This window comes from Thamnophis sirtalis, unplaced genomic scaffold (assembly GCF_051295495.1).
Source record: "Thamnophis sirtalis isolate CommonGarterSnake01/CBP01778 unplaced genomic scaffold, rThaSir2_p1.2 scaffold_5, whole genome shotgun sequence".
In the NCBI taxonomy this organism is placed as follows: Eukaryota; Metazoa; Chordata; class Lepidosauria; order Squamata; family Natricidae; genus Thamnophis; species Thamnophis sirtalis.
This window is the reverse complement of record NW_028261385.1, coordinates 124,254,023-124,380,867: the sequence shown is the minus strand read 5'-3', so window position 1 is coordinate 124,380,867 and position 126,845 is coordinate 124,254,023. Positions and strand designations below refer to the sequence as shown.

The 126,845-nt window shown below is 37.4% G+C and overlaps 3 protein-coding genes across 6 annotated transcripts; 2 read left to right on the top strand and 1 right to left on the bottom strand.

Annotated features, from left to right (window-relative positions):
• Positions 1-57,507: 57,507 nt before the first annotated feature.
• On the top strand, positions 57,508-63,199 carry PROKR1 (prokineticin receptor 1). Its single transcript, XM_014070675.2, has 2 exons — positions 57,508-58,001; positions 61,894-63,199. Exons 1-2 carry the CDS (start codon positions 57,508-57,510, stop codon positions 62,588-62,590), a joined length of 1,191 nt encoding a protein of 396 aa, XP_013926150.1. The 3' UTR covers positions 62,591-63,199.
• Positions 63,200-86,731: 23,532 nt separating this feature from the next.
• Positions 86,732-113,013, bottom strand: APLF (aprataxin and PNKP like factor). Its single transcript, XM_014070673.2, has 9 exons — positions 112,857-113,013; positions 105,560-105,731; positions 103,446-103,563; positions 101,313-101,392; positions 98,499-98,887; positions 94,981-95,103; positions 92,788-92,834; positions 90,731-90,769; positions 86,732-87,342 (listed from the first exon to the last, which is right to left on the bottom strand). Exons 2-9 carry the CDS (start codon positions 105,665-105,667, stop codon positions 87,134-87,136), a joined length of 1,113 nt encoding a protein of 370 aa, XP_013926148.2. The 5' UTR covers positions 105,668-105,731; positions 112,857-113,013; the 3' UTR covers positions 86,732-87,133.
• A 15-nt stretch (positions 113,014-113,028) lies between these two features.
• Positions 113,029-118,024, top strand: FBXO48 (F-box protein 48). 4 transcript variants are annotated; one of them, XM_014070674.2, is made up of 3 exons: positions 113,029-113,153; positions 115,987-116,345; positions 117,397-118,024. In XM_014070674.2, the coding sequence occupies exons 2-3, from the start codon at positions 116,019-116,021 to the stop codon at positions 117,574-117,576; spliced, it is 507 nt and encodes a 168-aa protein (XP_013926149.2). In that variant the 5' UTR covers positions 113,029-113,153; positions 115,987-116,018; the 3' UTR covers positions 117,577-118,024. The 4 variants fall into 4 exon arrangements, with proteins under 4 accessions (XP_013926149.2, XP_087572961.1, XP_087572960.1 ...); XM_087716835.1 differs by having other exon boundaries at positions 113,076-113,153; positions 115,991-116,345; XM_087716834.1 differs by lacking the exon at positions 113,029-113,153 and adding an exon at positions 113,887-115,365 and having other exon boundaries at positions 115,991-116,345.
• Positions 118,025-126,845: the final 8,821 nt, after the last annotated feature.

The following is a 126,845-nucleotide window of genomic DNA, read 5'->3' as shown; positions in this document are numbered from 1 at the left end:
AAAAGCAGTTCTTCCTTCTTGGAAGAATGCCTTTGTATATGATTCAAAAAGTTGAGTCAACAAAATTGTCAGTTGTCGGCTTCCGAATTGGCTTTACATCAACTCAGAGACTTCTATGAAGGAGGACAGGATGCTTTGCACCAATAAATGTTTCATCATCTTTTATACTGTATATTGACCAGGACTGACATGGAGGTAGGATTGAGACTGATTCATGCTGCCACTCCACTATGCCATACCTCCTTGCTAAGACAATTTGAATTGCTTGTTATTAATATCCAAAATATAAACTGGCTAGCAATAGAAACTTACATAATATGTCTTGCTTTAAGATATACTCATATTATCATCACATCTTGGGTTTTTTCCCCCTTACAGAATTACAGGATTTTAGATGGCTTAAACAAATAAACAAAATCTGTCCCCACTGAGCAAGAATTTGGCTGCTGTGATGATATGCTTTGCTGGTCCTGCTAGCCTGGGAATGCTTTGATCCTAAAGAAAAATATCCTGTATTGCATCTCTTTTGATGAGAGATTCAAAGTATAACATTTCCACCCAGAGTAGCTTCGTAGTGAGATCGGCAGCAAATAATTATAGAAATAATAATAATAATAAATTTAAAATATTTAATTAAACACCACATACTGTTTTTTCAAAAATAATATATTATTTTGGTAGCAAACGCCACAGGTGATATGGGACACCCCGCTACGTATATGCTGGATAAGCTAGGAGTACATTTTCACATGTTGGTCTGGGGTTATTTTAAAAGTGTCTTTTCTAAATGTTGATTTTGTGAATTTTACACAGATATCGCTGACATTCAAGGAATACTGTGGGGAAGTGCACTTGGCACAATGATGTTTCAGGTGAACATTTGACAGCTGATTCTTTGTAACATTTGGCAGCCAATAATGTGATGCGATAAAAGTTAATAACAGAAAGCAATAACATTAAAAGGGAAAACTTGGAAACAAGGCTAAAAAATAAATGCTTTCCTATTTTCTTTTGTTTTTCCATTTTCCTTTTTTTCCCATTCCAGTCATACTTCAAAATAAAAGCACTGAGCTTCAGCAACCAGACATTTTCATTGTATTATAAGGCACCTGTGCTATAAATATACCCCAAGTGATGGTTTTTCACTGGTAACATAAAACCTTATAGCAAATGCACAATAACTGCTTATTTGTAACTTCAGCGGAAATTATTTGTCTTATCTGTGCAGTTTAGGACCTTATCGTCTGTGATCTATTGAACTATTAATAAACGGATAACCTCTATCTACAGTAGGGAGGTAGAAGTCAGAAGTAAAATATGTTTATGCTCTGCTTCTGAACTAATAGAGATACATCTTAACAATTGCTTAGTTTCAGGGCCGTTCAATGGGTCGTGTGAAAAATTATTTTGAGAATGCACTTTTGCACTCCCATCAAGCAGCCACAGCCTCAGGGGAGGCATTTAGAAATAGTCATAAAAGTCTAACAAAGTATAAAATTTCCACTGTCTGGTTAACTTAAACTCGGTCACCTCTGAGTTTGGATCTTATGCAACTGAATTCATGCTGATTATATATCATATAAATACTATTTTATATTATACAAAGATCTCTGAATGTGGAGTTAAACATATTGGATGTTGCAATATTGATTTTTCATCTCTTAGTTTTGTTCTGTTTTTTAAAAAAACTGTGATGACATAGAGATGTTTGCAATCAAATGTACAAGGAAGCATTCTAGAAGTCCCACAGACAGTGATGTTGCCATAATGTAACTTTTATACTTTTTAAAACTATCAATTATTATAGTATAAGTTCAGATCCAGAATGCAGAAAAATTGCCAAATGACCTCCAAGTATCCTCAGTACTTTCCCATCTTAAGATAAAGTTGCCAATTTCATGTGAGACCAACTAGAGTAGTTGAGGAAACCACACAAACTTACTGACATATGATTCTTGCTTTGCTATTTGCTTTGTCTCCATATGTCAAACTTTTAAACATATTTTTTACAGATCACCTGAAATAAACCTCAATTGCAGGGAGAACAATATTGCAATTAGCATTTTAGGTAATGTTCCCTTTTTTTTCCAAAGTGGATTAAACTTTACCGCTTGTTGGTTCCTAATGTATGCTAATGATGTTGTGACATCAATCATTATTTTCCCATCTGCTTTTCCTTCGTTTTTGTTCATCTGTTTTCCTTTTGTTTGTTCTTTCTCAGTAAGCAGGACATGTTTATTGTTCCCATTCTAGCAGTTATAACTTGGCATTTGAAGGGAACAACCATAGTGAGGGGTTTATTTTTTTATTTTTTGGGGTCTAAATTCCTTTTTGTATCAGCCATCCAGGTTTTTTCTTGACCCTGAGAGGAAGAAACGTATCTGACATAATTTATCACATAGAATTGTTGTTCTTCCACTTCCACTTAGGCCAGATAACAATTTGATAATTAACTCAGAGGTACCTTTATAGATTATATATGTTTTTGTTTTCCTCTATTCAGCTTTGCATAACTAAGAAATTTGATCACCGGGTATAACTTGCAAATGTTCCCACATGAATCTGATGGCTTTTTTGCCAATGAACTTATTTAAAACTAAATAAATGAAGGTATATGCAATTCCATTTGACTTTCTAAGCACTTATTTCAGCACACAGTATCTAAATGCAGTTTAAGAATGGATAATACAAAACTGAAGTCTACTGACTGAAATGCAATTAGCCCACATTCAGTGGCATTCCAATGGGTATAATTCTGTTTCTTCTTCTGAAAATATGGGAAGAATGAAAATATAAGAATATCCCTTATACTGAACCTGATTATTAGGGATCTAACTATGGACTACTTGGAATGGATAAGTGCCTGGCCTATGTCTGACCCATTGTTCCACTGCTTGGTTGTCACTGGAAAACGGTATCTTGCATGGGATGAAACAAGCAGCAATAAAGCAGCTGCTACCAGGGTTCTCTTCACTGGTTCAATCATTTCAAGAGAATATGCTTCTAAGAAGCACTAAAAGACAATCTCAAAAAAAATGATTCAATGCAATGCAATGAAATGAAATCTATCTAGGATTTAGAATGTTCAGTATCTCTTATAGGTAAAATAATGTAGGCAAAACAGGTAAGAATTTAAACTATACTAGTGGCAAATCCTTATCCCAAGTATAGGTCTAATATGCTGCATGCACCTCCCAGCTGGTTTGATGTGGACAATAGTATGTTGTTTGGCACAACAATGTATAGATTAGAGTAGGGGGGCACAACCCCCAGACTGTGGACTGGCACTGGTCTGCGGCATGCCAGCAACCGAGCTGTGCAAATAAGCAAAGCTCCATCTGCGGGATGCATGCAGCATATGAAGCAAGCTACTGGATTAGCTTGCACAGAAGAGGGATGAAATGGGTTTTGACTGCATTTGTGGCATATTAACCAACATGTCTCAGAACATACCCACATTGTCCTTATCATTAGCAAGGATTGCTACATGTGACATGGGTAAATTAGGGCCTGTAATCTACCTGAATTCTCTGTCTTTCTAAAAAGTGTTGTGCAATACTTTCATTAAAAAAAGATTTGATGGGTAACAAAATGTTAATACTTGTGGTTCAGTCTGGCAATCATCATGCAATATGAAGGAGGTGAATTGTGATGAAAGAAAATTCTTTGCTCAAAATGCAAACAATGTGTTTATGGATACAGAATTTGTATACTTCCTTTTCTAATCACTTTTGGAATTTGTGGACTTTGGACTGTAGAGTTGGTAAGAGAATCTGGCTTCCCCATTGACTTTGCTTGTCAGAGGTTTGCAAAAGGTGATCACATGACCCTGGGACGTATCATAAATAAGCCTGAATTTTGATCACATGACCATGGGGATGCTGCAATGGACATAAGTGTGAAAAACAGTAATAAATCACTTTTTACAGTACTACTGTACCTTCAAACAGAAGGCTAAGACTATCTCTACATGCTTAAACATTTAAAAAATGACATTTTTGGTGGAAATTAACAGCAAAAGGTGACCAGAAATAGTTTTAGAAAAATAGACATGGACTAGATGGACTTAATAAAATTTGTAAAGTAAATATAAGGATCGTTTCAATGGGAAAGAATATTTGCAGTTGGAAATAAAATAACATAAGTTGAGAAGAATCTGGAACACTAGAGAACCTCAGACAGAAATAAAATAATGGACATATCAAAAGATATTTTGGAACAATGGGCTCAGAAGCTTGTTTTAAAGATTTCTACCATTATTGGCAGACTGAATGATACTATGTTTTACTGGGCAAGATTGAAATATATTCAAGTATCAAATTGAAAATCATCAGCTATACCCATGATGGTGAAGCTATGGCATGCAGGCCACAGGTGGCACGCAGAGCCCTCTCTGCAGGCATGCAAGCTGTCACCCCAGCTCGGTTGCACCGTGCATGCGCACATGCCTCCTGCCGGCCAGCTGATTTTGGGGTCTCTGCTGCAACATGTGCAGGTGATGTGGGGCATGTGGGAGATGTGCATGTGTGTGTGGAATATGCGAATCTGTGTTTGTGGGGGTGGCTATACACCCCCATGGGCCATTTTTGCTCCCAGGAAGCTACAGGGAGACCTATTAGGCCCAAAACAGGGCGCAGAGGTTTGTGCGCACATGCACAGGGGCGTGGGAGCAAAAGGGGTCACGTGCACATGTGCAGGGGGTCACAAGTGCATGAACAGGGAGGTCCCATGTGTGGGGGCACACACACATTGCAATATGGGTGCAGGGGGCGCACACTATGACACGTGCACACACATACGTTTTGGCACACGTCAACAAAAAGGTTAGCCATCACTGGGCTATACAAAGGATATAGAAAAAATGAAATACTGAATATAGAAATTAAACTGGCTGATGTTTTAGTAATTAAAAAGAGTGTACAAATAAAAGACCAGGAAAATAATTTGAATAACCTATATTGAATTTACAAAAGGGATTTGTTAATGATGTCAGCAATTTTGTGCAGAAAGATGGAGAGAAAATGAGTTGCTAGGGCAATAATCTTTTAAACAAATAACCATTTTTCTTTTTCTCTTTAGTTTTCTCTACAGATTTTCCACCCTTGTAATAAGGTAATGGGAAAGCTATGAACTAATAAATCTCTTCAGAGCTCTCATTTCTCACCTTAATGATGCCTTAAGCAACTCAGCCTTTCACTCATATAGGCATCAAAATATTGTCTCACCTTGTTAAGATGGTGGATATGGAATACTTCGAATACACAAAATTGCTAAATATTATCTTTAGCCTCTCCTTGTTGCTGCATATTTGTCAGAGATTTTACAGCTGTAGCTTTTTTTTGTAAATACATAGCTTCCTGAACTACCACTGAGAAACGGACAGTTCAACTAAAAACACTCCTTTTATAGACTAAGGTGTTTTTCTTGAAAGTATATCATACTAATCTCACTATTCAGTATATTATTCTGTACCAGCAAATCAATCAATCTTTATTACATAGATCAGCATAAGAACGTAGGAGGCAATCATAACCAAAGAAAACTGTAAACAATAAAGATAGCTAAAAATAATAATCTAATGATAATCTAAAAAAGATTTATAAGAAATAAAAATTATACGTGTGTGTAGTGTTTGTGTGTGTATAAACCAAAAAACTAACATACATGAAAGTATGCATGCATACATATATACATACATATGTGCATGCATACATATTTCTGTGTGTAGCCGTACATACAGATTATTAAAAAGGAGGAATTAGATAGGAGCGGGGTGTCATAAAGCATATGTACCACTGTGTTTACTAGGTTAAGAACACTAGCACTGACAATGTTACCTAGTTTGGTAATAAAATGTCTACAAGCAAGCAACCCAGCTCAGAGATCACCAAGGACCCCCCATAGATTAAGAACACTTTATACAGCTGACTAGATGCACATTGAACCTATGTCATTTCCAAGCATAAACCAGTAGTCATCATCCACTGGTATACAGATGTGGCAATGTATGTTGTGGCAGGATTAGCTTCTGAAAGTAACACAGGGGTCTAAAATTGTTCCAATTCCTCAGAATATATTTATTTATGTAGCAATGGTAAGACCAGGCTTGGGCAGAGTATCTGATGTATTCACTAACAAGAAAGTTGGGATCTGGCGCTGGATTGGAGCGCTGGATATTTTTTACACACTTGCTTTGGCCAGATTGTTCCATATTGAGCAGAAGACTAGAGAGAAGCTGAGGTACAGTACACTATTCCATGTTCAATGCAATGAGAATTAATCATTTCCTATAATATGAAACAGTAATGTCTTAGACCTGCACATTTACGTCTTTCTCTTCCTCCTTCAGACCAAGAGAAGAAACCACAACATTCACTTGTTTCTCAATAATCCATGTGTTTTAGAAAATCCAAACACACAAGTGATTCGTTTAAATTCTTTTTAGAAAGATGAAGGGATCATTTCAACAGCCCACACCTATCATTTTAATATCATGGTTTCAATAGCCCGCACTTTTTCAAGATTAAACTGCTATGGAGAAAAGTTATGAGTTAATTTTGCAGCACCTCCTCTGGCTGAAAGGATAGATGTCAGATGAACTCACAAATCAAAGACTCTTCACAGTTTATTAATATAGTAGAAAAGTAACCAACTCTCATCATTAATCAGACTAACAAGAAAGCAGTGTTTCTGAATCAAAAGGGGATTCCTTCATCAAAATAGAAAGCTCTCCTACAGATTCCTTCCTTATTCAGGATTGGATCAGAGTGCAGGACAATTCTAGACATAATAGTTAACCAAATGGAATCCCAGAAGACAAATGATATTTGGTTCACAAGTTGCTTAGAATAGAAAATAGGCAAAAAAAATATTAATAAAAACAAAATCTGCAACAGTTGTACAAATATAAATCAAAGGCATGGATAAGATGAAAGCAATACTTTGGGCCAAACATATTGACTATTTCAGAAGTATGCACCCAAAATGAATATCAAATAAGAAAAATGTGATCAATGCAAAAATACCTCATCAAAATTACCCTCGGAAAAACATATTGTAATCCTTTTTCCCCCTCTGCTGACTTTTAGAATAAAGTGAGAGCTGAAATGTGGAGTGTATGGATTTTTCTATCTTGCTAGTTCTCAGCTACAAGTGACCCAGTGGTGGGTTGCAGGTGGTACGCCACGGTACGGGCGTACCGGAGCCTGCCTGGAGCACCAGATACCGTTCCGGTACAGTGCTCCAGAGGGCCCACCCACTCGCCTTTACCATGTTTTTGGCGCTTCTGAGCAGCTGGAGCATCACGGAGGCTTGCAGAAGCATCATTTGCAGCTACAATGCATGTGCACACCATGTGCGTGTGTACTGTGCGTGTCCATGTTGACGACACTGGGCCCATTCCAACCATACCATTTGGAACGGATCCAGAAACCACCACTGAAGTGACCTGAAGCAGTGTTGTGCTCGCATGGATGAAAAAAGAGTGAAATTGCATTTTCTGTCACTTTAAAGTAACAAAGCACGGTATAATTTGTTAAATGCAATTCTTCACTGCTTCACAGTCTTATTTTCTAATAGAAGCCTGTTAGTTTGCACTTGAGCGCTTATCTGTCATGGCATGAAATTGGAGAACAGTTTATATATTTTCCCTCCCCTGCTGGATTAAACAGCATTGACTTTTTTTTCTCTCTCTCTCTCTCAGTGGCTCATAATTACAATCAATTAGGCTGTTTAGACAGATTGCAGCAAGTTGGGGATTCATGGCAGCAATCAACGAATGATCAAGAAGCTTCACAAGTAGTCAATTGGTTTAGCAATGGAGGAGAATCATAACGATACATTTTAGTGGTAAACCATATGGCTGGCCAATTCAGGATTTGATGAGAAAGTTCAGTACGCATTGTGAAAGGGGGAGGGGGATTTCATAGCTCTTTCCTTCTTTCTCATATTTGCTTTTTCATAGCTCTTTATTGGTTTTGCCTTCTTTTATTTACTACAAATCAGGATGCGTCTGTCATGCTTGTAATAGAACCATATGTGATTCCTTTTCCATCAGGAAACCATCACTGCTCACTCTAAGAATGTAATGTTGTCATTCTTAATGTAGCTGCATCCTTTACTGAATCAGGAAATCAATATATGTTTTACAGAGATAAATGCAAATCATATTCTTCAATAAAGCACTGGTACAGGATTAAGGCCAAAGGAGCCCCTTGAGGCAATGAATTGGGCCATAGTGAAGAAAAGTGTCCTTTCATTAACCATATCATGTTGCTTTGTTATATTCAGTGGTGGGCTCCTACTGGTTTGGACTGGTTCAGCCAAACTGGTAGTGATTTAGCAGCCTGGGTCGCTGGAACAGCAGCGACCCAGGCCTCCTATGCCCCAGAAGGAGAGCAGGACCTGGGACAAGGAATCAGAGCTCCCCCCATTGCATGGCACTTCGGTCTCCAAACCAGGCTGTCAGCTTTCAGCTGACAAATTCAGTATCTTTAACTTCCGAGCCATCACACCTACTCTTATTTTATAGACTTATGATTATTTATTCATTTAATGTGTTGCCCCACATAGAAATTCTACATTTTATTTTATATCAACATATTTGTGATTAATATTTAGTACAAAAGTTGTCTTCACTGAACCTAACAATTCTGTGAAAACTTCTGAACTGTTAATTTTGTTATGTTTGTCCTTGTGTCAGTCAAAAACAAAACAAAGTGGAAGAATGAATATATAATAAAAATACACGTCTCAATTGTATTACTTCCCGTTCCCCAATCTTGTCTCAGATGGATAAGCTACTCAACTCAGCTCAGCCACAGTAGATGGAGAATAAAATGAGGTTGACCTCAGCCATATGAACTGGTCAGCCTTTAAAATCATGATTATATAATTAAATGTTCCCATTTTTTGTGCATAAACATTTGCTAAGTCAGAAGTATAATTAACTCTAAAACACAAGGGTGACTAGGATCTTCTACAATTAACCTCTTGGTGATCACTGCTTTCCATATCTAGATGCAAGATACAAATATTTAGAGTCTTGTATAACTCTTACATTCCTGAAATAATTTTTCATCAGACCATTGTTGTTGTTCAGTAAAATTGTTAGGGAGACTGGTCTTTTTAACAGAGTTTACACTATATATAGCCATCTGCAGACATTATTTGGGCAGAGGGGTTTATACATTTACTACCCTCCCATGATTTATCAAAAAAAACACCTTCATGTTTTGTAAAAAGACTATGGGGAGTTGCCTTTTAATGACTTTGTGTACTGTAGACAGAACTTTTGGTTGTCAAAGCAAAACTTCTTCTCTTCATCCTGAGAACAAGGATTGTTTTTCTATAAAGAGAAGGAGTAGAGATTGGACTACTGCATTTTGCAGTGATGATGACAAGATACGGATATACTTGGTCTTAGTCGAAAGGTTGGTTTGATTAGTCAACATTTTTTCCTTCTGCAAATTTATCTTTTCATTATTTGAATTTTATGCATCATGTAAGACTCTTGGAACTGTATGTTTGTTCCTAAAATAATGGAGTTTCTATCTGGATGCAAATTTAATAAGAATGCCCTGATAATATTAGATAAGGATTTTGCCTTATCTCATGTTTTTCATGATTGAATAAGCTAAGCTTCAATTCCTTTCCTTTCCAGTATATGCTATTTCAAAGTCTTATTATATATGTTTAATTTTTTTTTTTACAAAAACACATTCAGAAGTTAAGGCAAAGGGGAAAATTATAAAGTTCAGGTGCTTCTGAAACCACTTTTGTCATTTAATCAATAAAACCTTTACAAAAAGATAACAATAGCTACAGCAATAGCACTTAGACTCAAATGCCACTTCACAGTGCTTTACAGATCTCTTTAAACAGTTCACAGTCAGCATATTGCTCCCAACATTCTGAGTCCTCATTTTACCTACCTTAGAAGGATGGAAGTCAATCAATCTTGAGCCAGTTAGGATCGAACTCTTGGCATTGGACAGTCAGCTTGCAATACTGCATTCTAACAACTGTGCCACCATGGCTCTATATACAAAATGAATTTTCAATTATTTATACATCCAATTATTCTGACATTAATAGTATCATGACATTTAGTAAATTCTAAATCAATAAAATTAAAAAAAATAAAAATCACTTAATCAACTAAGAACTAAGGATGAGACAAATAGCATCATAAAACAAAAAGGATAAAGTTTCAGGTATGGATGGTTTGAAATCCAAATATAATGAAGTTTTCAATAATTAATTTTAACCCTGCCAATCAAATATAAAATGATATATTCACAAAGATTTTACATCCATTGAAGGAAATATAACTTCCTGTTATCCTAAAACAAAGGAATAATCTCAATACATAACTTTATACAGGATTCTTGCACTAAATTAAGCTCATTTCTAATTAATTACCTCTTTTCAATCAATCTTTTCCAAGAAGAAATAGATTCCATCATGATATTAATATACTTCACTAGAGACCTCATAACTCTATTAATTTTGCTGTCTTTAGATAATTTTAAAGATGCTTTCAAAGGGTTTGATAGAATGGAAGGTAACATTCTTGATACTGATGAAACAAGATTTAGATATAAGGTCTATGTAAGTAAGATGTAAGATATATCAGAGTTTTGGCAGCGTGACTAGTATTATGAGCTAAACCCAGGAGCAGAAACACAGCACACAGAGCCTTAATACAAAATACAAAATAATATACAAGTTAATATAATATACAAAAGTTTATATACAAAATATATACAGACATATACATGTAGGAGATAAATTCCCTTACCCTTACACAAGGAGAGAACTGAATACATGATGAAAGAGAGAAATGTCCTCTAATAGCCACCTATATATATAGACGTGTGTGGACCTCCCATCAGAGTCTTTAAAGGGTTATACCATAGCTGCAATGACTCAGCCTTATTTCATCAGCCTTGCCTTACATTGCATTAGATTACAAATTACAGCTTACAACCTTTCATCAGCTGGCAGCTGTTAAATCCTCAGTAACTTGACATGTTGTTCCAGGAAAACTCCAAGAACTTTAGAATGTTTTGCTTCTTCTCTGGACCATAATTCAGTCATACTCTAGTGATTCCCCCCCACAAAGTGAATCTGCCAAACTGCATGCAGTGTTTTAGACATGATGTTCCAGATGAAACAGGCTTGTTAGGGGAGGAATCCATGTCCAGAACTCTTGAACCACTTCAAGTTCAGGAGAAAAAAAACACTGGGTCTGGAGTAGACAAATCAATATTGTTAAGAGAAGAAACAGAATGTTCTCTTCCTATCCTTAGTCAGATGTGTGGAAAACCTATTACAGAAGATATACAGTAGGACAGACTATATATAATTTGGTGTACTGGTTAAGGCACCAAACTAGAAACTGGGAGATTGTGAGGCATGAAGCCAGCTGGGCCAGGTATATTGTTTTAGTCCTAGGAAGAAGAAGACAAAGGGAAACCATTTTCAAAAAGCCTTATCAAACATATTGCAGGTACAGGCGGTTGCCATGAGTCAAGACTAATCTGGAAGACACCAAAAACAAAACAAAATATCTGCATAACAAAAAGCATGGTGTTGGGTTGGGACTACTAAATTTGAAACATTATTTTGAAGCTTTTCAGCTAGGGATTTCCTGCACAATCCTAACAAGGGACTTTCTTCCTGTCCTCAATTGGAATATTAATCTCTTGACAGCAATCCTTTTGCCACATCTCAAAAGCATGGTTCACAAACCTGTTGCCTGAAGACAAAAGCGCTCCCTCAAGTTTTTTTGAAATCTTTCCTCTAGATGTCACTTGGGTGAGAGATGTGAAATCTTCCCCTTCTCTGCTGCCTCCCTCCCTCTTTCTCTTTCCTCTCATCCTCAAAACAATAGTTCTCTTACTGACTCCCTCCATGACAATTCCTGCCTTTATCTTTGTGTTTGTGGGAATACATCATGCTTCATCAAATGAGAGTGGGACCAGTGCAGATGCTGGGATTAGCACCAGAGCTCTCCAACAAATGCAGAAACAAGTGCAGAAACAAGCGCAGAATATTCGGGGGGGGGGAGGTGGAGGCAGTGGAGATTACTTCTAGGACTTTGTAGGATATATTGAGATTGGCATCCTTACCAGAGCCAAGAGAAAACTTGCCAAGCCATGCTCTGTTTTTCTCAGTGGCTCAGGGAGGAATGCTCTACAGGAGTAGAGGGGAAGGAGTAGTCCTCCAGCAGACCAATTGGAGTCCTGCATGTCACTGATCTCTTTCAGGATCCTTTTCCATGACAGTAGGCATTATCACATTGGGGAAAGGTGATGGAAAATACTAACTTCTTGCAGAATCATCACGATCCAAAGATCCATGATCCAACTTCAGCCTACCTCCACAGACAAATTGTCCCAAGAGGGAGGCTGCAATGTGTGGTCATATCTTAAAGGATTGGTAAGGCAGTCATTTCAGACACAGATCAAAGGGAGATGTCTTATAAGTTGCATCATTAGGAAATGAAATAATGTTCAACAGATATAAGTTTGGATTTTATATTAATTAGAGCTGCACATCATCTTCTTTCTTATTAAGTGAAAATTTGGTTATCGTCTACCTGTCAGGTTTCAAGTAATGCATCCATCACAAATTGAACTCTAAGGCGTTCCTTTACTCAAAGTACAAATTTATTTACATACACCATATTGGCACTAACTAATGAAAAGCCAGTACTAAAATTCCTGGGCTTTTCACCCCAATATAAATTTCAGTTTTCTCAAGTTTCCAAAACAACTGTCACATTGTCCAATAAAGATGGGAGCTGGTTGATCAACAACATCTATCCTCCTCTTCCTCCTCTGGTCAGTCAAACATTGGAATATGGCTGACTCATCAGTTAGGAATGATGCTGTGACTGGAAGCTCCATCACCCTTCAGCCCTTACCTGTGTCAAACTGAATTTATGTCAGAATGCCCAAGGATACAAATAATTCCACACCCCAATCAAATTAAGGCTTGACACTACCTCAAATTCAAACTTAAAACTTTAGAATGGAAAAAGTGGGGAGAATATTTGATTCTTGTTCTTACTTTTCTTTTCCCATCCCTTAATCATTGCCATTTTAAGCACAAGGGAAAATTTGTTTCAATAGGATGGAATGTTTTAACAAATTATTTAATTCTAGTTAGAAACATCTAATTACAATTTGTTCTGACATGATTGTCAAGAATGGAAGTATCCTGTCAGAGCTGAAGAAACTTCTTGGATGAGAAGCAAAACATCTTCAAAAGGAAAAAACAAGCCCACTGGTGTGGGCAGGTATTGTTCAAGATTATTACTTTTATTAATATTTCTAAATAATAATTACAGTTAAATGAAAATGGATATCTAATAATGCTTGAGTTAATATGAGTTACGTTGGTTGACTGTGGAGGAGATGTACCAAAACTTATCTGTAATTGATTGATACATTTTCTACAGATGTAAAGAAAGATGCTGTACCTGTTTTAAATTAAAATTAAAAAACATTTATTATTTAAAAAAAAAGGAAAAAACAAGAAAGAACAGTTGCCTCCTGAAAAAGCACCTTTGGGATAACCATGACCTGGATAACTGAGAATCTCTACAGACATCTGATGGTAATGCTCAATTAATTCATTCTTTCAGTTAAAGGTGCTTGAAATTGGGAAATGTTTCATAATTAGTCCTACCTTTGGCTTATTGATAGATTTTCCTAATGAAAGTAAATGGCCACAATATAAAGGATGACAAATGTTCTAATTCTATTATTGTAAAACTTCAGGCAGTAAAATCCATTGTACAAATGATATTTTAAAATATGAGCAATTGATTTGTCTGACAAAGTGACACAACAAAAGAGGTGTGAAAAACCACAGTGAAGGATAAATTTACTCTCAACTGATTACTATTTATTTATTAACTGAGCTACGAGACAGTTCACATTTGTGCTGAGCCTGAAAGTTTGTTCCAATTATTCAGGAAACAATTCAAGCTGGAAGTAGCTCTGAGTTCCAAATGCTTCTTTTTAAACCAAAATAGGGTAGTTGTAGGTACACAAGTCTTCCAGAATGACTTGTACAACCTGCTTCAGAGCAAATTTGCAGGAACAATGGAGAGAAAAATTCATTCTCACTTGCCCTGAATAGAGGAAAATTTGTACTTGTATTTATTAGTTTTGTATGCCGCCCACTCTCGGAAGACTCCGGGCGGCTTACAATAAAAAAGAGGAAAATCCTTCCTCTGAAACTGCCAATTGCATTAGAATGAATTTGCATTATGCCATTGAGACATTTCTTTGCAAAACAGATTTACAGTGACCCGCCTCAAAATTAGCCTCAGTTGGCAATGTCCGTCATTTAGATGAAGGGGCAGCAGAAAAGGGAAAGTTAAGGAAAGAACAGGGGTGTCAAACTGTCAAACCCGCGACCCACAGCCCAGATGCATGAAGTGCTGGCCATGCCCATCCCCAGTTTAACAAAGGGGGGAAAGTCACAATGCATCACGTGACGACATGACACCACAAGTTTGACACCTGTGCTAGAACCTGCCATGTAGTTATTGGATTTGAGCTGCAAAAAACATACATGACCACTAGATACCAGCAAAGTGCTACTTTTTATCACCCAGATTTGCAGTGCCAATATGGTAGCCCCATCATCACTGCTTCTCATCACTTCATTCTCTGACACAGGTGATTGATAGTGGGGCATTGCAGCACTGTGTACCAAATGAATTCTGCTGTCTTATCAAAAAAAGGCTACATCTTACTAAAACCCATGGTATTGATTATGCCAATGTTTTGCTTAAGTGAAGTTGATTGAATATTGTAAATCATAATTGTCTGGGTTCATGCAATGTTGTTAAGTAACAAATAGGTAGACCACATTATAGCTTAGCATGTCATGTGAAGTCAATTGATAAACTTAAGTAACTCCTGTACACTAACTTAAAAAGCTAAGTGGAACAAATAAGTAATGCTCCAAGATCCTTATGATGCAGGGAGATGTGCATAAGTTAGATTATAAAAACCGAGAAGTGGCATGTTTCTCACTCACTGGAAAATACAGGCTTTATATGGTATTGAACCATGGAAAAAGAATTGGAGAATGTTAAACCGCAAGAAAGCACTTAATGCTAACTCTTGTAATTACATCATTCTCTGTGATGCATCAAGCACATTTTGTCCCCCTACATTGCTTAGAAAACCAGAGATGACTTCCTGTATATTAAGTAGTCTCATTACAAGAACCCAAAATTTTGGACACACAAGCATTTGTAAGGCTCACTGGACCCAGGTATAAGTCTAATAAGCATTGGTGTATTTTCACAGAACATTCTGTCTCACTTGTACTTTTTTTCACTGTAGTGAGGTCACTGGGTGAAGTCTGCACATAAGAAATGGGAAGAAGAAAAAGCAGGGCTAACATCCAGAAGCATTTGAGCGAAGGCTCTTTCTGAACAGATTATTAGCGGCTAAAGATTAGATAGCTTTTTTTCCAGCACACACATGAATTTACCAAAGAAATTATAGCAAACACAGCTGCACTTTCCCCCTTGCCATTCACTTTAAGAGGAAGCAAATAAGGGTTATTTCCATGCCAGTATTATAATACATATTATGGAAATACATGCTGCTGTTGGACAGTGATTGCACAACTATAAGGACAAGTCTATATAACAAATTCAGACAGACTGCACTGTTACTATTTGTTCTCCAGTCTCTTATTTCCTGCATCATAGCTCCCTGAGCAAAAGCATATGAGTAGATACAGTTTGTGGATTTTCTAAATAAGAAATTCAGGGCACCATTTGGTTTGGAAGAACTATGGTGTGCATGCACCATTTCATTTATTTTGACCATTGGACAAAGCAGTCTTATCCTATATCAGAAATAAGAGGCCTTGTGTTAAGTAGGATTTATTTCCAAGTAGGTGTGCAATTGTAGCCCAGAGCTTTCAGATACCTCTTTAAAAATGATTTTGAGGGTACTTGTCTATGAAATAAAAAGTGAGAATTGTGTTAAGTCTGCAAAAAGAAAAACCAAACATCTGTTGTTAGGACAAAAGCTTTGTTCACAGCAAAAAAAGTGTCACATAAATTGTGTAAATTGTGTAAGTTCTTTTTTCAATACATTTTATTTATTTCATTTTCATTTTCATTTTATACAATCACTTATATACTGTGCGTAACAAAAAAAAAAACAAAGAGAAAAAAAAACGAAAAAAAAAAAACCCCCAACATAACACTTCAATCCCCCATACACCCTCTCTTCTCCCCCTCCAACTTTCATTTCACCCCTCCAGCATTCCCCTCTTCTACTTCCCTTCCCCCTCAGGCATCTCCCCCTCCCTCCATCTCACCCTCCTTACATTCCCTCTCACTCCCTCTTTACTTCTCCCTCCTCTTTCCCTCTTCTCCTCGCTTTGGTGTATCCATCAGTTTTTTTTTTTTTAAAAAGAATAAAAGAGAAAAAGAAAAAAAAAGGAAAACGAGCCGCAGTATACAAGTGAATTCTTATTGTTCTAAGAATTGAAACTGTAATTCCACCCTCCCCCCTCCCCCCTATAATCCCCCCTCCCTAACCCCCTTACGGCTTCGCAGGTCCCATACCCGGCATAATTCTTTAACAAGCATTTGAGTATAATAAGGCCAGCTAACTTTAAAATTAAAAAAGATAAAAGAAAAGAAAAGCCAAAAAAAAAAGGAATAATAAAAAATAAAAAAGAAAAAAAAAAGCACACACACACCCAAAAAGAAAGGAGAAACAGAGAAGGGTCAATAAACCCACTACGTTAACACAGCTTCCCATTATCTGTAAATCTTAAACAATGTAGCTCATTCCAAATTTCGATTATTTTACTACTTGCAGGGTTTCAAACTGTATTAGAGCCAGGTAAGTTGATCAATTAGGATTCCCCAACTAAAAGTCTCATTGCTTTGTCTATCTATTCAAACCTTTAATTTATCTCTTTTTTATCCAAATATCCAAACCTTTCTATAAAACCATTAAACTCAAGTACTTCTTTCATTTTTCATTTCCAACACCTCCCTTTCTATCCTTACCCACCTCCACATATAAATTTTTACCTTCCACCCTGCCTTTATCCATGTCCATATATATATTTTATCCGCGTCCATTGCTCCTCCCATATTTACTCCACTTTCCTGAAGACTCTCCGACCAATCTTTCTTGAGCTTATATTGAAATAGCAACTCAAACAAACATCAGCTTGCATTCTAGCCCCAAGTAGTCTAATTAAGCTTTCGCTACCCTTCCCTCTCCCACGCGCCTCCCAACTCCGTTCGTCCCAGACCACAACTCAAAAAGATCGCAATCTCCGCTCTCCTCGCCTAGGAAAATAATTCATGCGCAATTTGAGTTAGAATTCAGACAAATCTTATATACAATATATGTCCACAATCAGCAACGCTTCTTTCAGTCTCCATGTCTCATCATCAATATACCACTTTTCCATTTTGTCCCAGACGGAAATCATAAAGCTTTAAGAACATCGCTTAGTCTTTATTCTTTAGTCTTCTGCTCTTCCGGAAGAGGAAAGCAACACCCTCCGCCTTGTAGCCACGTGTCTCGCTGTTTGTCTCCTCCTTCTCCTTGTCTCTCTCCAGGTCCGGATGGATCAGGAAGTCCCGCCTTCAGGGTCTCGTAGTAAAATTCTCGGGCTTCACAGACAGAATTAATGCGGTGTTTTTGGTTGCCAAATGTAACTGTAATACCAGCTGGGACTTCCCATTTGTATGGAATCTGAGAATTTCTGAGTTCTTCGGTTAAGAAAGCGTACTCTTTCCTTGTTCTTAATATTTGAGATGGTACCTCTTTAAAAACAATCAAGTCCTGTCCATCAATTCTCAACCTCTTTCCGTAAAGCCTCTGTATTATCTCATTTCTGGATTCCCTTGTGGTAAAGTATATTATTATGTCCCTCGGAAGCTGTCGCTGTTTTGCTACCCACGAATTCTGGCGGTAAATTCTTTGAATCTGCCAATCAAAGTTAAATCCCGGACTTCCCACCAAGCGGCTGAAAGCCTCAAAGAAGATCTGTTTCAAATTCTCCTGTTGGTTTTCACGCAGTCCTCTAACTCTTATAGCAAAGGCAGTCTTATTATAATTTATCATGACAAGTTGTTTTTGAGCAATTTCAATTTCCTGTTGTAATGTTTGAATTTTGGATATCAAATTAAGGTTAGTTTCTTCCAAAAGTTCCAATTTGTCCTCCGTTTCAGCAATATAATCTGTCATGACTGTCATTACTCCGATCATATCCTCCTTTGCCTGAGCAATTTTAGCATCAAATTGATCATATAATTCCGATATCAATTGATTAATTTCCTGTCTGAAATCATTAAGCGTTTTGAGAAGAAATTCTTGTGTTAGCAAATCTCCCGTGGAGGGTGTAGGAGACAGGGGTAGCGGCTTCATAGCAGTTTTTGGAGATATGTTATTAAGGAAGCGCTTCTGTTTAGATTTGGGAGCCATTCCAGAGTAAAAATAAAAGACAAGCAATCAAGCGAGCCAAAAATCAAAGTCTCTGCTCCCCTCAGTTAATCTTTTAGCAATTAGTACGGAGAAGCCTTCAGGAGGGTAGGGCTGAGTAAGTACGTCACATCAAACACAAAAGCTGCGAGATCGCCATCTTGTGACGCAGCTAAAAAAGAAAGGGAGCCTTTTGCGAAGTTGAAGCTGGTATTTTAAATAGTAATGGAAGAAATTCCTCAGGAATGGTCCCCGCCCGGATTAACATTTAAATAGCTTAGCTTTGTCCTGGGGGGGGGGGGCAATCTACCTAGGGCTGCAAAAAAGGCAGCGCGGAAAACTGGCCGGAGTAAAGGCTCAGCTAATGTTGAACCTCTTCTCCATTCACAGCAAAAAAAAAAGCTATGAATTACAAAGAGATCCTAACGACTGACCTTCTCCCTGCCCCTTTCTGCCAGAAAGGGGAGATATCTATAGATCTTATAAGATATACGAACCAGGGTCCTGGCAGGAGCTTCGTTGAGCTCCCGACGGCGGCAGGCTCCACCCCCCGAAGCCAATTGTGTAAGTTCTTGACAACTGGTCATTAGACAAGGTGTGGACAAGAAAGAAGTAATCTAAACATCAAGTTACATGTTTCAGATTTGTAACTCAAGGTCATTAGTAGTGGTTATTGCCAATAAGAGGTTACACATTCAGGAAGAAAAACAAATTATTTATTTAATTTGTATCCTGCCTTTATTACTTTCACAAATAACTCAAAGTGGCAAACATACTTAATATTCCTTCCTCCTTCTCTTTTCCCCACAACAACATCCCTGAGAGGTAGGTTGAGTTAAGAGAGAGAGTGGCTGGCCTAAGGTCATCCAGCCAACTTTCATGGCTAAGGTGGGACTTGAACTCACATTCTCCTGCTTTCTAGCCTGGTCCTTAAACACACTAGTTCTTCAAATCATTGTGCAATGTAGCACATAATGTAGATGTCTAGAAGATTAAAAAAAATATACACAAAGCTCTGCAAAGCCTTTCAAAACAGAGGTGGGGTGATGGGTTTGCCAAAGAGTTTTTGGCATGAGCATTAAAGCAGCTTCGGTTGTCCGAGTGGAAAAATCTGGGTTCATACACACCCCTTCAAGGCAATTGTGTGAGCCTTCCAAATAATGCAGCCATTTAATGTCCTCATGGAGGGATGCTTTGCTTTCATTGATACACTTTGTGCAGCACTTTGAGTGGAGTATTTTTAAGAATCTGAAGGATTTGGTTGAAAAAGTGCAGAACTACATTGCAAAGGTGTGTGTGGGGAGGTGTTACTTGTTTGTTCAAACTAGTGATAAAACAACTGAAGTGGTCATGTTTCCAGCCAAGCTTTTCAAGTACAATTTACAGCTTTTAATTGCTCTCTGCACGAAGAAGAAAAATTCTGTCCCACCTGCTGATAAGACAATATTTCAAATGAACAAGTGAAAATGTATTTTTCTGAACTCCAACTTTCAATTCTAGCCAATTCTAGCCATGTATACCAGGGATGGATTGCTGCTGGTTTTACTACCTGCTCACATGCACCCCAGACATGCTCTGCGCACACATGCACTGTTTAATGTTAATTGTTCTGCACACATGGACTGTGAATGCACAGTAACTCAAATCCAAAATGGCGGCAGCCCAGCAGCAACCAATGCTGCCGGTTCTGCAACTCAGGCCTGTCTTCCACTACTGGCACAACCGAACCTGGCCAAACCAGCAGCAACCCACCTCTGATGTATCTACTAATCTACTAATTATTATATAAATACAACATATCTCAGCATCATATTAATTTGGAATCCTAGTGGGCATCTAATATTATTAGATATTAATAATATTATTGCATTGTGTGGTGTTCAGTGTGTACCAGCAGCCAAGGCAATCCTCGGTTGCATTAACAGAGGGATAGAATCAAGATCACATGAAGTATTAGTAGTGTTTATAAAACCTTAGTAAGACCACATTTAGAATAATGCATCCAGTTTGGGTCCCCATATTGTAAAAATGATGTTGAGATTGGAAAGAGTGTAGAGAAGAACAACAAAGTTTATTAATGAGCCACAGACCTAAACATATGAAGAACAGTTACAGGTATTAGAGATGTCTAATCTAGTGAAAAGAAGGAGAATGATATGATAACAGTGTTGTAATATTTGGGGGGCTGCCACAAAGAAGAGGGTGTCAACCTGTTCTCCAAAGCATCTGAAGGCAGGAGGAGAAGCAATGGGTGGAAATTAATCAAGAAGAGAACCACCCTAGAACTAAGAAGCAATTTCCTGACAATTAGAATAATTAACCAGTGGAACAACTTGCTTCCAGAACTTGTGAATGCTCCAACACTGGAAGTTTTAAAGACGAGATTGGACAACCATTTGTCTGAAATGATATAGGGCTTCCTGCCTGAGTAGGAGGTTGGACTAGAAGACTCCCAAGGTTGCTTCCAACTCTGTTATTCTGACTTCTAACTTATATTAATTCAAAATGATAGATATTTATGTTTTAAAGCAGAGTTCCCAACCTTTCTAGCTTTCTGGAGTGGCCGGGGTGGGTGGATGGCTACCGCACAAGTGGTGGGTAAGCACGTTTGCACAGTTTCATTTGCACAAGTGGCAGGCAAGCACACACACAACTCCATTTGCATGAGCGGCGGCACACTTGTCCACCCTTCATGCAAAGGGCACACATACTTGTGTTTGCCTACCACTTGTGCAAGTGGGGATGGATGAATGCACATACAACCCTAACTTCCGCCACCTGGTTCCAAAGGGTTCAAGGCCCAGTAGTGGACTGTATCCCAGGTAAGTTAGGGACCCCTGTTTTAAAGCAACCCTCACTAGAATCCATGACAAGAGTTTTTAGTGTTTTTTTTAATATCTTATAAAATCTGATTACAATACAAATATAACCTTGATAGGAGTTTATTCCAAAGAACTAGAGCCGGGGTGGGTGGGGGAACTTTTAACAACAACATAAATATCCAGGTAGATAGTCAATAAACTGATGTCTGCCTCCTTAGAATAAAAATGGTTTTCTTTTGCAGAGTCACTCTTGACCTCTCAATATAATGTCAGGAACTGAGTTCCAAAATCAGAGGTCATGAGAAAAAATTGGTATCACAATTTCCAATATTTTATATTAGCTCCTCATTCCCACAGTTAGTCATCTTTAAAATAATTTGCTTTTCTTTCAGCCACAGACTTTTAATTAGAATGAATTTAACGAAGTATAAAGTACACAATTACCCCAATTAATTAAATCCAAAGTGTGCACATAGATTATAAGAGGGTATGAATGGATTCTTGCTAATTAAACCCAGCTAAGTAAGTTTTTAATATGTTTTTCATGTTTCACACGCTTAAAACTGAACTGAGTCACAATATAACTGTTCAGTCTCTGCTAGGATTCCTGGAATTGCCATTCTGATAAATCCAGAGAGCTTCAGGCTGGGAAAGGCTATTTCAAATGATCTCATCTTAGGAGAGACACGATGTGTTACAAATAGTAACGGGGTCCAATGAAAAAAAGATGTAGGTTTGTTTGTTCTTTCATAAAAGAGGATGAACCTGAGAACAAAAACATGCTTCTCCTGTGACTGGTTTATTACACCATCAAAGAACACACAACTTCCTTTGGAAGGAATATTATAGCATTCTATCTTTCTAGTCCAACAACAAATACAAGTAGGAAGCAGGAAGATGGAATATTATAATAAACGCTTCCTTGAAGTAAATTCAAACGTCAGCAAAGTCTAGGGGGTGGGTGGGAAGAGTGAAATTAACAACTTCCACATTTTCAAATGTGTTCCACTAGTACAATAATTATTCATTCTCTCAGATTTAACATTATTTCAAAAAGGTGAGACTTTGTCCAGAGGGGGGGCTGCTACCTGTTCACACAGATTTGGGAGAACCAGTAGTGGATTTTGCGACTGGATTGGCGAACTGGTAGGGATGGCCAGCCGAACCGGTTCCCTGATCACCCATGCTGTTGCCAGGCTGGTTTTTACTCTTTTTTTAATGTTCTGCGCATGCGCAGAGCAATTTTTTGGCAACTGCGCATGCACAGGTAGCACACGTCCAGCACACACAAAAAACAGCATGCACAGCAAACTGGCATCCCTGGCCTTGTCCTTCCAGATAAAAGTTGTACATTTCCTTTTGGAGTGTACCTCCATCCATTGTAGCATGTGGGACAGATTTAGAATAAATAGTGAATATAATTAGTTATTTTGAAAGGACCAATATGAAAGCTTTCTACTTTTATTAAAATTGATTATGATTATGAAGACGCTTAATTATAATGAAAAATGATGAAAGGGTTTTTCCCCTTTAATAAAAGTACTCTCCCATTCATCTTTAATTTCCGAACATGAAACATCCATATAATTAACACCTATCATTTACTAAATGTTGGTTTCTTTTCAAAATTCTGAAAGTAAACACTCTCACGACGGTAAAAATCAAACATTGTTCCCTGTTTCCACCCATTTCCTTGACTGATTTCATTAATATAGCCCAAAGGGAACAAACTAAACAGAATCTTTACTTCAGATTCTGTTCAATGTCCTATTACTTTAAAGCCCAAATATCTTAGAAACAAGGAATATTTATAGCTATGGTTATTTATGCATTAGGTCTGTAACCCACCTTTCTTTCACAAGTTCAAAGTCTTCCATACAGCACTAATGGGGTTTTGCTTGCAATTCCATCAGGTAAGTCAATCTGAGCGTGTGTGTGTGAGAGAGACTGGCTCAAAGTCACCTGGAAAGCTTCTAGGGCTGAGACCTGGTCTCAGACTTGTTGAGAGTTAGGTAGCATTCAGATTTTTTGTATTAATAATGATAATAATGGAATGAAACCGTGCATGTGAATATTGAATTCATATGATGGGAAATCTTCTCTGGTCAGGGGTATTTCAAATTCTTCCTAGAGAAGCTGACTGAACAGCATCAGATGAAGACCATTTCTCTCCCTTCAATATTTCACTTGTTTTCACCTGATTTCTTTTCCCACTTCATAGTTTTGGTATTATTTCGTATATATTTATGGATTTGGAGTCATGGAAACTGGTTTTCAGAGAGACTCATTTATAAGATACATTGAAATAACAAGCAATTACAATAATATATTAATTAATTATAAAAAACCAACAGTTCTCAAATTACAGATTCCTATAGGCTTTAAAAACCAGAATGATCACTAGATGATAACAAAGATATACAAAAAAAAAAAACTGCTGGCGTCCATCTAGTTGCAATTTGTATGTTTGCAGACTCATTTTTATAGTCACAACTGTTCACTCCCTTTCTATTCATTGTAGATATACAGCAGTGGTGGGTTTCAAAAAATTTTGGAACCTACTCTGTGGGTGTGGCCTCCTTTGTGGGAGTGGCTTGCCAGCCATGTGACCTGGTAAGAGTGGCTTGCAGGCCATGTGTTTTCTTTCTCTCTCTCTCTCTTTCTTTCTCTTTCTCTCTCTCTCTCTCCTCTTCTTCCTTTTGTCTCTCTGTCCCTTTTTTCTTTTTTTCTTTCATCTCTCTCTCTCTTTTTCTTTCTTTTTTCTTTCTTTCTTTCTTTCTTTCTTCCTTTCTTTCTCTTTCTCTCTCTCTCTGTGTCAGTCTGTGTGTGTGTGAGAGAGAGTGTGAGTGTGTGTGTGTGTGTGTGTGTGAATGGGGGTTTCAAAAAAAATTTGGAACCTCTTCTGTAGGTGTGGCCTGCTTTCCGGGTCCACTGGTGGAACCTCTTCTAACCGGTTTGGTAGATTTGACAAACCGGTTCTACCGAATAGGTGCGAACTGGTAGGAACCCACCTCTGATATACAAGTGTTTCTACTGTATATTTGAAGACTGAACAAGGAGACAATCTCAATCGGAAGAAAGAACATAACAGAGTTTACCATATTCTACCTTAAATTTCTACCTTGAGACCAACAAGAAAGACCCAGACGAAAAACAGACTGTGAAATTCTGTGTATCATTATTCTAAACCTAATTATCAGCAAATGCAAGCTGCACATCAGAGTGTAGATTAAAGTGCCAGGGAGCTCATTATTACCACATCCATCAGTGATTGCAGAAAACAAACAATGAGGCTTAATTTTTTTTTTTAAAGAAAACTCCACAATATTCAATCCAAGTTCCAAGGAACAAAAGCAATACCGCTGGAGCTAACTACATTGAATTCAAAAGGATTGACTTGAACTAGGACTGTGCTTTAAAAAAGAGAGATTTTAGCAGTTTGGGGATGGATTCAGTGCTTTGACAGAAAGTTTTCCAGACTAGAATCCCGTCCATTCAATGCAGAAGTATTTTCTTAAGTTGGTAACTATATACAAGCATGGCCATGGTGATGGATGATGGATTGGAAGCAATACAGTCAGAAGGAAACTAAATGCTTCACTTAGCAACAGAATTTTTGGGCTCAGGTGTGGTCATGTCAAGGATTGTATTTGCCTTCAAGATACTCAATTCATCTACCTGTCCTACCTAGGTAGGGAAGAGCCTTGGGACAAACTAATAAACTCTTGGCATTGGTATGGCTGACTGTGGATGCTGTAGTATTAGTAAATGAGTCAAAATCCTATTTCAAGATGTTCAGGCCCAAAAGAGTAAAACAAAAATTTTAAACTTGAACTGTCAATCAAAGCTAACCTGTCATCCTCAGATAGCGGTTGGAGGCCATCAAAGCCTGAAAAAAATCCATCTCTGAGAAGTTACTCCAGAGCAAGGTGCTCCTTGAGCTTTTAAACAAGAGGAAGGGGCATTTCAATTTTGTACTTGTTGCCCCTTCTCTCCCACGGATGGATCAGAGCACCTGTTTTGAAACTGGTTCCTAGCCAGCAGTGCATTACTCTCCAGGGAATCAATTATCCAGGAAATATATTGCACTTTAGAATCTAGCAGAAGCCAATTAAGAAATACAACATTGATTTTATTTTATGGAAACTTATCTGATTTTCTCTTTATTATCTTTGCTCTCCTTTTTGTCTTTCTTCCTGCCGATGTGTTTTTGGTTGAAGGAGCAAACAACTGGGAATCTTTTGAATCATTGTGACTTGTTTTCTTCCTTCCTTCTGTATTTAAACTCCAGAAGGAGTTTAAACTTTTAATTCCTTAACCTTGCTACAGGTAGTCCTCAGCTTACAACTATTTTTTTAAGGAACGTTCGAAGTGACAACAGTTCCAAACAAGGTAATTTACAACCCATTCATGTACTTACAGTCATTGTAGTATGCTCACAATCACATGATCAAAATTCAAGCACTTGGCTACCAGCATATATTTATTTATTATTATTTTATGCCTCCCATCTCCCCTACAAGATGACTATGGGTGGCTTACAGGTTTTATTTACAATGGTTGTAGTGTTCCAAGGCCATGTGATGACCACTTGCAACTTTCCTTGTTGGCTTCCAACAAGCAAAGCCAATGCCAGAATCCGGATTCACTACAAGATCACATGATTCACTTAACTGCAGTGATTTATTTAACAATGATTGCCAAAAAAAGGTCATAAAATTGGATGCAATTCACTTAATAACTGCTTTGCTTAGCATCTAATTCAAGCTGTGGTTCTAAGTTGAAGACTGTCTGTAGACAGGGACTTGCATTTCTTTCTGAATAAGTATTTTTGTTCTGAAAAAGAAATTGATTTGAGCATATACATGTCACTAATTCCCAATTAATTGACAGAAAAAAGGAGGAAATCAACAGAAGAGTACTTGTCACATCTTTCTTCTTGCGTACATCAGAGAGGGACGTTTTCTGGAATATAGTATGTGGTGGTGGCATTTACCCATTAGATGTTCTCCCAGGAGTTGTGAGAGAGTCCTGGAAGTGTAGAATAGAGAGACTCTCTCCTGCCTCCCCTCCCCCATCCCATCCTTTGTATGTAGAAGGCTGGTCCACCATCTTTCCAATTGTGCTTATGCAAGTGCAAGTGTACACTATAAAGGTAATTTACAGTTGCAAGAAAAAGTATGTGAACCCCTTGGGATTATGTGGAGTTTTGCATGAATTGGTCATAAAATGTGCTCTGAACTTCATCTAAGTCATAACAATAGAAAAACACAGTCTGCTGAAAATAATACTACACAAACATTAGATGTTGCCATGATTTAATTGCACATAACATGTAAACATTCACAGTGCAGGAAGGAAAAAGTATGTGAACCCTTGGACTTAATAACTGGTTGACCCTCCTTTGGCAGCAATAACCTCAACCAAACGTTTCTTGTAGTTGCAGATCAGACCTGCACAACGATCTGGAGTAATTGTGGACCACTCCTCTTCACAAAACTGTTTCAGTGTAGCAATATTCTTGGGATGTCTGCTGTGAATCGCTCTCTTAAGGTCATGCCACAGCATTTCAATCGGGTTGAGGTCAGGACTCTGACTGGGCCACTCCAGAGGGCGTATTCTGTGCCGTTGAAGCCATTTTTGTGTTGACTTACTTGTATGCTTTGGGTCATTGTCCTGTTGCATCACCCATACCCTGTGGAGCTTCAGTTGGCAGACAGATGGCCGTACATTTTCCTGCAAAATGTCTTGATAAACTCTGGAATTCATTTTCCCATCAATGACAACAATCCGTCCAGGCCCTGAGGCAGCAAAGCAGCCTCAAACCATGATGCTCCTTCCGCCATGTTTTACAGTGGGGATGAGGTTTTGATGTTGGTGTGCTGTGCCTTTTTTTCTCCACACACAGTATTGTGTGTTTTTCCCAAACAACTCAATTTTGGTTTCATCTGTCCACAGTATATTTTGCCAGTAGTGCTGTGGAACATCCAGGTGCTCTTTTGCAAACTTCAAACGTGCTGCAATATTTTTTTTTTGACAGCAATGGCGTCCTCCGTGGTGTCCTCCCATGTACTCCATTCTTGTTTAATGTTTTCCTTATTGCAGATGTGTCAACAAAAATGTTAGCGTGTGCCAGAGATTTCTATAGGTCTTTCGCTGACACTCTAGGATTCTTCTTTACCTCATGAAGCATTCTGCACTGTGCTCTTGCAGTCATTTTTACAGGACGACCACACCTAGGGAGAGTAGCAAGAGTGCTAAACTTTCTCCATTTGTAGACAGTCTGTCTTACCGTGGACACATGAACATCAAGGCTTTTGGAGATACTTTTGTAACCCTTTCCAGCTTCATACCAGTCAACAATTCTTGATCGTAGGTCTTCTGAGAGCTCTTTTCTGCGAGGCATGGTTCACATCAGACAGTGCTTCTTGAAACCAGTAAACTCACAACAGGTGTGTGTTTTTAAAGGGCAGAACAGCTGTCAGCAACACATCCAATATCATCACACTGATTGGAGTCAAGGTTGGCTCACTCCTGGCTCCAATTAGCTCTTGGAGACGTCATTAGGCTAGGGGCTCACATACTTTTTCCTCCCTGCACTGTGAATGTTTACATGTTATGTGCAATTAAACCATGGCAACATCTAATGTTTGTGTAGTATTATTTTCAGCAGACTGTGTTTGTCTATTGTTGTGACTTAGATGAAGTTCAGAGCACATTTTATGACCATGCAAAACTCCATGTAATCCCAAGGGGTTCACATACTTTTTCTTGCAACTGTAGGTTGCTGCAAGGCAATTATTAATCATGCCAAACAAGCTTCTCTGAAAAACAAACGGTTATTATTTTAGCCTCCTCCATAGAAATAAAGGTGAATATGCCTGAGATGCAATTAATGCAAATGATAAAGGTCAAGGGGCTTGCAATAAATAAATTGTGATTATGTCTCATCAAAAGAGTCACCTGCAACATCCAGCTCTGTCAAACCTCCTTGATAGCCTATGACAGAGGAAAAGACCTCTTGAAGCTAGAAGGTTCAGAAACCACTTAGAAAAATGCAGCTGGTATTCCCAGTGATGAACAAGGGGAAATGCATCATATGAAAAAGGTAACAGAGTACAAAATGCACAAAGTGATTTTTACATAGTGTTATCTATGTAAATTAAAAGAAAAATCCCTTCAAAAGTAATTGATCTCATGATCACAGGAAGCCCTGTGGCCAGGAAATTTCATAAATTTATGAAATTTCATTTCATAAAATTCAAATAAACATGCATCTTCATGCTTCATGACTAGACTATTGCTAAAACTCAAAAAAATTTATTTATTTATTTTTAAATTAAATCCATTTGGACATATATGAGGACAGGTCTGCATGGGGTTTCAATTACTTTCTGAACTTGACATTTGATTTATTTAAGATCCAACTTGGAGTAGAAGCTAAGGTTGGAAACTAGAAAAGGGCTATGTGAGGTTGAGTCCTCTGCTAGGCATGGGAGCTGGCTACGTGGTTTGGGGGCAGCCACCCTCTCTTAGACCAACCCATCTTAGCAATAGCAATAGCAGTAGACTTATATACCGCTTCATAGGGCTTTCAGCCCTCTCTAAGCGGTTTACAGAGAGTCAGCATATTGCCCCCAACAATCTGGGTCCTCATTTTACCCACCTCGGAAGGATGGAAGGCTGAGTCAACCCTGAGCCGGTGAGATTTGAACCGCTGAACTGCTGATCTAGCAGTAGCCTGCAGTGCTGCATTTAACCACTGCGCCACCTCGGCTCTCACAGTGTTGTTATTGTGATGGGCAATAGGAGGAGCAATAGCAGACTTATATACTGCTTTACAGCCCTCTCTAAGTGGTTTGCAGAGTCAGCATGTTGCCCCCAACAATTTGGGTCCAGATTTTACCCACCTCAGAAGGATGGAAAGCTGAGTCAACCTTGAGCTTAGTGAGATTCGAACTGCCAAATTGCAGGCAGCCAGCAAACCTAGCCTGCAGAACTGCACTCTAACCACTGCGCCACCATGTAGGAAGCATTATGTTTGCCATCTTGGACTGTACAAGTTAAAGATATATAAATCTAATAAATTGCATGCCATTCCCATGTGGCTTTTATGCTATTACACCCAAATGGTTATAACATGTTTGTTAGTGTCCTACTAATTTAAGTCCAATGTACTTTCTCCAGCTCCTTTGATTCTTCTTCTCAAGTGCTTCCTAGCAAGGATTGCTTGTTCCAGCAAGGATTCACTGCAGCAGATTCCGAATTAATTCACAGTAATATGCATGGCACAGTTCTTTTAAGTCCTTCTCTCTTCAGCTATTTTATTATCCAAAGTAGCTCCATTTGAAGTTGGATTCTTTAAACAAATGAAAGAGATACATCAAAGGCAAAAAAAAGAGGGGATGTACGTTTTGCTTTTACTCTCAGAAGGGAAAAGAATATGTTTACTGCCCAGAATAAAAATAGCATTTTGCATCAACTCTTCTTCAACTTTCAGTATTTCTTTTGATCTTTGAAAAATATTTTTGTAAAGGTGCCAGAAGATGTTAGATTTTTTAATGTATAGTGTATTCATTTGTTCTCTCCTTTTTCTTGCCTTTGTTTTCTCCCTTAAGCGTAGTAATAAGAAGCTTGCAGTTCAACAGATGGAAATAATGTCACCATCTTTGTATGAAATCTTACATATACAGACACATTCTCTCTCTCTCTCTCTCTCTCTCTCTCTCTCTCTCTCTCTCTCACACACACACACACACACACACACACACACACACACGTTTCCCAAAAGTGGTGCTCTTCAATTGTGTTGGTATGAACTCTGTCTTGGCATGGGTCTCAAATTTTAGAATCAACTATTGGAATCAACTATTAAAATCAAATTTGGAAAGATTTAAACTGTGCAAAATACCTTATTTAGAACCATGGATATGCAAAGTAATAGGACCAGATTTATAAACCTAATTTAAGAAAAATAACACACACACTGCATTACACGCTACTCTTTTAAACAAAAAGAACTATATATCAGAACTACTTCCTTACAAACCTTCTGGATGGCCAGCTCAAGCGTTTTTCTGTATAAATCAGCCATTTTCTCCATGACAACTGTAGCTGCAAGCAACAAAACCATTGAGCAGTTGCTAAATAGAGTAACATATGCCACCAATCCATAATGTGGTTTGTTAGATTGCTTGATTTCAAGTTAATGTATTATATCAACCTGGCACTGAGGCTTGTAAACTGTTACTTCCACAAGAAACCATAATTAAGTAAACTACAGGTTTGTGCAACATGTCAACCCAACCATAAAGTGTAATTTAAATGGAAATGGGAAAGTAATTCTGAAGAACAATATGCACATAACAAATTTCAAAATAAAACTCGATTTTCTTACAAGATAGTAAGAATATCCCAATAACTAATTCAATAGCCTTACAGAAAGTTATTAATTAATAAATAATAAAGATTATTGATAAATAACTATAAAACAATAATTCCTCAGTTCTGAAGGAATTAATTTTCCAGCAGAATTAACAGATTCTTTCTTTCCAAACTTTCCCATGAATGCAGAGTCTCTCCTTGCAAGGATAAATCTTCTAAATCTAGAAGGCTAAAGCAAGCAGTTAATTACTTACGTTCAAAATAAAAGTAATGAACGGAATGATCTGAATTCCTCAGATGATGATTGGTTATGTGGAATAGATTTTTTGAGAATTGTAGCCCATATGAATCTGGGGAAGGCAACTTAAGGAAGTTAGAGTAGAAAGCAAATTTGTGTCATTTGTCACAAGCATCTACTTCAATATTAAAAGCACAGGAATTTTAAAACATTACAAAGCATTGGCTGGCAAGATTTGAATACCATGGCTGTTGATAATGATCACAGTCAGCAGGCTATACTAGTAATATTAGCAGCAATTACATCTGTAATACATTTTTAAATGGTCATGGATGTCTTATGAGCAGCACTGAGTATAATCTTTTGGAAAAGCAATAAACAATGGAGCTTACGATGATCATCTCCTTTGTGAACACTTGCCCAGTTTCATCATGATCTTAAAATGCACACATAAAACACTTCTGGGTTATCATTTTTTAATACTAGCCCTTTTCATTCTGTACTTAGTATCTCTGGAGGGGAGACGGCACATGGCAGAATGAATTAGCAGAATAAATTAGGCACCAGATAGTGAAGTGCAATCAATGACTTGAGTGGTGGTTGGTAATACAGGAGTGCAATTAATGCCTTTAAAAAAAACAAAAAAAAACCTCATAATTGTTTCAGTGCTGAGCCTTTTTGATACAAATATGTTTCCTTCTTGTTCCACCAAATCCAGAGAGAAATTTAATCAAAATTAAATGCAACATCCTCTAACTCCTCATATTTTATGCACATCTGGATATTCATAATACCACCCAGAAAGGATAAGGCCTTTTGTGCTTGTATTGTCATACCAGTGTGCTAATCTTGAAGCAAGAATCTGCAATTGACAACATCAATCAGATCCTCATGGAAGATAGTGCCCGGATGTGCTTCTTTCCTTTTACTAATTTGTTGTTCTGGCACATCCATTTATTGAGGATTTGACCAAACAAAATGTGTTGTGGAGACAGTGAAGGGGGGAACATAAATGAGGAACTGCAAAACCATGTTGCAAACTGAACATACCTCTATTCATTTGATCCCAATTATACTGACATAATGGTCATGCTGAGCTCAAAAGAGTTCTTTTCAAGAAACTTCAAAAGGATGCATGCAACAATGAAGACAAATAAATGGAATGGTTTTATTATGCCTTCTATTGTATTTAGCCCATTCATTCTATTAGGCATGGTAGTCTACACATTTGGCTGTATTCCATTAAGTTTTATGTGCATGGAACTGAAAGGTGACAGTGTGATTTATTGGGGCAAGTATTGGATACTAGATGCTATGAAATTGTGCACACAATTCAATTTTGATTGGTTTCTCTGATCGAAGAGGTTAGTTCTAACCAATCTTAACAAAATCCTTTATGTCTCTTCCCATATGATTTGGAATCACTCCATCTACATAGACACTCACTCTCAACATAAAAAGGTAGGGCAAATATGGAAAGAAATAGACAATGAAATTGCCAGGAGGTTTCTTGATTTCTGTGCTGATTAAAAAGCTCATTGTGGTAAACACTTTGGCCAATTTGGATTTGCATTGGATCCAGAAAGCAATTACTTTTTTTCAGATAGCTTAATCCCAAAAGATGTTGTCTTGTTTAATTCTTTTAAAGTTGATTTGGACAGAAGCAAGATTAGGTATATTAGATCTAGGCTGGAAAAATCCATATGATTATTATATGACAAATAAGAAACTTTGCTGATATGCCTAATTATGGTACTATAGTTAGATGTATATTTACATGCCTAGCTGACAAAGTTGTGGTACATCAAGGAAATATTTATAATTTTAGGCAGCACCTTCCTAGTTCACAGCAAATACATGTGCACATACGCAACTAGATGTAACTGCTAACATAACAAATGAAATTCTCCAACAAAATCACCAAAGCTGGATTCTACCACAAGAAACATGAGTTAAAAAGCTTATGTGAATAATTCTTGTATGATTTTCAGCTTCTTTAAGAAGACAGAGTCCCCCCACCAACCTGTTAGCCCTCAATGAACTCCCAGAATTGCCAATCCACTTGGCTAGGAATTTGGAAAAAATTCCATCTCAACACTTTTTTTTCCAGACTGAGAAATGCTACTTTAAGAGTTTCCGGTGGCAGGAACTATACAAATTTGGTACATGATTATCAACTTTCTGAATCTGGAAATGTAGCTGAACTCTTTAGAAATAAATTCTAAAGATACACTTCCCATTCATCATGTCATTGGAATCACTAGCTAAGTAGTCACATACATATATGCAACCCACAATTAACAAAAAAACTGGCATAACCTACAGTTCTATCATCTATAAGGGATGTGGAACAAAACAAATGAAAGGGTATAATTAATTTGCCGGTTGATTGCTTCAAGTCAACTATAATTTGCTCAGCACTTCCCTAACATTCTTCATTCACTAAGATTTTAAATGTTGTAGAGTTTGGGGCTTGGGGGGTGGGTTTCACCTGTGATATGGAGAACCATTTCGAAGATTTGATTTGGAAATGGAAGGTTGTCTAATTTCACTGTATATGGAGCTGTTTAAGGAAATGTAGTATGCTATCTCAGGAGAGAAGAAAATTACTAGGAAGCAATACTGTGTAAAAAGCTGAGGAGAAGGTATGATATGCCACATTTGTCATTCATCTGTAAGTAGAAATTCCACAAAGCTCTTTAAGAAAACAGCGAGGCTTCCCAGAGTATAATATAAATGAATGTATCTTTCAAACAGCCTTGGGAAAATATGACTTACCTGGGAGGCAGAGATCTAAAATGAAGGAAGATAGTTAAAAAGAGCAGACACCCAGAGCAATTCAATATTGCAGAAAGAAGTTGATGAGAGAAAGGGAATGATTAAAATCTATTGGGATTTCTTTAAAGTTTGTTTGGGAAATGGGGAAGTTGAAATTAAGGAACTAGAGAAAAAGGGATTATACGTCTGGCCTCAGGAGCCAAGAAAGACACATAGAATTACTTCTGAGCAGTTTTCTTTATAAACTTATAAACAGAAACTAAAGCAACTACTTGCCTCATTAAATATATACTCTACTAGGAATAAACCATCTTAATTCTTCTTTTCCTCCTTCTTTTTCTTCTCCTCTTTCTCCTTCCCCTCCTCTTCCTTCTCCTCCTCTTCCTCCTCCTCCTCTTCCTCCTCCTCCTCTTCCTTTTCCTTCTTCTCCTTCATAGCATATTTCTCCAAGTGCAGGGTCCGCTATCTTAACTCTCTTTCTCCTGGACAAATTGCCTGAACTTTGCTATATCTTGGCACACTAGAATGCAGCCCCTCCCTTCTGGGAATCCAGACTAGATTCCACCACACAATGTTCCTTCTTAGATCAGAAAGACAAAGACTAGCTTTGGCTTTTGAGTGACACGCTAAGGGATGCACTCCAAAAATGAGTTGGGACAGAATAAAAACTCAGTTTGATGGTATTTCATGTATATTCATGTTATAATATGAAGGCTAATAGATGTGCATAAATGCACTAGATGGTAACTAATAATCAGAGTTTTTGCTGAGCTCCAGTGGTTGTGTGAAGTTCTGCAGTTCAGACATAAGATTGATCTATTCAGCATAATTACTATTTCCTATATTTTAAGCCCCCCCCCCTCTTTAACAGACACAAAAAGTCACAATTCGAATGCAACTTTAGCTGAGGGACACATTCAGACTTTTTAGACCTTGAAGATTCAGTTGTGAATCTCATGCCATTTGAGTGAAAATCATCCTAGGATTTAGCAGACATCCCCTGACCAGTTGTGATAAAATCACAAAAGACAACTTAATGAAAAGAACTTGGATCATATATTCTATTGTTCCCATTGCACAGCATCGCATAGCATAACTGAGTAATGCCTTAGATTTCTGAAAGAAGAATTTGGTTCCCCTCCATTTTCAGAATCAGAATCAGCTACCTTCCTATAAAGTTTAGCTGTATCATTCTCTCAAAGCAGGGGGCTTCAACCTTGGCAACTTTAAGACTTGTGGACTTCAACTCCCAGAATTCCTCAGCCAGCTTTGCCGGGAGTTGAAGTCTTTATTGGGAGTTGAAGTCCACAAGTCTTAAAGTTCCCAAGGTTGGAGACCCCTGTCTCATTGGCCAAATACTGGTATGGTTTTACCAGAGGTGGGTTTCTGCTGGTTCACCCCAGATCGGGCAAACTGGTAGTGGCAGCGGCAGGCGCCTGTGCCCACCTGCCCAGATGCTTCTGTGCATATGCAGAAGCTTTTGTGCATGTACAGAAGCATCGTGTGGGTGCATGAGCACACATGAGCGCACAAGCGAACCGGTAGTAAAATAAATTGAAACCCACCACTGGGTCTCACAAAAGCTTTTTATAACTACAACAACCTAAAATAGTTCTTTATGATTGCACTTTTGAAACACATGAATGGAGGCTCTAATTTCTGATGATGGATACATGAAGAACAAGAAGCCGTGGTAATAGTAAATGCCACTGCAGCACAACAATGTAAATGTGAAAAGGGCAAGATCTGCTTGCCTTTCTTTCATTTATTTTTATTGGCAGTAGAACCATCGGCAATGAAAATATGTCAGGAGGATAAAATGCCAGGAGTTAAATTAGCAACCCAATGACATAAATTAGAATTATATCTTGATGAAGTTGTGCCCACAGTTAGCCAGTTGGAGACCCTTTAGCATTGTTAATGGATATATGCAACAATAAAACAGAGCTCTGTGTTGGGTTTTCAAATTAATAAAGATAAAACTCAGGAAACATATCAGAGGAAGAAAAACAACATCTGCATCAAGGTTTTGCAAGGGGAAAAAATCAAACATGTAGGAATTTATTTGACAAAAAATAATAAGGATCTGTTTAGAAATAATTTACAGATTTGACTAATACACCTGTAGACATTTGAAGATGGAGAAGACTAAAAGTGTAATGGCTAATTTCAGCCATTAAAATGAATATTGTACCAAGCCTTACTGTTCCAAATAATTCCAATGCATATTGAAGGCAAATAATTAAGTGACTTGGCATAAACAAGTAATAAATTACATACAGTATAGCTTTTTTTTAAAAAAAAAAACAATCTGAGGTGCATTCAGTCATGTGAAACACCCCACTCATATCTTGCATGTAGTTGTAGACCAATCTAGATCCATATTTATGTCATGCCTCTACAAGCAGGAGATCGCATACTAATTACTGTTCATGTAGAAATCAAGAAACAAATATTTCATAAGCCTAACCTTGGAACAGGCACCTTTATTACTCTGAAAATTGCATCTGAAACACAATGAACTCTAATAGGCTGTGTCTGATTGAGCTTTCAGCAAGAACACTCTGTAAATCCCTTTAAGCCCATTGAAGCCCAAAGTTTCCCTTGATTTACACCACCAGGGAGCTCTGTTTTAAGTTATTCACCCATAAAGGAACACAGAGCTTTGTGTATTATACCAATCACTGTAAGTCTGTAGTGTCTATAGACTCTAAGACAGAAATACTGCAAGTGCATTATAAATAATGACAAAATAAGGGCTGCTTGCTCAACAATTAACCAGAAATTAGTTTGAGGCAAATTTATCCAAGCTGAGACATCTGAGTGATTCTTGAGTCTCTCTCAGTCTTAGAGTTCCAAATATTCACAAACAAAAACTAATCATTTTCTCTGATTAACCATTCAGTATAAAAGAGGATATTGACATTAAAAGTTTCTCATTAAAAGCGTAAGTATGCTTACATGTGAAGCCTATAGATAGATGTAAGACATGCCATCCACTTTGATAGAAAATTGTCATGTAATTATTTTTAGTTGCAAAGTAATCACTGTTTGCACTGTTGTTGCACTAAATATATGTGCTTAAAGATAATTGAGAGCCAGTTTGGTGTAGTGGTTAAGGCATCAGGCTAAAAACAGGGAAATTGAATTCTAGTCCTACTTTAGACACAAAGCCAGTGGAAGATTTGGGCTAGTCACTTTCTGTCAGCCCTAGGAAAGTGGCAAGGGTGAATCATTTCTGAAAAGCCTTGCCAAGAAAACTGCAAGAGCTTGTCCAGGCAGTCTCCAAGAATTGGATGAGTTTTGGAAGGTTTTTTAAAAAAGATTCTTACACCTTGTGGGTATATTATCTTATCTATCCATCCATCCATCCATCTTGGGTCAAAGTCTGAGTGCACCAAGATAGCCAGCAAGGAAGGAAGACATGGCAATAGTTAGGTGCTCTCCACAGTGATTGCAGGGAAAGGAAAGGTTAAAGATTAAACTGCCTAATTCAACTGCAGAAAATAGGATCTACTAAAATGGACATAAAGATGAACAGAGATAAAGATTTTGGGTAGAAGGAGTAAAAACATGACGATGCCAAGTGATAGTTAAGTAGCCCCAGCCCAAAAGGTTAGGTAATAGAAGGGGAATAGAATGAGGAAAAGAAGGTATTTGGAAAAGTGGAGAGAAAAAGAATGAGATAGAGGAAACTAGTTCAAGAACATATTTAAGACTCCCAGAATTTCCCAGCCAGTTGCTCAGATTGAAGTACCCTGACTTAATATAAAATTCCTATAGTACAGGTATATAATATCCAGCTGCATGTAGATCAGAGGTGGTATTCAGCAGATTCTGACCAGTTCTGGAGAATCGGTAATAGAAATTTTGAGTAGTTTGGAGAACCGGTAAATACCACCTCTATCTGGCCATGTCCCCATATATTCTCTGCCCCCCTCCATCCCAGCTGATCAGAAGGAATTGGCAATTTTGCAGTAACCTTCCCCTGGAGTGGGGAGGGAATGGAGATTTTACAGTATCCTTCCCCTGCCATGCCCACCAAACCATGCCACACCCACCAAGCCACACCCACAGAACCAGTAGTAAAAAAAAATTTTAATCCCACCACTTATGTAGATTGTTTCCTAATGATACTACAAACACTATAAAAGTTCACAATTAGACAGCTGCAGGGTGTTCTTTCTTACTGGATGATCAGGAAGGAAGAGAAGGTACTCCCTAAAACTCCCCTATTGGTGGAAGGATTGGCAGCAAACTTGATGAGAATAAATGTTGAAAGAGATTGGAAAATATTCACCTTGGGAAATTTCTGGAGAATTCAACTATTGTACTCAGGACTGGCTTCAATGTTATATATGAAACTCCTGAATCCAGGACACTAGCTGAAGTTAAATCCAAAATATCAAATTTAATATGTCTCTTTTCCCCCCTTAGTCTTCAACTAGAATCGATTTGGATAACATCTAGTCAATTTGTATTATGGGCACAACTCAGTCAAGGCATATTTTGATTAATTTCTACTAAAATGAACTGGCTTAAGTTAGTTGTGTCTATGACTTATTCTACTGCTTTTCAACAGCATTTAAGTGAAAACTAACTTTTCTCAAATGGTTCCATGTTTCTGTATATAACAAATTTGTAACTGAAGACCAATGTTTAGCAACACAGCATCTTGATATTTTTAAAGTTTGTAAAAGGAACAAGGCTTTTAAATAATTAAGTTTAGAAGTAATGGAACTAAAATGTTTATTCCCCTCTCTTTTGAAATCTGTTTGCACTGTTTTGTTCTAGTTCCTCCCTTGTTTTGGATTCAGTCTTTGGCATGTCACTTAACTGCCAAAGGCAATTCTTCCCAGAAAGAAAGGTTGCCCATCCCCATTTTACATGAAAAGAATAAAAAAGAAATGTTCAACAAAAACAGCATCATAAAAAAATACACATGATAAAAAGCCTCTTGTGATTTCTTTTCCTTTTCCTTTTTTTCCTTTCTTTTTTTAGAATAAAGTGTATTTGATCTCTTCAAAAGAATGCCGGAGAAAACAAGATGAAATTTTCATTTAGAAACGTCTAACATAGTTTAGGGAAAAATGGGAGGTTATAAGATGGGGCCATAAAAATCTGTTAACGCCCCCCCCCCCCCCCGCCGCCATTCAAAAAGAAAAGAAACAGGCAGCTGATTTAACAAAAGTCCAGTCACACACATCTGGTGAATTGGAAAAAGATTTAGAATGAATTATCTGTGGTTTATCTGTGTCCTCGGGGTCACCTGAGTAGTGCAAATGGGTTTGGAGTCTTCTTGGAATCCAGTTGCCTGAACTCTTTAGAAGTCCAGTTGTCTCCTGAAAAAGCACCTTTGGGACAACAATGACCTGGATGACTGAGAATCTCCATAGAAGCTTAGCAATCCACTTTGGGATGAACACCTTTGGAATGGTTTAGTATGAACAAATTTCCTGAACAATTGCAGACTACAGGAACCATTTGCACTTCAGTTTGAGGTGCAGACGACACAGACTCATCCCCAACAGCCTGCACCTGTCTTCAACAGTGAAGGGACACAGGAGAAAAAAACATCCTGCAGCCAAGAAGGCTCCACACCCATTTACACTACTCAGGTTTAGCAATAGCAATAGCACTTAGCCCAGTGGTTCTCAACCTTCCTAATGCTGCAACCCTTTAATACAGTTCCTCATGTTGTGGTGACCCTCAACCATAAAATTATTTTCGTTGCTACTTCATAACTGTAATTTTGCTACTGTTATGAATCGTAATGTAAATATCTGATATGCAGGATGTATTTTTATTGTTATAAATTGAACATAATTAAATCATAGTGATTAATCACAAAAACAATATGTAATTATATATTGTGAAATATTTATTTCTAATTACAAATAAATGTCTGGGAAGTTTAAGAGCAAGCTCCCAGCTCTAAGTGGAAAGAGAAAAAGAAAGAAAGAAAAAACAAAACAGCCACCAATTCTTCATTTCTTTCTCCTTCTCTCTCTTTCTGTCTCCCTGTCTCTCTGTTTGTGTGTCTGTCTCTCTCTCTCTCTCTCTGTGTGTGTGTGTGTGTGTGTGGCTCTTTGTCTCTCTCCTCCCTCCCTCCTTCTCTGTAATTCTCTCTCTGTATCTGTCTCTCCTCCCTCCCCTATCTCTGTCTCTCTCTGTGTCTCTGTCTCACCCCTCCTTTCCTCTCTGTCTCTCTCTCTGTAATTCTTTCTGTGTATCTCTGTCTCTCTCTCCTCCCTCCCCATCTCTGTCTCTCTGTGTGTCTCTGTCTCTCCCCTCCCTTCCTCTCTCTGTCTCTCTCTGTAATTCTCTCTCTGTATCCCTCTCTGTGTCTCTGTCTCTCCCTTCCCTTCCTCTCTCTCTGTCTCTCTCTGTAATTCTCTCTCTGTATCTCTGTCTCTCTCTCTCCTCCCTCCCCCATCTCTGTCTCCCTGTGTGTCTCTGTCTCTCCCCTCCCTTCCTCCCTCTCTGTACCTCTCTCTGTCTTTCTGTCTCTCTCTCACACTCACACACACACACACACACACACCAGAGATGGGTTCCTACCAGTTTGCACCTATTCGGTAGAACTGGTTCATCAAATCTACCGAACCGGTTAGAAGAGGTTCCACCAGTGGACCCGGAAAGCAGGCCACACCTACAGAAGAGGTTCCAAAATTTTTTGAAGCCCACCACTGGTCCTTGGATATGATTATTCTACACTATCATGCTCATATTTATAAAACTCAGTGCCTCTGTGAAAGGTAAGGATGACTACTGCGTTTGTGGTGCAATCAGAACATTGCGTGTGTTGAAGTTGTTTTAACGCAAACTAAAGATGCCTTTTAAAAAACAAGTTTACATCCTATTCTTATGGATGCCAGTGCTGTGTGTGAGGTAATTTAAGGTGGTTCTGACAAGTGTCGTCGGCATCTTCATATCCGGTCACATGGGCGGCAAGCCACTCCCATCCGGTCACATGGGTGGCAAGCCACTCCCACAAAGTATGCCACACCCACAGAGTAGGTTCGAACAATTTTTGAAACCCACCACTGACACACACACACACACACATACAGTGGTCACCTCGCCTCCTGTTCTTCGGCTGCTGCACAAGCCCACGTGGCGTGCGCTGCCCTCTTCTCTCTTTACAGTTGCCTCGTTTCCAATGGAGGGGGTGGGGAATGCATGCATTTTCCTCCCTCTGCATGGATTTCCCATCCCCTATTGGTCCTGTTGTTGCTGGAGCCACTTTTGCTGAATCCGGTGAGGTGGTGGGACTCTTGTCATGAGAGCTTCTCTGGCAGCCGCTTCTTGTCATCGCCGCCATGCTTGATTCAGCAAAAGCAGCTCTAGCAGCAACAGGACATGCTTGGGGAAGGGAGAGCCAGAACTGACTGCCCGGAATTGTGTTTCTGCCGCCACTGTGAAAATGTATGTTTTCCAACCGCAGGAGGGAAGGAAAGAAGCCAGTCTTTGGAAAGAACCTCCCTCCCCCTCCAGAGAGCCCATGCCGAAAGACAGGAGTGGGCGGGCTGGTTTGAATGCGGGCAAGTGGGTGGTTTGGGGCCAGCATCTCCTTCGCTCATTCAGGCAGGCAGAGAAAGAAAGGAGGCTTGTGAAAAGGAAGCCCTGCTACCAAGGGCGAAAGGGAGCATCTTCGCCCTCGACTATTGCATGCCTCCTTTCTCCACCCGCCCGAACTAGCAAAGAAGGTGGGCCACTAAACGGCCCGCTCTCCCACTCACATTCAAACCAGAGAAGAGGGAGCAACCCACCGCTGGTCTGTCCATCTCACTCACTCATTTAATCACTCACTCTTAAAAGTACCTGGCAGTACCCTCGAAGGGCTTCGGAGAACTTTGTAGAGCTTCCGAGGGCAGCTTCTGCAGAAGCCCGGGTGAGTTGAGTGAGAACAAGTTCCCGCCATTACAAAGTCTCTGAGGCTGTATGGGGTGTGCGCATGCACCTATGTTTTTTCATGGCGTGGAGCTGTGGCAACTCTCTGTGCGGCCGGTGATGACTCTGGAGCCTATCTGCGGGGGATTTCGAGGAACACAAGGGGGAGTCTAAAGTTTAGAGTTCCAATGGTCTTAGCGACCTCTGTGAAAAAGTCATTCGACTCCCAAAGGGGTCGCAATCCACAGGTTGAGAACCGCTGACTTAGACTTATATACCACTTTACAGTGCTTTACACCCCTATCTAAGCAGTTTACAGAATCAGCATATTTTCCCCAACAATCTGGGTGGTTCCCCATTTTACCCACCTCAGAAGGATGGAAGGCTGAGTCAACCTTGAGCTTGGTGAGATTTGAATTATCAAATTGCAGTCAGCCAGCAGTCAGCCGAAGTAGCCTGCAATACTGCACTCTAACCACTCCGCCACCGTGGCTCATGGTAGTGGTTTAGACTGTTCATTGATCACACTTTTCAAACAGTCTGTTGCAGTTAAATCAGCAAAGAGGCACTTTCAAAAACAATATATTGAGACTAAGCTTTTGAAAACTACATTCTATAAAACACCATTCTTGGAGTATTATATTGTGCAGGATACATTGGATTTGGATTGGATTGGATTTATTTATTTATAGGCCGCCCTTTTCCCTGAGGGGACTCAGGGCGGCTTACAATCAAAAAAGGAAGGGGAGTGTAGGATAATACAAAAAAGAAAAGAAATGTGCACAAAGTAAATTAACAATAAAAACTCAACATTCACTCAACATTCGGGCGGGGCGAAATAAGATTATCCCCAGGCCTGACGGGTTAGCCAGTTCTTGAGGGCTGTGCGGAAGGCCTGGACGGTACATGAGAGAGAGGTGGGGAGAGGGAGAGAGAGGTGAAGAGGAATTAATAAAATGATAGAAGAAAATGAACAATAGAAGCTACACTCTAGGTAAGAGATATGTAAAAAGCAGATATTTGCAAAATATCTACTGTATTTAACACTGACATTTCAAGCTGCTTAAATGCATAGTGTGTAGTAGGAAATTCTAAATTTTAGGGCATGCCTACACTTACTATTTAAGCTGCTTATCATGGTGCTCATGATAGCTTGACTCCTTTAGGAAAGGTGAACTGAAACACATTAGCTTGCAACACATTCAGTCTGCTAATTGCTTTCCTTCCTGGATATATTTGCATACATTTATTTCAATTTGTATAGTGACTTATCTTATCATCATCACTCTAGGTGAATAACAATAGTTAAAAACACAACATCATAACAATAAATACATAATTGGCAGGTGAAATAAAACCACAAATAACTATAGCATCACCATCCCATGGGCTCTGCCACATGTTCTGATTCCTATGGAGGGTGACATAGTCAAGACTTCAAAGCTTTGTGAAGCGCCAATCTAATCAAATCTTTGGGCAGGTAAGATAATGTTCCAAAGAACAAGCACCATGACTGAAAAAACTTTCTTCCAGGGTCACACCGGATAACACTTTTTAATAGGTGAGACCCACAGCATTCATCTTGTTGCCAGAACTGATGGGACAGGTAGACACAGTTGGAGAAAAAAATGTCCTTTGAATAATTCAGCTGCATGCCAGGGCTTTATATAAGCCAGGGCTTCAATTGAAGCTGGAACACACTGACGATCCATGCATCTTGCAGAGTGGAGGTCTAACCTAACATAGCCACAACATTGCATTTTGAGGCTGCTCTTCAAGGACAACCTCATGTAAAGTTTATTGCAGTAGTTCATTTACTGTACTGGGGATGATAAAGGAATGGGCACAATTGGTGCACAAGCTTGAAGTTGTGCAAAAGCTCTCTTGGCCATAGCTGTCACCTATTTCTTGGTGGGAGTCTAAGAAGAGCTCCAAATTCTGCACTGGTTTCATTTGAAGGACTGTAATCTTCCAGAACTAAAGATGGAAAATCTGAGATTTTCCTAAGCCCTAAAATCCAAATTCATTTATCTCACTAGGGTTGAATCGAAGGCTGTTCTTCCCCATCCACAATCACTTAGCCTCCAGAAACTGAGACAAAATCTCCACAGCATACTTACAGCCAAAGTGTAAAGATATAAAAGTGTGGATCATCAGCATTCTCATATTTCATATCAGATATCTCTGATCATCTCCAATACTGTAAATATCCTTTTCAGTTCTTTTGTGAGCTACTTGTTCAATTACCTTGGCTTTTTTAAATGCTTCCAGATTTTGTTTTCTACATTGGAGTCTCTACTGTCCTTAATTCCCTTTTCAAACAACTGGCTACAAGATCTTTTCATTTGAGGTTATCTTTCCATGGTATCTTCCTTTGACTGCTATTTTGATTCTTCTGTATTTACTGTCAACCACACTAAACCTTCTTTCTGAAGGATGCCAATACTAACTATAAGGAAACAATTTTAACACTAATTAGAAGTAGGAAAATATTCCAATTATGGATACTAATAATAAATGAACTGAAAGAAGAAAAATGAAAGGGTGTACCTTGCAACTTCAGGAAAATTTCTTGGCTGAATGATGGCCCAGGTCATATGCTAGAATGGGACTTGGTGTAGATGTAGTCTTCTGGAATAGAACCACTGTGAATAATGAGATCTGGATTTATTTATTAAAAGGAAATATCTAGAGTTCATACAAAATACTATGGCCCTTGTTAACTATTGCCATATGTGCTTTTGACTGGGTCTCTTTAGATAAAGTGATGATGCTTCCAAAGCATTTATTCTGAATTCAGAATGATAGCAAAAATCAGTGTCATTTGTGCCTGAATAAACAATTGTTACCATTCCTAAAACTAGGAGAAGCTGAAGAACCAGTTATGAAATACAATACCAGGACTTTTATTTTATTTCAATACTTCAATCAGAATAATTCTTTAAAGATATAAAAGATGGCATTACCATGTGAAGTGTTAACTTATTGCAAGGGAGGGGTGCAAATAAAATGGAAGGAGTTCACATGCATAAAGAGAAGCATTTCTATTTCACGGAGTTATCAAATGCTTTTATAGAGATAGATCTAAAATCTGGTTTCCCTGGACAGAAGGATCCTGATCTACAAGAGGAATTGTCTTGATAGCAATAGCCACTTCACAGTGCTTACAGCCCTCAAAGCAGTTTACAGAGTCAGCATATTGCCCCAACAACCTGGGTCCTCATTTTATTTAGATGGATGAAAGGCTGAGTCAACCATGAGCCAGTGAGGATCAAACCACTGGCAGTGGGCAGAATTAGCATGCAACCTCCTGCATTCTAAACACTGCACCACCACAGCTTTCCCCCTTATGAAAAGGGAAAGAATGTCCATTCTGATTTCCATCTTTCTCTACTGCTTCCTATGCTCTTTGAAGGACAAAGGACTCTGCAGAACAGCAGAGGAGATGACAGTGGGGAAAATGAGGAAGAGATGTTGAACAGACATATGGTACTAAACATAAAACGAAGATATAGAATGCAGTTTAAACCATTTGCAAGTAAAAACAAGAACAAAGAAGAAAACAATTGGGGAAGACAACTATAATGGGAAGAAAGACAACTGGACATTTATGGTTGATGCATTAAACAAAGTACAAATATATGTGTATATCCCTTTGCCATTTGCTGAATCAACAATCTCCTCTTGGCAGACTTAAAATTAAAACAGTGGTTTACATTCCCTTGAGATTGTTATCAAAAAAGTTCTGAGGCATTTCTTGGCAGTAATAAAAATAAAAATAATTATATAGCCATTTCCAATTATGAAAGCAATTTAAAGGATTGGCAGTTTTTCTAGTTTCCCTCATACAAATTCAGCTCTCCCTGGGACATATTTTTGCTATTCCTAAACACAGAGCTACTTAAAGAGCAACCAGTAAACTGAACTCATTATGATATCTAAAAACAGAAAGAAAATTGTAGTTGGCTTATAAATAGAATTCTCTCTTCTTCTTTTTTTTACCCACAAGAACAATTTTATGGATTTATAGTTTCTGTACTGATTGCTGGGATTCACTGATGTATATTGCATTTTCTTTTACTAAAATTCAAGTTGATTACCCCAGCTTTTTCAAACCTCATGCCCTCCATAAAGGATTACAACTCATAATTTCCATAAGACAATTATGGGAATTATGGGTAATACATCTGGAGGATATCAAGTTTGAAGAGACTCATTCACTGCATTTATTGTTGCTATTCCTGTTGTTGCTATCCTTCTGCTCTTTTTTCTTTGCAATATCATTTTGATTGCTATAACTGATTTGTTTAGTTACTCTGTTATTGTGGTATATGTTTGTATCTTTTTTTCTTTTTTTTAGTTTTGTTCTTGTCTGTATTTTTCAGGCTTATTTACCTCTCCCTCCAAATCTACTCTGACTGGTGTTTTCAATTATAAATTAATAATCAAACAAAAAACCTGGGAGTAATGATCGTAGGCAAATCAGAAGTCTGAGGCCACCTGTTTTCTCAAAGAATTTCTTTATTGGGTACATCCTATCGGCACGCTTAGTGGAAAACCAATTCTGAATCTTTCCCGCAGATTTAGCATAATTAAAGCCAGCAATAACCCCTTCCCCAAGTGTCACTGGTCACATTGACAAATTAGGTTAATTGGCGGGCTCCTCAGGAACACTCCTCCTCCTTCCATCACCTGGGAGATGACCTTGATTCCCAAGAGAAAGATCTAAGTTGTGTCCAGTAAGGCATTCCAACCTCCTCTCCCCTCCCATAGTGTGTGGCAACAATGAACTAGGAAAATGACTTCTGCCAGGTTTAGTTTGGAACAGACATTAGGTAGCAGAAGCAAGTTAAACCCAAAACCCTCTAGACTGCATACAAAGCAAAAAGTTCACTTTGAGCCTACAGTGGTGGTCATAATGAGAATTGTATTATTCTGCTAACTACTCTTGTTCCTTAGTAAAGATCTTCTGCTAAGCATTCAGAAACAGAGCTACAGTATCTAATCTCACTAGTCTGAAAGAATTATTTAACCTAATATTCCTAATGGAATATTGTCCAGATTCCTAAGCAAAGGAAGGAGTACATTACAGAGAAGGAAGAGATAATGCAGTTTACATAATGTGTGTGAGAAAAAGAGGGTAAGGCAGCTCCTCCCTAATATTTCCTAGAGTATAAGTTTTGTGGTGCAAAACTGCTGTAGTTTTGGAAGATGTTGGATGTTTGGATGTTTATTATACTTGTATGCCGCCCGATTCCCGAGGGACCCAGGGCGGCTAATAAACAAGTGGGGAAGGGGGAAATACAAAAAACAAACAAGACAGGAACAAAATACACAAAACAGATTAAAACAACACAACAGTCACAGCAATTCAAGTGGGCTGGGAACTCATCAGCCCCAGGCCTGCCGGAATAGCCAGGTCTTGCGGAAAGCCAGAAGGGTGGTGAGGGTCTGAATCTCCACGGGGAGATCGTTCCAGAGGGCCGGAGCAGCCACAGAGAAGGTCCTCCCCTGAGGGGTCGACAGTCGACATTGGCTAGCTGATGGAATTCGGAGGAGGCCTAATCTGTGGGATCTAATTGGTCGTAGGGAGGTAATTGGCATTCCAAGAGTTTTGTCTATAGGTGAGGAACAAAAAAGAAAACTGCTTAGAAGAATCTCAATGTGTCTTTTTTGATATTTGGAGTCTGACACGTACACTGAACTAGCCAGAAAGCCAGAAAGAAAACAAGGGGAAATTGAGTTTTTATCACTGATGCTGATGTGCTAAGAACTTATAATAAAGTGTATGTGGGTAACATATGAGAATTCTCATCAATGAAAAAAAAACTGAATTCATAATAAAATCTGACAGATCTTCAATTCTGCTACCATTGACCTTTTCTTGTGTATTTAAATGTTGTCAAGATATTTCCAGCACTATAATACTCAAGAAGTAAAATAATTTTTGACCTTTCTTGTAACTCCACAGATATCAGTCCTGTATTCCTTATTTCAAAGTGACATCCCAGTCTAACGTATTGAATTTTCTATTTATAAATGCCCTGTCTGTTTCAAGAATTTTTTTTTTATGAAGAGTTTCTAAATTGAAGAAGGCTTGTACTTTTACATTTGGGAAAACAACAGCCATCTACTTAAGAAAAAATATGGTAGGCTTGGTCTTAAAGAAATCAACATCTTTTTTATATCTAAAACATAACATTATGGAGATTAGAATTCCAAACTGGATTTCTAAAATTAGAATTCCTTCTTTAAGCATAATGAATCCATGTATTGGCCTAATATGAAGCCTTTGTGCATTATTTTCCCATCTCACATTTGAAGAAAACACTTTTCAGTATCCACATATTGTGTGCTTTAAAAATTAATTGTTAAGGAAGAGAGATGTTTCATCATATTTGAGTGGTTGGCAGTATTCACACAAGTAGCCTAAAACTAACATGTGTTCTCCATTTTTCTCCATTCCAGTAAATAAGCACCACACACCAGAAATAGTATCAACAAGAAATATCAGGACATTGCAAAGAGAAGCGCCTGAACTCAGTTCAAAGACAGATCTTAGGACTTCTTCAGTACACCCTGCCATGATTCCCACCCACCCTGCTTCACTCCTTCCTCAGATTGCTTTGCAACATCAGCTTGATGATGATTACATTACCAGTTAAGATATTAAGCTAATCAGCTGGAAAGCTGACAGTCCGGGTTTGAGCCCAAACAGTGTGCCACGGGGTGAGCTCCCATTACTCTCCTCAGCTCCTGCCAACCTAGCAATTCAAAAGAATGCAGTGCAACCAGATAAACAGGTACCACTTCAGCCAGAAGGTTATGCATTCCATATTTTCATGCTGGCCACATGATGACAGAAGCATCTCTCAGACAACCAGGTTCCTTTGACTGAGAATTGGAGATGAACGCTAATTAGCACTCCTAGATGACCATCCCTAGAGTCAGTCACAACTGGACAGGGGAAACCTTTAACTTTTTCATCCATATGTGTGAATGAACTATATATGTGACATATGTCTATATGAATATCTATCCATACATCCTATTTTTAATAGCAAAATTCATGTTACAAAACCTATATGTTCTACATGCACAAATTTGTAACTTCCACATAGCAGCCTTCCCCCACAACAAATATGAATTCATATATATGTACTAAAATAAGCCCTCCCCTGAAAATAAGCCCTCCCCAAAAATATTGCAACACAGCAGCAGCTATGAGGTGACCACAGTCACCTCCTCCTGCATCTCAAAAATAATAACACCTCCCTGAAAATAAGGCCAAGTGCTTATTTTGGGAGGGGGGGTCAAAAGAAAATAAGGCCCTGTCTTATTTTTAGAGAAACACGGTGTGTGTGTGTGTGTGTGTGTGTCTGTCTGGATGGCTTACAATAAAATAGATAAAAACAAATATAATATTGAATATTGAATAAAAACATATAGCAGCCAACATCATAACAACCCTCAGCAAATTTTATATAAATATAAACATAAATATAATGTTTATAGAAGTCCAATATGATTTGGTCAGTTTATAAATATTAGCTGAATGCAATGGGAATGAGTGAGTTAAGTAAGTATGATAAGACAAAAAGAATTACAGTCAGGGATGAGTGAGCACTAGATGAGTGTGAAATGAATACCAAAGTGATCTAGTAGTACAATGTATGATTTGATCCTACAGAGAGAATGAATGAGTGTAGAATTGTGTCTAAGTGTTTGTGTGTGTAAGTAGAGTGAATAATAGATTGAAAGAAAGCAAACTGAGAAAACCAGAATTGCATGAAATTGATGAGATCCTCAAAATGAGAGAGATTCAAATTTAAAGATCTAAAAGCAATGTATGACTCTCTATATGAATGTATTAGAAGAAGAGGTGGTATTCAGCAGGTTTTGACCAGTTCTGGAGAACCGGTTGCAGAAAATTTGAGTAGTTCGGAGAACCGGTAAATACCACCTCTGACTGGCCCTGCCCCATCTATTCTCTGCCTCCCGAGTCACATCTGATCAGAAGGAAATGGGAATTTTGCAATAACCTTCCCCTGGAGTGGGGAGGGAATGGACATTTTATAGTAATCTTTTGCTTGCCGACATTTCAGACTATGAGTTCAAGTCCTGCTGAAACTAAACATTCTACAAATCTACTACTTGACTGGTCTAACAGTGGGAAAAAGGTCTGAAGAGACTCTCAGCCATCCAGGTCATGGTTGTCCCAAAGATGCTTTTTTCAGGAGGCAACTGGACTTTCTTGTTTTTTCTTTGAAGACGTTTCGCTTCTCATCTAAGAAGCTTCTTCAACTCTGATAGGATCATGGGGAATGGAAGGATTTATATTCATTGCAGACAGTTGATCATTTGTATCCTTCTAGAGGGTTGTTGAAGCACTAGGTGGTTTATCTGTGTCCTCAGGGTCACCTGAGTAGTGCTCCTGCTTCCTGTAGTTTGCAATTTTTCCTCTGGAAATCCACCCCCCCCCATTCAAAGCCAATCATTCATGTCATCTTACAAATATATTTTGGGGAGTAACCCACTAGCATAACCCTAGCTCATTTGTACTCTAGGAAAGTTCAAGCTATTCTACGCAAGCCAGCATTTCTAATCTTGAGACAACTTGCAATCCATTGACCATATCTTACCAAGTAAGTGTTACATGCTATGTTATATTATATTCGCTATACTGTATCTGCTATACTTAATATATTTTGCAAAACATCACACTGCCTGACTGAAGGAACAATTCTCTTAACTCAGAAAAAAAAGGGGGATTTCCTCCCTTCTCTTCCAAATTTAATCACTCCTTGATTGTCTTCATCATTTCCTGCTAAAAACTCAGTTACATTGGAAAAATGTGTAGCCCTTGAAACAATAAAGGCTGCACAATTCTATTTTAAAGGTCATTTCTCTTATTCTGTTGCCCAGAAAAAGGTAGGTTATATTATTGGCTCTGAGCCAGTGTATTCAGCATATCACTTTCTCTACTCATCCGTTTTTTTAATCTCTTACTTAAAATAAACTCCAGTATTATTTTCTGCAGCCCCCTTTAAGCTAGCCACAGAGGATGCTAACAGAATGATTACCAATCATGTCATTTAAAAATAAATGAATAAATAGCCAAACACAAGAGTGGAAGTATCATTCACATTACATCTCAAGGTTTCTTTCCTTCAGGATGCAATCTAAATAAATGTCACATACCCACTCATGAACCAATTACCATTAGGAGAAGAATTTCTATTGGTGCTAATCAGATTTTTTTTTGTGTTAATTCATAGTGCAGCTACCCTATATACATGAATAGAGAACCGCTCTGAATTTAATATAACCCTTCCCCAGCAAAAGGGGAAAAATAAACTAACCTCAAATGCCTACATAACTGTCATACCTGTCACAGCTACATAACTGTCAAAACCACATACCGGCCATTTTGTTTATGGTTGCTAATGACAACTGAAACCCATCTTGTAAATTCACCTAATAAATGTGAATGTGTATTACTTGCATATGTTTGCACATATAGATGTGTGTTCTGACCACCACCACCCCTGACCTGCAAATCACCCAGACACAGGCTTGGCTGTTTGCCGCTCTTTAATCATGGATTTATCGACTCCTTTGGCTGAAGGCCCAGACAAGACTCACATGCAAGAATAGTTGGCAGCAACCCAAAATCCAACAGGCACAGATACAAGACAGACAGAGTATTCCAATACTGTTTCAAACGGTTGTGTCCTCAAATGACCCCTCTCAACTTCTTCACTTATATACTCTCTTGGGAGGGGCCAAGCCACAACCACCTGGGTTTAATTATCATCTCTGAGTCTGCCTCCTCAGCTGCTGCTTCCGTTTCTCCGCCCTTCTTTGTCTTGCGTCAGGAACAAACTGCCTTGAATCCTCCGCACTGCTCCATGCCTCAGGCACCTCCTGGTGGCCAACCAGCCTCTCTGGGTTGAGTCTGAACCCTGCCCAGGATCCTCCACATCTTCCCTGGCAGACTCATATGGTTTCTCGCTATCCGAGTCCATCAGCAGCTCAACCAGATCCTGCTGGGCCACAACAGATGTGTGTGTGTGTGTTACACACTTAAGTATTCTGATTGGTCAGAATTTTTCTGATACAAAAAAACAGAGCCAGAAAAACAACAGCAAAAGAATAAAAGATTACAATGATTTTTCTATAACCATGATGGTGAATCTATGTGGGCATGCGTGCCATCACCAACTGCTCTTCCAGGTTCCGTTATGCGCATGTATGCCGGCCATCTGATCTTCGCACAAAGACCAGCTGTCTGGCACACATGTGCATGATGGAACCCAGAAGAGCAGCTGGCTGCCATGCACTTGCGCACCAGCCAGCTGCTCTCTTTCAGCTTCCAGCGCTCCGGCAAACACGCTCAGATTAGCCATTACTGGTCTATAATGTCCCCCATTTGTAGGATTAATGGACCACCTACCTACATATATGCATATCAAAATTCTTTTTCATATAAACAAAACACTCAGGATAAAGGGAAAGAAAAAGAAATATGGAGGGAAAACCTGGATGGAAATCAGAGACATGAAAGAAGTAAATTGACAAGAGAGGAGACCTTGAGGTCTGAACTCAAAAGGATTCAAAGTCATGAGGATGAGCATCTCCTTCTCCATTTCTGCTGCTGGGGTCTTATCTTCAATGAATCCATGCTTTCTGAAATGAGGAAAGCTTCATCGGAAGGATTTTCATTCTTTCCACATTGCCTAGAGGGGGCTAGGCCATTCTGTACTTGAGAAAGAGAATTTCCTGCAGTAAACTGGAGAGGCAAAAACCACCACTATTCTTTTGGCCCCTCCTTCATGTTTTGCTTTCCATGATACAGAAGGGTTCTCTTTCATTCAGCAGCATCAGTTCCTCTTTAATAAAAGCTGTGTCTAGTCAATTTTAAGGACCCTTGTGGATCATTTGGCTTCCCCACACAACTGGCAACAGCAGGAAGGATGACCTTAAAAAGGAAAGGGACTGCTCGATTCAGCAAAAAGTATTGCAGGGCTAATGACCACCTACATAGGTAAGATTTCCCACATAAGTGGGTAAAGTAGGCCCAAATGAAGGGTGTTTTTTAATATTGGCCCCCACATGTGGAATAGCTCCCATGGGATATTATTCAGTGAGCACTCCTACTCTGTGGCAAAGCAAATCCCATCAGAGAGCATCTGTAACTGTTATTATTGAATTTAAGGTTGGTATCAATTGTGAGTCACTGCTTTCTTGATATTTTAATATTACTATTCTGTGCTTTAAGAGTACCTCTCTCATTGATGAATTAATGTGATTTTTAGTAATAGCAATAACATTTATATTTATATACTGCCCAATAACACTTTACAGCACTCTCTGAGAAGTTTACAATGTCCACATTATTTGCATATTGCCCCCCAACAATCTGGGTTCTCATTTTACTGACCTCAAATAGATGGAAGGCTGAGTCAACTCTGAGCCCCATCAGGATCAAACTCCAGACTGTGGGGGGGCAGAGTTGGCCTGTAATACTGCACTTAACCACTGCGCCACAAGGGGTTCTGCATTTTTAAGGTGAAAAGATTTCATCTTTCAAGTAAGAACCTGAATTTACAATAGGTACTAGAAATTTCTCCTAATAATTGCCACTCGAGAAGATCTAGTGTGGTATAGGGGGTAATCTGTTGGACTAAAATAAAGAATTCATCATCAAACATAGTAAGTCACTATGTGACGTTGGGACAGCAGTGGGATTCATTTGTTTTTTACTACCGGTTCTGTGGGTGTGGCTTGGTGGGCGTGGCAGGGGAAGGTTGCTGCAAAATCCCCATTCCCTCTGGATCAGCTGGGACTCAGGAAGCAGAGAATAGATGGGGGCGGGGCCAGTCAGTGGTATTTACCGGTTCTCTGAACTACTCAAAATGTCTGATACTGGTTCTCCAGAATTGGTCAGAACCTGCTGAATACCACCTCTGCTTTGGAACTATCATTGACTCTCAACCTAATTTCCTCATAGGATAAGGATAATGCAATTATGGTAAAAGGTACCACATATAAGCCACCTTGAGTTCCTGAAGAAAAGACTGAATCTAAATATGATAATAACAACGAAAGCAACTCAAACATGCATAGAAGCAGCTTAGGTAATTCAGTCAGTTTGGGCAATGAAACTTTCATTTGATCTATGATGTGGTAAGATGACCAACAGGGCTCCAAATAGTCCATTGCTTACAGTAAAATTTAGTAGTCATGTATTATTGTAGCAGAGAACCCCCAAGTGTTCCTATTAAAGGCCAATGGACTAACTATTTATAAGGTTTTCCCTGCCTCACTTCTGTTGAATGCTACAAAGGATGTAACAAAAATCTTAAGGCAAGGTGATAAAATTAGGAAGGTTGAGAAATTAGAGAGGGAACGGTGAAACTGATCATCTGTTTCTGTCTCAGATTTTAATTTAAAGAGGAAAAAGATTTCAGGGCTTTACATTTTTTACAAATGGTCTTAATGGTGACTTTGAGGCACCATGAATTCCACAAAGAGCCCTAAATGCTTTTTCATTCAATGCATAGTCATGCTGATTTAAAATCAACCATGTCATAGGTTGTGTGACTTAGATTTAATGAACTGATGGATATAATTATCAGTGCCAGGATGTCTGAGTACATTAATTAAATATTTCACCTACATATGGGGGACAAAATACTGTAAAATGATGGGCATAAAAAGCAAAATTTGGGGAAATGGCACCATGATTTGCAATCACTTAATGGCATTTTAAAAGGCTTTGGATTGGATGGACTATTTCTATGTGCACTTATCTCTTATCCCAGTATTTATTTATTCAGTTAGAAGTTGAGAAGATAGCTTTCATACAGAAAATTCAATCACAGCAGGTCCAGGGCACGACCAACTTCCAGAAACCTTTGAAATGGCACTAGCTGCCTAAAACAATTTCAATAATTAAAATTTCTGTCCAGAAATCTGAGCATAGTATGTTTGGAAAAATCATACTATGCTCAGATTTTCAGCAAAAAAAGCACAATTCCTTTTGGAGAGGAGAAGGAAAAAAGAGAGGATTTCTCTGTTTGTTAAGTGATCTAAATAAGATCACGAGGACAAGATAATCCCCCTTGACAAACTCAAAGGTTAAAGAAAATCAATTTTCTTGAAAGCTGGGCAAAGCACACACATGGATTCTTAACATACATCACATGTGTATCAAAACATGACATACTGAGTACTGCCTCTTTAAAATTACATATGCATAAAGATGCCACCTACTGAGGATAGACTTTAGATGCAGACACACAGAGAGCCAGACTTCTGTTCTTGCTCAGCTCTAAAGAAGACCTGCATACTGCAATTCCACTTCTAGAACCAGACAGCATTCTTCAATTTCACTAACTCTGTAGTGATTTTCATGACTCTCCAATTATTCTTGGGATTACAGCATATGAAGAAGTCACAATTTGTCCTAAGTACATGCTCCAGAACAGGTACAGTCTGATATTTTTTTAAGTGGCTCTGTTTTTATCAGCAGTTGTGATAACAGTATGTACAATTTACTAGTTTGTTTTGATTGTATCTTTGTTTACAGTCAAGGCATGCACTGATTTTGAGTTGGGATTTCTCTGCCCTTTTTTTTCTGCGACAGAGAGAGAATAGTTCAATATTACACTCTTCAGAGATATTATAGCGATGAATCTCTAGAAATTTGTGCTTTATTCCTTAGGCTGTTTCTTTGGGATGGAATTGTAGGAAACACTGACATAGTTGGTGAAACTTAGTTCTGAATAAGTCTTTTACACATGGTTCTGTTAAGACTTTTTTCTCTTAAATTTCACACAAAAAAACTGTGAATGCCAACAGAACAGTAACAAATATTTGACCAGGCAATCAGCTAATGCCTCAGGAAGCCTCTAACACATCTGCAATTTTTTCTTTTTTTTCTTTAGACAGATTTAGATGAAAGGTTTTCCTTCTTCATTTGCTTCATACATTCCTACTGCACATGAAACATGATAAGCAACTGAACTTTCCCACAGATGTTTCTTATGGCAAAATCTAGCTGCTCTTTGCCCTGAGAATTCCAATAGTTAGGAAATAATGCTTAATTGTTTATCTGGTTGTGTGATTGTTTATGATGGAATAGATAGGTTGCTCCAATTTTTGATGACTGATGTTTGATCAGCATAAGTAGAATCGTCTTTATTATCCAGACAAAATATATGATGCTGCTTGACATCTCCACAATGCAAAAATAAGTCTAACTATTCTGCAACATTTGGAATCCAATTGCTCCACTGGGTTTGGGAGAATAGAATAGAATAGAATTCTTTATTGGCCAAGCGTGATGGGACACACAAGGAATTTTCTTTGGTGCATATGCTCTCAATGTACATAAGGAGAATAAAATACATTCATCAAGAATAAAAATATACAACTCTTAATGATAGTCAAGGTGACTAATAAGCTATCAAATCGTACTAGTAAACAAATAAAATAATATAAATTGAAAGATACAAGCAACAAGGTTATAGTCATAAGTTACATAATTATAAGTAAAATATACAGCCTGATCTTGCAAATGTACATATTAGTCTTCCTTTCAGTAATGGAAACACAAGCACGAGACTACGTAAGATAATGTCACTTATGAAAGGTTATATAAAATTCCTCTTGTTTTCAACCCCTCTTTCTTTTTCCTGGAGAAGTTTGCACCATTTCTAACCAGAACAGACAGATTGGATTAACCACATCCTTTCCCCTGGAATCCAGAGGCTATTTAAACAGCCATTGCACTGCTGATTTTGTTATAATGAACCAACCAAGTGATATTTCTGCAAAGCATTTTTCATTATATAAAAGAGGAAAGTGGTCCAGGTAAATGAGCAAACTACAGATCCAAAACAGTGGTGAAGTTTGAAATTCATTTAGCTCTATGAGTCCAGTTTATAGATTCACTCGAATAGTCCAATATAGATGGCACAATATATATTTGAGGGACCCAGTGTTAAAAATCTTCCGTACTCATGAAAATGGAAATCCCTTCATGGCCAGAACTCAGATCAGGGCATTAGAGAACCTTACCTAAAACTTTGGATAGCCATTCTTGATTTATAAAAGCATAGTATCATCAAGCAGCTGAAAAATTTGGTTCCCTTGCCCCTACAGGATGGAGTCATTGATTCCATTTCACAGTAAGACTTTCCAACTTCCTTTTACATTTGTGTGTTTGGAGTGATTTGTTGAGCCTTTGAGGTTGAGGTAGTTTATTCATGTCAGGAATCAATCAATCAATCTATTTTGTTGACTTCAACAAAAGGGTGAGAAATTTAAACTGGTAGTGGAATTATCTACTTGCAAAATAAAACCTTGCTGGCATGAAGCTCATCACACTCAATTTAATTACTTGGGTTGCTAAAATGCAAGAGTGGCAGTTTTGTTTCACTAGGAACCTTTCACAGATTGCAAAAGGCTGAAGGAAATTTAACTTTATTTCTTCCCTTTCCTCACTGTCAATCAGTGAGCTCCATCTTTGCGCAGAAAATATTGTGACGAATTGCAACTACCTGAAAAAGCCCCTCATGGTGGATTTGACAAAATTTGTCCTTGTTTTGTCCAAGCATAAAGAAGTGGGAAAGGATCTTAGAAAAAGATTTGTCCTTCCCAATCTTTGGCATGGCTCAAGATAAGCTTTGGGGGGAGAGAATTGTATGTTATCCTTTCTCTAAGTGGGTTTACTTTTCCTGTTTTGAAAGGTAAGAAATGATTCTGCTGCCATTGAAGATGTTGAGAACATGACTTACAGAACAGTGAGATTTCTCCCATGGATGGTGGTGAATAGATAAAGTTCAATAAAGCATCACTAAGGAAAAGAGACAAGAACACCATCATGAAGCAGGAAGCACATCATCCCAATAACACACACCCACATACCAGCTTTGCTGCTATCTATGGCAACCATATTGGAGACTTCCCTGCTTATCAAAACTTCACCTTCCCTTTCAACTTCAGCTACAGTGACTATGATCAACTCTTGGATGATGATGATGATGTGACCAAGACTCGCACTTTCTTTGCTGCCAAAATTGTCATTGGTGTGGCACTGGCTGGCATCATGTTGGTCTGCGGTATTGGCAACTTCATTTTCATTGCTGCTCTCATCCGTTATAAGAAGCTGCGGAACCTCACCAATCTTCTCATTGCAAATCTGGCTATCTCGGACTTCATTGTGGCCATTGTTTGCTGTCCATTTGAGATGGACTATTATGTGGTACGCCAGCTATCCTGGGAACATGGCCACATCCTCTGTGCATCTATCAATTACTTGCGCACTGTTTCCCTCTATGTTTCAACTAATGCCCTCTTGGCCATTGCTATAGACAGGTAAGGGGACTGGTGGGAAACTAGGGTTGACTGGAGCCAGGAATTGCTGTATCTATTGTTTTTGCAATTAATTTTCCTATTTCTCTTTTCTTTTTTTTTAAAAAAGCATATGATTTATTGGAAGCCTTCTTCCATTTCAGAGCCCTTCACCATCATTGCACTCAAAGATAAATCACAGTTATCATTTGACGTCAAAAACAGAGAGTCATAATAAAAGGCTGCTAGGGGGAACATCTGACAAAGGTTGCTAAGTCTTGGCAGAGCTGTGTGAAGACTGAAAGTGGGGCCATAGACCTGCAATTTAACTATCAACTGCCTTTACCACCCCAGGTTTGGGCAGAAATCTTCTAATATACCTCTGCCTGGGATAGTGTCTTCTGGATTTCTGACAGTGACATTGATGGCTTTTCTAAGGTTACTTGTCTCTGGAATTCCAGTGATCCTGCATTACTACATTAATGATAGGTGATATATTTCTGCTCTTTTAGAAATGGTTATGAAGAAGGGAGGAATACTGTGGTTGCTGGAAATGGTTCCAAAGTAATCAGCATTTTATTTTCAAAACCCCAGCTCTTTGCTTGTTTCACATGCTGATAATTATTGTCATTTGCAGAAGGCGGCAATCTGCAGAATTAAAGAAAAACATTTTTGATAATTGGGTTTTCCCAATGGACCACTAGCCAGTAGAAATCACATCTGATTTTGCAGTTTTAGAATGCTTAGACTGAAGCAGCATGTTGTACACATCTCAGATATAAATCAAAATGCTGTTGCTTTGTTTGTCCTATGGGATTTGATCCCCAAACCATTCATTGCATTTCAAACATCAGGTTTTGAAATATCTCGAAGAATTTGAACAGTGTTCAGGTATGGAACACAGGCAAGGCTGAAAGGAATATCTTTCCAGTGTAATTATTAAGGAGGCTGCAATGAAACATTAATCATGAACAAAGATTGCCCAATTTCCCCTCCACAAGAGAATCTATTGTTTCAGGTAACAATCTTACATTAAAGCAATTATGTAAATCTGCAGGCTTTTAAAAAAGATTTTTAAAGAACCCCAAAGTAATTATTGGGATTTTTTTGCGTTTGAAAATGACAAAGTTTGGATAAAATAGGTATACATGCTCTATTAGCAGCAACTCTTAGTGTCAGTTAGATACTTTATGAAAAATGTTCTTGGTATCAGCTTCCCTTCAGATTGCAAAACTACAATTCTCATCTCCTTAACCAGGACAGGTAGTCCTCAACGTCCGATCACAACTGAGCCCAAAATGTACGTTGTTAAGTGAGAAATTTTATAAATGAGTTTTCCTCCTATTTTCTTGCGCATTTGTTAAGTGAATCACTGTTAAGTTAATAACACGGTTGTTAAGTGAATCTGGCTTCCTCACTGACTTTGCTTGTCAGAAAAGGGATCATGTGACCTTGGGACACAGCAATGGTCATAAATATGAACCAGTTGTCAAGCATCCAAATGTAAATTCACATGATCATTGGTATGCTGCAACAGTCATAAATGTGAAAAATGGTCATAAGTCATTTTTTTCAGCACTGATTAAAATCTGGTCACTAAACGAACTGTTGTAAGTCAAGGACTACCTGTACTGCTTTCTGACATGCAATCTGTAGCTGGGGATAATGGGGTTATAATCCAACTCATTTGGAGAGAATGCCAAATTGTGGAAGGCTTACCCAGAGGATATCTTATAAAGATAGCAATCCTTTCTGTTGAAACATTATTTCTATTTTGTACCATAGCTTAATCTTGGAATGTGCTAAGGATGTTTATGATATCAATTTTTAGTGGCCTTTGACATATTCAACATCTGATGGCATATTTGGAATATACATTGATACATTCATCAGCATATCTGTTTTTATAGACATAGTGATGTAATATCTTTGCAGAATAGGCTAAAAATGTGGAAGAATTGGAATTTGTCATTCTTTTTTAAAATATGGATCCGCCCTAGAGATATCAATCTTATATTTGGAATTATATGATGCACCATGGGATTCTCTAAATATTTACATTTTTAAATGTGCCAGATTAATAGCAACGTGTAGGAAAACCAAATATACAGTTATTTGATACTACCTGTATCACCATTTGAGATGTTGGATCGGATGTATAAATAATGGGAACCACTTGCTCAGCAAAGGTCAAATAGAAAATATTAGAGAGCAGTGAAATGGAAAATATTACATTACAGCAGAAAAGATTTGGTGACAAAGGAAAGACAAGATTTGATTTTTTTTTTCATGTACAGCCTGACTTTGGAGAATGTCACTGTAATGTAGAGAGAAAAGAAAGGATATAAACTTAGTTTTGATCATTTTCTTTTAAACTTCTGTGAATAGAAACTCATCTCAGTGTACAAAATGAGTTTTTAAAAAAGAGGTTAGTACATTCTGATATTTCTTGAAGAGCTAATAGTATGGTGTTCTAAACATTAACCTGTAATTTCCTAGGGCTAGGCAAAGCTCAGTCCAATCACCTAACTGAAGAAAAACTTCCACCATCCTCCTACATGTACAAACCCCACATATTACAAGTGAAGCAATTGCATTATTTCTTATGCCTTCCCTAACTATTCCAAATGGTAGCAGAAGTTTTACATTGTTGGAAGAGTCTTCCTGCTCAGGCTCAGAAGCCTCTTCATACTATTAGAACTGAGAGGTCCTTGGTACTCTCTGAACTTGGTTGTTTTCTTTCAGATGTTTTATTACCCAAATTAGGTAATATCATCAATCTAGTTCAGAGCGGGCCAACGCCCCTCATGTCAACTCTGAGCTACAAATATTCTCCTTTATTGGTACTATCAGAACTGCTGTCCAAGTCTTCAAGATGACACAAAGTGGATCATGGAGGGAAACCACATTGCCTCTGAAACTCGATGAAGCAAATTGAATAGTCTCCCCAATGCAAATCCAGACCTCTTCAGACAGGGCCATAATTCCCACTCTGTCAATTACCCTAAGTGTACAGATTCAGGGTTTGCACATCACACTAAGCTATGGCACTATAAATAACCCATAGTGGCTTAATCCACACATACATAAAATGGTAAATCATGTACTACAAAATCAACATATGGATTTTTATGTTGTACACAACTGTAAAGTGTAAAGAGCTGTAGGAATAATCTTAGGAGTCAGGAGAAAGTCCACAGCCTACAATCCAAAGGACAAATGGGGTAGAGAAAGCATCTCAGAATTAACCCTCCCTAATTCTCTGAAATTAAAGGCAGGGGAGAGCAGGCAATGAGTATGATTGTGACCAGTGTCTGCAGGTTTATCTGAAATCTTAAGAAATTATAGAAGAATGGTCCCAGATTCCTTTGAACAAGTGGTATCTTGCTGTTTTTTTCTGGAGTTATCATGTCACTTCCTATGAATTTCTAGGAGTGCTTTATTATTGGATGCTATATTTCAATATTAGTGGAAGAGGTCTTTTGATAAAATATTAGAACAATGTCTCCTTCCTTGGTAGCCTGCAGATGTGGATAAACTGTAGTTAACCACATACTATTTTGTCAAGGAATGGTGGGTGTAGTAGCTGAACAGACTGGGGTATGCGAAGTAAGGAAAGCTATATTTGGAGTCTACAGAGCAATGATGATGGGAGTTGTATTCCCCAGTTTTTAAAAATATACACTAGCGCTTGAAATACAGAATAATGCTGTTTTCCTAATTTCTCCATTAGAATTCGTAGCATTGTATCAATGATACAGTGTCTACAATTGCATTTCTTAAACATTGGAATAAGAGCAGCTTGGTGCTCAATAAAACAAATTGCCATTTCTGTTAATTACCTTAAGCTACTTTGAAGCAATAAAAACAAGTGGATCTTTTCTAATACAAATGTGGAAACTTCTGTATTTTGCAGGTACCTTGCCATTGTTCACCCATTGAAACCTCGGATGAATTACCAAACAGCAACCTGTCTAATTGCTTTGGTGTGGATCGTCTCCCTGATCATTGCAATACCATCAGCCTATTTTGCAACCGAGACTGAAGTATTTATGATACAAAATCAAAAGAAGTTTTTCTGTGGACAGATTTGGCCAGTCGATCAGCAGATGTATTACAAATCCTATTTTCTTTTCATCTTTGGTGTTGAATTTGTTGGACCAGTCTTCACCATGACCCTCTGCTATGCCAGGATTTCACAGGAGCTTTGGTTTAAAACTGTGCCAGGCTTCCAGACAGATCAGATCAGAAAAAGGCTTCGTTGCAGAAGGAAAACTGTATTGGTGCTCATGTGCATCCTAACTGCCTATGTTCTCTGCTGGGCACCCTTCTATGGCTTCACAATTGTCCGTGACTTCTTCCCCACTATCTTTGTGAAGGAAAAGCATTACTTGACAGCCTTCTACATTGTGGAATGCATTGCCATGAGCAATAGCATGATAAACACCATGTGCTTTGTGACAGTCAAGAACACCACCATGAAATACTTCAAGAAGATTATGCTGCTTAGGTGGAGGTCCACCTACTATGGATCCAAAGCTAGTGTTGATATGGACATCAGAACCAGCGCAATGCCCATCACTGAGGAGGTGGACTGCATTAGACTAAAATGAAATATTGACACACATTGTCTCACAGCCAAGGTTCCATAGCCTCATTCACTCCCTGCTTTGCTTTCTTTTCTTCTGTTTTAATGTGTCAACATTTACCAGGGAAGTTGCTGTCCAGCAGAGCACAGACTGAACAAGATCCTGAAATGCTCCAGAAAGCAGAACACTGGGGCATAACCAGCTTTATCACTGTTATTCCACTTTGTTGTGACTCAATTTCTCTGGTTCGAAATTATATCGACTGTATATCTAGGCTAGAAATCAGAAAATGATTTGGAAAAAATGGGATTATTCCAAAATCTAAGTGTTTTTTTCTTGACTCTCATCAAAATCCCCATTAGTTTGTATCAGGACCGAGGAAACAACATGCTTGTTCACTCCATGTGTAAGACAAAGAAACTTTTTATTATCAGCCCATTGTTATGGATCAATGGGCTTCAAAATGTTCCTTATATTATCAGACCCTGCCCAAGCAATTCCGATGCTGTGATAAGTTCCTTTAAAATAGACACTGGAATGGCTGAAATTAGTTGAATTTTCTGTAAAACGTCTGCTCTTTTCTTTGTAATAGTATCCTTTTATAGTATCAGTATGATGTCTTTCTTGCGGAAATCTTGTAGCCTTTGATGTTTATAGATGTATGAATGAGATGTTTTTATTCCTACTGCAGGCTTGACAGAGTTGCTATGCTTTCTCTCGGTCAGCTTCTTCCTGTTTCTCAAATCCATTTAACTTGTATTTACGTTAGGGAAAAAGAAAGCAGAACTCCTATATTTGGAAAACACAGGGTTTTTATCATTATTATGGTCATCTTTTTTATTTTTATATATCTATTTATTTATTTATTTAAATGTATAGTCTGCCTAACACTGTTCTACCATAACTTTGATGTGATTGTTGCTTAAAGCAGTGGTCACCAACTGGTGATCCTTGGACCACTGGTGGTCTGCGTGAAAATTTTGGTGGTCCACAGAAAAAGTATTTGCATTTTTATATTGCACTAAATCAGGGGTCCTCCAACTAAGCCCCCTGGGATGGATACGTGCAATGAACACTTGTGTTGCTGCAGAGAGTCTCCCCCTTTGGGGACTTTTTGTATGGGTCAGAGAGGGGCAGAAATTCTGATTTAGGGTCTGCTTCGGACTCCTGGTGCAGGGCTTTGGGTGAAGGCTGGAGGGAAGTGCTGCTGGTGGTGAAGAGCCAGAGAGCCTTACTCCAGTGGGAGTTCATCATGGCCTGGAACTGGCAGACCCATCTCAGCCCTCTGAGCCTCCAGATGCTAGTACCTGGCCTTGCACTCCCACAGGTCTTCCCTCTGCTTGGAAAACCTATGCTCGTAATCCTGTGAGGTGCTTCTGCTGAGCCTCCTTCTTGGTCAGATCCAATTTGAACTTAGCTGTTTTACCAACTCTTTCTTGTGGTGGCTGCTTAGTTCCAACAACTGCTTCCTGTTGGGGCCCTAAGAAGCCTGGGTGGGGTGGTGAGGAGTGGCTGGGAAGGGAGAGGTGAGTAGAGGCTGGCGAGGCCACTCTTGATGTGAGTGATGAGTTGCTCACACCCACCCAGTCACATGACCACCTAGCCACGCCCACCCAGCTGGTCATTAGTCAGATCATATCAGTGGTTGGCAGAATTTAAAATTATGAATTTAATGGTCCCTGAGGTCCAAAAGGTTGGTGACCCCTGATTTAAAGTGATCTAACAAGCAGCTACATAACTATATAAGAATCACTTTGTTCTTAAAGTACTTTAGAATATAATGAACTTCATATTGCCTTGTGAACCATAGTTTTTTGAGATGCCGTATCTTTTTCCAGAGCTTTCTAAAACCTGATTTTATGTAAGGTGCAGATACAGTACTCGTCTGGTCTTTCTTACTAATATTTACGACTTGAAAAATGCAGAGTACACATTGCAAATCTGAAACACAGAACAAATGTTGTCTGACCCCTACTATTCTCCTGAAACCAAAATGCCCTTCCCCTCTCCCAAAATAATGAAGTGAAGAAAATCAGGAAACTTACAGACTATTGTGAACCGGCCTTGCTGAATATGACCAGCCTCCTGATGAGTAGACTTCAATTCCCAGAATTCCTTAGCTAGCCTGTATCGATGACAAGGTAATAAGTGGCAAATACATCCTGCCCACTAAGCATGATGTTATAATGCATGTATGATGAGGCACTGCTTGTATCATAATTTCACAATGCTTGAAGTGATACTTATGCCTTTAGCATAGCCATGGCTAAGCAATTGGGGAGCTGAAATCTCACCCATTTGGAGGGAGCCCCAGATTGGGCAAAAGAGTTTGTGCTTCATGCAGTGGGGGTTGCTGTGTGGCCGCGAAGATTCGGATGAACCCTTAGCTTTGATCCCTGGCTGGCCCCGCCCACCCGCGCACCCTTGTGCTAAGCTATCCATTTATAATTAACTAACTCTGGCTCGTTCTCTCCTCCCTCGCTGCCCAGCTGAGTTTCGCGCTGCCTCTGCTTTACTCATTGGAGCTGCCTGAGCTGATTACCTGTTTCTTGGAAGCTCCATTTCACTCCCAAAGGGGCGCGTTTGTGCTCACAACCAGCGAACCACTTGTGAATGTAAGTGCAGCCCACCTCTGGCTTTCTCCCCATTATCTGCAGGGTTACCACTTAGTAAGAGGAATCCTCACAAACTATCTACTCTGAGATTTCTTCAGGACAATTTATAAGGCATTAACATCATCTTCAGCTTAGAAGTTTACTTGAAAGAGTCAGTAATTTTGGATGAAAAGAAACAGGTTTGTAATTGAATAGTTGGGAAGCTCTAATTATTGTAACATTCCTACTCTTCCCTCCAAATAACATCATCCCAGATTAACACTTGGAGTGTAAGAAGAGATGGTCAGTTCTAGAGTATGATCTTTGTTAGTGTGATACTCTCTTTCCATATAGCCAAATATATGGAGGTTTACTCAAAATTATCCCATAAAACGTACTGGAATTTGCTCCAAAATTAAGTTGTAGTAAACTACTAGGAGCTAATTATAGGCTCAATCGGCTCTAATTATTAAATGCTTTGACCACACTGTTGTGCAACCCACACTGACAAACTCTGCATAACTCTGTCCACAAAAACAGTGTCATTAGGTTCATCATACTCCTTTGTGAGGAATCCACATTTTGGAAACAGACAATAGCAATCAATGAGGCCTGAATGCAATTGGTTTCATTTGTTAGGATTTGATAATTTCATATTGTAATGGTACAAACATTGGTCATTTTGTAAAACTAGTTTTGATGTCAAGTGGAGCTTTTGTACCTTGGTCTTGTGTATTTATGAATCAATGTGGGAAAGGAGGTTCACAATAAAATGTTTAAGATCTGACAACCTGCAAGAGATTTATCAATAGATTTTAAGGGCTCATTTGAAAGGGATTTATCTCAAATACATGCATTTTCTACATTTTCTTCATTCTTGCACCCTGAGCTAGTGGTAATAGCAATTTCTGGATGAAATTGGTCTCCCCTCAAATCTAATTTTATCTTACATAGGGAAAGTGGAACAAGTCACCTCTATTTGACTCTATGAATACACCAACAGATATGTACAACTCATCTTCATGCTATATTCTCTTCATCTAGTAATATGCAAACAGCTGATCATCTCACCCATGCTGCAAAAGGAATAATTCAATATCTTTCTGATCTCTCCCTCAACCCCACCCTGAAAAGAAAAGAAAAAATTATCTTATCGGTTCTATTTCAGCTTTCTTCTTCAAATCTCACTGCAGTCCTAATTTGAAGAAGGGTAGCTACGCTATTTGTCAATAGAAAAGGCACAAGGCACAAGAAAAGAAAGGAGTTTTGTGCTAGGTTTCAGATTTATTGCAGCTTTATTATGAGAATTATTCAAGGCACAAAGTACTTGCCTCAAGTGTGTGTGTGTGTGTTTGTGTGTGTTTGTGTGTGTAAAGAAAGAAATAAGATTCAAAAATAATATAGGTAAACATTCTATGACAATAAATATATGGAAGTAAAAACACAATAATTATAGAGGTCTACAAGAGACACCACAAAACTTGCACCACAGCATCATAACACGAATACTATAGTTTATATATTTACATTAGACATCAGGATTCAAGGAGAAGATACATGTCATCCTTTTTCTATCATCAGGACAAAGGCATATAGCAGTGGCTATCCTTAAAAATACTTAAGCTAACGGTAACACTAACTTTCTAGCTTTACTGGATTCATTTAGCAGTGGGAGAGATCATAGGAACAATGGTTCAATTAAAATCTGTTTAATTAATGGTTCAACCATGGAACTAATTACACAGAGAAACGGGAGTTTAGATGTGTTCAAGTAGAAACTGCATAGCATCCATCATGGTGTAGGGGCTAATTTAAACACTTATTCTTCCTTATTACCCATCTGTAGTCTTGCCCCAAATCCCCAACTTAGGAATTAACTGTGAACGCTGTATGTGTATTTGGAATTTTGATATATCAAACCTAACATACACAAACACAGCTAAGCAATACAAATTATGAAAACTATACTGTACTGATAAACTATATAATAAAACCTATGCTTAAGCCAAGGTCTTATGCTTCATGCATGATGATAGTTTCTTGTCAGAAACAAACGTACGTACGTACGTATTGAAATGTTTTTTTTCCCCAGTCACATCCTTAGACCAGAGTGATACACCCTGGAGTTCTATTAATACTTCACCCAAAATCCATCTCCCAACAGAGATCTCTGAAATGCAGCCTTCTCTCTTCAGTCATGCATAGCAAACACAGGTAGCATAGCATGTTATATCCATAACTACCTATACCACTGCATTCTGGATTAATTGAAGCATCTGGATGGTCCAAGGGCAGTCCCATGTAGTATTACAGTACTCAAAACAGGAGGTTACCAAGCATGAGTAACCATAGGCAAGACCTCCTGATTTTGAACTGGTGCAATGAGAGCAGAATTTCTTTCCCATCCTAACCTTCTCAGCCTCCATACACAGGGAAAGTATTTTGATGGCATCAATTGCCTCACCGTGGGGGGGGGGAGGGAGTATAAAAGCAAATCATTCATAAATTGATGATGTCTGATTTCATACTAATCATACTAGTGATTTATCTATTTATTAATCATATTTATAAACCACCTATCTCACCTCTACATGATAGCGGGCAGTTTACAGGTTTAAAAAAACTCCATTAAATCTTTATAAAAAACAAACATTAAACATTAGAGAGAATGATGGAGGTTTCCCATAGAAGTTAAATAGGAATTGAGGGAGGAACCCACAGAAATCAGCCATGCTAACATCAGCTGCAATCAGCCGCAACCTCCACAGCATTATGCTTCCTAATCACCAAAGCCAGGACATAAAGATATATAGTATTACTACAAAGACATGTTGCCACTGATACCTTAAAAGGACAACATACAAATACCATTGTGCATTGACCAGATCTTTAGAAAAAAAGAAATGTATTCCCTTTGAATATTAGACCTGCACCATCTTCCAGTTTCCTTGACAAACACCATCTGGGATGATTCATTAAAAAAAAAACTCTTCAAAGACAATATTCATTTCCTCATAATTAACCAACCTATCCCCAGCAGGTTATTCACCGTAAGCAAAAATGTTGACTGCTGTTATAGCACTATACTCCAACATCAGCCCAAAGGAGCATTTAGTAGCTTTTACGAGGAAGTAGTGCTTATTAATAAAAGATTGCTGAATGAATATGTACGAGAAAAAGAGTGAGAACATGAATATTCATTTGGGTTTGTGTTGCATAATTGCCACCAGTTGCTTGTAAGCGGCCTTGAAAAACATTTGATTGCAAGAGCAAAATACTTGAACACGTCAATATTTTGACATTCAAAGCACTCCTTCTAGACATTACCAGGCTTATCGTCAGATGTAAGAATATGCACTCCAACGCGTATACAGATATAGAGAAACTGTTTTGATATAAGATGCTTTAGAAATGTTTTTTCCTGAGAAATGGCAATAAATCCTCCAAAAGAAAGACAGGTTGCCATTTTTCTTGATTATTTTCACTGCAGAAATTCAGAACTCAACACTGGGCATGTTGACATTATTGTATTGTGTACCTGATCGCCCACGCTGGTTTTGGTAGGTTTTTGTTTTCTTTTTGTTTTGCAAGAAATGCAGAAACAAGAGCAAATTCTAGGAAAGGGTACAAAAACATTTGCCGAGGTGGCGCAGTGGTTAGGGTGCAGTACTGCAGGCCACTTCAGCTGACTATTACCTGCAGTTCAGCGGTTCTAATCTCACCGGCTCAAGGTTGACTCAGCCTTCCATCCTTCCAAGGTGGGTCCGAGGACCCAGACTGTGAGGGCAATATGCTGACTCTGTAAACCGCTTAGAGAGGGCTGAAAGCCCTATGAAGTGGTATATAAGTCTAACTGCTATTGCTATTGCTATTTTAATTATCTTTCCCTTCGCCTACTGGTTATTTTTTTTAAAGAAAAGTTACTTTCATATTATGCTCAATTCCTGGTGACCTCATAGACATACCCATGTGTTTCTTTCTCTCCACCCCACGCCACCCCAGCTGCATCAAAATGTTTTTATTGCTTTTTTCCATGGTCATTTTTCAACGTCCCAGCCTACCTGGGACCTTTAGGTGGCCTCCCATCTGAGTAATATCATTCGTGATCCTGCTTAGTTTTTCAAGATCAGCCAAGGTCAACGAGATGCTGCTGTTTCCTGAATATAAAAGGTTGCTTGTCAAATCAACTCTTTTGATTCCCATTTTGTTGAAAGGAGAATCTATAAAGGGCAGCGTGGTGATTTTTTTGCTTGCAGCTAACATCACAAAGAAATAGTAATCAAATTTAAGTTTATTGTAGTTTGAAGGACAAAAAGAAAGTTAAGACATTTGTTTCTCCCCCACCCCCAATCTAAATAATCGTTGCTTTCCATGATCTCTCGGCAATCTCCCTTTCAGGCATACAAGAATGAGACACATTCTAAAGGAGCATATTGTATATTTAGGCACAACTTTGAGCCTTCAGTATTTAAAACGATACACTGCTTTCCATTTACAATGTATTTGAGTTAAATATACTCACTGATGCAATATACACTGCTCCCAAAATAAGCTTCTAATATTTTTAAAGCTGTGCCCTAAGAAATTAAAATATGTTTAGGATTTTTGCCATAGTCCTGAGCTCTGCAACATTGCCCTTCTACAGCCCAGCTGTATACAGTGGCAAAAACCAAGAGGGAATATCATATACCTGCTGGAGATAAATAATGCAATTATGGTGTAAAATAATAATATGGCCAAAATAAACATGACAGCAAAATCATTATGTTTAGGCCAGTGGTTCCCAATCTTTTTTTGACTATGCACTACCTAAGAATCTCTAAAAATCCTGATGCCTCCCCCGCTGTGACATATAATTCAATTGCCCCCCTGTGGGCATGGGCCTCACATTGGGAACCAGTGGTTTAGGCTCATGATCATTTATTAATGGTGTCAAGAAAAAGACATGTCATTCTGAAATATATTGCTGCAGATTATCATAAATTATGGTGGTATGTATCGTTTGGTAAACCTGATCATCTTTTGTGCCAGGGTGATGTTTATTATATCTACCATTCTTTATTTATATATTTTATTTAAAATATTTTAAATAGCCCTCCATTTTTAAACAAACTCTGGGTGTCTGCCAATCCATAATGAAAACAATATTAAGATGAAACAAAATAATACATGTATCTATTCAAATCATAGATATTAAAACCTTGGCACCACAGCTAAGCTTCCACATGCCGTCCATTGTTAAATCCTATTCCCCAGCTCATCTATTCGTTTTCACAGGACCTGGCTGGGCAAGATACCAATTGGTTAACATTTTTGTATATTGACAATGTCAGGTCTTCAGAACAAAAACAGTCTTTTATACTATTTGATTATACAGGGATGTGTAAGGAAATGTTACGGTGTATGAATATCATTTTAAGCCAGCATATATATTTTTTTAAAAAGTTCTCCTGGTTTGGAAGTTAAATCACAGAGCTGGAAAAAAAATTGAAAATTGTCAAACAGATTATCTGCTCAGTGCAAATCCCCTGGGCAAGATGCATCTACAAAATTCTGGAAACACCTCAGCTTTTCTTTCCTTCCATTAAAGAGTTTTATCGCACAATAAGGAAAGAATATTGTTTCCTAGACTTTATATATTAAATATAGCTTATATATTTATATTAATTTTATTTTCAGCCTCTTGCCGGCACTTTGTCATTTTGCCCTATCACTACATCACTTGAATGCTCATAAATGACACTTTTATTGCAGCAAGATTATTACGTGCACAAAGATGGAAAAATAGTGAAATATCCAGAATGGAGGAATGGATCGTGGAAATGACTGAATTAGCAGAAATGGCAAAACATATTTGGTCAGGGATAAAAGAGTACGATAGCCAGCCTGGTGTATTCATTGAGGTACTAGGCTAGAAACTTAGGAGTGTGTGAGTTCTAGTCCCACCCCATATAGAATTGCTTAGTGGGGTCTAGAATTTTCATTTATCCATCATTTATACATCAAAAAATAGGTTTCCACAAACAGAAGGCATCTCTTTTGTCCCTTACAATTCTAAATACATGAGGAAAAAGAAAAACAACTGGCTGAAAATGTTAGCTGTGTCTGTTAAGGGTGGTTGGAGAAGACATTCAGATGGTCTATGACAGTGTTTCTCAACCTTGGCAACTTGAAGATGTCTGGACTTCAAGTCCCAGAATTCCCCAGCCAGCAAATGGAAGTTGAAAGTCCAGACATCTTCAAGTTGCCAAGGTTGAGAAACACTGGTCTATGATATCTTGTAGTTTGTATGTAACCCAGGTTGCCCAACCCTGCCCTAAGACATTTCTTCCCATGTTGAATGTCTCCTACCACTGAAAAGCTTGTTTTAAAATCTAGTCCATTTCCCTAAAATCTAGTCTTATTTCCATTTTCCATTCTAAAATCTAGTCTATTTCCATTTTCCATTCTAAAATCTAGTCTATTTCCATTGATTTATTCTTGCCCCCCAAACCAACCCACTTCATCTTCTACACAACACCAGTACAGCTCTATTAAAAACACTACGGGAATCCACTTCTCTTTTCCAGCCTACTGTTGACAAACAACTAAGCCAGCATGTAAATGTGTAGGCAGCATATCTACCTCCTGAACAGCAGAATCAACAAACAGAGAGAAGCAAAAGAACACAGTGCCCTGATTTCTGTTTATAGCCTGAAACAAATTGTATGCTAAGTCCCATCCTAGGCAGAAGTGAGTTCAGTCATTTACATAAGCATCCATGCTTCCTGTAAAGCATCATACAACTGATAACTGAGGGCATTTATCACCTGAATAAATTCCCATTCAATATTCAGTAGATACTATAAAATAAACAACAAGTACTTGTTTTTCAGATATCTGTCCTTTTGCAGACGTTTGGCAATATTCTTTCTCCTGCAAATATCATTATATATTGGAAAAAAGCTTAGTTATGCCTACTCTCTGTATATAGGGAGTGTCTTCCATGGAACAATGAATAGAAACAAGTGCCTACAGGACTCACCCTCCTTTACATTACTGTAATCAGATGAAAGCTTGGAAAGGAAAGCAAGTCAGTTTATGGAGAGTTAACATTCAGAGACAAGCAAGTAACAGCTATGGATTTCTTAGGCTATACCCCCACCCCTCTTGCTTTAAGAATTTTTTGAGATAGGTCAGTGAAAATTTTATAATACATTTTCTTCTCATTTTCTCCTGTATCTTTTGGCACCAAGTTGTGGTCCATGGAGAATCATCAAATGGTCCATCATAGCTTTCCCAAATTCATAATGAGTTGGCTGTTCACAAAGAATTATCAGTGGCTGAAGAGAGATTCATTGAAACATACAAGTGATAATCCCAGTAGCACTATAAGTAATGCGGTGTTGTATGCTTCATTAAATTTCTTTTAAGGGACTGATGAATTTACTAAAAAAAAAACTCTCCGTATAAGGGAAGGGGAAGTTAGGGGCTACAATACCACCACATTGACTATTACATGGCACAAAAGAGATACAGACAACTCTCTTTGTAGCCATTTCATGACTGCTTGGGATTTTGCAGCTCAGAACTACTAGTCCTAGTTAGCAGTGATGTTTAGAAAGTTCAACTTCGTCTGAAGCTAATATTTGCCTAGTTCTCAATATGTCACATGTCAGTCAGTGTTGCTGTAGAATGCACAATACTGGGCTGACTCTTTAGTTTAGTTTAGTTTATTGTCATTGCACCTTGTACAATGAAATTAAATACCATCTTCAGTGTACATTATAAAAATAAAGCACAAACACACATTCTTCACATTCTATGCATGTGTAGGTAGGATCAAAATCTAAGCACTGGAACTTGATCTATCATGTGAGTTGACAACTTGTGATATTGTAGAACTATGTTCATCTGTGATCTTAGTTGAGCCATTTTCAAGTTTCACAGAACACAATAAAGTTGCATTCAGGAAGCCTCACAGCATAGAGATAAGTCTTCTTTCTCTAATCTCTTAAGAGTTGTGTCATCACCGCTGCAGTTGGGAAATGCACCATCCCCATAGAAATACAACTATCTCTAGTGGTTAAAAAGTCCTGACCAGTGACATGCGGTGAGCTTTATGGCTGGTGAGGCACTGACACAGGGGTTTCAATTTTTTTTAGACTTGTGGACTTCAACTCCCAGAATTCCACAGCCAGGCATGCTCAGTTCCGATTTAAAGTGACAGCATTTGTTTTTCTCCTTTGCAAAAAAGTTTTCCATCATTCTTTTTCTTCTCCCTCCCCCTCCTTCCTTCCTCCCTCCCCCCTCTCTCAAACAGACACACGCACACAGAGGAGTTGGATCCCTCTCTCACTCACTCACTCTCAAACAAACACAAACACAGAAGTTGGATTGGATATATTTTCCAATCGTTTGAAAGCAGCTCCTCTGCCATATCCCCCACATTCCCCTGCTGCCTTCCGATCCGAGCCTTTGAATGCAGGTGGAGTCACGTTGCCTTTTCAAACTTGTAATCAGTGAAGCTGGGCTTATATACTTTTATCCAGGTCTGTGTGTGTGTGTGTGTGTGTGTGTGTGTGTGTGTGTGTGAGAGAGAGAGAGAGAGAGAGAGAGAGAGAGAGAGAGAGAGAGAGAGAGAGGGAGAGGGAGAGGGAGAGGGAGAGGGAGAGGGAGAGGGAGAGGGAGAGAGAGAGAGAGAGAGAAGGCAACGTAGCTCTGCATGCAATCACATACCCTTTCCAGCGGTTTCAGAGAGGATTTCAACTCTGCTCTTGCCTGCTATCATGAAAAGAAAAAAAATGTAAAAGGAAAAAGACAAGAGCTGAAGGCTGAGCTAGTTGCTGACAGTCACCGTGTGGATGACTCTGCTTAACTGTTTAAAAAAGCCTCTAAAAACGCCCTCTACAGGAGACAGGAGAACGACATGCCTCATTAGGTCAGGAATTTTTCAGCTTTTAACCCTTGCTTAGCTCTGCTCAAGTGATCATAGAGTCAGACTAAATGAGGCACCTCGTTCTCCCGCCTCCTCCTGTAGTTTTTTAGAGGCTTTTTAAAACAGTTAAGCACTAAGCAGAGTCATCCACTGTGACTCTGGCAGCAACTAGCTCAGCCTTTTTCCTTTTACATTTTTTTTCTTTTCATGATGACAGTGGTGAGGCTCTGCCTCCCCTGACTGCACGTCCCTGGTCCTGACTATGTATACTTATCTAATTCTGTCATCCCCATTTTTCTGCCTGTTGGTGAGATCTTGATGCTTTGAATGTAATGATTTTGAATGTAAGATGCAGCCAGACTCAGTGCCCACAATCTTCTATTATCTTTGGGCATGCTAAATCTGGAAATTCAGCAAAAAAAAAATCTTTTCTAAACCCTTTCTGCCATGTTTACAAATATGTTCAGCACTAAGTATTCCAGAAGGGTAGCAGAAGGCCTCAAAAGCCAGAGCTGCTCATATTGATGGCAGTATTACCATGGACTATGTTGGCACAAACATTTTCTTTCCAACATATGCATAATCCTTTTCACAAATATCAGGATACACTACATAAACACATTACCTTGGTAAATTAATACAATAATCCTTTGCAACCCATGCTCACTTTTATCAGATATATCTCATACATATGCATAAAGGCACAGTTGTGTTTCTGTAAATCTGTTTAATCATTTAGAATTATAGGAAGAATGACAAGGATCAGGGTTTGGTATCTATTTAACTATCCCATTTTAATATGTTTAAGTTGGTATTCCAGTCTTTGTCTTTTCACTTAAGTTACACCTATTCACACAAAGTCACATACTGACACAGCTTTACAAGGTTACACTGTAATCACATATTTTCCCTGCCTAATCCTTTCTATTACCCTCCAAGTAACCAATAGGTACTCAAAACAATGTTGTATCTGAAGACAATTTTATACCTTTGTGGGCATCTGTACAGTGTATTTCAGGCTTAGGGTGTGTAATAATTTAATTAGACTAAGTAAATATGGTGAAATACTCTGGATGTTCATCAGATGGCAGCAAATAATTCACACTAACACACACACACAACACTGTGTACTGTATATATGCATATATGTATATTTTACACACACACACACACACACCATATCTTTGCTGCCATATAGTAGTCTTTAGTTAGAAGTCAGTCTTAATTGCAGAAGCGTAGAAAGAAAATAAAGAGTAGGAAATAAATCCTGTTTTTAAAAAGGTTTTTGCTGAGAATGATTTTAAGAGGCTCCCTAGTTAAGCAGATGCATCTTACTATATAGCTGGAAAAACTGAGAAAAATATTGGGACAAGCAAGAATTTTGCTTCCAAAGTTTTTTCCATATATATTAAAAGAAAAACAGTGTATTACAAACATAACTCCACTGATATAGAGTAGAATCCATAAAATGTACTTGCATAGAATATAAGTGGAATTCAAATGACAATGAACTGAAATTTCTACTAGTGTTGACATCAAAGTGTGAAAGGAATTATACAAAAGTTAAGATTGCAACCTAGTAAATTAATTGCATTCTCAGCCATTGAGGATTCTTTTTTCTTTTTGTCTTTTATTACTAAGACTATCAATTAATGTTTAATAATGATTGAGAAAGAACTTACAAAGGAACAAAAGGGATGGTCACAAAACAAGATTAAGCATGGGGTTCCTTCACACAGCCCATACCACCTGACGGTGCTTCAACCCAACAAAACTTTCCCTGTACTTATTAGAAGCAATCAAATGTGATGTTATCTGGAGGATTGTCCCCAGAACTACATTCAGATAGAGCAGTGATGGCTAACCTTTTAGTTGTTGCCTGCCGAAAGACTGCGCGCATGCGACAACACACGTGCCCACACCCATAAGGCAATGTGCATGTGCCAGTCCCCACATGCTCTGCCCTGCTGTGCATGTGTGCGTGACACCCCCCGCACATTCGTGTATGACACCCCGTGCATGCGCACGCACCTCCACATGCACCCCGCCCCCATGCATGCACGGCAGAGACCCCCAAATCAGCTGGCAGGTGAGAAGCACATGCACATGCCTATTGAAGCTGAGCTAGGGCAACGGCTCGTGTGTCCACAGACAGAGCTCTGTGTGCCACCTGTGGTACACATGCCATTGGTTCGCCATCACAGAGATAGAGAATACTTTTACTAAGACTCAATCAAATATGCACAAAATTATGCAATACTTTCAAGATCATCACGTTGTTTAAGTGGACAGTAAGCTAAAAAAAAGCTGAGTGGGAGAATCAAGAGACAGGAAAAATAGCATGAATTAAAGAGACTTTATTCACAAATTGCACTAAATTATTGCTTTAACCATTAGTACTGGAAGATCAATGTGTACAAAGCAAAGCTGGATTTATAAATGATCACCAGAACTGGCTGTGGTCTAATTTACATAACACCCTTGCCTTGACGTATCATCCCAGAGTGTAAGAAACTGTTCTTAAATGATAGGGAAGGCATACTCCAAATTACCACTAGGAGAAAAATGTATCTAATTCTAAGAGTTTGACAGTGAAAACAACCATCAAGGGAGATAAGACCTCCCTTTTCTCAGAGCTTAAGCTCAGCTGGGTAGCTTTAAAGGAGGCTTTATTGGGTTTAATCCCACATTAAAGTTTATTAACTATCTCCTTCCATCTCTATGGTTTTCTCTCTGCTTGGTATCTTTCAGATTTGTATAATAATTTACCCACCGGTTCCCTTGAGTCAAACAAATATCCAATGCACGCCTTTAAGCTTGGAGGCAATAAATGCATTTATAAAGATTCTGGAAGACCAAAGCAAACAAGATTTGCTACCACTGGTAATGGCAGTTGCCATATGTTTTTGTGTGTGTGTGTGTGTGTGTGTGTGTGTGTGTGTGTGTGTGTGTGTGTGTGTATTTTTCTGGCTATAGCAATCTTTACAGGTTCATCAAATTATAAAAAGCAGCCTTCTCCAATTGCTCCCAATTGAACCATTAAGGAGAAAGAGCTAACTAAATCCTATTAATAGATGTAAACTCTATTGGTGGGAACTTCATTAGCAACAGTCCAACTGTTTCTCATACTGTAAAATTATACAACTACTGGAGCTAGAAATAGAAAACCCCTGCTAGGATTTGTGAAATGATGCCCTTTCTATCTCTAGCCTTTCAGATATGTGTTACTATAACTCTCATATTCCCCAGTTGGATGCATAATCTATGCTTTCTGGAATGTACCACATTAAGGAAGGTTATTGAGCATGCCAAATTTAAGCTGGGTTTTGAAACATTTGCACCCAGAGAATCATTTGAAGCACAACGCAGCAGTGAAAATGAGTAGTCCACTAAATAGTGCCTTAACAGACCACAGGTGAAATAGTTTCTTTCTTGGGAACTAGGATAAAGACATTAAGCTGCAATTGTATCCTAGAGCTTCATGCTTTTCTGAGGCACTTTTTTTTTTCCAATCTTGATCATCCAACACCTCTACCCTGCCCCATGACTGGGTCACCTATCATCTTTTCTACTCAATCCCTGTATTTCTTCCTCTTTCCTACCATTAGTGGAGTAACCTGCCTTTCAATCACCAACCAGTTTGACTTCCAAAGAATCCTTCTGAGCCTTTATAGCCTCCAAAATGAACTATGGCAAGTGGCTGGAGGTGAACAACAGGCAAGTATGCAAAACCCAAATCACCACCACCACCCCAAGTCCATGGAGAAAAATTGTATTCCACGAAACCAGTCCTTGGTGCCAAAAAGGTTGGGGACTGCTGCTGTAGAAGTTGATTCAAGCATCGGGAGGAAGTTGGACTAGTCCCTTCCAATATCTACCCTGTTTGATCCTTTGACTCCGTATGCCAAATAGGTCTTTGTGCTTAACTCTGTCTATAAAGGGCTTTCTTTTTAATGTTTTTACAATTCACTATCTAATCTCCCCATCCCCACAACACAACACAATTATGATATATAGAGTATTATAAGAATAGGTTCAAAATTTGGGTGAGCTGGAACTGGAACACATTCGTATCTGATTAATATTATATTAATAGAAATCTTCAGTGACTTTGTTAATGGGAGTGTTTATCTACAGATGCTTTCTAAGTGAGTTTTCATTTTAAACAATTTTCCCCATGGAGTTTGTATAATTTCTGAATAGACTCGTGTCAAAAATCGCTATAGATGAAATTAAGAGTAATGACTAATGCAAAACAAAGGTTGCTTGACTCAAACAAACCTCTTTCATGATTTTATTGAAAGTCAAATAACCTGTTTACTAGCCAGTCCTAAAATGCGATTACAGCAGTAATGAACAGAAGATTTTGTAATAGTTGGAGAGCTAAGATGAAAAAAGATGGCTGATGGTTTTCTATCCTATCTTCCATTTGGCATTTTTAAAACGTTCCCACTGATATTGAAAGAATACTGCTGGCATACATTTGCCATGTTTGATCCAAAATTCAAAACTAATTGCCTGTCTTTTGTGCAAATTGCAACAAACAGCTCCTTTCTCTCCTTCATCCTTGAGATCAATAATCTATTTGTTATAGCCTATTCCTGCTTTAAAACTGATATTTATATCCATAGATATATGGTTACATAATTGGATCTTATTTTCACATTTGTCTTTTGTAATTTAAAAAAAGTACTGTAAGTTTTATTATATGTTCCACGAAGTGGAGCCAGAAACAAACTTGAGGCAGATTCAAGTTCCACTAATTTAAGTGTGAATAAGTGTCATTGTTTAATTTACAAATGTACAGCTTATGCAAATGGACATAGCATGTATAGCACCAATAGCTTTATATAGCAGTACAAAATCACTAAAAAAATCTGAAAAGCCCAGGTAGGGAGATGAGTTTGAGTCAGCCCTAAATTATGACAGATATATCTAGCTATATAATAAAGTTAATATATTACAGTATATTCTGCTAAAGTACTGGTCATGTTTTGACATATTTAGTAATATCATTTTAGTAAAGTCTCACAATGAGTTCCTTATTTTAGATTTCTTCAGATGATTAATGCTGGCACTTAAAATGATGAATTATCAAGGCGTGGAGGTGGAATTGAAAGAATTCTCTCTCAATGACAGATATTTTTAAAAAGAAAACTCTTTAACTCCGTTGTTCTATGACTGCCACTGAACCAACTACAACCCATCTATTGATACATTTTTGTTATTAGCACATTGAAAAGTAATCCTGCATTTATCAACACATCTCATTTGAAGCAGAGGAGGGGGGGGTAGAAAAGCTTATACAGCTGAATAACTCAAAAATTAGCTTTCTAGAACCTGCAGTTCTAATCATCAGAAGATATCTGAAAACATTCACTTTATTATTATTAAAATGAGACAAGATGCTATTGGTTTACATATTTCCATAATTTTGTAACTGTGTGAGGTACAGCATAACAACATTGAATTCATCATATGGCAAGAGTTCATTTTTTTAAAGTATTCAATCCGTTGAAATAATCCTCAGGATTGTTGACTATTACACTTTCTCTACTGCTTCTGAAAATGTGTTCTACTTCAGTGGACTGCTGAAGGTCATTGCTCTGTAGTTATAATTCTGCTGACCTCACCCCAAAGTTAACTGCAGTTCTAATCTTGTTTTGTCTGGTCAACAATTTATTTTACACAATGTAATTTGTGCACTCGGTAAGGTGAATGCAAGTGGACCAGCTGTTGCTGGAAAAGTAATAGTGCATGTAATTCTTTTAAAATATTTTGCTTCCCAGAACCTCAAATGAAATACTTCCTGAAGCAATGTATAAATATTTAAAATGGATGCATCTTCATCCCTCTAAAATATGACAATTAATACCCCTGAAGGTTACAATCTGCACAATGATGAACTGGAGGTTGCTTATTTCATAAATAGAAAATCCACTGCATTCAACAAAAGCATATGGGGTCAATGGCAATGTCTTAATGGAAGGAGGAAGTATGAAGAAGTCATAATGTTGGTTTATGCTACATGGCTTCACATGCTGTATGTTTTTCAAAGGCACAAAGAATTGCTGATGGAAGGAGACTTCATAACCTTTACCTCTCTCCTCCATCCTTTGGGGAAAGCAGCATTCCACATATTTTACCAACCATTTCATGGAGATCAGGTTTTGTCACACAACCCCTACCATTATCCTTTATCATTGGCCTTATTAAATAGGGAGGGATGATGGGGGTTGTAAACCACTAACATCCAAAGAGTCACTTACTGGCTATCACTGACATTAGTCAGAAAATTCTTCCATTTTGCTCAGGTCAAGCATTTTTCATCCCATTCATTTCTTTTTCTTTACATATCCATATTTCTATTCTTTAATTTATAAATTTACAGAGTAGACATTATTTGGATTTCCTGTGGTCTCAGAAACTTTTGTTTGTTTATATCCTGTCTTTATTATTTTTACAAATAACTCAAGGACATGAACATATTCAACAGACCTTCCTCCTCCTATTTTCCCCACAACCGCCACCCTGTGAGGTGGATTGGGCTGAGTGTGTGACTGGCCTAGTCACCCAACTGACTTTCATGGCTAAGTTGGGACTTGAACTGAGTCTCTTACTCTCTAGCCTGGTGCCTTAACTGCTAGACCAAACTGGCTCTCTTTTTCTTAAAAGGTAAGACAGAATCACCAACAAATAAAAAAAATATCACCAGTAAGTATCACTGTCATCTAAGTTGAATATTGATTTACTATATTGATATGCTTTCTGAAACATTCTCACAGTGCTACTAGGGAACAATAGCGTGGCTTTCAAGATATTATCAAAAATTCCATTGGTATTTTTTCATGGAAAAATTCCCTGCATATAACTCTTTACAATATGGGATGGGACAACATATATTTGGCTAAACAAACAGCTGAGAAAAAGCACTTTCTCAATAGTCAGGACCTCAGAGCATCTACAGATAATCCATGGCTAACAACTTTAATGGGGACTGCCCATCATGGTTGTAAGTCATGATAGTTGTAAATAAGATCACACCCGATTCACTAACTGCAAACAATTGCCAGCTTTTGGCAAAACTGTTGTAAAAAGTGGTAATGCAACTTCAAGCAGCTATAAATATGGTCTGGTTGCTGAACACCCGACATGCAGTTATGTGATCTGGGGGAGGTCATCAGAACTTTGGAACTAAATTGTTAAGTATCATTACAAAAGTCCATAGTAATGAGGGGTTGCTAAGCGACCAGCCATAAATCAAAGACTACCTGTAGTTAAGATGCAATGAAAAAGTCAAAGCCAATGTATTTTCAACAGTCAAGTTCTTGTTATGTATTGCTTGATGCATTGATGTTTGAGAGAAAACATCAGAAGCTCAAAACAAGCAGCATGATAAACCTGATTTCATTCAGATCCCAATATCTGATATGTATATAAAGGAAGAAAGGATTCTAATTTTAAATAAAATCTTGAAAGCAGAGAAAAACTTTTATCTTTGACAACAGCATCAAATAAACTATCGCAAGTCTTAAGAGCTCAATAGCATTGCACTCTCTCTGATTCTGGTTATTCTGTTGAACAAAGACTGGCCAAGCCAAGGAGAGGAGTCAAATAGGGAAATAATTTGGAATCCCTACGTGGGCACAAGTGTGTGAAGTTCAACCTTCAATGCCTTTGAACCTTATCTAGTCTTATCCAGGTGCAAATTATCAATCCGAGAAGATTCCTGTGTATAGGTTTGTGCAATAAAACAGGTAACTGAACTCTTCATATATGGATCTGATTGATCACACCTGACACATACATATCCTTTAAAAATAGCCATTTCCGTTCCCTTTCCTGTCAAGAATATTTTTTAATATTTGTAAGCCACTTGAAAGGAAGGAATAAACATTTTCCTCTTTATTTTGTATTTGGAAAAGAAAGTGGAGAACTGCAGCTCTAAAAGTTTACTTCTTGTGACTGTGCCTTTCAATTTCGCCTGTCTTTTATAGAGGCCTCAATTTACTTCTTTGTCTAATGGCTATGTTCCTCAATTGTTGCAAAAGTATGTCATAAAATTTACAAGGGTTGACTGAAAAGTAATGCTTCCAGCATTATATGCTACCAACAGATAGTGGGTGGGACATTGTAAGAAAAGGCTGTGCTGCTATTATAATATAATAAAATGGAAACTGGGAATGAACCCTTTAACCAATATACTATGACTGAGTGCTGAATAAATCACTACAATTGAAACTCATTGGTAAATACAGCTTGTTTATAGTGATGATGTGTTGACTTATGTTCTGTGTGTTGCTGAACCACAAAATGCCAAGATATTAAATTGGAAAGAGATGATAAGTGATTAAAAGCCAAGCAGATGATCTCTGACAGCAATCAATGAGTTTCATATGAGAAATATTAACTGATTAAGGACAGTCAGTGCATCACTCAGAGAAACTGTCAAGCTTGGAAGTTCACAGAAATGTGTGGGTCACATTATTGATGTCTCAATATCAGAAACTTTGTGCAAGATGGGTTCTTTGTATGTTGACAGTAGAGATAAAATCTTTAAAAGCCGATGATTTGCCACCAATTGTTGTCATGCTACAAGAATGAAGATGGTGAATCATGACAGTAGGGAAACTTCAGTTCATCACTAGGAACCAGAAAGAAAATGTCAGTTTATAGAATGCAAGTCCACCCAAGAGGTAATCGTAAAGTTGAAACTCAGTGTCCTACCCCGTTCCTATACAGTTCTTACTTGGCACCATGCTATTTCCACTTTTCCCCCAAACTGAAGAAATATTTTCATGAAGCATCTATTTCACACAAATGAAGTGGTGAAAAATATTGTCAAGATCGGGTTGAAGAGAAAAAATGTGGGGTTCTTTGTGACAGCTTTAAGAAGTCCATCATCATCAGAAGGTTGGAGAATTGTGATGAGATGGAGAAATGAATACATGTTATCAGAAAAGTTAATTTCAAAGATTATTCCTGTTAAAATCTCTCTCACTCACTCACTCACACACACACATTCAAGACAGCAAATGTAAACCTACATTTTTCTGCTATTTTCTGTACAACATGGGCAAATGCAAGAAATCCCACTCAAAAGTAGAAAAAGTAAAAGTAAAAGAGCAAAGGACATGTAGTTTGAGAACACTGTGCACATACTATGGTTGCTTCAGCTCCATTATCACCCAAATTCTGCAAATCTAGCAATGAGCAGATTTCTTTTTTTAAAAAAGTATACTAGTTAGCTGAAAGCATCTTGACAGATCACCCTATCCAATAACAAATTGGTAGTTGTGATTTGCTTCAGCAGGACTATTACTGAGTATGGAAATTGATCACAGCAGTTCTCTTGGTCACTTCTTTCCGTGCTATAGAAATTCATGGAAAAGCACAGGAGGAAAGAGAGCCCAGAGGGTCATGGTTGTAAGCATCAGGAAATTCAGCTGCTTATCAGCATTAATAAAAGTCAGAGAGAGACCAGAGAAATCAATATTGCAAAACCAGACTTGCTCTTATCTGGGGAAAGAGAAAATGTGCTTTGTTGAAAAGTAATTGCCCCTTCTCTTAATAAAAGAATCACATCTTCTTGCAAAAGGACCCAACAAAAAGTGCAATTCAAAGCCAACACTCCTTAATAAATGATGAATGTTATGGGGCAGAAGATGGGAGGGAAAATTAAAATTTATATACTATATTAGGTCAAATTCCAGGCTTCACTGAGCACCAAAGTCAAGTTCCAGGCTTCACTGCAAAAGCATTATAGAGCCCACAAAACAATGAAGACTAACACTGCAATTAACAGCTGATAGATAGCGATGTTATCTGTAGGAATATTAAAAGTCAAGTATATAAATTTCTTTGTCTTGGAATACTTATGTTTAATTATATAAAACCAACCATGCAAGGAAGAGTTGATAGACATAATCTATGACCCATTTATCTGTGAGTGATATTGCTCCTTTTCTTTCAGATAAAACACTTTCCTAAGACTGACACTCTCAGTATGAAGCTGTTGAATTAGACAAAGCCCTCTTGCAAAAGATATTAAAACTGCCAAATCAATTAAAATGATGGAACACTTCTGACAATAAAGTTAATTCTCACCATACCTAAGTTCAAAAGTATAATAGCTGCTTGTTTCCTGGGTCCCATAAAGCCTAGGGATCCACAAGATCATGAATGGAACTAGGAACTAGGGGAAGGGGAATTATCTGCAAGGAACTAAGACAGGGAAAATTAAGAGAGTTTTTTAAAGGAACTCTTAAAAATTTCTCCACAAGGGACAAAGATTTAGTCCTTTGTAGAAAGGGTTTTGTTCCATCACCTTGCAGAGACTTTTTTTAGTTGAAAGGGGAAGGCTTGTTAGCTAACTTTCAGAAGCCTCACTTTTTTAAACAGAGGTTCTGAGGATTTTTGTTTTAACAAACAGTTTCTGCAAAATGAAGACGTTTGAAAACCCCAGCTCTAATAACATGATTAGATGAGTACAGTCAGTTCTGACCAAACTTTGAATTACTAGCAGCCATTTTAAAACACATTTACACAATGAAATTGTATGTGCTAATTCCATCACATAAATAACAGTTTTTGCTCCCATCTTTCCTTTCTGCCTAGTTAATCCTTCCTCAGTCATTCTGCACCTAGATATTTAGGAATTTAAGACAAATTATTCCATGAGATATATGTTTAAAAGGAATCTTGTAAAGTTGCTCCATTAGAAATTTGAAAACATATTTGAGTTAATTAGGCAGTGGATATGAGTCTTATGTTCACAGACAGTTATGTTTTATAGATAAACCAGAAAATTCCATTCTAATTTATTTTTTTACACAAGTGATATAATTTTATTTTTTTGGTAAATGGTAGTTAATCAGAATTAATGTTAATTGACTCAATAATAGTTTGAAATATTTAGAGGTTTTAGGCTAAATGTTTATTCCTCTATCTTAGCATAAAATTCCTAGGAAATGTTCTCCAATGTAAAAAAATGGACCTAATCCCATTGGGGGGGGGGGGCATAAATTAAACACAGCCTAGATTTCCATTCAATAATGTGATGTGATGAGATTCACTTCAATTCACTGTATTTTTAGATGTCTTTTTTATTCCTTCATATTACAAATATAGCTCCTATCACATAACTTTATTTGAAAGAAACTGCCTTTGATATTTCATTGTATAAAATAAAACTGCCTATTGGAAGAGGCAGATTTTACTTTCTACATGTTCAGCTTATTTATTTACTCTCAGTTGTTCATTTATTTAAAAATTTTGGCTACAGAATCATTTTTCTTTCTGCTGAAAATACTACATATATTAACAAACCAGATTGTGCAGCCATACTGAACATTCCAAAATTACTTGAGTTATTTCTATTAGGTTTAAAAGCTGCATTTTAGTGTTATGAATTCTGATTTTGCATTTAATTTCCTAGCTAAGAACTATTTTTAAAAAATGTACTGCATTAAATTGGCATCTTTTCCACCTATCAATGCATTATTGTTTTATGTACCATATTATATATTCAGAAATATTTCATGAGAAATTGAATGATTCTTCAAATGCCTAAATAAAACCATAGAAGGAATTTACAATGAGGATAAAAGATCACAATGTATCCGGAACCTGTTATAAAAAGGGAATCCTCTAACAAAAGAAAAATAGACTTAAAATCTTATTCAAATTCAAATTTCTCTGAGTCCTAAATAATATTCAATAAGCTGATACAAACTGGGCAATTAATGTTGATTTGTCTCAGCCAATTAAAATGGGCAACATACTCTATTATGTTGGAGCAATTTTAATTTTCTAATTGTGCCTCTGTACCTTATATTTCTGATATCTTCCGTCCTATACGAGACAACTGTTGTTTTATTTGCTCCTCTCCTATATTACTATAAGTTACTTCTCTTTTTGATTTTTTCAAAAGGTACAAATGGAACTGTCCCGACTGTAATAGTGTTTTAGAATTGGGGATGGGAATGGGAGAATAAACTATATTTTCTTTTATTTTATCCCACGAGTTAAATAGAATAAACAATAAACTGTCCATACCTTTTAAAACCACTATTAAAAGCTTTGAAAATAAAGCTCAAATAAAATAAAGCTTGCAGTGTTCTTTTTGTAACTTGGAAACAGTCCATGAAACATTGGCTAGATTCCCACCTTACTCCAAGCCACAAAGTCCAGAAATGCTGCATTTGCAAAACATGAGGTGCCAAAACCATACAAATCATACTATGGTTTAACACAAGACATGAAGAGCTACTGACTCTTGGCTCTTTAAAGCTAAGATTCATAACTATAAGGGTCAAGCAATACAGTTCTGACTTAAGAAAGTACTGCACTTTGGACACTATCTGCCAGAGGCAAATGACAGATGGAATCTTTTCTTGATATTCATATTTGTTATCTGCATACATCAGATTCAAAGTGCAATTCAGACATTTTATGATGTTGCAGTGTAAAGTTGATCAAATTAGGATTTGTTTCAGCTTCAGCCAATTGAATGTAATAATTCGAACATTGCTTCAGAGAAATTAAAATATTGAAGAGATTGGGCACATAATTATCTTTCAGAATAAATTTATATACTTTCTTCTTAAATAGAAATAATATCACTTGCAATGTTAAACAACATATTACAAAAAGTGCAGTTACTCTTAGTTTTATTATCAGTGATAGAATAAAGACATGAAATCAAAATCAGTGCCATTACCAATATGAAGTTATTATTTATCCATCTATGCAATGAAATGTGTTAATACAAAGTTTAGGAAAGCATTCATCACTTTAAATCACAAAGTCACACCTATCACTACAAAAATGATATTAATCCAGCAATCTTAAGTGTACTCCTTAACACATAAGATTTTTTCACAAGCATTATCAGCTATGGAGTCATGAAATTTTGAAATGTACATATATAATCCCATTTTATAAAGTAAAATTAAAGTAAGTCACTATTTAAAAAGTGACATTATCACCTAATGGGATACATGTTTCATATTGTGAAGGATGCTTTATAAACTCTATCAAAATATTTGAATATTGTTAATTCTTGGTTTTAACAAAATTCTGTGCTTCTTTGAGAAGCATGTCCATATCTTCACCATCATTGTCTTGACAATCTGGTTGCCAATCAGAATCTTCATCAGTAGGATCACTCTCTTCCTCCTCTTCATCATCTATAAAACTGTCATTCAAGTTGTATTCATTTGCTTCACCATCATCATCACTCTCATCCGCAAGAACACTTCTTACTATATAATTTTCAACAATAAAAAATTAAAATCTTGGGTTTTAATGTCCAATGCAAAATGATAGTAATGTACCCTGTCTTATGAACTGAATTTTACAAGTTCATACTTGATGTACAAGTAAATATGTTTTTCTACCAATACGGAAACACAATTTGAACAGGTGAGAAAAAAGTTATTATTAAGAATGTATGAAAATATGTACAGTAAACTGTTGGAGCCTGGCCTCTTCAATCTGCTTAGTGAAACAAGAAAACAAGTCCACTGGTATCTCATCTTATTTGATAGTGTGATCACTCCAACTTTAATGATCTTCATTGCAAATCACTCACATTTTGATTTGGAAAGTCTATTTGAATTTATCCCAATTTCTAAACAAATTTGAAAATTTATTTTTATGCACAAAAGCAAATTGAATAGATTGTCACTATTCCACACAGATGGCCATGAAATTCCTTTCAGTTTTCTTGTGGTCTAGTGTTATGAAAGGCAATAAATTATTGCCCTAAAGGCATATTTTAATCTCAATGTCTTTCGTTTTTTTCAAGCTCCACTTTACAAATCAGAAGTTCAAAAACTACTGAAACAAAATAACAAAAGTGCTAATGATAGTGAGACCTTACACATGCAATGTAATAGATGGGATATTATCATCATATTTAGAAAAATCTCATTTATATGAGAAGCCTCAAGGTATGTGTATACTGGGTTAGTCAAAGCTGTTTTTAATTTTTTTGTCAATTTTAGTTTCCTTTTCTCCTGAAAAAAAAAAGAATTACTATACAGGTAGTCCTCAACTTACAACAGTTCATTTAGTGACTATTCAAAGTTACAATGGCACTAAAATGTGCATCCCCTTGGTCATGTGATCAAAATTCAGCTCCTTGGCAACTGGTTCATATTTATGACGGTTGCAGTGTCCCAGTCACATAATCAGCTTTTTCAAGCTTCTGACAAGCAAAGTCGATGGTGAAGCCAGATTCACTTAACAACGTGTTGATAACTGAACAACTGCAATAATTCATTTAACTATTGTGGCAAGTAAGATCATAAAATGAGGCAAAACTTACTTAAGAAATATCTCACTTAGCAACATATATTTTAGGCTCAATTGTGGTCGTTAAGTCTACCCTGTATACAAAAATGATTCCATTTCTCAAGTGTGCCAACATGAATTTGATTTTTTCTCCCTCTAAATATACATATAAGTCAGATATCCTGGAATGAAAACTCTTTGAAGCATTCCTAAGAATAGCATTTTCAATTTCTTGTATCACAATATATAATGCAAAACTACTGAGGCAAGACTAAGAGAGACTTTAGCCAGTTCACATAGTTCTACCAAGAACATTTGAAAACGACTATATGAAATGCAAAACACCAGCTCTAGCTTTTGATAAGCTTTTTAACCTTCAGAAGAAACACTGGGAAGCAGTAGACAAGTGAGTGAGTTGATCACAGTTTTGCTCCGGTAATCCCATTTTATTTTTCATTTATCATTTTTCCTGAAACAATATAGTTGGCAAGAACAGGCAATCGGGGACAGAATGTGATTACATCTTCTACTATCTTAGAAAAGAGAACATCTTGTATGCTGGATGATGAAAAACTCCAACTCCTCTTTGTTGCATTCTAATGTAATCAAGACCTCTTCACTTCACTATTTTTTCTGCCCTCTCTATCCTTTCATATGTCTGTCTGCCTCTCTTCTCACCACAGGATCACTGCTTCCTCTCCAGTACCAGTATTTAAGTGGAATATAAAAAAGCATACTTTTCTTTCCCCTTCTTGCCTGCTTTACAATTTCAAGAGCAACTGTCCCTTTCTTTACCTCTGCAGAGTGAAACAAATAATCTCATATAATCATTTTTGTTTCTTTTTCTAGAAACAAAACGTTTCTTATCTAGCTGTATTTGAATGTTACTTCTTTGAAGCATCTATAATAGCTAACTACTGAATTGCTAATATACTGTACTTTTAAAAATAATAATAAAACTCAATTTTTGTAAATCCTTTGACCATCTCTGTTGCAGACTTATTCTTATATAATGATCCTTCTTTGGACAAAATGATCCAAAGTTATTTGTTTTGTGTTCTTTTTCTACAGGGATGTCAACTTTGTAGTCTGATATAACCTGAATTCAAGTTGCAGAATTCAAGTTGCCATGGGTAATTATTTCTCTAGCACAACAGTAATTCTCTTTCTAAAAATCATACTCCTGAAAGTAAATTATGTGATTAAGTCATGGGTACAGGTTTTAAAAAAAAAACATCAGCAGCAATGCAGTTATCTGATTATGTTTACTGCAACAACTTTTTCAGCTATCAGAATAAGCAAATTTCAAAAAGTTTGTCCCACTTCTAGAAAATATTTGTTCATTCTTACCATATAACTTTTAAGTTAATTCTCATCCTTCTTAGACTCAGTTAAATAAATAAATTCTATAAATTAATATCATGTGTGCCAATTAGCAAGTTACTTTAAAAAGTTATATGCATTGTGGATATTTGGGTACATTATAGGTCATTTTTATAAGATGTTTCATAGCTTAGTTTACAAAACCACAAGAAACATATTTAAAAAGGTCACTATTTCATATTATTGTTACACAGACTGCTTGCAAAATAAATCAAATGTCAAATCCAAGCATTACATTAAAATAAATTAATCTCTTTTTACCTGAGAACTGGTATACTTACAAAAATGTTGATCTCTTTTAATAGATTAAAATATATCATTATTCACATAAGGGGAATTTATTTAAAGGTGTATAGGTTAAGCTTCGACTTATGACCACAATCAAGCCCCAAATTTCCATTGCTAAACAAGGTAGTTATTAAGTGAGTTTTGTCATATTTTATGATCTTTTTTGTCACAGTTAACTGAATCACCATGTGGCTGTTTAATGAATTGCCATTGACTTTGCTTGTCAAAAGCTAGCTGAAAAGATTACAAATGGTGATTCCATGACCTTGTGACAGTGTAACTGTCATAAATTTAGCCAGTTGCCAAGTGCCCCAAGTTTGATCATGAGATCAACAATTTTATGTATGAAAAACAGTCATAAGTCACTTTTTTTCAACAGTGCCATTGTAACTTCAATTACTAAACAAATGGTTGCAAGTTGAGGACTACCTGTACAAAGCACATCCATATAAAGTTAGGATACTGAGAAAAATGAACTTCCTATCTAATTTTATAGGGGCTCTGAACAGTATCATCTATATAAACGAACTAGGACTTCCCCTCAAAGCCATTTTATCTTTTTTTTACAATGAGGGATTTAGTAATTTTCATACTAATTTATCGGGTAGGATGGTGAGCAAAGCTAACTACTGAATCCCCCCATGCTTATAGGCCAATGCTTTTTGAAAAAGTACAGAATCTCACCTTTTCTTGTAACTTTTGATCTCTGCCTTCTATCAGATTCTAGAGAAAACAAAAAGAAATTATTACCAATAAAACAACCCAAACCGCTATGATTTTATTAAAACTGAAAATTAAAAGAGAACACCTGTAAAAATTCTCCTACTTATCTGCATCTCTTTGGAGGAGTTCTAACCAAATCTCAGGAAGAGGGCTTTGTAATTTTTTTATTACTTTGGTTCACTGAACAGCCAAACATGTTCTGTATCAGGACTCTTCCTATTTCAATTTTTTTTACCCAATAAATCAATCACCTTATGCATCCATAGTGATATTTAATCTTTAGTGTATATTCTAAACACTTTACAAAGAAGCAAACCCTGCAAAGGGCAAATTTCATGAGATGCATGTGACTATAAAATAAGAAGTTGGAGCTCTGATGTAAACATTGCTTTGCAATTAGCCCACTGAAAGACAGCATTCAAACCATGGGAAGTGATGACAACTCTTGGCCTGGATGAACTTGATTGTTCATACTTGAAAAGAAATATGTTAAGTACTTAAAATTGATAATAACACCACTGATTTTTACAGGAAACAGCAGATGATAGGACTTTGGGAGAAAACAATTGTTTTCTTTTTATTACAGTTGACAACTAGTTGTTTTTCTGTACTTTAGAGGGTAAGAGCTTGCAGACTTTATCTCATGTCAACTTAGGTTGTAAAGGAGATTGACATGTTTTCAGAATGAAAGAACCAAAACAGATCTTTTTGCCTCTTACTACTAGGGGACTGTATTACTCAAATTTTGTCAAGATTTATGGCAAAAAGGAAAGAGCCCCAGATGCATTATTGCTTCATACTGGGATTTTTTATTGGGATTAAGGATGTGAAATATTCTACTCTGACATGGCAAATTCATACTTTATTACTTTCAAGCTATTTTTATGGACATGACTGGAATATAGCTGGCCAGAGACACTCACACAGGTGAGGCCAATAACAAAATCATCCTGGCAACAAAAATTATATAATCAAAATCCCACTCCTTTTTCATACATCTCATCCCATATTTAAAAAAGGCTGTCATACCCTTCATCTTGATTTTTATACCCTTCCTCCACCTGCCAAAGTTGCCCCTGTATCTTTCTTACTATATACAGCAAACTCCTTTTTTATATATTGATACTGCAATAGTTTTACTCCAGTCACAAGAAGAATAAAATCTGAGTGTGTAATTCTATTTAATATATCAGTGATATTTTATATGGAGTGCAAATGTGTTACCATAATTTAATTACATCAAAACTGTCCAATTTAGCTTTTTAGATCCCTGCTGCAAAAATACCCTGCTGAGTATCTAATTCCACATTAAGATTAGAATCTAGTCTAATTTTGTAGAATCTCATATACAGCTTTGATGCCTAAAATTTTGCCTCATATTAGTTTTCATTCACAGTTGCCTGAGTTCTTTAACCTTGTAAATTTATGTTATTATGGAAGGCAGTTAGTAATCTATAGCAACTTTAAATTTTATAGCTTAACAGCTACCTCATTTAGTTCTAAGAAAGGTTGGTTAAAACTGAAGCAATTCATCCTTGACAACAGAATTCAATATATTTTAAATATAATTCTCAATTCTTATCATAACTGACCAGCTTATCCTTCTCCCTTGCCAATAGCTTAGTTAATACATTCTGCCAACTTATGGATAAGTCCTTAAATCTGCTTGATTTAATACTCTGCTGGATGGGAAAATTAACAGTTTTGCCACAAATTATTTTGTTTGGCTTAACCATTGGACCTAAAAGTGCTTCTACTAATTCAAATGTATGGTAGCTCAGAAGAGAACCCTTTTTGTTTAATTTATAGTCAAAAGCCAAATCAAACTACTTGAACTATAATAAGAAATGTTTGAACTTCCAAAATCACATCAATTCCCATTCCAGCAGAATTGCACCATACTACAGAAGCAACAACACTTCCATAGTACTACCATGGCATAGTCTTTAGTATTTTACCTCATTAGTTACATTAAGAAAGATCTGTTCTTCATATACATTAGAATAAAAGCACTTTACCAGGAGGAGTTGTGTGTTTATATTCCAACTTGTGCTGTGGATTTTTTCTGCAAAGAGAAACAGTTAGAGAAGATGAACCTGAGTTTTCTATCTGATTATCTAAAGTTTCAAATGAAAATAAAAAATAAAAGACAAAGCAAACAATTCTTCATCTATAATCATACTGGAGATATGATTTTCTCATTTTGAAAAAAATAACTTTTGAGTCATTCATTTCCTAGGGGAGTGGCAACTTTAGCTAGTTCCATCTTTACTGGTAAAGCTTCTAAGTATTTCTCCATCTATCATAGGCTCCTATGACTAAGATTACTCTCTGAAGAGTAATTGGGCCCGGCCATGGGGGGTGGGGGGAGGATTGCAATATGTTAGTCTTCTTAGAGGCCTGCAATCAAAATAGTGTGCCCAGAATGCAAGGGAAGTAACTGCTCTCCCTTGATTTTTGGCATTATTGAAGGCTCCACAAATAAAGCAATGGAGAATTTTTCTTTGCTGGCAAGGTATGTAATAGGTTTGTGGGGGGAGAGGGGGTATGTGAGTTTGACTTGCTGTTCTTCAGCTTTGAAGGAAGAACAAATAGGTTTGCCCAGTGTGGATGGTTGAATATCATCTACTGAGGCTTGAACGATTAAACCCAACTTTGCTGAGGATCACGATAGAAGGTCAGTTAGATGACTTTTGTACTGAAATTATCATTATGGAATCCAAAGCTGTTGAAGTCATGATAAAGACTTATTTCCTATGTTGGGAATTAAGAAGAACAATCCACTGTGACCTTTTTAGTGAGTTATTGGTAATGAAACACAGCCTTGGCTATGTCTTTCTGCTAAATCAATGAAGCAAAATGAATGCTCATTAGTGGTGGAAAATTTTCAGACCCTCTTTCTGAAAGGCATTCTTGTTGCCATAGGCACCTCAGTGTAACAAAATTTCCTCCACAGGAAAGTCAATAAAAAGTTAATGTTCCAGAGATAAAAAGAATCAACAAATTCTGCATGACACCAACGACAAAAATGGCAAACAAAAAGAAGAATTCAGATAGTATAGATATGGAAATCAAAACAAAACTGAAGGGACAGACAAGAACTCTACCCAGTAGCACATGCTCTAAAGCAGGGGTGTTATACTGACAGCCTGCGGGCCAGATGCATCACACCTACAAATCCGCCAAGGGATAATTTCTTGCTATAAACTGTAAATTAAAAGTAGGACCTAGAACCAAAAGAATTGGAATATATAGCAAAACTCTACTTGAACAAATAACTTAAGCTATTTTATCGCTCAGGTATGAAGAACACTCAGCACAGGGACCTTGCAGATGCTCCACCAATCCAACCTAACTCAGAAGGGATTGGGCTGCCCTGAACAGGGCTACTGGCCAACACTTGGAAAATGCAATAAGGATGGAGAAATAAGCATTTCTCACTACTCTTATTGTCACGAGGTAGGCTCCAACAAAGGCTCTCACTTGTGTCTAGTTGGATTCACTCATGCAGTATTTGATTGCAACTGCTATAATATCTTCTAGCAACAGGTTGGGTGAATGGTCTTTACTGCTTTTTGCTTTGGTATTTTTTCTATGATTTGAAATCTTGTATTTTAGATTTTATTTTTTGCATTGTAGTTAACCTTTAATAAAACTTAGATAATCATATGTTTATCCAGGTAAAAAGTTTACACAATTTCCATAAAAACAGGTAGTACTCAACTTATGACAGTTGCGCTCAAAATTTCTGTTGCTGAGTGAGACATTAGTTAAATGAGGTTTGCCCCATTTTGTGACCTTTGTTGCCACAGTTATTAAGTGAATCACTTCAGTTGATAAATTAGTAACCCAGTTGTTAAGTGAATGTAGCTTCCCCCTGGCTTTGCTTGTGAAAAGGTGACAAAAGGTGATCACATGACTTTGGAACACAGCAATGCTAGTAAATATGAATGAGTTGCCAAACCTCTGAATTTTGATGACATAACCACGGGGATGTTGCAAAAGTGCTAATTGTGAAAAGGGTCATATTTTTCAATGCTGCTGTAACTTTGAACAGACTAAATGAACTGTTGTAAGTCAAGGAATACCTGTATATGTGCTACATTTGAGTCAATCAGTAGAAAGTATATTTGGCATCTCCCAATGACATACCATGCCAGTGAAATATTTATCATCCAAACTTTGAAATTATTCTAAATGATCATTCTTACCTGTAACAAGCTGTTCCATAAGGACATTCAGGCCTATCATCATCAACCTGAGTTAAAGCTTCTAAGTCATGATAATCACTATCACCAGGGTGACTAAATTGCTGGAAATGTATAGGATTCTTTCTGTGAAATTTAGAAATACTACATCAACTATCAAGATATATTTCAAATGTATGCAGCTGGGAGAAATACAACACCATTAATTCAGTTAAACTAATACGAAGGACAATAAAACAATAAAAACCAGTATATATTACAAAACTATTTTAATTAAAATTAAAGAAAGCAAATAATTCTTTTTGAAACCTACTCTAATTGGGTTGGCCAAATACTGTATGCCAGTATGAGGGTATTTCATAACAAAGGTAACTGCCTGGAGTTATTCTGTAAGTGAGGTTGGTGGTTTTATATTATATACTATGTTTCCCCCAAAATAAGACAGGATCTTATCTTCTTTTGATCCCCAAAATAAGTGCTTGGCCTTATTTTCGGGAAGGTCTTATTATTTTTGAGGTGCAGGAGGTCCCTTAACCTTGGCCCGTGGATCAGCTGATCCAAAGAGAGCTGGAAGTTCTGTTTCGGGCACACCCTTGCCAGTCCTAGCATTGCCTTTGGGATGGGGTAGCTAGGGTTTGCAGGAGCCGCCTTGCAAATCCATTCTGTGTGGATGGCAGGTGCACGTGGGGCGCGTGTGCAGTGCCCCCCCCCCAGGAAATGGCAGGGATCGGATGAGCATGTGTTTAAATATTTTGGGGGGAGGGCTTATTTTCGGGGGAGGTCTGCATGCGTTCAAAAGCCTGATTGGGCTTATTATCCAGGGAGGTCTTATTTTCGGGGAGTGTGTGTGTGTGTGTGTGTGTGTGTGTGTGTGTGTGTGTGTGTGTGTGTGTGTGTGTAATATAAAACCACCGACCTCATTTACAGAGTGACTCCAGACAGTTACATATAATAAATTAAATTAAATTTTCTGGAGACAAGAGAATATACTCTCTCTCTCATAAAGCTTATGTTAGATAAGCATGAAACAGTGCAAACTGAAAAGGCAGTACATTTTTACAGAATTATAAAGCTCTATATTGTATTATCTCTCTCTCTCTTTCTATTAGTAGCACACATCTGGCAATGCTAGTCCTGGTGAACACATGAAGAATAGCAATATTGTGCATTTTAAAACTTAGACAAATTTCTCTCTCCTTTCAGCTCTCCAAGCTCTGAATGTACTTGACAGTGGATTTGCTATATTTATCTACTGCACTGGAGATCAAACCTGATCAAAACACAGAAGGGTCAGTCAAGACATATACTTTTACAAGATGTGGTGCTGGCTACCATTTTGGCTGGCTTCAAAAGATTGGACCAATTCAAGGAAGTCGTGTTGATCAACTTGCTATTAGCCTTGATGGCAATGTGACTGCCATCTGAGGGCCATCTGCTGATAGACTAGCAGACTTCCTTGGGCAGTTGACTGGCCACTGAAAGAACCAACTGCTGGATAAGATGGAACAGGGCTCTAATTTAACACGATACTATTTATGTCCATCTATTCTTACATGGTATTACAAGCATGCCTATAGATTGCAAGCATATACAGCATGCTTGTAATACCATGTAAGAATCACATATGAAACAATGTGCCTCTTATGAGATGGGAAAAACTTAAAAAATGAAAACACAATCTGATATTATGCACTTCTCCTAGCACTGATTTTGCTCAAGAGTCAATAGTTAATGACTATCTTCTAATTGCTTCAATCTACTTTTGGTATGCAAAGAGAAACAGCTATTCTCTTAAAAAGACATTCTGCCTTTTTCTCTTCCCTACCATTTATTCTAAAAGAATGAGAATCAATTTTGCCCTGAGAGAAGTGTTTTTACAGCATTCACAAACAGAAGTCTCTTAAAATGTAACCATGTATGACTAAATACTCTTATTTTTAATTGTTATTGTTACAAAGAGACAGTTTGTAGAGACAGAAAAAACAAGCCTCTTATGAAGCTAATTATAGTACCCATAAACAAATACTAATAACAGTCATACACACTTCCATGGAGGTTATTTAAGAGTTCCCAGCAATAGACTAATATAAGATAGCTCCAATGGTATAATTTTTTTTGACAGTTGTATTAAATCAAATGAAATGGCTACAACAATAATTTGATGCATTCCATTTCTTTTATATATTTCCAATATACAAGTAGTTCCTATCTTGGAACCGGAACTTTCATCGCTAATACAATTTCTGACAAAATTGTTAAGCGAGTCACCACATGATCTTGACCAACCTTACAACCTTTCTTGCTACTGTCATTATGTGGCTTCCCCCCTTCATTTTGCCTGTTGGAAGCCAGCTGGGAAGGCTGCAAAGAGCAACCACATGAAACCAGGTTGCTATGACTGTCATAAATACATCCCAGTGCCTAAATGGCGATCAGATGCAGGGACACTGCAATACTAATAGTCCCAAAAAAATAGTCCTTAAAAAAAGACTGATCTTATGACATGTTTTTTTGTGCTGTTATTAACTATTCAGAATTAATAACTGCACCAAAAAACATGATTTAAGACCCCCTAAATGAATGTTCTTAAATTGAGGATTACCTGCATAGATAGTTATTTTCCACGTTTCTTTATAAAGAAATAGTATAGTATAATCTTTATTGTCATTGTACTTAAATACAATGAAATTCAATCCATTGAAAAGAAAATAAGTAGAGAACCATCATATTTCAATATTTTGTTTTGCATACCATTTCTTCCAGTCTAAACTTCTGGAGCAGAGGTAAGTTTAAACTCTGTGCATACTATATGAACAAACTGCACTCCCCAATCATTTATAGAATATAGATTTTCTTAAAAATTCCTGCACAATACTTTGTCTGAACACTGACATTCTTTTCCAGTATTACACATGTAATTACACATCCAGCACATGTCATATAACTGCAATACTCATAATACAGAGTAAGCTGTGCATCACAGTATTTCAATTCTTAGATACACAGTATTCTGAGGAAAGGATCTTGGAATTACATATTAAAAGAACTTAAATTTCTCTTTTAAAAATATGAGAAGGTGAACAGTATTACTCAATGGAAACAAATGGAAGTATGCCAAACAAACTCTCAAGTTGTATGACTTACACGAACCCTGGTGGTGTAGTGGTTACAGTGCAATATTGCAGGTTAACTCTGCCCATAGCCAGGAGTTCAATCTAGATCAGCTCAAAATTGATTCACCCTCCCATCTTTCTGAGGTCAGTAAAATAAGGGCCCAGATTGTTGGAGGCAATATGCTGACGTTTGTAAACCACTCAGAGAGCACTTTGGAGTGATAAATAAGTCTAAGTGCTATAAAGTTATTTTTTTGCATTAACTCAGCAAAGTATTTAACATAAGCAAAATACAGTATGTCAACAGCTTAGAATTTAAATATAAATAAAATAAATAGAACCCCTGTCTACACTATATGGTTATGCACCAGTAAATTGTCATTTAGAAGTTTAACAACTTGATTTTACCTGTAGCAGCTTTTCCCATACTGACAAGAAATTCTCTGGGAAATCCTCTGTTGCATCTCCTGACTTTCGGTTATATTTGAAGTATCTATTCCAGTAGTTTGATTCAGAGTAGTCTCTTGAATATCATCCTGACTGAGTAATGATTGTGATGGCTTTTCCTTATAAACCTGCCTGGTTTTAGCATTAGCAATCTCCAATTTGTTTTCTTTTATATTTGTTGTATGTACTTGAGCAGACTGAGATGCTTGTTCATCTGACTTGAGGTCCAGGTCCATCTCTTCATCATCCAGCTCATTGTTAAATTGCTCAAACGAACTTTCAAGTTTCTGAGATATTTTTTTACTTCCATTCTTTGGCATTTTCTTTGCAACATCTTTAGTAAATACCCCCTATATCATGTGGAAATTGGTATGAAATTGTTCATGAAACAGATTATAATTTATTTATGTGAAAACAGAGTTTAATTAAGATAGATTAATTAATCAGTATACATGACATAACACAATCAAAATTAGACTGGTCCCTGCCTCATGGATCTTATGTACACAAAGAAAAACAATTATGAGGACAATGAATGCTAGAGAATAAAAGATAACAATATTAAGGAAAAATGCGAGAATTAAAACAAAGTTGAAATTTAGCAAACACCCTGTCCCCCCAAAAGCAAGATGGTAAAATCATAAGCCTAAGCAAAATAGATAGTGTAAAGTATGAGAAGAAAGACTGATTTTGATGGTAAGATCTTGAAATTCAGATTTAAAAAATGAATTTGGATAGAAGAGAATAGTCATAAGCAGAATTTAGTTTAAGGAACAAAGAGAAAAAGGAAGTCAATGGAATGCCTGTATGCAAAATAATTTCAAGAATAATTCCCACTATCTAATAAAAGTGTGGACATTTAAAGTTCTCATATTGGCTATACACATCTCTAAATATGGGCTGGGGAAAAACACATAACTCAAAGTGCTCCCTCATGACTACATAGTAGTAAGAACTGAAAATGTGGCAATCCTTAAAAAAGGACTCTCTTACCTACATTGTAGAATTATTAAAATCAATGTGGATTTGCCACTTTGAGGGAACTGTGGTTCCCAAACTCCCTTCTCAACTGAGATGCTTTTCTTAGGTCCAGTTACTAAAAAGATGTTGTACTTATTTATAATAACTTAATTTGGATATAAATCTTATTAAGTGTAGTATACTTTATAAAGTAGACTCCATGACACTATTTTAATCTTAAGATATCAATACAATAATACAATACAATAGCAGAGTTGGAAGGGACCTTGGAGGTCTTCTAGTCCAACCCCTGCCTAGGCAGGGAACCCTATACCGTTTCAGACAAATGGCTATCCAACATCTTCTTAAAGACTTCCAGTGTTGGGGCATTCACAACTTCTGGAGGCAAGCTGTTCCACTGATTAATTGTTTTAACTGTCAGGAAATTTCTCCTCAGTTCTAAGTTGCTTCTCTCCTTGATTAGTTTCCACCCATTGCTTCTTGTTCTATCCTCAGGTGCCTTGGAAAATAGTTTTGACTCCCTCTTCTTTGTGGCAACCCCTGAGATATTGGAACATTCTATCATGTCTTCCCTAGTCCTTCTTTCTATTAAATTCATGGTATTGGACCTGGGTACTTGAGAGACTGCCTGCTGCCAATTACCTCCACTAGACCGATTAGATCCCACAGATTAGGCCTCCTCCGAATTCCATCCGCCGGCCAGTGTCGACTGGTGACTATCCGGAGGACAGCCTTCTCTGTGGCTGCTCCGACCCTCTGGAACAAACTCCCCGTGGAGATTCGAACCCTCACCACCCTCCAGGCTTTCCGCAAAGCCCTTAAAACCTGGCTGTTCAGACAGGCCTGGGGCTGAAGAACTATTGCCCCCGTCTCGAATTGGTATGACTGTTGTGCATTTTAAATTATGTATTGTTTTTGTGTTGTTTTAATTTTCTGTTTGTATCCCCCTTCCCTGGTTGAGTTGTGAGCCGCCCTGAGTCCCCTTCGGGGGGAAAGGGCGGCATATAAATAAAATCAACATTCATTCAACATACATTAAATTAGACATACCCAGTTCCTGCAACTGTTCTTCATATGCTTTAGTTTCTAGTCCCCTAATCATCTTTGTTGCTCTTCTCTGCACTCTTTCTAGAGTCTCCACATATTTTCTACATGATGGCGACCAAACTAGTCTTTATTATTGAAAAAGTATCTGACTACTGTATATCTGCATCATAGAGCCATGTGAGCTATGAAATTTGGACATAATTAGTAAATAATCGACTTCCTAAAACCAAAAGCATTATTGTAACTCACAGCTTCACTAAGGACTAGTATGTAAGAATATAATGGTCAATTATATGAAATGAAATAGGATGCTATTTTCAGTGATGCTAGGCAATGGTCCACGAGCCTTTTTCACCAGTCCTTTCCATGGGGGTCACCAGCATTAGGATAGAAAAAGAGATTCTGCCTGTATCTGAATGTATACCTCACTTTTGACTTTTCCAATAGCATGAAAAGCAGTCAGTGACTTTCATGAGAAAAAAAATAGCACAAAACATCAGAAGAAAATAGGAACGTTTGAAATGAATGAATTGGCTGTTATATGCTTCAGAAATAGAAAACAGGATGAACCATATGGACTGCACCAAATCACCCTCTTGGCCCTGATATTTGATAGCTGCTACTCTACTGATAAGGTTCTTCCTTATAAGTATTGTGCATTTCTATGAACAGAAGAGCAAAACCCAGTATAGTCTTGTGCTTCTATATTAATAATATGAAGTATTAATTGAAAAAAATAGGAAATACCTCTTTTAGAAGGGCAGAATCTTCACTTTCAAGAATTTTCTGCTTTTTACTTACACCTGGCTTTTCTTCTTCATTACTACCTATTTTGATTTAAAAAAACAACTGCTGAACAGAACAATTTTATCATTTAAGCTATGAATAACTGCACAAATTACAAATATTTCATACTGTCATATTTTTTAAAAAGTAAATTACAATATATCAATATTGTGATTATTTAAGAGCAATTCTATAGATTTGTAAAATACTATGGAAAACTGAATAATATATCTAATATGAGACAAGATGTAATGTAATGACTAAGAAGTACAGGCTTCTCAGTCTGCACAAAACAATGTTTTACCAAAGAACCCAAAAATCTGTGTGTGTGTGTGTGTAACAAAATATATACACATAATTATAATATAGTTATATGTCTATATGTATGTAATAGTTATATGTATAACAATATGTGTATGTTATAGTCAGTGTACCTCATGCTGGCTAGGGAATTCTGGGAGTTGAAGTCACATATTTTAAAGTTGCTAAGGTAGAAAAATACTATTATAGGTTACCCTACTCCATCAATACTTACACGTAGTAAGTAATAAATCATTCATCATTGTAACAGACACAATTTTCAGCAGTATGTCTTTAGTTACTTAAAGAGCATGTTTTAATGAATAAATTATACCCTACTGTATCAGTGACAAAATTCTTCCCCTCTTCTTCATCGTCAGAGATTTATTTCTAAAAGAAAATATTAGCAACTATTGCATACTAATTTTAACTGTCTTTTTTATTATCAATGTTCAGAACCATTCTCCTTGGTTATAATAAAAGCTACAAAATATGGAAAGTATATTGGCTCCATTCAAAGCAAAATAAAAAAGTGCATTTTGGTTTTGGATTATCATATTAATAAGAAAATAAAATATTTTAAGACTTTAAGACTGCTCAATGTAACTTACATAAACAGTCATTACTAAATACATCCTTACCTAGGCAGACAAGCAATTATTTAGAAGACTTAGATTCTATAATTTTTTCCATGTGTAAACACTCTAGTAATATTAATTATACAATCTGATGTATGCATGTTAAAGGACATAGAGTTTACAATTTCTGTTTAAATAACTATTATTTTAATTTATGAAGTACTAAAATTCTTAAAATGCAGTTTACATTTAAAATAATCCTACCAATACATTAGAATTCAGATACAATCTGTTTTGTTCTCTCTCTATACTATACCAAACAGAATATATTATTGAAGAATCTTTGCTCATTAGTCTTTCAAAACCTTTTTCAGATGAAGAAAATCAACTAATAATAGTGTGTGTTTTTTTAATGGGAGCCATCATCAATATGATGTCTGATTACCATTTCATTACTTACCGTATTTTTCGGAGTATAAGACACACCAGAGTATAAGACACACCAAGATTTTGAAAAGGTAAAAAAAAATTTTTAAAGTGTTTGCACTCTACAGACCTCCCAAAGTCTCTGGACCTCTCGTTTTTTGTGAGAAATGAAGCATGCAGAGTTTGAGAGGCCTGCAAAATGCTCCTGGGGACTGGGGGGAAAAAACAAGCAGAAACGGGTGTGTTTTTTTGCCCAAAAAGGGGCATGCATAGCCTTTAGAAGGTTTGTAGAGTGCTCCTCTACAGCAAAAAAATAACCAAAAAAAGCTCGTTTTTTGCTCACGTTTGCCCTCCCCAGCTCCCAGGAGCACTTTGCAGGCCTCCCAAACCCTCTGCACATCCATTTTTGTGAAGGGGGCAGGTTTCAGGAGGCCAAAAATGCTGTATTCAGTGTATAAGACACATCCAAACTTCCACCCTCTTTTGGGGGGGGGGGGGAAGATGTGTCTTATACTCAGAGAAAATATGGTAATTAGAAATATAGTTAGTTGGTTCCAAATTTGAAAGCAGCAACAATACTTTATAATTAACATAGTATAAAATCCTGATTATGCTGATCTTATCTGATCCCAGTGGAGTATCTTCACTACATATCTCAATTCTGCTGCTGACACAGTATCGAATCTCAAGCAAAAGTAAATGAATTTCTATTATTCCAAACTCCAAAAGGAGAATTTAGTAAAGGCAACTGCCATGATGACTTCCACAGCAAATCTATCTCTACACTTACCATTTTTAGAGGCTGAGATTGACTGGCTTGAAACCATTAGATCTGCTGTCAGCATCCATTCTGGAAGCTGTCTTTTTCGCTGAGCAGGTCTTGATTCCTCTATTTTAGGAAGAGTAAACTAAAAAAAAAAAGTAAATATATTGTTACATATTTTGCAAAGATTAAAAAAAGAATAATAATGCACAAGATCAACGATAATTCTTTTCCATAACTGCCATAATATTTTTAGAATATACCTTATATTCCTATATTTATGCAACTGCATCATGCGCTAGTCAACTCATGTATGGATGTTCTGAAAGTCCCTGAAAACCTAACAGTTCTTCATGGCCCTGGAGGAGAGTACAGATAGTCCTTGACTCATAATCAATTGCTTAGCAACCATCCAAAGTTATGATGACTCAAATAACCTGTTCTGTAAATTACAATTGCTGCATCACCTCTACAATCATGTGATAGCAATTCAGATGCTTTGCAGCTGCCTCGCATTTATGACTAGTTGTAGCTCCCATAGTCATGTGATCAGGTTTTGTGCCATAGGCATTAAGCAAATCATTTGCTAAATGACCATGGTAATTCAATGACCATTGTACAAGTAGTTGTAAAATTGAGTCTGGTTATGTGATAACATGGTTTATGACCATAACAGCTTACAATCAAAATTCCGGACTCAATTGTGATAATAAGTTGAGGGCTACAGGTTATTGTTGTTGTTTGATTTGGTTTCTGCTCTCTTCTTAATGACTATGATCTGTTTCTTGGTATTGTTCTTTATTCAGAGTAGGCAAACTGCCAAGAGTCATTTATTTGTATCCTGCCTTTATTGTTTTTACAAGTAACACATGTAAAATCTTCCTCTTCCTGTTTTCCCGTAACAACTACCCTGTGAGTTGACCTGGACTGAGAGAAAGTGACTAGCCCAAAGTCATCCAGCTGGCTTTCATGACTACGGTGGGGCTTTTGAATTCATCGTCGCCCACTTTCTAGCCTGGAACCTTAACCACTAGACCAGGGGTGTCAAACTCAATTTCATTGAGGGCCGCATCAGGGTTTGTGTTTAACCTCAAGGGGCCGGAGTGGGTGTGGCCAGGGTGGCCATGGCCAGTTTTACATCACTCGTATCGGGGGCGCCTGTGGTGGTCTGAGCGCTCTGCCAGAGAAAACAGGCTCCCGAGCTTTGTTTTTGGCTGCTACAGCCTCCTGCAACACTCTGCCAGAAAAAACGGAGCTCCATTTTCACTGACAGAGGCACCGCGGGCAAGCCTTTCACTGTTTCCAGGGCAGCCCTATGAGCCAGATCTAAGGACCTCACGGCCCTTCCTTGAGTTTGACACCCCTGCACTAGACCAAACTGGTTCTTAAGAGGGGGATGGGGAGGATTATAAAATATCCCTTGCTAGACATTTCATAACTCTGTTAACAAAGTTCCTCTCTCATAATACAGTACTGCTCCCTATCCATGTTGCTTTTATTCTCCAGCCCCAACAAAGACTTCCAAAAACGTTATTCCCAGCAAGTTCAACAAAGACTATTCCACTCAGTAGATATATTTTCAACCTCTTTCACTGGGTAACGACTCTTTATATGACAGAAATAACTTCATCCTAAACAACCTCTCTTGAGATGCCACCCGTGATCACGAGATTTAAACTAGTAATCCAGGCAGAATTCACATTCACCTGTCTGGATTTGAATTTATATTGCATAGAGGTATAGAAAGACAGGCAGTAAACCCTGAAGACATCTTGGATAATAGATTGATATCTATGTTTTAACCCAGCGGTCCCCAACCTTTCTGGCTTGACAACCCAGCCGGGAGGGGGGGGGGTGTTCTATGTGAGTGGCAGGCACTTGCCACTTGCACAAGTGGAGCTGCGCATGTGCATTCACCCGCCACTCATGTGGCCCAGTTCTGAACAGGCCAAAGTCCAGTAGTAGACCATGGCCTGGGGGGTTGGGGACCTGTTTTACCCTACTGGTCCAGCCCTGCCACTACAGGTGCTCTGAAAATACGTTTTCTATAACGTCATATTATATGCGAAAAACATCTTTATCATAAAATTCATTTAACTTTTCTATTAATAAAATTGCAGTACACCAAAATTGAAAATTACCCTCTCTGGGATTTCGGTCGCTTTTTCCATAAGTGAATGTACTTCTGAAAGTTGGTTTTTGCTAGAAGAAGTTGTTGATTGTTCTGAAGGCTGACTCTGAGATCTCATGGTAGACTGCAGAGTTGTGGGGATTTGATTTGGTAGGTCTTCTACACCACGATTATCATTTTTCCTATTGCAAATAATAAACCTTTTAATGGCAGCAGATTGACACAGATTGCTATACATTACTTAGTAGAAGAAATGAAGAATTAAAAATATAAACTTGTAAGTTATATAGAAGTTATGATCTGGAGCTCATATTATTTCAGTGGAATTATTTTTATTGTTTCTTATAGTTGCTGCAGTTGTTTTATTTGTTTTAACCCTTTTTATTTTGTGCCTTCAAGTCAGTGTTTGACATCTGGCAACTAGTCCCTACAGTATTCTTTGCAAGATTGCAGAAAGGGTTTGCCATTGTCTTCTTCTAAGGTTGGGAGAAAGTGACCGGCCCAAACTCACCAACATAGATTGAAGAAATAAACAAATTCAACAATTCTACGAGACATCAGGGCAGTCCTGGGTGCATCCTGAAACATTTAAATATTTGACACAGCCTAATTTCAGTACCTACAGCATATTCCAAATTCTACTTTTAAACTACAGATGAATGCAAACCCATGTCTTAAACATTAAACATTATAGTGCCCCCCTACTTTGGAACTGAAGGAAGACATTATTATTTTTTTGGTGCCTAAAGTTTTTTTTTCTTTTAAAGTTGCCTAAAACTGGTGATTTCCTAATATGAATTATGGAAAAAATGTAGATTAAACAAATGTGCAAGTCTTTCAAAATATTGGAATCTAGATAAGCTTTTTTTCTTTAATCTTAAAGGAGCTATGTCTTTTCCAGACTTGTTTGCTGCTTGGAAAGCTGATACCATTGTTGCTACTAAACAAAGTGGTTCTGCATGTGCCAAGGGACAGCTGGAAGCTGCTTCAAAACAACTGTGCAAGCCAGGAAAATATAACAATGGATGGTTGCTTCATATGTGCTCTTGCCTGTTCCAAAGAATGCATTTTGAAGAATTTGTACAATACAATGTAATGAATCCATATGCTATATAAACTTCTGGTAGTTCTTCCATGATAATAGAGGCATGTACACAAGTGCTACAGTATCTTTTTTTTTTTAGTACAAAACAAATGCTGTTCATAGACAGGAGAAAAATTAATATTTTATGTTAAATACTATGAATTTAATGCCCTACAAATGTAAGGTAATTATTCCTTGCTATGTTAGTAAAGCTAATGTTCTTACTTCATTCTATATCTAGAATGAACTTTTGCCAAAAAATATCTCTTTTGCTCAGAAATACTATACAGAAGTTTGTTTCAGTGTTGTCTTTGAACTCTGTCATTACAATTTTCTTTACTTTGAAAAAAACCCTGATATTTCAATTATCTAACAATACAAGAACATTGAATATCTATCATCTGTCTGTCTGTCTGTCTATCTGTCTGTCTGTCTGTCTATCTATCTATATTTTCACAGGTATAGCTATGTTGGTCTTGTATTCGGGTCTTTTCCCATGTAAGATTGAGATTGTCTTAGCAACGTTTCAGTAAGGTCTCACTCGAGGATGGCGAGTGAGACCTCGATATATACATACACACTGCTCCATGGCGTCTCCAGACCCTGTCACGTGTTCAGTGTGAACCTGCTTTCATGTGTGTAGAGCACAGGGCGCCAGTGGCAAATTTGCCAATCTTGGTGTTCTCTGGCAAATGCCAAATATCCTGCACGGTGTCGGGCCCTCACACAACCCTCACCTGCGGACATCGGGCCCTCATACCACCCTCATGGAGTCTGTTTCTGACCGTTTGAGCAGCAACATGCACATTTGTCGCCTGCTGGAGGTCATTTTGCAGGGCTCTGGCAATGCTCCTCCTGTCCCTCCTTGCACAAAGGCGGAGGTAGCGGTCCTGATGCTGGGTTGTTGCCCTCCTATGGCCTCCTCCACGTCTCCTGATGTACTGGCCTTTCTCCTGGTAGCGCCTCCATGCTCTGGACACTACGCTGACAGACACAACAAACCTTGTCACAGCTCGCATTGATGTGCCATCCTGGATGAGCTGCACTACCTGAGCCACTTGTGTGGGTTGTAGACTCAGTCTCATGCTACCACTAGAGTGAAAGCACTGCCGGCATTCAAAAGTGACCAAACCATCAGCCAGAAAGCATATGAACTGAGAAGTGGTCTGTGGTCACCACTTACAGAACCACTCCTTTAATGGGGATATCTTACTAACTGCCTATGCTTTCCACCTGTTGTCTATTCCATTTGCACAACAGCATGTGAAATTGATTGTTAATCAGTGTTGCTACCTAAGTGGACAGTTTGATTTCACAGAAGTGTGATTGACTTAAGAGTTACACTGTGTTGTTTAAGTGTTCCCTTTTTTTTAGCAGCGTATACACACACACACACACACACACACATACACACAGAGTATTGTGCAAAAGGTTTAGGCAGGTGTGAAAAAATACTGAAAACAAAGAATGCTTTCAGAAATATAAATAATGATTGTTTATTTCTGTCAATTTTCAAAATACAAAGTGAGCGGAAAAAAGAAAAAATCTAAATCAAATCAATATTTAGTGTGACCACCCTTTGCCTTCAAAACAGCAGCAATTATTCTAGGCGCTCTGGATCCCTGAAAAGGAAGCCCCTTCTCAGTCCTTGGGCAGCAAGCTGAAGTGAACCCATGCTTGGACACCAAGCAGCGCCTAGAAGTTTGAAGTAATGGCTGATTGTATTTTGAAGGACAGCACTTTGGTTATTCATTTCAATAACCATTTCTCTTTTCAACTTTCTATGTAAGTCTAGAAAAATACGTAGCTATTTTAACAGTAGTAGTAATTGAAAATAATTATTTTTAATTATACAATTACAAATAATTGTATAAATAAGCTACCTCCTTGAAAGAGAAATTATTTAGTTTGACCTATGAAAATACTGTTATCTATGAACATTCTGCTCATCCTTTTACACACAGTAAAATATGCATAGCAACTCATACCGAATACCGATTAAGATATCCAATTACAGAACTAAAAGGGCTAATTTAAATACATATTCATGTTAAGGCAGAAAGGAGAAAAACAAGAACAAAAAAGCACCTCCATTTACCTTCTACATCTATATTCACTATCTATAAAATAGACAGTGAAAGACAACTAAAGTCACAGCTTTTCCACCTTAACAGCAATATAGAATTGGAGCTTCCGAAGATATGTATAATCATGCAAACAATATCTAAGTAAATTCATCTGTGCACTCCTATTAAAGATATAGAAGCCTTGCCCTTTTTTGGACCATCTATACCTGTGATGGCGAACAGGTGGTACACGGAGCCATTTGTTACGGCACAAGAGGCGTTGCCCTATCAGCTCCAGTGCACATCCGTGCGGTGGCCAGCTGACTTTGGCCTTCTTTTAAGGCCGTTTTTCACCCTCCAGAGGCTTCCCTGAAGCCTTCGGAAGGGCGAAAAAGAGCCCTATGGGCAATCTGGAAGTTCAGGAACAGTGACTTCCAGTTTGCTCGTAGGGCCATTTTTCGAGCTCCGGAGCCTTCAGGAGCTTCCCTGAAGGTTCTGGAGGGCAAAAAATGGCCCTATGGGCAACCCAGAAGTGACTTCCAGTTTGTCCGTAGGGGCGTTTTTCACCCTCTGGAGCCTTCTGTTTTTCACCCTCTGGGCCTCTGTTATCGCTCTCCCCAGGCTCCTAGAAAGCCTCTGGAGCCAAGGGAGGGCAAAAAAAGTGCACCAAAAGCAGGGGGTGGGGGTGTCGTGCACATAGCATTATGGGTGTGGGCACCACATACCCCCCTGCGCTCCTCCTGCTTTTGGCACGTGATGGAAAAAAGATTAGCCATCAGTGATCTATATTACATCATGGCTAATGGATCAAAATACAAGTAATAAGCAACATTACTCCTAAATGATTTCAACTGTGATCCATAAAATCTGAACACAAAAATACAGTATAACTAATTGTCTTATGGTTTCTTTTATTCTGGTCATCCACTTAGATTTACGCAGATCTAAATAACTTTAAAAACTGTTATTAAACTAAAAAGAAATAGTGAATATAATTATAATTTCAAGTACATAACTATAATACACAATATCCACTTCAACATGTACAACTGTAAGACAAGGTTCCTTACGCAGAACTTGCATATTGTGACCTCTAGTGGAAAATACGATATATGTACTCAATCAAACACCTAGCATATTATCAGTATGAGTCTCCTTTCAACTACTCAAAGTAAACAGTGATCTGCAAATTGGAAAGTACAATTGCAAGGGTTGATGAAATAAAAAATGACCAAAACAACGTTCTTGGTAAAGAAAATGTTATAACTTTCAGAAACAACTTCAAAACTAAGATGTTATTCCAGTGGTAAACCTGGCTATTTGAGATTTCATGGTTAGCCATCTGTATTTATTGCTTACGTTGGTTTTTCTTTTTGCATTTTACATCTTTATATGCCTTTAAATGTTTATTTGCATCAGAAATTTTTTTTTCTTGAATTTATAATGAATATATGTATGCTTCTGAACTCAAAAAGCGATTCCAACCTTGAATTAGCATGCTGGAGGATGCCATAAGAATTAATTCAAAGAGGATAAAACAAAAGACGACTGGTGGAAGAAATGGTAGACTGAAAATGCCTGTGTGAAAAACAGAGCTGATGACTGCAGTGGAATGAAGAAACATCAAGCCTCTTTGATTATTCCTCACCAGATAAACACAAGACTTGAGAACTCTGGTAAGTACTTGAGACTGCTGTTACTCACAAGGAGACAACTAGTCTCCTGCAGTTCAAAACTCTAGTAGAGGAGGGAACAGTCATCTTTCTCAAATCCAGTCTGAAGTTTTGAAAGGATACTACTTTTAAACTTTCCACATACATGGCTTTCTTTCTTTTCCATTTTTATTTTCTACACTAGTTTTCTTTATAGTTTGGATTAGTTTTTACCACTGCAATTATACACTTTAATAAAATTACTATAAAAACAAAGAGTAGCTGGTTGCATTTGCACTGCATTTGCATAGCACCAGAGGTTGCTGGCAGCTCATGAGGACTGATATTTTGTCAAGTAGAGCAAGGTAGGCACCTAGAAGCTGAGGTTGCATTTGCATAGCATCAGAGATTTCTGGGAAGAATATTTGCATTCAGCTCTGGAATATTTACTTTTTGCTGCTTCTTTTAGAAGTTAGACTTTAGGTGGTTACCAACTGGTGAACCTCCAGCAAACTTGATGGAGCTATTAAATTCAGGGCTTTGCATTTTGCAACCAAATGCTATACCAGGGGTCAGCAAACTGTGGCTCTGGAGCAGCATGTGGCTCTTTCAACCCTCTGCTGTGGCTCCCTTTTGCCGGTCGGCACCACAATTCATAAGGCTTTTGGTTAGGACAGGTAGAGGAAAAAAGATGCCGCACTAGGAGGAGACTCTATGGTGGGATAACCGGACTTCTGGTCGGCTCAAAATTGAACTGTGAGGCTTCCGGTTAGGACCTTTGTAGCTCTTTGAGTATTTAAGTTTACCGACCCCTGTGCTATACAATCCTTTTAAGATAAGGGAATAAATCATATCCTCATAATAAATCCACACCTAGGAAGGAATCTACATATCTGAGGGCAAGCTTCCTTTCTGGTTTTCAAATGATCTCAAGATCAAAGCCTTGGTCAGTAGCACCTCAAATCAAACCACAGTTCAAGTTGGAACCCCAAATTATTCTTCTAATGTCAACCAAGCCACAATACAAGCTATATTAAAGTTATCAGGTGCTATAAAAGGCTTGTCCTACCCAATGGGAATAAAATGTGTAGTCAACATGTAAATTTCAATGTGCATGTAAGATCTGATGAGGGTGGATTTGATTTAAATCAACTTCAACTTGATTTAAATCATAACTTTTAAAGAACAAGTGTCATCTCTTCCCACAGCTGCTATTCGTCTGATCCACGGTTGACTCACCGACAGTCCCATTCACATTAATGGGACAACTGGTGATGCAGCAGTGACACAAGGTGAGAGACATGGCAGGCAGCAGGTGAGTGGATGCCCACTAACAGGCGCTGCCATGAAGGATCTGAAATGACAGGTGCTCTTTAATGTTATATTTACAAGCTGCTTAGGTTTTACTTTCATTTTTATTGCTTACCCTTCCTCCCCACACTTAGAACCTCGTGTAGATGTATTTATCTTCAAACAATCATACAGTTTGTAGTGTACACAGATTTGCAAAACAATGGGATAAAAGAATATTTCTGAACTTTGTTTTATGATTTATCGCATGGTTACTGTGAAATTGTGTGAACGCATCAATGCAATGCATGTTATCTCAGCTTGTAGAGCTTGGATTCATTGAATGAGTCTACCAAAAATCTAAATATTGCAAAATATATAGTTTCATGCTACATAACTAAGCTCCATTTCATGCTGAATAAACTAAATTAATAATGTATCTTAAATAGAAAACTATCTTTAGATTTTTACTTCAAAAGCATTTTATTAAAATAAATGATAAATTTAAAAGACCCAATTTAAATTTAAAAAATCCGAATTAAATTTAAAAATATGATTTTTTTTTATTTTTAAAAAATCGATTTTTATATACCCTGGATCTGGTGCAATGATCTGGATTCCTCTAACCATACTTTTAAGTGCCTCAATCAAGCAACATCACTTTTAGCCTTTCCATCTTTCCATTTTTTTGGTTTGCTTGCAAACAAAATGGTTAATGGTTTCACTTCACCAAACTTTTGCAGAAGACAAGCCCCCTAATAGACTAGCGAGGTGGGTCTCATTGCTTTGAATGCATGACTAGATAAAGGACGTTGTAGTAGTCTGTAAAAACATGCCAAAAATCTTGAAAAAGCCTCCATCAAGGTAAAAATTACCCAAATTTGTTTCAGTAAAGAGCCGTCTTGGAAGGAAAGGTAAACTTCGCGAATGGACGGAAGAATGTATTCTCCTTCATTTGCCCACATTTGCTCCTGAATTCGCTGCCAGTGCCGTTCGTCGTCTCAGCGCAAACGTATTAAGACAAACTGGCAATCCTTTGGCGCACCGCTGTGGCACTTACTCCCCAAAATAGAGCCTCCTGCTATCACTGTCTCCCCGAGCGGCAGCGGCAAAGGGCGTCCACTGGCACTAACTGAAACCCAGGTAACAGGCCTCTCGCTTTTCCTCCCCCCGGATGCAAAATTACACAAGGGGGAAGAAAAAACAGCAACGTACCGTCCTTCTTGTATATATTCCTCCTATCTGCTGAACTGAAACATACCATACCGGCGTAACCAATAGCTCGCTGCCTTTTAAGAGAAACACACTCATGACTGCGCCACAAATCCACTACGGAAATTCCGGCCTCGGCACCAAACTACAGCTCCCAAAATGCTTATCGGCAAAGGCGGGTGTTTCCGAAATCCCTGATTACGTAATTTGCAATGGGGAAGGAAGAAAAAAAAGTAAATAAACAAATTCGAATGGAGAAGCCGTTAAAACCGTTAGTGGAAACGGAGGGCCGGGAACCAGGTGAGCGGCCTCGAGCCTCCTGCGTTCCTCGATGACGTGGCGATTGCATCCAATCACCGAACAGGGCCGAGCGGGGCAATTAAAAAGCGGCGACAGGGTATTCGGGAATGGGGTTCCCAGCAGTCATTGGGAACAAAGGTGTCTCGAGAACGTTGTGGTAATCTGTTGACGTACATTCTCAGGCGAATTCCTTCCAGTTTCGTAAAATTATACAGAATTGATGTGGCAAGTGCACAAATTTCCCGTCATAATATCCAAAGTTCGCCATGAAGGGTCCTTCGTGCTCCGTCCCCCGCCCCTTAACAAAACGTTTTATAGAAGACAACTTGTTAATTGCAAAACAGATGTTGATACAGAATTACATGTATCTTGTCTTTTAAAAGTGAAAATTTCAATCCCATGACCCTCCAAATGTTGCCAAAATACTCCCTCTCAAGCAGGCTGGGGTTAATTGAGATTTCTGGAACATCAAAATTTTCCCAAACCTGTTTGAGAACAAAGATGTACAATCTTTCTCCATCCAATAAAGGAGAATATTTGTAGCTCAGTGTTGAAATGAGGGATCCTTGGTGCTGAGCTTGGTTGTTTTCTTGCAGATGTTTCATTACCCCAGTAACCAGCATAGATGATACCTAGTTTGGGTAATGAAACATCTGCAAGAAAACAACCAAGCTCAGAGAGCACCAAGGATCCCTCATTTCAACACTGAACTACAAATAGTCTCCTTCAAAGTTTGCCATTCCTAACAATTGTATATGCACCCACAAACAACCCATTGTGCAAACTTCTGGGAGTGCCAAGGACTCCATCCCTAAGCTTCATATATATTCACTTTTTATTACAGCCCAGCTGCAACTGTGCAAATAAAAAAATTACATATTTCAGGAGGGAGCTAATTAGTGTGTTTAATTTGATTGTGTTTTTTTTCTAATTCAATGCATGAAATTTTTATTTGAGGTGTATGTTAATTTGATGACTATTAAAAAGTAAGATTCAATACTTTAAAAAAAATATTCTGGAAGGAATCCTCAAGGCTGTTCAAAGTCACTAACTCTCAAAGAGAAAAACACAGTTTTTGATCCCTTTAAAATTATGAAGTTTACATTGCTAATTGCTTTGCATTGTAACAATGTGCAAAACAACTACCAATTCTTTTGTTACCAGGTGAAATTTATTTACATTTATATAAGACTTCTTAGCTTATTACTAAATCAGCCTCTCTTGCCAAGGTCCTGTACTCATGCATTTTCCCCCTGATGTTGAAATACTAGTTGCAACACAGTATCAGCCCCACCAGACATTCCAGGCTTCTGTGGGGTTTCCCCCTTTCACCATCTTGCTGCAAAAGCCTTAAGGGGCATTTTTATGAGAAGATAAAAAAGTATTTTGGCTAGTTGGTGGGCAAGGTGTGTCTCTTTTTTTAGAAGAATGGCTGAAGATCATTGACAGCATCACTTAAATTTTCCTCCCAACCACACTACCAAATTCCTCAAGCTACAGTAACAGAAGGAATCAGACCATTCTTGTCAGGCTGTGAGCTTTATGTAGGAAGCAGAAGTCATGTAAAACTCTGAAGATTCAAAACTTTAAGAATGATAGTTATTGGTTCAATCAGAAAATCAGTTTTTTGACATATAAACCTACCTATCTATACTATTTTATCCTATCATATATTTTCAGATTCTGATCATTACTTTTGCAGGCCTTGGCTACAGCCATTAGGTAGGATCATTGACTTACAATGGAGTTTATATGAATATGGATGAAAGGGTTAAGCTTAGCTTGGGAGGTCCAATTGCAAATCTACTCTCTGCCAGTCGCTTGGGACCAGTTGGTCTCAACCTAGCTTATATCACAAGGTTCTTGTGAAAAAATAAGGGAAGATCACCATGTAAACCATGGTTTACCATGATGATCTTTTATTTTTCATTTCTTCAGTTCTGGAAGAAAAGGCAGGATATAAAACTAACCAATCAATTAATAAATAAATGCACATGAATGATACCCAGATAGACCATGAACGTATCCTTACCTTCAAGCAAACCAATCATCCTAAATGGCCCTTTTTGCCAGTGAGACTGCCAGTGAGACTGCTCCATTCTACACAGAGCAGTAGCTTCGCTTCAAGCAGACAGCTCCCCAGGCCCAGCTGCCAAAACCTTTTTGTTTCAGTCATAGAAACTTTTGTCTAGCTTTCAAGCTCCAAGCAAATGTAAGTTGGAACTGAATAATAATAATGTGTATTAGTAATAAAGTAGTAATAATGTCTATTAGTAATGTGTATAAATAAAGTAATTAATTAAATATTAATTAAAATAATAAAGTAATGTGTATTAATAAAGTAATAATAATGTATATTTGATTTATACCCTGCCCTTTTTTCCAGGTTCATATTTACACTGAAGCAATACAGTCCAGTTAATTGTTTCATATCTCAGATGTTTGTACAAAAAATTGAGAGAAATTATTTCCTTTGGCTCAGATTGGAAAACTTGTCTCTGTATAATTGCTACTTTTCAGTTAGTGTATCACTTCAAGATGCTCCATTTTAACTGAATAGAAAAAAATATGCCTACCTCTGTGGGGACACACACATACACAAACACCCTTATACATATGTTCCTTAAGAAAGGCAAAGTATCATTCAGAGAAAACAATAAGCAGTAGTATTAAAGCCAAAATTCCTAAAATGATTGTGCTCGCAGTCACTATATATAGATATTTTAGCACTGATATTTAACTAGAAATAGTGTTTTAATGTCATTAAGTAGCAGCAAATGTTTCTAAATCGAGTTGATTACAGTTTCATTTCTGATACTTTTATTTTTTTCAGAAAGGCTGAATGGTATTTAAACAGTCTAAACTATGAAAAAAGGGTCTAAACAGAAATCATCTAAGCAAAACCAGCAGACTGTTGAAACAACTACTTGTAAGAAATTGTTCTTTAAATCTTCCAAACTGAAGAAACACAACAGTCAAGAGGATTTTGTGAAACTATTTCCACTAGAAGTCAGCTTAAAGATTTTTAGCAAACTTGACATTCACAGCTTGTGCAATGCCGCAATAACTTGCAAAAGCTGGAACCAAACCATTGAGCATTGTGATGATTTATGGAAACACCACTGTTTAAATATAAGAGCTGTCTGTCAGCGAGAGGTTGATGGTGACAGAGGAAAAGGGTACTCATGGAAGGTAAGTTTAATTGAGGCTTGATTATATTATGATTTCTTATATCTCATGCACTGTATCACTAAGTCTTTTGGCACAGTTGAAATTCATCACATTTTTTATGATTTTTACTTGGCACATTGATCTGTAGTATAAGCCTATGTTATTTGCCTTATTTTTTGACAAAACTAGAAAGAAATATGACAGGATACAATATATTTCTGTAAACAATTGCTTTTAAGGTTTTGCACCTTAAGTTTTGTCTAGTAAGCAATTGGCAACCACTATAGATCAAAGATCTTTATAACTATTTAACATACCTATTTTACAACAGGCCAACCAGAAGTTTGGAATGATCTTGGAGGCTTTCCTGGAGTCTGGGGAGGGCAGAAACAGCCTTCCCTGCCCCCCCCCTCCAGGAGGCCCTCCAGAAGCCAGAAACAGATAATTTCTGAACTTCTGGTTGGCCCATTGGGCCCGTTTTTTGCCCTCCCAGGCTCCAGAGGCTTTCCTGAAGCCTGGGGAGGGCAACAATTCCCCCTGCTGCACAGGGAGGTTGTCCATGCATGTGCAGGTGGGCGGGATGCATTGCATTGTGGGTGTGGGGCACAGGGACACATGCTATTGCGCATGAACACATAATTTTGGCACTTGTTTACAAGAAGGTTTGCCGTCACTGGTTTAAGCTCTGAAACTTCTAACATGAGAATGTAATCATTTCCATGAATCACTAGTGGGCAGCAATGTATTAGAAGTCCATTCTAATCTTTTTTTTCTTCCTTAGAATAAATCATCCTTAAAATACTGGTTTCAAAAGACTTGCAATACAAATACAAAAACTATATGATGTGTAATAGATATGTCCTTTCTAATGAAAGGAGTTTACAGAGTTTTCACATAGTGAAATTATTCTTAATCCCAATTGGAATAATCTGCCTTGAAGCCAACTTGTAAGAAGATGAGAGTTGATTCTACCCCACCCCCCTAATTATGGAATTGCTTGCAAGAGAAGGCTTTTTATACATGTATCTTTATTTATATCTCTTTCCTATTCTTCTCTAATTGCTTTTATCAGGTCACGCTGCATAGAAACTACTGGAAAAGCAAAGTAAAGTATGAATGGCTGAGTGGAAAATATAGCAATATTCAGTCACGGAGTAATTTACCAGAAAAATGTATGTATCCTATGGATGTGGATACCTGGGGAGAAATCTTGGAAGCTGAACTGGAAAGAGTTTTATACAGAGGAAATTAGAGAGGAGTTTGTGTGTGCTTATACATGTTTGTGTACATATGTGTGCCTGTGTGCATATGTATATGTGTTACATTTGTAGTTTGGTTTGTAGCTACTTTAGTTTTACACTTTCGGAACTGTAAATATTTTAATTCTTTGTTACAAAATTTGAAATGCTATATGTACAAATAGTTCTTTGATGCTCATTAACAGCACTTTATAAATAATGTCAAATATTTATTAAGTTGGTGACCTAGTCTACTAGTGGCCCTTCCAAATGATTAGAACTACTATTCCTTTCAATGCAAGCTTGCAAGTCCATTAATGGAAATGATGGAAATTGTAATGTAAAATTTATGGAGGATACAGATTATTTATTCTTAAAGTGCATTGATTTAGAAGATCTTTGCTGAACAGTTTGATTTATTTTTGGTCATTGATCAAAATAAAGAATGGTTGACTAATCTGATTTATCTACTTATAAACATTTTGTTTCAAGATTGCAGTTATAGGTATTGATTAAATTCCACTGTAGTTTTTAAATTTTAAAATAGGCCTATACATGTGTGTATGTATAGATGTATAGATTAGGATTAAAATCCAAAATCATTACTCACAATTGTGATATACGTTAGGTTTTTTACCCACAAAGCCTAATTCACATAGGATATGTCTTTAAGACAGTTGAATAGAATTCATTTTTAAAAAAATATCATCTGAAAATTATAACACTTTCTGCAGAGACAATACGTACTTATTATTTTGTCACAAGCCAAACTCATGAGAATTAAATATATGAATGAGTCATATCAAAACCTTAGTGAGAACTAGACTCATAGCCTATTAATTGCACAAACATTTCCCTCTAAGTGCAATAGACCGATAATGTCAACTTTAAACAAACAAAAAATTACATCTCTTCAAAAAAAAAAGCAACTGATATTTTCACAGCAATTTCAAGTCTGAAAGGGTTGATAGAATCAAAAACAATATTTTGTGATAGCCAACTATTTCTTCAACTGCAGATCTTTGAATCTACTTCCCACCAGACCCCAAAATAATTTTTGGTAGGTATCCAAGGATTGGGATCTGATAAATTTTGTGATACTGGGATATAGCAAGAAAGGGAATAATTGACAGGTCTTCAACACTCATAGTGCAACAGCATTGCAAATTTCTTTCTTCATTTGTCGTCATTATCATGGCCCATTTCTATTATGGCTGTGTAAGATCACCTATTTTAGGCATTTTAGGGCACAAGAGGGAAACAGGGAAAATGTATTGCACAAGCTTTCTTTGAAGTATTCCATTTGTGTCACTTCAATGACCTGTTTCTTTCCATTTTTTTAACTTTTTAATGTTGAGGAATTTAAATTCTTTAAAATACAGAAAAATATGTAACATGATTATCAGAAATTATAACCAGAGAATATTAAATGAATAATAAGCACTCTGGCTGGGTTAGCATTCTTACAAATGTATTAACATCTGACAGTATAGTAACATCCAAAGCTTCAGATTGTATTTAATGAAAATATGTGTACATTTGTAACAAGCTGTCCTTTATACCACATACATTCATTAAAAGTAAACTAGAACATAAGCAAATTATTTCTAGTTTGTACAAGTGAGATATCATAATCATTTGCTCAATTTGGCGTCTGAAATTTATTTTGTCTGAACTTCTGGACTGTGGAATTCTGGATTTCCGTCAGTAGAAGGATGATACTTAGATAGGCTGAGCTAAGTTAAACTTACTTCTAGGTAACCATAGAACCAATAGAACATTTATACATGAATTCAATGGATCTTGCTCATCTACATTCAGAGTGCAATGCTATACTGTATAAAGAATTTCAGTGGAGCAGTTTCTTTATTTTCTCACTAGTATTTCCGGAAGAACAGAATGTATCATTGACAAACAGACAAGTGAAGAAGCTGGAGATGAAGACAAGTATAGTATCTTGCAGAAGCAAGTAAATTCAAAACCAGAAATGAAGCAGGGGACAACATAAAAAGACATATTTGAATGCACATGTTGGTGATTCAGCCTCAAGCATGAACCTTTTAAAAAGGAGTAAAAGGAAAATAATGTTAAGATCGTTAGTGAAAACAGTTTGAAAAAATAATAAAATAGTTCTTTAAAAATATCGTATTAACCAATAGCAGAAAGGCATAGCAGGGAGGGGGGGATGAACAATGTTTAATCAGCATTAGCTTAAAACCAAGCAGAAAAATAAAAAAGGGGATGATGGAAATAAGATTTTTTTTAAAATTTTTGCAAGGTGTTTATATTTCAGGGACACTATATATTCTAATTTTGCTCTCACTTGCCCAAGATGGTGTTTAAAACAAACATTCTTCAAAGGCCATATGTGATCCTTGGCTTGAAAAAGAAAAGCAAAACAAAAAACGAAACTCTTAATTTATGGAAATGATTGAGGAAAAACACCCCACTTTAAAAATGTTTATTATAATTTTAATGGGGCTTTTTAAGACTGAAGAAGGAAAAATAGTAACTACATTCTGTAATAACATAAAAATAACATTAAAGAAAAAAATAATGGCTGTTGTCACGCAAGAACAATTTAGTTCTAGAAGCAATTCAATGGCTACAATTAACATGGTTTCAAATATGAAATGTTAGGATTTCAATGACCTCAGGTTTGTGCTAAGTTTATTATATTGTGATCTTTAAACTTCCCTACAGCTGCAACTTAACATCTTTTTTTAAAAAAAAGTGAGTGCTACCATGTAGACACCAAAATACAAAGAAATTACAAAAATTTAAATCTGCTGTGTCTTTTTTTTCTCTTGGTATGTGAGTATATCCATTTTAATATGAAGTTTTAAACTTACTTATTTTAAAATGGATATGTTTTCATTTTGTGGTTACAAGCTGTTTATAAACTTCCACCTACAACTGAAACCTTAATACATAAAACCCAATTTACAACTGTGGTTTGAGAATTACTGTTTGACTGGAAGTTTGAGAGTAGGTGACAAATTAGGTACACATACATGCCTAGGTGCATGTTGTGCGCGCACACGCACACAATATTTACAGGTATAGCTAAAATATTGTGAAATGGCCAAATCTTATCCAGAACATTACAAATAAAGACTTGCAAGATTCTGTTATTCTAGCCAATCTTAACAAAAATAGCTTTAGCCTTACTTGTCGAATTAATTTCTAGTCTGGTCTCATAGTATAGCTGACCAAGAACTAGTCATGAGTTCTAGCAGCATCTTGGAGTATAAGTATCTCTTACAGACACTAGCTGAACCACGTTCCAGCTAGGTGTGCCTCTTGCCTCTGTCTATATTTCACTTATGCATCTGTAAATAAGCCATTTATGACAAAAATAAACAATTTAATAATAATTCTTCCAAAGGAAAATAATGAGCTATAATGGAGCTTTAAGCTGTTCATAAAACTGGAAGTGAGGAAGATGACCAGCAATTTATATAAGCTAGGAATACAGAAAATGGTGCACATGCAGCCCAAGCATCATTTTTGTGGCTCCTAGAACAACACAAAATAATGGCTTTGGCAAGCAAATCAATATATACATTTTATACTATGAAGGATTCAAATCTATAGAAACCTCATGAAAAGATATGATAAGACATTAAATACTCATTTAGAAATTTCTTAAACTTTACTGCCTTTAATTATCATCTTTGTACTAATAAAGGAGAATCATCTTCATGCTTTGGCCTTTTTAAGCCTTTTTAAGCCTTTTTCCTTTTTCCGAGGCTTGAGTTCTATACTCTCCATTTTTGGAATACATCCCTCAACAAACCGTATGGCCCTTGAGCCAATAGAAGTTGTGTAGTCTTTTTCAAAATTAAGCACAATAATGAAATGGGGTTAGGTTACTTGCAGGACTGCTTCTCCTTGGGAATATCTGCCCATCCTACTAGGTTGACTAGGGTAGGCATACTCCAAGTCCCCTCCTTTTAAATGTTGCCATCTGATGGGACCTCAGAGACAGGCCTTTTTGGTGGCTGCCCCCAGCCCTTTGGAACAATTGGTACTTGAGATCTGAGGGATTCCTGCCCTTTTCATTTCCCAAATGACTATGAAGTCCTGTTTGGGATAGGATAGGGCCCGAGTGGTGAGGATGATTGGCCTGAAGGAGAAATAGTACTTTTGTTTTTAATTTTGTTTATAATCAAATGATGATTATATTAGCCCCAGGATACTGCAACCATTGTAAATACAAGCCAGCTACCCAAATATTGAACATGTGATCCTAATGATGCAAGGACTGATTGTGTCACTCTTCTTAGTACTGTTGTAACATTGAATGATCACTAAACAAATAAGTCAAATAAGTTTAGGACCACATGTAACTAAAATATTATGTGCATCAGTCTCTGGATGGAGTACTCTATCATTTGTTATTTTTTGAACAAGTGATGAGTAGGAACCCATTCTGCTAGTCCATTGTTTTAAGTTTTTACCAATCAATCAGTATCAGAAATAAATTTCAGCATTGCCTTTCCCAAAGACAATATGTGAGAATGACTCTGGAAGATAGAAGATCTGCAGGCCAGCAATAGCAATTGCACTTAGATTTATATATGGCTTCACAGAGCTTTACATTCTTCTCTAAGCAGTTTACAGAGTCAGCATATTGCCCCCAACAATCTGGGTCCTCATTTTACCAAATTCAGAAAATTGGAAGGCTGTCAACCATGAGCCGATCAGGATAGAAACACAATACTGCATTCTAATCACTGCACCACCATGATTCTTAGGCTGTAGACAACATTTGTGGCCATCCCAGTCTGTTAAGTAGGGGAAAACCTCAGTTCACAGGTGGGGGAAAACTACACAACTGTTTCAGAAGGGACCTTCTGTCAGGCCAGCAACCAAAAATGACACATGGATAAGTTGAGTTCCTTATCGTTTTACACTTATAGGTAAAATGCTGCCAGACAGAGCACTTGACTATATGCATTTGCAGTATACTTTATGATCTATTAGGGAGAGGCACCTTAATGGATTAACAGAGTTGGAAGGGACCTTGTAGGTCATCTAGTCCAACCCCCACCCAAGCAGGAGACCCTACACAATTTCTAACAAATGACAGTCCAATCTCCTCCTCAATGCCTCCAGTGATTAAGCTCCCACAACTTCCAAAGGCAAGCTGTTCCATTGATTGATCGTTCTCACTGTCAAAAAATGTATCCTTATTTCTAGGTTGAATCTCTCCTTGATCAGTTTCCATCCATTATTCCTTGTCTGGCCTTCAGGTGCCTTGGAAAATAGCTTGACCCCTTCCTCTCTGTGGCAGCCCCTCACATATTGGAACACTGCTATCATATCTCCCCTGGTCCTTCTCTTCGCTAGACTAGTCATGCCCAGTTCCTGTAACTGTTCTTCATACGTTTTAGTCTCCAGTCTCCTAATCATCCTGGTTGCTCTTCTCTGCAATTTTTCTAGAGTCTCAACATCTTTTTTATAGTGTGGTGACCAAAACTAGATATAGTATTCTAGGTGTGGTCTTACTAAGGCTTTATAGAGTAGTATTAATACCTCACTTGATCTCAGTGACGTACAATCAGGGGAGGCGGGGTGGCAGGGCCTCACCACTGTCATCATGAATAGAAAAAAAAATTAAAAGGAAAAAGGCTGAGGTAGTTGCTGCCAGAGTCACAGTGGATGACTCTGCTTAGTGCTTAACTGTTTAAAAAAGCCTCTTAAAAAGTGTCTTCTACCGGAGGAGGCGAGAAAACCATGTGCCTCATTTAGTCTATCTTTATGATCACTCGAGCAGAGTTAAGCAAGGATTAAAAGCCGAAAAATTCCTTATTTAGATGAGGCACGTGGTTCTCTCGCCTCCTCCTGTAGAGGGCACTTTTTTAGAGGCTTTTTTTAAACAGTTAAGCAGAGTCATCCATTGGAGGCTCTGGCAGCAGCTAACCCAGCCTGACTTCAGCAGCTCTTGTCTTTTTCTTTTTACATTTTTACATTTTCATCATGGCAGACAAGAGCAGAGTTGAAATCCTCTGTAACACAGCTGGAAAAGGTATGTGGGACAGAGGGAGGGGGGAGGAATTCAAAATTAATGTAATTTGTATTATTGTAAGTAATTTTAAAGTAATTTTAATTTAAAAGACCTGGCGCCGTGTCCGCCATAGAGCGTCCCTGCCACTGTGTCCCTGCCGCCATGTCCGCCATAGAGCGGGATGCATCCCGCCTGTATGGCGGACACAGCGGCAGAGCTTCGGCAGGGCTTTCGGAAAGCCGCACCAGGGCTTTGGCGGGGCTTTCCGAAAGCCCTGTCGAAGCCCTGGCGCTGGCAGACATAGGGCGGTAGACATATGGCAGCTTTTGCCCGCTTGCCTCACCAGCCATAAAGCTCACCGCATGTCACTGCTTGATCTTAATTGTATCACTCTTTTAATGCAATTTAGAACTGCATTGGCTTTTTTGGCTGCCACTCATATTTAACTGGTTGTCCACGAAGACTCCAAGATCCACAGTTGCTACAAACACACACACACACACACACACACACACACATTGAAATGCGCAGGTGAGTTTGTGATATGTTTTAATTTAAAGAGGCTTTCCTGTTTGTAAAAGATAGTCCTTTAGTTTTCCCTCACATGGCACTTTCCTGAGGTAATGTATCACAACTTCCATAGTGCCAAACCAGAGAAACTATAAGCATAATAATTCAACATATCTAGAGGGCTATTCAAATAATGCTCAGCTGGGCTCTAGAGATTGCAGCCAGCTGGTTACATGGCTTCTGAATTTGCTCAGAGATACTGTATTTGTGTTGTTACTACATTTATACCTTTCTATCAGCATACACACATTTAATGCAGATGGTTATGTTTTGAGTTCATAATGGTGAGATAAATTCTCTTTCTGCATTGATGTGGACCTTAGCCACAGTGACTTCTTTTAACTATTTAAAACAGATACTGTACAATAATAAATTAGATATCCTGTTTCCTTGGTTTGCAATTTACGATAGTATATTTTTAATTTTGAGACCACTGAATGGTAACAACCACATTGCAAATTATCAAGAAAGCAGTAGCTCTTGGAGCAAGCTTTATCTTCTTCCTGTGACTTCCTTTAAAGTTTTGAGTCACTGAAATATCCATGTTTCTGTCAGCATTGACTGATTTACCATAATGGCTTGTTGTGAGTAAATTTCTATGAAAGGCATATTCTTATAACTCATTCCAAAAAACTGAATTTGCATGAATGTCCAAATAAAATAGAATAGAATAGAATAACAGAGTTGGAAGGGACCTTGGAGGTCTTCTAGTCCAACTTAGGCAGGAAAAGATGATTAATTTTCCTATGATTATTTTTCCCTAAGCTGTTTTCTCATTTAAAAAGAGGTTTCAAGAAGTGAAATCTGCTACAGTAGAGAGCTTAATATGGAGAACCATAAACTGAAAATCACCAATTTGTATTTTATAGAAGTCAAACACTCTTTCTAGGTAAAGAAACTAGAGAATATGGATTTCCATTGTTCCCTTTGTATTGTTATGCCTTATAACCCAAGTAATTGACATAATCAGCAAATTTCAGTAGCAAAGGTCACCATTTTATGGGGCCTTGTAATTCTGACCTATCTTTTAACGCTTAGTTATGAAAATTATTGAAATTACTAATATTAAATTAAAATTAATTATAACAAATTAAATTAGACTAAATTAGATTAGATTAAAATTAATAAAAATAAATATTAAATTAATCCCTTAATCCACTAGGTGAAGATTTGAGATACCAAAAAATATTTCTGTATTGCTGTTGTGGAATTAGCTTCACTGTATTTTAATCTATGATCCAGATGGACTCTAATTCAATTATATTTTGGAAAACTATCAAAAGTTGATTATTTCAAAAAGCTTTTGGAGATTAGAATCTATGTTTTACATGCCATCTGTTTAGTACTGTGTTATCCTAATTTTGAGCTCCTTTTAATGTGTATTATGATGTGTCTTGCATTCTGATTTAGATGTCTGAATGAACCACCCTGAGATGTGAAATTCTAGTTGTATTGAAGTCATGAAAAATAAATAAAACTTTACACCTCAAAATACCCACCCTCTATTTGCACAGCACAGAACTGTAACATATGTCAACATTTGATTTCATTGTAAAAGCGGTGAAATGGATTGTTTATCTACTTAGGCATGACTACATCTAATATTATGGCCCTACATTTTAAATTTTTATTTATTTATTTAGTTAATAAATTAATATAAATCTGGAATATTTTAAAATGGAATCATTTGACACATACTATCAATATTCTGTGCACGTACAGCACAAGATTGGGGAGGATTCCTCCAGTTTTAGCTCAGGAGAAGAGACCTATATCTTACCTTGAATTGATTCAGGATGCTTATGTATAGTTAGTTAGAGAGAGAGACAGACAGACAGAGACAGACAGAGAGTGAGATTATATATATATATAATCTCACTCTCTGTCTGTCTCTGATTTTTAATAAATCTCTGTCTATGTTTTTAATAAATTATATATATATATATATAATTTATTAAAAACAAATTATATATATATATATATATATATATATATATATATATATATATATATATATATATAATTTGTTTTTAATAGTAAAAAAATTGTGTATAATGGAAAATTAGGTTTAATCTTTCACTGTAATACATGTTTTGTCAGAAATCAGTTGTATTGTGTTTAGCAAAATTTTATGTCTAGTAAAAATGTAAGAATATATCAGTCAACTGGAAATATTATTATATACCCTCATTTTAGAAATGTTACAGGATTGTGATTCAAAAAGATTAAATTGTGAATTAGAATTACAACTTCTAAGTGGACTTAAATTAGCCATTCTTTGAGTTCTCGCCTCCAATAGATGTTAATAATTCCAATTCACCTCTTATAACTGTTACTTATTCATAAAGCAATACATATAGTGCACTTTGAGCCTCTGGAATGCATTAAAATCCTAGATATTATTTCTGTTGATGCTTGAGCTACTTTGGAAATGTTCGCAGATGATTGGATAAAATTATTTATCTAACCATGTACCTAGAGATGTGATGTTTCCTTATAAATTTTAATGCATGTTTCCAAAGCATCATTTCCAAGAAATAAAGAAATGATTCTGGTCAGTTGTTGGAAAATGTCTTATCAATCCATTGAGTCAGTTTTGGAAAAGAATGAGTCACAATTCTGTCGATCTTGTCTGAAAATCAATTATTCTGTAGCCTGATTTTCTGCTGTAACACCAGTTTTGATCTTCTGGTGGCTGAT

Bases quoted from the DNA above. Each gene is read 5' to 3' on its own strand.
- APLF (XM_014070673.2), bottom strand. From the start codon at position 105,667: ATGAGATCTCAGAGTCAGCCTTCAGAACAATCAACAACTTCTTCTAGC. The intron at 95,104-98,498 runs GTAAAATCAAGT...TAAATTTCACAG, and splicing joins TATGGGAAAAGCTGCTACAG to AAAGAATCCTATACATTTCC. The intron at 90,770-92,787 runs GTAAAGTGCTTT...TGTTTTCTCTAG, and splicing joins TAAACACACAACTCCTCCTG to AATCTGATAGAAGGCAGAGA.
- FBXO48 (XM_014070674.2), top strand. From the start codon at position 116,019: ATGAAAAAAGGGTCTAAACAGAAATCATCTAAGCAAAACCAGCAGACT. The intron at 116,346-117,396 runs GTAAGTTTAATT...TGCTTTTATCAG, and splicing joins GAAAAGGGTACTCATGGAAG to GTCACGCTGCATAGAAACTA.
- PROKR1 (XM_014070675.2), top strand. From the start codon at position 57,508: ATGAAGCAGGAAGCACATCATCCCAATAACACACACCCACATACCAGC. The intron at 58,002-61,893 runs GTAAGGGGACTG...TGTATTTTGCAG, and splicing joins TTGGCCATTGCTATAGACAG to GTACCTTGCCATTGTTCACC.